Source organism: Orcinus orca, chromosome 18 (assembly GCF_937001465.1).
Source record: "Orcinus orca chromosome 18, mOrcOrc1.1, whole genome shotgun sequence".
In the NCBI taxonomy this organism is placed as follows: domain Eukaryota; kingdom Metazoa; phylum Chordata; class Mammalia; order Artiodactyla; family Delphinidae; genus Orcinus; species Orcinus orca.
The window spans coordinates 70,658,279-70,797,744 of NC_064576.1; the positions used below are offsets into that span (position 1 = coordinate 70,658,279).

Consider the following 139,466-nt stretch of genomic DNA (forward strand, 5'->3'; position numbering starts at 1 on the left):
GTTTTGTAGACTTTGTATAAATATATCTTCAGTGTCTGATGGTTTTCTCTTAAAAGGATAGGTTTTTATTTTTCTTCTTAAAAACTGTGTTTACTGAGCTGCCAACTTTTTTCTCTGATTTCATTCATTCCTTTTCCTCACAGCCCTCCCAACTCCTGCTCCACTTGGACTAATAAATACATCTGAGAAATGAGAAATTTAGGCAAAGGTCTTTTACTTGTGGTTAGGCTTACATCGTTCCAAAAAGTAAACATAACTAACACCTGAAAGTACCAGAGAAGGTGCTCCGGTATCAGCAGAAGGCACTGATCATCGTCACACAGGGAAAGCGCGATGACGGGGATCTTCCTGTACGGATGCCAGTACAGTCCTATCACGAGTACACTTTTTTCTGAGTGTAACAGTGTTAGGCAAGAGTAGGAACTGGAGGCTCTTCTCCACTGGGTTAGGCAGCCAGGCCCTCCAGGAGCATGATTACAGATGACATGAAGGTGACTACCAGTGACAGTAATCCCAGCTATGACAGCAGTACTGACGTCACCAGCAATAGCTTGGCCAGATCTACACGTCCTGCGGGTGCTTCTTATCCGGCTGATCATCCCGGATCCATTCCTTGGACAGACCACAAAATCCACCCTCAGAGCAATGAATCCAGTGTATTCAGTTATCACTGAAAACACAACAGTCCTGGTATTTGCTAGTTTGGAAAAATGGTAAATACTATTGCATCATTTTGGAAATCAGTTACATATAAGCTACAAGAAAAATGTATTGTTAGAAAACACACGCATGGATACTTTTGGTGGCATGGCTTTAAAACCCTGTGCTTGGCTATAAAAACATTACAGGCAAAATTAATAACAATTTTTATTAAAAAAAAAGAGGAAAGTATTTTACTATACCAAAACTAGTTTAAGACATCAAATTTTATGCAAATACCTCTAGAAAACTGAATTATATAGTTAAAATGTTAAATACAAAATATGCTTTAAAATTAATAATGTATTAAGTTACTGTATATTAAAGGTATGATTTGGAAATTAGAGCTGTTCCAAAATACTGGCTGCAAATTTCATTATTTAGGAAACCTGGGAAGTTGCCAAATCACCATGCGGTCCTCCCTTACACTGGGGTCTCTTCTGAGTCTGGAGAGAGTCATTATATAACGTACAAATAAAAATAAGAGTAAAACACCAGGGACAATTAATTTAGTTCACTTCCTGAGACTCAGAGCTCAGTGACTTGAATAAAATATGACAACGTTTTTTTTTCAAATATTGAGAACATTATCTTCTGGCAGCAGCCACTACACTTTTGTGTTACAAGCAGGTCATAAAGATAGGGCTTCAGGGAGAAATAGAACACAGATGAACCTCTAAAGAAGGAGCAAGCTCTCGCAGAAGACTTATTCTTCTCTTTTTATGAGGTACAAACAGAAAACCAGATAAAACATAACCACCCGGATTACAGACTACAGGGGATTTTTCATCACTAGACTTTTATGACGTTTTATGAATGATCCTTAACACAGCAGTCTTCCTACTGAGTTACCAGGAAATAATTTCGATCATCAATAATACGGTTAAGGGCTTCCCTGGTGGCACAGTGGTTGAGAGTCCACCCGCCGATGCAGAGGACGCAGGTTCGTGGCCCGGTCCGGGAAGATCCCACATGCCGCGGAGCGGCTGGGCCTGTGAGCCGTGGCCGCTGAGCCTGCGCGTCCGGAGCCTGTGCTCCGCAACAGGAGAGGCCACAGCAGTGAGAGGCCCACGTACCGCAAAAAAAAAATACGGTTAAAAAGTTCACCCCATTGTAATATCCAGATCAAGAGACCGTCCCGCTTCTTTATTTTATGTATATAGTAACACAATCACGTCTCTCCAGACTCATGCCCAGCTGAAACTTTCATTATAATGAAGAGACAGGACAGGAAGGAAAATTCTGGTACCATTTATTTTTCTATGACAGAAATAAAGCTGTTTCACAGCTTGAAAGATACACCGTAATCATTGTGTATCGCAATAACTGCATAATGCTAAAGCAAGTGATCTTCCCCAGAAAACAAAACTCTGTTTTCCCTATGACTCCTTCCCCACCCTCAACTCAAAAATCACCGTATAATAACGTCCACCGAAAGTCAGGAAGCTTCCGATGCTGCATGTCGCACGTAAGCAGTGTGATCCAGCACAGCAGGACAATGCCAGTCTCTGCTTCTGTGTCCTGCCTGTGCCCACAGGCCACCATGCTTTATAACTCTTCTTTAAAGCCTTTTCGTGTCTCCTGCCTGGCTCTGTCTTCCTCACTGGGTGCCAACCATGTGAAATAGACCTTCACGGGATCGATGTTCCAGTGCTTGTGGAACGATATGGGAACTTGGTGAGACAGGTAGTCCTTAGGGTAATCCACAGGCCGAGCCTGCAGGAAGAACAGAGAATCACGCTCTCTCACTCACCGAAAACAATTGTGCTTCAGGATAGCATTTAAATGCGTGAAACGATTGCTCTCCTTCAATAGCTGATGTTTGGTTATGGGAATCTAAAAACAAGAAGGAAAATCTTTTCCACTAAAATCTTCCCTCTAAGTGTAGGCTCTTTGTTTCTGCATCTGCATCTTTTGTATCCCCAGTGCATCGCTTTTTGCTTCTAGGTTCCACAGTCATGCCTCTGGGATATTCCTCAACCGTGCTAATAAGTGTGAAAAGTTTTCCTTGGTAAGTCATTTAAGTTACTATTATGACTTCTGCAAAGAGGCAGAAAAACTTATTTCCCAGGTCTAAAGAAACTCTGGCCATACATGGTTGTGTGGCGAGGTGGGGCAAGGAATTTTGGGCGTTCCCACTGCCTGTCCGCTGCTCTAACTTGGAATTAGGCATGTGTCTTTCAGAGTAGGGAGAGCCTAGAAAAAGAAACACTTTGGAGACAAAGCAAATCAGTGGTGTTCTGGGTCTGCGAATGGGGGTGGGGAATGAGTGCAGATTCACACAAGGGAATTTGGGGGGCATGATCCTAGTGTTTTAAAACCGGGTTTGTGGTTGCCTAGCTCTGGAAATTTGCTAAAATTTTTCAACGTACCATTCACACCATTACTGTGTGTGAATTGTGTATGGTGTGTAAATCATACCTCAGGTACAGCTTTAAAAAAAAAAAAGTGTGTCTAAAATACAATCAATCTCCATTTGTTACACTGTTCAGTGTGCTGTAATCTTTACACATAAGAAGGTTTACATTTTGCCCAATTTCTGTCCCTCTCATGCAGTTTAAGCCAGCGCTCTTTCCATGTGTACAGCTTCCCACCCTGCTCCGCCTCTGCTCCCAAGTCCTCGTTCCTCACACTGACCCTGCCTGTCTGGGATTTCCTTTTGGCATTTTGGGCACAGAGGTTGATTATAGACTTCTCAGCATCACAGATGCCTCTTTGTATGCATTTTACTCTTCTAGTTTTGTCTTGTTCTTTTCCATGACCTCATTTATCAGAAATGATTAGCACATTCTAATGCTTAATAATCCAGCTCATCACTTGCAGAGGTGACTCCTGAGAGGCAATTAATCACTTCTGGAATCTGCATTAATAAAGGCAGAAATATTGTGGATTTATTTTTTCCTGTGTTACATCTATTTGTATCTCCAACAGTTCATTCTTAAGTGTGAAAAACAAGCAACAATTTTAATATATTGCTGGACCCAGTTTGCTAATATTTTATTATGGACTTTTGCATCTATGTTCAAGAGTAACACTGGCCTGTCCTTTACTTCTGTAATGTACCATTTTAATTGGTTAACTTTTTAGTTTTTTTTTTTTTTTTAGTGATTTTCTTAGTGCTTGCTCTAGGGATACAATGTACATCTCTGACATTTTAGGTTAATGTTGGCCTCATAAACTGAGTTAGGAAGCATTCTTGCTTCTCTAATTCAACTTCATCAATGTATTAAGTTTAAATACATTTTCTATTTCTTCTTGAGAAATAGCCTTGCTTAAAAAGTGTAATCTAGAAATTTCTCCATTTCATTTATTTATTTTTTTATTTTTCAATTCATCATTAAAAAAATTTTTTTAGTAGCTTTATTGGAGTATAATTGCTTTACAATGCTGTTAGTTTCTGCTGTATAACAAAGTGAATCAGCTATATGTATACATATATCCCCATACCCCCTCCCTTTTGAGCCTCCCTCCCACCCTCCCTATCCCACCCCTCTAGGTGGTCCCAAAGCACGGAGCTGATCTCCCTGTGCTATGCAGCAGCTTCCTACTAGCCATCCTTTTCACATTTGGTAGTGTATATATGCCAATGCTACTCTCTCACTTCGTCCCATATTCCCCTTACCCTCCTGTGTCCTCAAGTCTGTTCTCTACATCTGTGTCTTTATTCCTGCCCTGCCACTAGGTTCATCAGTACCGTTTTTTTAGATTGCATATATGTGCATTAGCATACAGTATTGGTTTTCTCTGACTTACTTCACTCTGTATGACAGACTCTAGGTCCACCCAGCTCACTACAAATAACTCAATTTCGTTTCTTTTTATGGCTGAGTAATATTCCATTGTATATATGTGCCACATCTTCTTTATCCATTCGTCTTTTGATGGACATTTAGGTTGCTTCCACGTCCTGGCTATTGTAAGTAGTGCTGCAATGAACATTGTGGTACACATCTCTTTTTGAATTATGGTTTTCTCAGGGTATATGCCCAGTAGTGGGATTGCTGGGTCATATGGTAATGCTATTTTCAGTTTTTTAAGGAACCCCCCCTACTGTCCTCCATAGTGGCTGTATCTATTTACATTCCCACCAACTGTGCAAGAGGGTTCCCTTTTCTCCACACCCTCTCCAGCATTTATTGTTTGTAAATTTTTTGATGATGGCCATTCTGACGGGTGTGAGGCGATATACCTCACTGTGCTTTTGATTTGCCTTTCTCTAATGAGTAGTGATGTTGAGCCCTTTTCGTGTGTTTGTTGGCAATCTGTATGTCTATTTTGGAGAAACGTCTATCTCCATTTCATTTAAATTGTCTGATTTGTTGGCATAATTGTGGTAGGTTATATAATGACGCCCCTCCTTCATTTCTGATTTTGGCAATTTTTGTCTTCTCTTTCTCTTGGTCAAGCTAGCTAAAGGTTTACCAAATTAGAGCTAATTTTTGGCTTAATTGATTTTCTCTATTTTTCTGTTTTCTATTTCATTGATTTGTGCTCTGATCTTTAGTATTTCTTTTATTCCACATAGTTCAGATTTGATATTCTTTTGCTTCTCAATGTAGAAACTTAGATTATTGATTTAATATCTTTATTCCTTTCTAACATGTTTAAAACTAAATTTCCTTCTAACCACTATATAGCTGCACTCAAAGTTTTTGATATGTTGTGTTTTCATTTTCATTCCATTGAAGGTATTTTCTAATTTTCCTTATGATTTATTTTTTGACCCATGGGTTATTTCAAAGTGTGCTGTTTAATTTCCAAATATTGGGGGAATTTCCCCAATTTTTTTTCTCGATTTCTAATTTCATTCCATTGTTCTGGGAGGTGAGTCTTGTTTTATGACTTAGCATATGGCCTATCCTGGAGAATGTTCTATATGCATTTGTAAAGAATGTTCATTCTGTTGTTGTCGGTGAAATACTTTATATATGACAGGTCACGTAGTTAATACTTGTCTATTTCTCTTTTCAATTCTGTCCCTTTATGTTTCATGTAATTTGAAGATCTGTTGTTAGCTGTATATATACATTTATAATTGTTTTATTCTCTTGATGTACTGACCTTTGTCATGAAATGGCCCACTTCCTGTCTAGTAATATTTCTGTTCTTAAAATCTATTGTTTTTAATATTACTATAGCCACTCAAGCTCTCTGTGATCAACTGTTTACACAGTATATCTTTTTTATTTAAATTTTTAAATTGAAGTATAGTTAATTTACAATGTTGTGTTGTGTTAGTTTCAGGTGTACAACAGCAAAGTGATTCAGATTATATACATATATATAAAATCTGAATATATATATATAAAATATATATATTTTATATATATATATTCTTTCCATTATAGATTACAAGATACTGAATATAGTTCCCTGAGCTACATACAGTAGGTGGTGGTTGTTTACATATACACACTACTATATATAAAATAAACACCAAACTCCTAATTTATCCCCCAACCCCCACTCTCTCTTTTGGTAACTATGTCTGAGAGTCTATTTCTGTTTTGTAAATAAGTTCATTTATATCATTTTTTTAGATTCCACATACAAGTAGTGTCATATGATTTTTGTCTTTATCGGACTTAATATGATAACCTCTAGGTCCATCCATGTTGCTGAAAATGGCATTATTTCATTCTTTTCTGTGGCTGAGTAATATTCCATTGTGTATATATATCACAACTTCTTTATCCATTCCTCTGTTGATGGACATTTAGGTTGCTTCCCTGTCTTGGCTATTGTAAATAGTGCTGCAGTGAACATTCGGGTGCATGTATCTTTTCAAATCATGGTTTTCTCTGGATATATGCCCAGGAGTGGGACTGCAGGATCATACAGTAACTCTATATTTAGTTTTTTAAGGAACCTCCATATTGTCCTCCATAGTGGTTGCACCAATTTACATTACTCTCTATGATCAACTGTTTGCATGGTATATCTTTTCCTTTTATATTCAGCCTGTTTGTGTCTATGAATCTAAAGTATACTTGACTCTTATAGACAACATATAGACAAATCATGCTTTTTATCCAGTCTGACAATCTCTGCCCTTTGACTGGGGTATTTAGTCCATTCATATTTAATGTAACACTTGATATAGCTGTATTTTCATTAGCCATTTGCCATGTTATATGCCATTGTTTTTGTTTTTTTGATACCTTGTTTTTATTTCCTTTTGCTATATACCAGGATGTGGTATTGCTGCAGCATATGGTCCTATATTTAATTTTTTGAGCAACCTCTACAGTTTTTCTGTAGTGTATATGCCATTTTTTAATACATCTTTTTTGTCCATCTGTTCCTCCTTTATTGCCCTTCTTTATTAAAATCTTTTAGTGTACATTTAAGTCTCTTTAAAAATATAGCTAAAACATCAAAAAAGTTACTTTCTTAAAGGTTTCTCTAGGGATAACATATATCTTTAACTTATCGGGTTAATACTGACTTAACTCCAACAAAATTAACCTTGCCCCAATAAAGCTCCACTTCTTTCCCCTGCCTTTGTTCCATTGTCATCATATATATTGCATTTATCTATGTTATAAAGTCAACAATATAGAGTTATACTGTTTTAAACAATCTTGTGAAAGAAATTAAGAGAAAAATATCTGTATATATACACATCCATATATTTTATGTTCATACGCACATTTTTTCCTCTTACATACACACACGTGTGTATATACACACAAACATGTATATACATAGTCTTTCCAGTGTGCTTAATTCCTTCCTATATATTCCAGGTACCACATGGTGCCATTTTCTTTCAGCCCAGAGAATTTTCTTTAGTTTTTTTAAGGGAAGGTCGGTTAGCAAAGAATTCTCTCACTTTTTGTTTATCTCGGAATGTCTTTATTTCCACTTCCATTTGGGAAGGATAGTTTTACTGGATATAGAATTTCTGGTTAACTTTCTTTTTTTCTTTCTGCCTTCAGGCCTCTTAGTTCTAATGAGAAATCAGCCAGTACCATTTTAATTTCCATTTTCATTAGGTTTTTTGTTGCTTTTAAGATTTTCCCTTTGTCATCGTTTTTCAGTGATTTGACTATAACATGTTCATGTGTGATTCTTTTCCTGATTATCTTACTTGGGCCTTGTTGAGTTTCTCAGATCAATAGATTGAGAAAATGTATTTCTTCCAAAAAAATTGTTTTTGTCCCTTTCTCTCTCCCTTCTCCTTTTAAAAAGGACCCCCATTAAACGTATGTTGGTATACTTTGTTTTACCACTTGTCTTTGAGGCTGTGTTCATTTTTCTCCGGTCTTTTTTCTGTTCTTTGGATTAGGTAATTTCTATTGATCAGCCTTCAAATTTACTGATTGTTTCTTTTGCCATCTCAAATCTACTGTTATGTCCATTTAGATAATTTCTCATTTCTCTTATTGGGTTTTACAACTATAGAATTTTCATTTGGTCCTTTATCATAGTTTCTATCGTTCTATTAAGACTTGCCATTTGTTGAGTTAACGTAATCATATTTTCCTTTGACTACAGTTTCCTTTAATTCTGTGAATATAGTTTTTCTTTTATTAGCTGCTTTGAAGTCTTTGTCTGTCTGTCAAACCCAACATCTGGTCCCATTCAGAGTCCGTTTCTGTTGATCAGAGTCCATTTCCGTTGACTACATTTTTCCCCCGAGTTCAATGTTTCTTTGCATGTTTCACAGTAATTGATTGGAAACTGGTTATTTTTAAATAATGTATTATAGCAACTCACAAATCTGTTTACTACTCTTTTTTAAAAACTAATTTGCCTGAACTTACACTGTGGAATCTTTTTCCCTAGAGTGTGTGGCTGCTAGTTTCTCAAGTTTTAGCTCTTATTTTTATTCTTTAGGATGACTTTCTAGAAGTCACTCCTGTGCCTGAATAACTCAGTAGTTAGTTTGTAATATAGGCAGAGATCGTGCTCAAATGTCTCAAGTCCATAAAGCTTCAATCTGTGTGTGGATTGGAAAGGACGTTCAAAGCTTCAGTGGGTTTTCAAACATGCCCTAGCTTGTTAATTACTTTCATCCATGGTCCCATGTGCATGCACGTAGTTTCCCAGTGGACCAGAGAACTGTAGCCAGCTTCTCTAGCCCTACTATGCTCTCTTATTTCCAGGGTATTAGGTATTAAACTTCTGACCAATAATCCCTTCACCATAACTGAGACTGCAACCTCAGGCCAGTGAAGATGCAGGTTTTTCTTGTTTGTTTCCTACCCAAATTTGACAATTTTAGCTGACATACCTGTGGGTTTTCATCTCTCCCACAAATCAAGTCCACCCCCTCTGACAGCAAACCTGTTGTTTTTTTCCAGCCAGGCCCATACTGGTGAAACTACTGCTGCTCTCTTCAACCAAGCTTGGATGGAAGGTGGGTAGGGTGGGGGGGTTTCAGGCAGAAAGGCCTCAGACGCTGTTGCTCTTACCCAGAACTACAGTAGTTTTTCAGGAATTAATGCTTCTCAGTGCTTTTTGGTTGACTTCCAGATTCCTGAAAGTTATTCTGACAATTTTGTGCAGAGGATTCACTGACCATTGCACACTGCCATACCCATTAGTAGCATATAATTTTGGAAGAGCAGAAAACCACATGCTCTAGATACTTTGTTTTTAACAGAGGGATATACTAGACATTCCTTGAGGCTGCCTTCTGAACCTGTGATCTCACAATAACCTTCCCTGACTAAAAGGAGAAGAAATGTGGCCCAGGCAACTTTGTATCTGAGCTTGTTTCCAAATGCCTGCTCTAACTTACCAGGAATCCTAGATTTTATCTCTTTCTCAATATGAACAAATACACTGTTTGGACCAGTGTTCAAACATTACAAATGGAAAGTAATGTCCAAATCAGAGCAAACTCTCTTAAAAGAGGCTTAAGAATTAGAAGATAAAGCAGTGTCTGTTGGGGAGGATACATTTTGAGCATACTTTATGACTTTGGAGAGGTTTAAAATTTATTATGTGAATTAGAGAAATCAAGAGTTCTAAAGTATGGGAAACAACAATTAAAAAAATTTTTTTAAATTATCTTCAAAGGACTTTTACATAAGGAGAAAAGAAAGAAGGAAAATAATCCTTATCATTTAGTAACGTATTCCTCCCTAAGTGAAAAAGGCTGCTATGAAAACCTAAGACCGAGTCTTCCCTGGTGGCGCATTGGTTAAGAATCCGCCTGCCAACACAGGGGACACGGGTTCAACCCTGGCCCGGAAAGATCCCACATGCTGCGGAGCAACTAAGCCCATGCGCCACAACTGCTGAAGCCCACAGGACTAGAGCCTGTGCTCCTCAACAAGAAAAGCCACCACGATGAGAAGCCCGCGCACCACAACGAAGAGTAGCCCCTGCTCGCCGCAACTACAGAAAGCCTGTGCGCAGCAACGAAGACCCAACACAGCCAGAAATAAATAAATAAATAATAAAATAAATAAAAACCTAAGACTATGATAGTAACAATGATAAATTATTTCCCTTATACACCAACAGTTTTAATTACCCTTCCTTTCTGTGAGTGCAACATTATCAGAGAGAGAGAGAGAGAGGGTAAGAGAGAATAACTTGCTTTTCTAAGTCCTATAATACCACACATAGGCTCAAGGTTTTAAAACATGGCAGAGTACCTTCTGACTAGTACCAGGAGGGAGGTTTCTCATACATTTCTTATTATAAAGGTCTATCTTTATCTTTCCTTGCAGTCCTCAAGAATGCAGAAATGGATTCTGCCTTTCTTGGTAATGCAAGCACTTTCTTTGCCTCGTTCGAGTGATCTCCTATAGTGCTATTTCTGTCACGCCCAATTCTCTATATGGCTATAATAGCGCTTGCTACTGGTTACTAAATAAAGTATGAAGACTATATTTTCAATGTAAGGGAGGGCACTTAAAATACCTTTGCATTCAAATTTCAAAAAGCTTTGATTTCTTAAAGGAGAGCATTAAGTGAATGTGGGCTCTGGTTATGTTTAGTACAGATATATCTGCTATTATTCTTACAGCATCAGGATAGTCACTGATCAGAATACTCACTAACCCAATTCTTCAAAAAAGAAACTACTAAAACGATTGCAAAAGGATTCCCTTCTTACCCCACACTGCAGGATGGTGAAACTATTAGTACCAACCATCTCTGGTAAACATCATCTCTTCTATAACCCCCAGAGTATATGCTTATTGAGATATTATACTGAAATTTAATTAAGTTTAGTCTGTCAGTTTAATAGCAACCAAAGGGGAGAAAGCCCATTAGACAGTGTAAGGACTGAGGACAGTGTAGAACTGCAAACACTTGGTGGCTAGCGGGACAACGTTAGGTCAGTCCTGTGTATTTTTAAATAGCATCTGATAATTTTTAAATACCATCCATTTTTTTTTAAACTCAAAGAAAAAAAAAAGAACAGCTTTTACCTGAGCCTACATGCAAGGATGCTGGCCAAACACCATTTCATTTTTTAGATGTTTCTGCGTTCCATCTTCATGCTGTACCTGGTACAGCATCAACCCTCTGCACGAAGAGGTCTGTTAAGGATTTCCCCCTGGAGCCTGGCCACACAGTTCTTAAGACTGCTTCCAGAAGAACAGGGGAGGGGAAAGTAGTAGTACCTTCAAGTGAGAAGAAAACCCCCCTCTCTCCCGCTGAGGTAGGAATAAAAACATTTTTCTCACCTGATGGAAGAGAGGGCTGTGTGTCACAGGGACTCCTAACCCGCTAAAGCACATCCCCAGGACCATATCATCTGGAGCGTCATTGCTGTAGCAGCGACACTTGCTGGCGAGAAGTCTCCTGATTGCCTCTCTGCTGAAGACCATCCTGGGGGAAGCCAGAGCAGACAGAGAAGGCGGTTAGCTCCTCACAACCGGTAATCTCAATAAGGAGACAGAGTTCAGAGCCACATTTCTGATAAAGATGTTGACATCAGCAGTGTTTTATATTTGTTATTCTGAGGAAAATGTTTCTGTGTTTCTATGAAAGGAAAAGCACTTTTAAATATGTCTGCCTATCTAATAGGCAATTTTATTTCTTTATATATATCCTATACACTAACACTTGGCAGTGTTCTTTTTCTAGTATGTCACTGGAAAATTAGAATAATTCTTAAGTTTACACACTCTCGATGAGATCAGTAACAAAATCCGCCAACATTCCCAGTAGGTAGATGGGCCCAGAAATACTAGGTACCTCAGTTATACAGGTGACGACTGACAATGAGAGCAAATCTAATTGAAAAAAACCATGCATGGTCCAAGTGATTCCAGTCCACAGAAGCTTCCTTTAGGTAATTTCGAGAAAGAGGGGAAAAAAAGAGAGAGAGAGGGAGAAAGAGATTGATTTGCCTCAAATAGTGCTAAGACGCTGCTTGACCAGATACGTTGGGTACTTTCTGGTGGAACTCACAGCCATCCCCACCTTTCTGTGCTCTCCTCAGCACTGCAGGAGGCTAGAAACTCTACAGTATTTTCCAGACTCCCTGGCCGGATGGGTCCTGGCTTCATCCTGACGACAAAGGGCCCAGTACTGGGGGAGGCCATCTGCTTCTGGCTCTGGTGGTCTCTGCGGCAGAGGCAGGTCATGGGGCGTGGGTAGCCACAGGCTCCAGCACAGCCAGCACGGGATGGCAGAGCGTCAGTGATGGTCCCAAAGCAGCAGTGACCTGGAGCCCATCCCAGGTCTGCCCCAGATGCAGTGCCGTTAACCCGACAGTAGCAGCGGCCACAGCAACCCACACCAACAGGCCCCAGAAACCAGCACCCTTTGCTCCTTCAGCCTCAGAGGCAACAGTGCTTCCTATAGTTACTGAGCTCTGGGTAAAGCCACCTGCTCCCTCTTATTCCTCTGGCCCTTTCCAATACATTTGTACCAAGTTCCTGCAATAAATTCTCCTCTTTTAAAAAATATAGACTGGTTTCTGCTTTCCCTTCTGGTCCTAGAGTAGTAATGGATCTTCTCATATCATGAATAACCCAATAGCTCATAGGGCTGATATGGTTCACAAGTTCATTCCCAATAAGCAACAACTTTCTTGACGGCAAAACTATCTAGAATTTATCCATATATTCCCAGAGCCAAATACAGGGTCTCACATACAGTAAGCCCTTAGTAAAAGTCTAATGATCCAACAAGTGAGAACAAAGCTGCCTCTGCAAAGCTCTTCCCCAGGGAGGGAGAGTTCTGTGAATCAGCCTAGTCGGCAAGGAAAGAGGACAGAGCACGTGAGCACGATCCCTGACGCACACATGTCGATTCCTGCTCAGCTGGGCTCACAGTTCAGTGCCATGTAACTAACACCAGCGACCACGGCTGGTGATGCAGCGACACGGAAGTCACCCCTGCCCGTGCTGAGATGTCGGAAGACGGGATGGAATATGACCAAACAGGAGGAAAAAGAAGCTCTTCGTTTAAGGTGATACAAGGAAATATGACCGTACAAGAAGAAAAAAAAAAGTGCTTATGACCTATACAACAGGGAAAACTGCAAGTTTGAAAACTCACCGTAAAATGCCTCTCTCTTAAAAATCTAGTGTCCATCAGTGACTCAGGGCCTCACACCTACGTGCCGAGCCAAATTCCTGCTCTACTGACCAATCCCAGGAAGGAGCCTGTGTGAGGGGACATGTGTTCACCCTAAACAGACATTTCCCTTGAAGTGTCTGCCTGATGCCGTCAAGGAAAGTTTCATAGGTAACTAATTGTCCCAGTCACAGCGGGCATCTCGTCCTCTCAAACCCTATTTGAATAAAAATGCTTCTCTTCTGCCAGCATCCAGTAGAACAAAAAAGAAAAGGAAAGCCTTTCATTTTGGCCTGCTCTACCCACCCCCCCACCCCCAAAAAGAAAAATTACCAGTTACAGCACAGTATGTCTGTTCTGCCAACTTTTAAATATTAAAAAGATGTTGATCAATAAAACCAAGAGCTGGTTCTTTGAAAGGGTAAACAGAATTGACAAACCTCTGGTCAGGCTCACCAAGAAGAAAAGAGACAGAAACCCAATAAAAAGAAATGAAAAAGGAGAAATCTCAACCGATACCACAGAAATACAAATAACCATAAGGGAATGCTATGAACAATTATATGCCAACAAATTTGACAACCTAGAAGAAATGGACAACTTTCTAGAAACACACAGCCCACCAAAACTGAATCAAGAAGAAATAGATAATTCGAACAGACCTATCACTAGAAGTGAAATAGAATCTGTAATAAAAAAAAAAAAAACAAAAAACAAAAAACTCCCTACAACCAAAAGTCCAGGACAAGATAGCGTCATGGGCAGATTATACCAAACACGCAAATAACTTATACTGATCCTTCTCAAACTCTTCCAAAACACTGCAGAGGCGAGAACACTCCCAAAGACATTCTATGAAGCCACAATCACCCTGATACCAAAACCAGACAGACACCACCAGAAAAGAAAATTACAGGCCAGTATCTTTGATGAATATAGATGCAAAAATTCTCAACAAAATGTTAGCAAACTGAATCCAACAACACATAAAAGAGATCATAGGGCTTCCCTGGTGGCACAGTGGTTGAGAGTCTGCCTGCCGATGCAGGGGACACGGGTTCGCGCCCTGGTCTGGGAAGATCCCACATGCCGCGGAGCGGCTGGGCCCGTGAGCCATGGCCGCTGAGCCTGTGCATCCGGAGCCTGTGCTCCGCAACGGGAGAGGCCACAGCAGTGAGAGGCCCACAGACCACAAAAAAAAGAAAAAAAAAGATCATACACCATGACCAAGTGGGATTCATCCCAAGTTCACAAGGATGGTTCAACATATGCAAATTAATCAGTGTAAAATACACCACGTAAACAAAAGAAAAGTAAAAAACCACACGATCATCTCACTAGATGCAGAAAAAGCATTTGACAGAATTCAACATCCATTCATGATAAAAGCTCTTAGCAAAGTGGGTATAAAGGGAACATATCTCAACATAATAAAAGCCATTTATGACAAACCCACAGCCAATATAATACTCAACAGTGAAAAGCTGAAAGCCTTCCTGCTAAAATCTGGAACAAGACAAGGATGTCCACTCTCACCACTTCTATTCAACATAGTATTGGAAGTCCCAGCCACAGCTATCAGACAAGAAAAAGAAATAAAAGGTATCCATATTGGAAGGGAAGAGGTAAAATTGTCACTATATGCAAAGGACATCATACCATATATAGAAAACCCTAAGGACTCCACACAAATACAGCTAGATCTAATAAATGAATTCAGCAAAGTAGCAGGATACAAGATTAACATTCAGAAATTGGTTGCATTTCTTTACACTAACAATGAAATATCAGGAAGGGAATATAAAAAAAAAAGAACAATACCTTTTAAAATCACACCAAAAAAATAAAATACCTGGGAATAAACCTGACCAAGAAGGTAAAAGACTTATATGCTGAGAATTATAAAACATTAATAAAGGAAATTAAAGAGGATTCAAAGAAATGGAAAGATATCCCATGCTCTTGGATTGGAAGAATTAGTATTGTTAAAATGGCAATACTACTCAAAGCAATCAACAGATTTAATGTAATCCCTATCAAATTACCCATGACATTTTTCACAGAACTAGAACAAATAATCCAAAAATTTACATAAAACCAAAAAGAAAAAGAAAAAACCAGAATTGCCAAAGCAATCCTGAGGGGGAAAAAACAAACCAGGAGGTATAACTCTCCCAGGCTTCAGACAATACTACAAAGCTACAGTAATCAAAACAGTGTGGTATTGGTACAAAAACAGACATACGGATCAATGGAACAGAATAGCGAGCCCAGAAATAAACCCACACACCTACAGTCAATCTTCAACAAAAGAGACAAGAATATAAAATGGGAAAAACATATGAAAATGTGTTTCCCAGTCTCTTCAGCAAGTGATGCTGGGAAAGTTGGACAGCTGCATGTAAATCACTGAAGTTATTAGAACACACCCTCACACCATGCACACACACAAAAAACAAACCTCAAAATGGCTTAAAGACTTAAAACATAAGACATGACACCATAAAAGTCCTAGAAGAAAACATAGGCAAAATATTCTCTAACATAAATCGCACCAGTGTTTTCTTAGGTCAGTCTCCCAAGGCAATAGAAATAAAAGCAAAAATAAACAAATGAGACCTAGTCAAACTTACAAGCTTTTGCACAACAAAGGAAACCTTAAAAAAAATGAAAAGACAACCTACAGAATGGGAGAAAATATTTGCAAATGACGCAACCGATAAGGGCTTAATCTCCAAAATATACAAACAGCTCACACAACTCAACAACAAAAAAACAACCCAATCGAAAAATGGACAGAAGATCTTAATAGACATTCCTCCAAAGAAGACATATAGATGGCCAGTAGGCACAGGAGAAGATGCTCAACGTCACTAATTATTAGAGAAATGCAAATCAAAACTACAAAACTACAAATCAAAACCTCACACTGTCAGAATGGCCATCATTAAAAAGTCTACAAATAACAAATGCTGGAGAGGGTGTGGAGAAAAGGGAACCCTCTTACACTGTTGGTGTGAATATAAATTCACACCGTGGAAAACAGTTATGGAGGTTCCTCAGAAACTTAAAAATAGAGTTACCATATGACCCAGCAGTCCTACTCCTGGGCATATACCCAGACAAAACTATAATTCAAAAAGATACGTGCACCCCTATGTTCACAGCAGTACTATTCACAATAGCCAAGACAGGGAAACAACTAAAATGCCCATCGACAGAGGAATGGATAAAGAAGATGTGGTACATATATACAATGGAATACTACTCAGCCATAAAAAAAACAAAATAATGCCATTTGTAGCAACATGAATGCAACTAGAGGTTATCATACTAAGTGAAGTCAGAAAAAGAAAGACAAATACCGTATGATATCACTTATATGTGGAATCTAAAATATGGAACAAATGAACCTATCTACAAAACAGAAACAGACTCACAGACATAGAGAATAGACTTGTGTTTGCCAAGGGGGCGGGGGGAAGGAGAGGGATGGACTGGGAGTTTGGGATTAGCAGATGCAAACTCTTATATTTAGAATGGCTAAACAACAAGGTCCTCCTGTATAGCACAGGAACTATATCCAGTCTCCTGGGATAAACCATAATGGAAAAGAATATAAAAAAAGAATGTATATATGTGTATAGCTGAGTCACTTTGCTGTACAGCAGAAATTAGCACAACACTGTAAATCAACTATATATCAATTTAAAAAAATTAAAAGAATGTTAATAAAAAACATGTTGAAAGGCTGTAAGACTAATAATATGACTTCCTTTAATATACAATATACTAATTTTAAAAATAAGAAAAACTGAAATGAGAGGCAGGGATTTGCCCAAGGGAATACCTGCAAATCAAGAACAGCCATGCAGCGTAGCAACAAACACACAAACACACACCACGTACAGAAGATAAACTGCATCGTCAGAAACGGGCCTGCCCCCCTGGACTCCTAGCAGATGAACACGGGTCACGGCCGTCTCTTTGGGCAACACTGCCAGGGCCTCTTCATCCTGACCACAGCTTCCTACCCAAATATATGTAAGGAAGTATTTTCAAAAAAGAAAATAGTTATTGAACTAATTGTTATTGAACTAATAGTTATTGAACTAATCCTCCAAATACCCAAACTTTCAAGAAGTAAGCAACAAAGCGGAAAACAGACACTTGGATTCAAATAGTACAAAGGTCTCATTTTCCAAACAATACAGAGTACCTACACATAAATCCCTGGAGTCCACACTCCCGGGTTAGCTCTGATGAGTGGGGCTGAAGAGGGGTGGTTTAAGGCAATGGTTTTCAAAAACCTATTTGACTATAACACAGTGAGAAAACAAGAAACAGTTCATATGCAACCATTTATGTTTTGTATATGTGTGTGTATGTGTATAAAAACTGGAAAAATATCACATAACAATAATACTCTTACTACATGTGATGTACACGATATATCTGTTATTCTATTCCATTCTGAATTTCATTATTTTTAAATGATGGTATGATCCATTAATTGGTTTTACCATCCATTAGTTGATCCTGACTTGCTGATTAAAAAAAAAGCTGATTCTTAAGCTAGATGACCAGAAAAGTCTCTTGTAATATTAGAGAAACTCTTATGTCTGCAGCTTTTATCAATGGTAGATATAAGACAATCTCACGAAGAATGTTTCTGCATCTTTGTAAAGTGCTACTAAGAACAGAATATTACACTGGTCAATGTTAGTTATGTAAAGATTAGTACCAGTGTTCACGCATCTATTTATTCATTTATCCCTTGTATCCTGTAAAAAATGAGTCCCCATGCTAGGAAGGGGGAATGGAATGGGAAAGGAGACTCAGGTGCTGCCTTCAAATAATTCATAATCTGGGTGGAAAACAGAAAAGTAAATAGGCAATTAGATGATAATGGTTTGTATAATATGCTATGAAGGTATATTAGAAAGGCATCAAACCCAGATTTCAGGGGCTGGACTAGGCCGAAGGCTTCCAGGAATAAGTAACTGATAGCGCTATCAAGTCCAAATGAAGGAGGACTGGCCAAGTGACAGGCAGAAGGCTGGGGTGAGGGACAGTGCGGTGTACAGACCAGCAGACGCCGTATCTGAGCGGAGGAGTTAAAAAAATAGTGCCTCTGAGGAACTGAAACAGGTTCAGCACAAATTCTTTTAAGATGAGGGTGCAGATAAATGAGGCTAAGAAGCTAAAACAGCGTCTGCCAAGAGGCCTGGTGAGCCTCAGCGAGGAATTTGGACTTACGTTCTGACGGCAACGAGAGGTTATAAAAGGATGTGAAAGACTTTCACTCCCCTGGTAACGCAAAAAATCCAAATAAAATAAAAATCACATTAACCTATGGAACTGTTGAAGAGATGGATGACATGAAGCCTAGGTGCTTCCAGGGAGGAGCCCTTCCCGGGGGAGCCCTTCCCGGGGGAGCCGCAAGCGGGCAAAGTGGGTCTGGGGGCGGGAAGGCGGAAGGGAAGACCCGCTAGAGACTCCAGCTCCACGGCCTCAGGAGCGCACCCGGGACGCTGGGAATTAGGCCAACAAGAGGTGGTTAAAATTGAGCCCTGACCCAGATCAACGTGACTCTGGTTGAAATCTGAACGATTATCTCCCAGTCAGATGACAAAAGTAGGAAAGAGTTCGCACTCAAATCCACGGGAAGGCAGCGCAGGCCCCCGAGCAGGGGAGCGAGAGGACCAGGTGCTTTCAGAGAAGCCGTGTGACCGCGGCGCGGAGGACAGCACGGAGCGGAGGACGACGAGCAGGGAGACCAGGCGGCTGTGGCCGTTCCTTCCGGTTCAAAGGATTAACACCTTCCTGCTACAAAACGTACAACCCCCGGTACAAAGAACAGGGCCCTTTACAAAAGGGGAAAGCTCTGGCTTAATGGGCACCGGCACCTCACCCAGGAAACTAATGCATCACCATAAGCCTGCAAAGAGCTGGAACCTTTTTTTTTAACGAGGATGAGCTCAATACGCCTTGGCTTTACGCTTTAGTGTCTTCTCAAAGGCCTCTGTGGACCTCTGTCTTCTATAGCTAATGGAGGATCAACCTTAGCACTGGATCAACAAAGACCAGTACTCCTGCCCAGGCCTGGTCATCACTAGGAAAGGGTCACCTCAGTAACAATGCTGCAGTCACCACTGAACGGGCCAGAGCAAACCAGAACTCCTGGAATACGACCCCGCAGTAGTAGTCCTGCAGCAGGAATGGTTCTAATCTAGGAGATCGCAAGGTAAGAATATAAAGTCCTAGCCTGCAGAAGTCTACAATCCAGTGCCCAGAATGTTGCTCAGCACATAGCGGACATTCAACAAAAACCTGCTGAATAAATTTAAATTACTATAGTGGGTAACAAGACTCTCCCTAAATACCCCAATAGCAAAGACTATAGAAATAATAGAACCGACTGACTGCTCGATTGATTTACTCACATAAATCAAATCAAAACTCTTTCCCCATAAGAGATTAGGCAGATGCTTATTTAAAAGCACTGACGTTTAACTGTTATTTAAACCCTATAAATCCCACACAAATATCACTTAATTGCTTAAGTCTAAACTTCTATACCACTCTTTTCCCACATGTGATTTATAAGCACCGGGTAATTAAAAAGTCTAATGACTTATTTTCTGAAATTAATATCCAAAACTTTTTGCATTTAGACTATCAAAACTAACTGGCTTCCTAGAAGCACTCACGACTAAAGGGACATTTCTACCGAGTTCCCTGACATACATTTATATACTGTCTCTTCAAGGAGTAAAATATTCTTCACTGTGGGTTCTTTTTAATGTTCACTTTCCTATTATAGTAGCAGCTCCCACTGACAGAACACCTGCGTATCAGTATAGATCCCATGGCCACAGACCCATCTCTGCATCCTGGAAGCAGAAGTGTAATGTCGTGAGTATCTGCAGAAAGCCATGCTCATAGTTACCCTCCTCCTCCTGTGACGTAGCTGTAGCCGCCGGTGCCCAGGCCGTAGCCGTAACGCTCTCCCAGAAACACGGGTTCACTGGCGTCGTAACAGCTCAGCAGGTGCTGGAGCCTGGAGATGCTAAGGTTTCCAAGGGAATAGAAGCGATAATCACTTAATTCAAATGCATTTTCAGAGTAAGTATTTCATGGTTCTTACAGCCCACTGGTTATATTATGCAATACAATATGGAAGTCATTTAGAGATGAAATTCAAGAGATTTACAGAAGAAAGATTTTTTTAAAAAAGAAAAAAAATTGAACACTATGCATTACTGGAAACAGGAGAGGAATTGAGAAACAAGGGCCTCCTCTCCAGTGTTACCAAGCCCCTGCCGGGCGTGGCTGCCTCGTGTGGGTGGGCAGGGCGGCAGGTGTCCTGGCTCACTTCCACCAGTCCTGCTCACCACTGAGCATGAACTAATCATCACACCTTTTCAGGTGCACTTGGTATTTTAAAAACTTCTTCATGGCTAAAAAAGGAACTTTTGAAGTATAGATGAGGTCCATGTCAGGCAGGGAGCCAGCAGGTAGGGAAGAGAGGTGTGTGAGCAACAAAGCTTTCCAGGAAACCTTCAGATTATGATGCACCACTGTGCTTATGCTCTCAAATGAGCTTCCCTAATCTACGCTCTTTTGTGTCTATTTGTTTATACCTCTGGCCCCTATGCTTCTTTGTCGTGTCTTGCAAAGGGCCTTGAGAATATCCACGAGCTGCTCAGAAGAATGCCAGCAACTATGGCTGCTGCAAGGATGAGAAAAAAAGATTTCATAGGAAAATAAAATCTATAAATATTTTGTTTTAAGTGGAGCCAAAGGTTGATGTTAAGAAAGGCTAGTTTTCCCATGTTTCAAGAACTTCTGTCACTTCCAAATGCCCTGTAAAGTCCTTCTACTGTTTCTTCTAATTTAGAGCCTCTCAGGTCATACACACCAAATCCTAGCTTCCCTCATGTTATTAATCAGCGTGCCTTGAAAAAAGTTTTCCATGGCCGACCTTGGATTAAATATTTTTTATGCATGAAGGAAATTTCAGTGTTTCTCAAGCCTGTGACTCATGAGCATCGTGCATCTCTAAGAGCTCCGTATGTCAAGCATTTCTCTCAGTTACTAATCATGAATTCTTTTCTCAAGAGCAACATTAACATCTAGAACACTGCTGCTCTGGAGTCTCATTTTTCCTGTCTTTGAGATGTACAGGAAGGGCCATCTTTTCCATCTGTGCTTATGCATCTTACACCCAGCTAATAAAGCTGACGCTGAAAGAGAAGAAAACAAATTTGATGTATGAAAAAAAATCTCTTACAAGTGCGGTGCTCAGTCTCCAAGTTGACTGATCAGGTTTATATCTGCCTAAAGGTCAAGGGCTCTGATAATGGTGACAGTTTCTAAGTGGCCAGAAAGTGTTTGAAAACTACCCTATTTTTGACACAGAAGTTAAACATTCTAGGCTCCTAGTTTGGAATCAGTATTCAGGAAGTCATCTAATAAATACCTCTGCAGGGGAAAGCAGGGAAGGGTGTGGACACCTAGTAAATCACCATTCGGTCATGGAGAGACAAAGATCTCTAAGGAAATCGCAGCCTTTGCTTGGTAAAAAGCTCCCTAAAAACCTCAGAGCCCCTTCTAGCAAATGCGTGAAGAAATGAGAAGTATTTCCCTCCTTCCTGCATATTGTAAAATTATCAATTAAACCATAAACCCTCAATTTCTGAGGTTAAAATAACTAGGATTTAACATCTCATCTGGGTTTCTTTTCCTGGTAACATTAACCGTTTCCATATTTGCAAGATCATGTTAAAGCTGAAGAGGCATAAGCTGAGCCTGACAACGATTACACACTTCATTCATATTTGGTAGAAACTGGAAACGTGGCTAAAGCAGGCAGATCTCCAGTTCAATCCAAGGGAACTGGCTACCGAACCAGGAAAAGAACTTCATTGAACAATCTGTTACCGTGTCGGGCAACCTGAGGCACAGAAATGAACAGAAACAGTATGGAAATGTTCAAGTGCAATCAAAACTGCATCAATATATTTTAGTGCTTTATCATTCTCACTCAGTCTCTCTCTCTATATATATATATACACACACACACACACATACCTGTATCATGCCCCTTCCCCCCAAACACACCAATGTGTATATTCTAAGAACAGTGAAAGTCAGCCACCTCAGAAACTACCACTGACACAAGTTTCTTAAAAAGTTAACACACCTGTTATATGTCCCAACCATTCTGCTCCTCAGTATTTTGCCGAGATAAATGAAAGCAGATGACTATACAAAGACACGTACACAAAGGTTCACAGCAGCCTTAATTATAATCCAGAACTATGAACAGTGACACAGTGCTTGTATCTAAGCTAACACCCATTTTCCAATTTTATCGACTGACCCAATAACATTCTTTATAGCAATTTTTCCCTCCAATACAGGATTTCCCAGGATCCTTTACTGCATTTATTTATTATTCACTTTATTCTCCTTTAATCTGGAACAGTTCCTCAGCTTTTTGTCTTTCATGACATTGGTATTTTAAAATAATAAATGCCCCCACACCCCCCTTTTTAATAGACTGATCTTCATCTTGGGTTCGTCTGATGTCTCCTCATAATAAAGGCAAGGTTACACATTCCCAGGTGCAGTATTATATAAGTGATGTTGTCTGGCATGTGGTGTCCACCTGTCCTCCAGTGGGAGTATCTACTTTGATCACACAGTGCTGCCTGGTGTCTCCCCTGGACACTTAGTTTTCCCTTTGCCATTTCTCAGGCTCCAGGCAGACACTTTAACAACCAGCAAATATACTGGTCCTCATCAAAATTCACCCCGAGTTTAGCATCCATTTATGATTCTTGCGTGAATCCATCTTTACTATGCTGGTTACAAAGAGATGACTTTTCCAGCTCCATCATCACTCCCCATTTATCAGTCAGAACCCCCCGTTAACCTGCTAGCTAGAGCCCGCCTGTTACGGACTGAATTATGTCCACAACCAAAATATTCATATATTGAAGGCTTAATCGGGGATGTGGCCGTATTTTGAGATGGGGTCTATAAGGAGGTAATTAAGGTTAAATGAGGTCGTAACGGTAGGACCCTGCTGTGACAGAATTAGTCTTTGTAAGAAGAGACACCAGAGGGCGCTCTCTCCATGGCACGCAAAGAAGAGGTCACGTGAGCACACACCAGGCCGGTGGCCACCTTCACACCAGGAGAAGATGCCTCAGAAACCTCCCATGTCAGCACCTTGATCTTTGACTTTTCCAGCCTCCAAAACTGTGAGAAATAAATTTGTGTTGTTTAAGCCACCCAGTCTGTCATATTTGTTATGGTGCCTGATCTGCCTCATTTACTTACTTACCTATTTCTTTATCATAAGCATGGACCCCCTGATTCCTAATTTTAATGGTTGCTAATCCATTACCGTCCTTAATCACACTGATGCTCTTGTCCCAGATTCCGCCAAAGAGAACCTTTCCAAGCTCACTTCTGCACTTTTCTTTTTTTTTTTCCTAAGCATTTCCTTACTCTCTGGTATAAAAAAGAATGTTCCAAATATCTTCTTGTATCTTCCTTGCCTCAGCCTTTAAATCAGTGATTTCTTTGAGACTGGTGCCTCTTAGTAGGAAAGTAGCAATATCTAGTTCCGGTCGTTAGTTGCTCAGGGCTACGGGGGTATCTTTGCTTCTGGTCTTCTTTGGTAAGAAGGACTAGGAAGGTGTGTGTGTGTGCACGTGCATGACACACACACACTTTGGCAATCATGAGTCTCACAGAAATTATGAATTCTTGCAGATTTCTCCACTTCTAATCTTCCAGCCCTACCTTAGGCCTCTTCCTTGACCTGGCCCGTCCCATATCCTCCCACAGCGAGCACCACGGTTCCCAACCAACACTTACCTACTCAGCCCTACAATGTACCTAAAATGCCTTCAGAGTTGCTTCACCCACACGGCGACTGAAAACTCAGGAGCTGTCTGACATGCCCCCCTCCTCCCACCCCTGACTGAAGGTGTGTCTCTAAATCCTGTCTTCAGCTGTATTTGCATTAGTTATACTTTCCCTGTAGTGTGATTACGTTTTCATTTGAAATGCAGTTGGGTTCACTTGTTCCAGCTTTCTCCTCATCCTTGTTGATTTTTCTTGACCTTACAGATTTATTTTATTTTTCAATAGGTAAAATATTAGCATGCTTCCCAAAGTCAAAACTGAACTAAGAGATAAACTCAGCAAAGGGTCACACACACCCCCCACTCCATCTACCCGATCCTCCCATCCACCCGTTTGGAAACTACTTCATGGTTTTCTGGCGTACCTGTCCATTTGTCTTTTGTACAGGTAAGTCTACATGGGTATGTTTTACTTCCCCCTCTTTCTTCCATACAGGGAAGCAAACTAAATACATTCTTGTGCACTTGGCTTTTTCCATGTAATGGTATCTTCTGGAAATCACTCAATACAATCTGATTTTTTTTTTTTAAAGGAACCAAAATGTTGGTTCATTAGTTTGATCCTCTGCTTTTTTGACCTCTACGTCATTATTTCTGCATTTATCTTCATTATTATTTTCTTGTTTTGGGGGGGTTGACTTCGTGATTCTTTTCCTAACTTGCTGAGTTGGGAATTGAATTTTTTTATCTTTATTGTTCCCACTGGCTTGGCAAACCTTATCCATCCCTTTATTGTTAGACTGCTTGAATGACTGTGTATCTTTCATATAAAGCATAGAGTTAGGGTTTGTTTTATGAGCCAATGTGAAAAGTTTGTTCTTTTATTAGGGGATTTAAAGCCACTCACATTTTGTGATATGACTGATGTTTGATTTCAACACTACAATTATTTTAGGTTTGAATTATTATACATATTATACTATATGTACTGTGTTTCCTTACTAACATTCTGGATATTAGAAAGTTTTCTTTTCCTGGTATTTATGTTCTATTTAACTTTTCACGTCTTACCATGCTTTTTCTCTTACTTGGTCTGTCAGTTTTACATCGGTATCCTTTGAATTCCATCCATTACCTGTACAATAGGCCATGATCTTATCCTATTGTCCTTTTAACTTCCTTTTTTTTTTTTTAAGTTGAATACTTTGTCAGAACATGTAACATTTACATACTGTTATTTACCCATGTCCCTACCCCCGTTGTGCTTTTAGTTCTACAAGTTAAATACATGAAATGCTCACCATCAGTCGTTTTACCCAAATTTCATCTTAGTTGCATGAACTTCTTTCCCTAATATCAATATATTCCTTAGGAAGGGCACGTGTGTACACTATTCCCTGAGTTTATGTACTGAGAACCTTTTCTGTAGCCTCAATATTGAAGAACATCTTAACTGCGTATAAAATCCGTGAGTCACAATTTCTTTGTTGAAAATGTTCCTCCACTGTTACCATATTTCTTATGTTATTTTGAGAAGTCTGACACCAGTCTAATCTTCTTGGTCTTTAGAGTATTTCATCACTTTGCCTAGAGACTCAGAGGACTTTATGATCAAAATCTAACAGTTTTACTAGGATATGTGAAGAAGCTGATGATCCCAGGTCAGTTTTCCCTGGGACCTACTAGGCCCTTTCAAGATATAAATTAAGGTCTTCTTTTATTTCTGGTAATTTACGTATTATTTCTGTTCTTTTGATTTTCGTCCATCAGGGACTCCAGTTATACATGCGTTAGATCTCACTGCTTCCTCCGTTTCAAACACAGACACTGTGAATTGTACTTTGTTGGGTGCTAGATGTTTTGTGTTTCTATAAATATTCTTGAGGTTTGTCCTTGGACGCAGGTCAATTACTTAGAAACAGTTTGGTCTTTGAGGGTCTTGCTTTAGTATCTGTTAGGTATGACCAAAGCACTGCTTAGTCTAGGGTTAGCTATTTCCCACTATTAAAGCAAGACCCGTCTACAAACTCTACCCAATACCTGTGAATCAAGGGTTTTCCAGTCTGGCTGGTGGGAAGAGGTACCATACTCAGCCCTCTGAGAGTGGTGGGCACCACTCCCTCTAATCACTCTGGTTGGTTCTTTCTCCAGCCTCCAGGAGTTTCCTCATGCATACGCACTGACTAAACTCTACTGAACACTTCGGGCGCCCCTCCACAGGTCTGCAGTGTTCTCTTCCTATGCAGCTCTCTCCTTTCCAGTGCTCTGTCCTGCAAACTCTAACGGCCTTGGTCTCCCCAGACTCTCAGCATCATCACTTCAACTCAAGGGCTCAGCTGGATTCCACCTGGGTTCCCCTCCCTGAGCAGGGACATGGAAACTCTCTACGACAGTTAGCTGGGGCAGTCATAGGACTCACCTCATTTGCTTCATGTGTCTCATTGATGACTGTCGTTTGTTGCCTAATATCAGTGTCTTAAAAACACTTATTTCATATATTGTGTCCTTTTGGGGGGTTGTTTCAGATGGGAGGGTAAATCCAGTCCCTGTTACTCCATCTTGGCCAGCGGCAGAAGTACCCGTCACCGTTTCTGACTATGAATATATGTAGAATTTAAAGCCACCCTAGGACAGGGATGACTCCTTACCTTATTAATGTGTCATCATCCACAATGACTAACCATGCTATTCTGTCATAGCTGTGGTTCAAAAATCTTTCCAAAATGGCAAATGTCTTTCCACAATGACCTAGGAAAGGTGAGAAGAAAACTTACAATGCATTATTTTCCTTAAAATATATATAATTCACTTGGAAACATTATTTTAGTTTTAAAGTGTTGTAAGTAAAAGTGTAAACACTGACATGCACCTTAAGAATTTGAAATTTTAAAAATTATCCTTTTCCAATTTCCATAGACATAGCGAACCAGGAAGAACATTAGAGATCATGAAATCAAAGGCATTCATTTCACACATGAGGGACTGAAGACCTAGAGAGATGAGGGGAATTACACAAGGTCAAGTACAGGTAGGACTAGTATCTTCACGCCAGACATACAAGAAAGTTGTAAGCCTCGAAGAAATTACAGGAGCCTGGCCATCTTTCCTTAGATCTACTTATTCTGAAGGGAAATATTAGAACCTCAAGCATCACAACCTTAGGGAAACAATGGTGCAAAAGTACAGTATTACACCTTCAATTATTTATTTTGTAAATATTTGCTATTAAGTTTCTAATATGCCAGACATGGTGGCCAGTTCTCAGATGTCACTAAAGATACAGTACTGAGTAAGACAGAGGCACAGTCCCTTAGATGCCAACGGATATCGAAGCTTTAATGGAAAATGCTGGGGCCAGGGTAGCAATGGAATGCTTGGGAAGAGAACTCAAGTCGATAAAAAAGAATAAGCCCCTCTCTTCAACAAAGTATTTGGTGACACGATAGAGAATAAACCACTTGATTTAACCTTTATTTTCCTTATTCTTGATCTCTTTATGTATTTTTAACCATTATAGTATGTATTTTTGAAAGCCACCTCAAATTCCTTTTGGATAAAGTAGACTATAAATGTGAGCAATAATAAGGTCAGACTAAAAATAAATCAAGAAATCAAGTAACGAGTGCATCAACAAATAAGTGATTATTATAGTCAAAGTCTAAACAGCAAGGTTACAGAAACAAACAAACAAAAAAATTCAAACAAAAATCATTTTTCCAAAACAGACAGACTTAGTGATATGTTTACTAACCTTGTCAGAATAATTGATAACTACAGGAATGACATATCTGATCTACACCGTACTTTTATCAATGAGGGCATATGAGCAACACTACCATAAAATAATCAAGATAAATTACAGAACAAGATGATCAACTCACTTTTTTTTTTTCATAAAAGGGTTTGGAGAAACCAGAAAACTAAAGAAAAAACATGGCAGGAACACTGGATAAAAATTAAGATGAACAGGGCTTCCCTGGTGGCGCAGCGGTTGAGAGTCCGCCTGCCGATGCAGGGGACACGGGTTCGTGCCCCGGTCCGGGAGGATCCCACGTGCCGCGGAGCGGCTGGGCCCGTGAGCCATGGCCGCTGAGCCTGCGCGTCCGGAGCCTGTGCTCCGCAACGGAAGAGGCCACAGCAGTGAGAGGCCCGCGTACCACCAAAAAAAAAAAAAAAATTAAGATGAACAAAGAGCATCTGAAGGTGAGGTGGCCAAATTTCTACTTCCATTTTTTTTGAAATAAAAAATGTTTTGAATTAGAAAGCCTGCAATCTGAAGAGAAAAGCAGGTATACTTCCAACAATTTACTAATTAAAATATTAATGTATATGGATACATATATGAGCTTATACTACATATAGCCCATGTAGAATGTGGTTAAGTGCTCTCAGAAGTACAAGCAAAATGCATCCTAGACCATAACAGACCATAAGCTTCAGGAGGATGGAAACGGTCAGCTTCATTCCTGCTTCCCTCAGTATCTACCAATGGCTGGCATGCAGCAGTTGGGTAACAGTCCTGGCTGGATAAATGGCTAAAATTAAATGAGGAGATGCTGTGTATGGGAAGATGATAAATTAACTCTGGACACCCCATTATGGCCACAGTGATCCATGAAGGTACAAAGAAATCTATTATTAAACTCTATCATAACTGTCATATACATAATTGTCATGTGCGTCAATCATATCAGTAGGACCGACTGAAAACTTGTAAACTTTGTTAGCACTAAAAGCACTTAAACTGCAAGAATTCATCCACATCCATGGGTAAAGATGTGAGGGAAGGAAAGAAAGAAACTTACATGTGGCAAAAATTATACTATTTATAAAATATTTCATTTTTATCTTAATTTACTATATTTACAGAGTGGACATTTTGCCTTTTTTTTTTTTTTTTTTTTTTGGTGGTGGGATGGTGGGTCGCCGCATGGCTTGCCGGATCTTAGTTCCCCAACTAGGGATTGAACCCGGGCCACGGCAGTGAAAGCACAGAGTCCAAACGTGGACTCTGGTGGACCGCCAGGGAATTCCCCAGAATGGACATTTTTCAATAAGAGTCGTCAGAACTAAGGACTCACCTCTCTCTGTATTAGGAATTCCCAGATCCACCGTCGGAACAGAACTGTCTGCGTAATCGCTGTAGTATTCGATGTGACCTGCCTGCCCCGCCCAAGTCTGCTTTACGATGGGGACTGAAAAAATGAGAGAGGGGACCGTCACTGGCACGGGCATCTAGGAAGCCTGGAATCTCAAAGTGGCGGGATAACCACCTATAAAGGAAGGGAAGCATTACTTGTTCTTCTTCAGGTGTCTCAAGACTAAGAGCTTGCTTTCTACCCTAAGAAATGCCAACAGCACAGGAATAAAATCCCCTTCTTGAGGCATTTTCACATATACTCTAGAGCCGAGCACTTCTCACTGCTGGTGATAAATACACTGCCTCCATATAAGGATAAATTTTCTAGTCTGATTATACTGTTGTGTTTACATTAATTTTAACTTTAATTAGTTTTTCTCTTTTCCCAATAGGCTGCTTCATTTAAAATTCACAACTGGACTTCTTAAATGCTTTTGAGGGGGGGAAATATAATTACTCCTAAAGATTGGAATATTGTACGTGGTTGTAGCTGAGATGTAAACTTGCCTCCCTCACGGTGGAGGGGGGACCTTTTCAAACTACACATCTCTCTGCCCGAAGATTCTTACAGGACCACCCAACCCTATAAAGGGCAGGACCCTACCCCTGAGAATCACTGCACATGATGGCTTACGTTACTGAGCTGCACTTTCGGAAAATGTGGAAAAATAAGATCGAGAACCGTTGCAGATTCTAAAACTCTATCATGAACAGATAAATTATTTTAATACAGTGAACACGAACAGCAGAAAACTCTCCTGGTTTTCTGCATTTTAGGGCGAGATGCTCAAAGGTAGCTGTGTCTCCGCACCTGACACAGAAATCTGCTTGATCACTGTGTGATATTAATTCACTTGACCAACTATCCCAGTAATTATTTTCTTCTGTACTTTAAGTTACTATCTGCATCTCTAAATTTTAAGAAGGGGTTTCTGCTGTTATTTTAATAGAAAAGATCATCATATCTAGATTTTATATTCTGTTGACTTAAGAATCTCAACTCTGATGAACCACATCTTCAGTTATTATTTTGAGACTTTATCAGATCACTTATCTTTCCCTTTTTCCCAATCTAAATAAAAATAAATGATATGCAAAAACTACCCATGCAATGCCAAATTTAAGTGTCTAGCTATGTTAGTCAGCAAACTGGGAGAGAAACTCAGACAGCCCTTACACAGAAAATACAAAAGTGCACCATTTTATAGTGCCATTATTGACCAGCTTTTAAAAAAGAAAAAGACCGATGAGTTCTGGACATTTGCTATAGTCATCACCAAATTGCATATTTTAAGCCACTAAATATTATTTTTATACATTAAAATGCAATTCTTCTGCAATCATAAAAAGGCAGATATAAAGATTTCTCCATCCCAGAATGGGCAAAGATGCAGTAAATAATAGATAAGGTCGCTGAGGGGGAAAAAAAAAGAAAAGAAATCCTTACTCTGTCCAAATTCCAGCACAACAAAAACCAACCTTGGCCCTGCAGTGGCAGCTTGCTTTGCATATAATAAGCAGGACTTACCCAGACAAGGCTCCCCGCAGCCTGCAGCCGCTAGTGGTCGCACTCTTGGGTAAAATGTCCTCCACTGCATAACGGGAAGAAGCTGTGAGGAAAGGCCAAGAATTTCCCTGGGTCCCAGCACCGGGGTCCTGCAAATTCTGCTTGCACTTTCCTCAGCCTTTAGCCTTCAGATTCTGTTTGCTCTAAGAGCTTTAATAAACAGGACAGGCATTTCTTCTCAATTCTCTAATTTGCATGAAGTTAAAATCAAAATCAAGTGTGAGTTAGCTCTTCCCTACACCTAACTACTTGCTTCCAGTTTTCGTTTGAAACAGATGAAACAGAAATGTCACTAAAGGTAAGGATTACTGTTAGACTCAGTGCCCAACACCCCGCACAGGGCCGGGGACCTAGTAGGCGCTCAATAAATAGCAGACTGAGGACTGGGTTTTGTCAGAATTCCAACAAAAGGCCAAGGGCTCTTTTTGGAACTAGTTTAAAGGAAGGTTTTATTCTTATCAACGATTCATCCTTTGGTACAAGACTGGTACCACCATTACCAATCATTTGAAAATAGACAAACCATTTCAACACAGTAACGTGTTCTGAGACTCTAACACCAAAAGCATCCAGCAGTGTATCATCTGTCCCCTTATCACTGTAACACCTGTGCATCTGTAAAGCAAGGCTGTCTCCTACAACAGCAGGTGAAGACTATTTGCAACCAGAGTTGATTCGAAACTACTTAAAACTTTAACAATATTGGTCTATTTTATTGTGACTGTCTGAATCCTAAATTGAATTCATTCTATTACTTATAATATATTTCATATTGTATTGAGGCACTAGATTCCTAAAGATATTAAACTTGGAGAAAATACTTCAATATAGTTATGTGATCTACTGTCTCATTTTCAATACAGAGAAGCATACTTTCTCCCACATAATAAAACAATAGTGAACGCCTCTTTCCAGAATGTTTGCCACAAGATAATTTAAAATTGGGGCAAAGTAAAAACTGTACTATTTAAAAAAACCCTCTGCCCAGATGGCATACGTCTTCCACATGGCTTTAAAGCCTGGAAGCAGGAGATGCATCTCCCTAAGAGGCACAGAACACACTTTTACTCCCAGTGAACTGACGTGCGAAACTGACTACAAGTGAAAATGAACTGACGCTTGAGCCCTGTACAACATCTGCCACCCAATTGTGCATGATCGTTTTGAGTTAAGGAGTCTACTGTTTTCAATTAACAAACGCACCTTTTGTCTCAGTATGACCACAAAGTAAAGCCCTGGGTTCTCTTCTCTTCTCAGGGAGAGACTTAGCGACAGCACCAAGCGTGTGCTCTGATTCCCGGGTTTAGAGATGAGGCATCTGGAAGACGGAAGAGCCCCCCCTCCTGGCTGACCTAACACAGCAGTTCAGGGCAGTCTGGCCCGTCTTCATCTGCGCAGCAGCCAGGGGAGAACCAAACTCTCCTTAATGACTCATGCACTCACTTCATCTAACACGGGGTGTGGCCTGCTAGCCGGCTGCATTTTCATTCAAACCCTCATGTTTTCAATGAGCAGACTGCGCCATGGTACCTACCGCACGGAACACGGCTACCACACACTCTTCAGAGTAAGTGTGTTCAGACCTAGAGGAAAGATCACTACAGTGAAGATAGCAAACAGGGATTTTTTTAATTCTGAAAGGAGTAAAGTGTTTCTTTTTAGGAGCTCAGGAAGCTGTGAAAAGGAACTAAAGGCTGAGCAAATGGTAATTTAACCTCTTTAATGAGAGAAGACCGCAGGAGGAGAAACACCTCAACCCACCGCGAACAGAAACGGTGGCTGCCACGTGGTATCTGAGACCCGCGTGGGAACCGCGTGGCAGGAGGACACAGAGAAAATCCGTAACATTCACTGACAGCTCATGTCACACAAGGAAAAACACATAACCCAGGAGGAAGTGATCAGGCGGAACGTTAAACTCCAGAGATCTTTTCCTTGCTTAAACATAACTTCACATGCTGTGGCAGTTCATCACTTTATGTAATACCTTCAAAGTTTCTTTAAAACCCTACCAACTGCTTGCATGTCAGCCAGCACTGCTGTTCCAATGCTGTCAATATGTATTTCTTTCTTAAGCCAAAAGATAGAGTATATTTTTGCTAACTGTGTCCTAAGTTGCTTTATTTCATCTAAATCAGAATCAAGACACAAGCAGTTATCAAAACGCTTGTTTCACTGTTGGGCAAAAAAAAAATTACAAGATGTAAAATCATTTTTTCTAATTTTGGAACTTGGCTTTATTATCAATTTTTCCAAAAGAGTATGAAAAATGAGTTCACTGTATATGTCCCCTTGCCTTGACTACAGCCTTAAACAGAATGTTTCATCCCTCACCCTCGTCCCTGGAGGAGCCAGGAGTAGGGGCCATGGCTAGGGTCCACCTACGCTCGGAACCAAGGGCAGCGCACACACAGTGAGAGCCTGCCTCCGGAGAAGTCACTGACTGTGTAGCCAGCTCTCAACTCCTCACAGATAAATACAGTCTTGTCTGTGTTTATTTTTTCCTTCACTGTCATTTGGTTTTTGTAACTTCAAGTGTTTCTACCAGAGTGCATACAGAAAGAAACAAGAAAACAAACCCCCCCAGTCCGTGTATTCTGCTTGAATAAAGCAGTAATATGCGAGGACAAGATGGGAATCTGAATTCCCAGCTCAACGTATATTTGAAATCATCTGCGGGTTTGAATTCCTGGTGACCCCTCCTGCTACTGAAAATAAAAAGCCTCCTGCCACAGCTTCTGGCCACGTCAAAACTGACCCTGAGCACAGCAGAGCATCAACACAGCTATCAAATACTATTTATCAAGCATTAGATTTATAATACATCCACAGAGAGTGCAGCACAGCTCTCTGTGGCAGAAAGAATTGGGGATTTGGAGCCAGAAACCCTGAGCCCCAGCTCCCCTGTTCAGTCTACAAGATGCCAAGCTATTTGTGTCTCAACCCAAAGGCAGCTTTCTCTATGATATCAAGCGAATAAAAATAATGACCACATCGCAAGGACTGTCAACATGAAATCAGATGATAGAATACATGTGAAAAACACACGAGAAAATGTAAAAAAAGATTAGCAGTCAGAAGCAGCTACTGTGGCGTTCTCACTGAAACTAAAACGATTACTGGGTAATTCTCTGGGCCAGCTGGTGACTGGACTAGATTTCCAAAACGAGGAGCAGAGCCCACTGGCCCGGGCAGGTTTCACTTCCATCAAGCAGAATGGACCTCAGAGCCCCTAAAATACTGCTGCCTAGACTATCTTTTCAAACAAACAGGTCCAAGTTCAAAAATGGCTTGTCACAGCAGCTCGGCTGTGACATCCGCAAAATACCTCTTAGGTCTCGGTTTGCAGTGATCCCAGGTGCAAATTAAGAGCTGGTCTGGGGAGGCTTGGTTTTAATGCTCCTAACAGGCTTCGAAGATTTTATCATTTTTAAAGAACTTCGACTCAAAATTCAAATATAAAAGCATTTGATAGATACCTGAAAGGATTATCACAACCTTATGCAAAGTTAAGCAAGCAATAAACTAGATTATTATAAATGACATTAAAATTAGCAAACTTTTTTTTTTTCATATCTGTAGAACATGAAAACTACAACAGGGATGGTCCCTAATTTTAGGGCTTTACTGTCAACTTGAAAAATGTGTTTCTAAAGAGAAAACACTACCACCCCCATTCCTAACATTGATATTGTACTCCAAGTGCAGCTTCAAGATCAAGTAAATCAATCTGAGCACTTCTGCTTGCTGTTTTTTTAAAAAAAAAAAAAAAAAAAGCAGCCAGTTCATTTCCCTTGACACTGTTTTTTTTATTTTAACATCTTTATTGAAGTATAATTGCTTTACAGTGGTGTGTTAGTTTCTGCTTTATAACAAAGTGAATCAGTTATACATATACATGTGTTCCCATATCTCTTCCCTCTTGCATCTCCCTCCCTCCCACCCTCCCTATCCCACCCCTCTAGGTGGACACAAAGCACCGAGCTGATCTCCCTGTGCTATGCAGCTGCTTCCCACTAGCTATTTTACTTTTGGTAGTGTATATACGTCCGTGCCACTCTCTCACTTCGTCCCAGCTTACCTTCCCCCTCCCCATGTCAAGTCCATTCTCTACATCTGAGTCTTTATTCCTGTCCTGACCCTAGATTCTTCAGAAGTTTTTTTTTTTTTTTAGATTCCATATATATGTGTTAGCATACGGTATTTGTTTTTCTCTTTCTGACTTACTTCACTCTGTATGACAGTCTATAGGTCCATCCACCTCACTACAAATAACTCAATTTCGTTTCTTTTTATGGCTGAGTAATATTCCATTGTATATATGTGCCACATCTTCTTTATCCATTCATCCAATGATGGACACTTAGATTGCTTCCATGTCCTGACTATTGTAAATAGTGCTGCAATGAATATTGTGGTACATGACTCTTTTTAAATTATGGTTTTCTCAGGGTATATGCCCAGTAGTGGGATGGCTGGGTCATATGGTAGTTCTATTTTTAGCTTTTTAAGGAACCTCCATACTGTTCTCCATAGTGGCTGTATCAATTTACATTCCCACCAACAGTGAAAGAGGGTTCCCTTTTCTCCACACCCTCTCCAGCATTTATTCTTCATAGATTTTTTGATGATGCCCATTCTGACTGGTGTGAGGTGATACCTCACTGTAGTTTTGATTTGTATTTCTCTAATGATTAGTGATGCTGAGCATTCTTTCATGTGTTTGTTGGCAGTCTGTATATCTTCTTTGGAGAAATGTCTATTTAGGTCTTCTGCCCATTCTTGAATTGGATTGTTTGCTTTTTTGATATTGAGCTGCCTGAGCTGCCTGTGGAGATTACTCCTTTGTCACCTGCTTCATTTGCAAATATTTTCTCCCATTCTGAGGGTTGTCTTTTCGTATTGTTTATGGTTTCTTTTGCTGTGCAAAAGCTTTTAAGTTTCATTAGGTCCCATTTGTTTATTTTTGTTTTTATTCCCATTTCTCTAGGAGGTGGGTCAAAAAGGATCTTGATGTGATTTATGTCATAGAGTGTTCTGCCTATGTTTTTCTCTAAGAGTTTTATAGTGTCTGGCCTTACATTTAGGTCTTTAATCCATTTTGAGTTTATTTTTGTGTATGGTGTTAGGGAGTGTTCTAATTTCATTCTTTTACATGCAGCTGTCCAGTTATCCCAACACCACTTACTGAAGAGGCTGTTTTTCCTCCATTGTATATGCTTGCCTCCTTTATCAAAGATACGGTGACCATATGTGCGTGGGTTTATCTCTGGGCTTTCTATCCTGTTCCATTGACCTATATTTCTGTTTTTGTGCCAGTACCATACTGTCTTGATTACTGTAGCTTTGCAGTACAGTCTGAAGTCCAGGAACCTGATTCCTGCAGCTCCGTTTTTCTTTCTCAAGATTGCTTTGGCTATGTGGGGTCTTTTGTGTTTCCATAAAATTTGTGAAATTTTTTGTTCTAGTTCTGTGAAAAATGCCAGTGGTAGTTTGATAGGGATTGCATTGAATCTGTAGATTGCTTTGGGTAGTAGAGTCATTTTCACAATGTTGATTCTTCCAATCCAAGAACATGGTATATCTCTCCATCTGTTTGTATCGTCTTTAATTTCTTTCATCAGTGTCTTACAGTTTTCTGCATACAGGTCTTTTGTCTCCTCAGGTAGGTTTATTCCTAGGAATTTTATTCTTTTTGTTGCAATGGTAAATGGGAGTGTTTCCTTAATTTCTCTTTCAGATTTTTCATCATTAGTGTATAGGAATGCAAGAGATTTCTGTGCATTAATTTTGTATCCTGCTACTTTACCAAATTCATTGATTAGCTCTAGTAGTTTTCTGGTAGCATCTTTAGGATTCTCTACGTATAATATCATGTCATCTGCAAACAGTGACAGTTTTACTTCTTCTTTTCTGATTTGGATTCCTGTAACTTCTTTTTCTTCTCTGATTGCTGTGGCTAAAACTTCCAAAACTATGTTGAATAATAGTGGTGAGAGGGGCAACCTGTCTTGTTTCTGATCTTAGTGGAAATGCTTTCAGTTTTTCACCATTGAGAACAATGTTGGCTGTGGGCTTGTCATAAATGGCCTTTATTATGTTGAGGTAAGTTCCCTCTATGCCTACTTTCTGGAAGGTTTTTATTATAAATAAGTGTTGAATTTTGTCAAAAGCTTTCTCTGGGGCTTCCCTGGTGGCGCAGTGGTTGAGAGTCCGCCCGCCGATGCAGGGGACACGGGTTCGTGCCCCGGTCTGGGAAGATCCCACATACCGCGGAGCGGCTGGGCCCGTGAGCCATGGCCGCTGAGCCTGCGCGTCCGGAGCCTGTGCTCCGCAACGGGAGAGGCCACAGCAGTGAGAGGCCCGCGTACCGCAAAAAAAACAAACAAACAAACAAACAAAAAAAAGCTTTCTCTGCATCTACTGAGATGATCATATGGTTTTTCTTCTTCAATTTGTAAATATGGTGTATCACATTGACTGATTTGCATATATTGAAGAATCCTTGCATTCCTGGGATAAACCCCACTTGATCGTGGTGTGTGATCCTTTTAATGTGCTGTTGGATTCTGTTTGCTAGCATTTTGTTGAGGATTTTTGTATCTATGTTCATTAGTGCTACTGGCCTGTAGTTTTCTTTTTTTGTGACATCTTTGTCTGGTTTTGGTATCAGGTTGATGGTCGCCTCATAGAATGAGTTTGAGAGTGTTCCTCCCTCTGCTATATTTTGGAAGAGTTTGAGAAGGATAGGTGTTAGCTCTTTTCTAAATGTTTGATAGAATTCGCCTGTGAAGCCATCTGGTCCTGGGCTTTTGTTTGTTGGAAGATTTTTAATCACAGTTTCAATTTCAGTGCTCATGATTGGTCTGTTTTTATCTTCTTTTTCTTCCTGGTTCAGTCTTGGAAGGTTGTGATTTTCTCAGAATTTTTCCATTTCTTCCAGGTTGTCCATTTTTGGCATATAGTTGCTTGTAGTAATCTCTCATGATCCTTTGTATTTCTGCAGTGCCTTCACACTTTTTTAATGAAAAGTATTTGTCAAAAACCATCCTACACTGCCAATGCAGGGGGCACGGGTTCAACCCCTGGTCCAGGAAGATCCCACACAATGTGGAGCAGCTAAGCCGATGCACCACAATTACTCAGCCTGTGCTTTAGAGCCCACGAGCCACAAGTAATCAGCCTGCACGCTGCAACTACCGAGCCCACGTGCCACAACTGCTGGAGCCTGCATGCTCTAGGGCCCCTGTGCTGCAACTGCTGAGCCCACATGCTGCAACTACTGAAGTCCGCATGACTAGAGCCCGTGCTCCACAAGAGAAGCCACTGCAATGAGTAGCCTGCACACCGCAACAAAGAGTAGCCCCCCCCTTGCAGCAACTAGAGAAAGCCCACACACAGCAACAAAGACCCAAAATGCAGCCAAATATATATATATAAATAAATAAAAGAAACTTAAAAAAAAACATCCTTCAGAGCCCTTACAGATTATGAAAAAGACAAAAGAATATTAAATCTAGGTTACATTTATGATAAATGAAATTTTTAAGTGCTATATTGATTTTTGATAGTATTTTAGGACTCATATAATGAATGTATATGTTTATTTAGGCTGATTTAATAGGACTTAGAATTTATCATGACTATTTTAGGTAACCATGAAGGTTTATAGTAAATGTACTTTAAAGATAGTGTTGACTATAACAAGATTTGAATTTATGTCAGTGTCTTAAATACTTTAATCCCAAATTATAATTTTCTTTTATTTGGAAAATATGATCCCCTTTAAAATATAATTTGTAAATACATTATCACATAAATTATATAAATGAACTCCCCACATAGCTCTAATCCCACAAAAAAAGACAGCTGGTTTAGAAATCTCTCCTCTATAAATATCACACGCTTGGTGAAATTGAGTCTGTTCATGGAAAAAATTAAAATATGTGCTAAAATTAGAAAATGCAAAAGACTGTCTAACCTTCAATTTCAGAAAAGTGCTGCTTGAAATAAGGTGAAAAAAGAGATAAATTATGTATTTATATTTAAGGTAGGCTTTTTAAAAAATAGTATCATAATAACTTAGTAGAATTCTGAAATGAAACCAACAATTTGAATAAAAACAACATTCATCTATCAATACATGCAGGATTTCCTTAAGAAGGAACCATTGCTTGTAAGGCACATTTTTCCTTTTCTCTATATATCTACATGTGAGCAAATACATATCCTTACTTAAAAGTTCTGATGTGTGCATTTGAAATAAATATAAAAAGAAGGAACAGTGTTAGAAAAACATTCTTTTGGGCATTCTGTTACCCTGAAATCCCCTCTCATACTCATACAGCTCAGAGACTGCACTTGGACATAACAGGACATTGTTTTGCAAAATGGACTGTTGTTCACTAACTGTCTCCTAGATTGCCACAGCTGAGCTTTTCCATTTCCAATTTAAAATACTGCTCTAATCAGTCCTTAGAAGGGCTATGACCACTCATGTTGCAATACAAAATTGTCTTTTCTAATTGATCTTGGTGATTGAAGTGGTATGATGAAGAATACTGATTAAATAACTGCTTTTACTTCAGTGACATATTTGTCATTGTCCCTTTTATTTAGGTTGAGTTTATATCTGGTTTGTACTGTTGTTTTAAAGGCAGTTTGCATTTTTAAAGTTCAATAAAAATGAATAACCCAAAACATACTTCTGTCACCATGAAATTTCTTGCATGTCTTTACTGCAACAAAAATATCCTTCTTCTTCACTGGATTTCCCTAAAAAAAGAAAAAAATATATATGCATACATGAGTCAATGTGTCTTAACTGCACATCCACATTAGCTCTCACATGCTCTCAAGTTCAAATTCACCAATGTCAGGGACATCACACTTGTCTCCAGGATTAAGTTTTAGGGGAAAAAAGGAACCGTAGCTCCGCTGACCACAAGCCTTTGCTCAGCCAGACCGGCCCCAGGATCCCGGGTCAGCATCTCCACTGTGTCACCTGGACGAGTGTCCTCAGCTCTCTAAACCTCCATCTGCTCATTTAGGAAATCAGGATGATAACCAACCACCCGTACGGCTGCTTTTATTACTACTATTTATTAAGCGCACCACAGGTACCCAGTAAATGTTGGCTACCTTCCCTTTCCTTTTTCCAGCTGGTGAAGATTTTTGTCAAAGGGAGAGAGAAGTAGGGGGATGTTTTAGTGTAAAATAAGAGACGACTCCCTTCTGGGGGCCCAGCCTTACTTTGATGTTAAAGTATTTTTATGGCCCTTTATCGTCTACCCAAATCTAGGCAACAGCGATGTTCTGTCCTCTGCCAAAGGCAGGATAACTTCCAACACTTTGGAGGAGCCTGGAGCCCTGCCCTGGTTCCAGCCCAGGCCGATCACGCAGATGAAGGGGCTCACAGAGGGGCTTGCGGACAACCCACACCCAGGCCGTGGGCACTTCACGGAGGGAGCTGGGTTGGGCGGCGTGTTCTGGCCCCTTTATCGCTGTCTTAGCCCTGCAGTGATACTCAATCCTGATTCTGCATCATTTGGGGCTGGTTTATAGCGACACGTAACTGCAGTTCTGTCATGTCACTGAAGGCACTAGGAGGTCAACCCCTCCAGACTGTCCAGGAGAACATTAAAGAACAAGCAAGCATAATGTCTAAAAAGACATCTCCCCCTCAGGAACTGTGCCAACAGTACAGATTCTCTCCCACTGTTGCAGTGTGTGTGTGTGTCTGTGTGTACATGTACTCCTCTTTGAAAATGCAACACACAGACTTCTGTATTGATGACTTGAAAATAACAGACAACATCTGAGGTAGTGAATATATTTTTCATTATGAGGAAGGACTGTTAACCACCCAGCTGAGTCCCGGGGTCTTCAGGCCCATCCTGGGGACTGGTCCAAGGGTCTACCCTAACAAGTAGGTTCAATCTAAAAGTTCTGCACAGTCTCAGGTGAGATCAAAGTGAGGTCACTGGCTGAGAAAGTAAAGGGGGTGGGCTCGAGGAGAAGGCTTAGGAATAACGGGAAATGTCTGAGATTGCCTTGCTAGGAAATAGAATAGGAATTCCAACAGCTACACGCTACATCTTCAACAAAAGAAATGACTCCAGGCTACACCTCCGCAGCTCTCAGTGCCACTCTGCTCTCTTCTCTTGTGCGAAACAGGGTAATGACAGTGCTCACCTTATAGGGCCAGTATCCCCAGAAACATGATATATAGTTCTCACGTGGCACATGGCAGATGTTGGGGTTTTTTAGGATGGAAAGTGCTAGGACAACATTGTGCACAGCATGTATGTTTTCCTTTGACACACGAGGAAGCTGTCCTTTTATTACTTACGCAAAGTGGTAGAAAAGAATGAAATGTGGTGGCACAGGAAGAGTCCACCCCGTCTGTACAAAACTCAGGCACAGGAGTGAGGGGCGGTCCATCACCTCTGTCCCAGATGTAGAGAGCGATCTGTCACACAGGAAACTGGCATGAATGAAAGCTCTTAACCAGCACCACAGGTCCACAAAGGTATGAAACATCTCAAGGCAAGCAGACCTGACCTCCTCTAGAGAATGTTAAATTGAACCACATCAATATGTCAGCATTCAACAGTTTTTTGTTTTTTGTTTTTTTTTTTTTTGCGGTACGCGGGCCTCTCACTGTTGTGGCCCCTCCCGTGCGGAGCACAGGCTCCAGACGCGCCGGCCCAGCCGCTCCGTGGCATGTGGGATCCTCCCAGACCGGGGCACGAACCCGCGTCCCCCGCTTCGGCAGGCGAACTCTCAACCACTGCGCCACCAGGGAAGCCCTTTGGGGTTTTTTTTACTTACAAAAGGAGTAATTCCATGTGGAGCAATCTAATCTTTTATTAACCGTAAACAATTAATTAAGAATCAGTATTCTGACCTCCAAAAAATTCCACATTGTCATAAGCAACTTTAGGGAAGCTATTTCAGGGATTCTAAAACATCACAGAGAAAGATAAAAGGAAATATCATGACTCTGGTTTCCTGCAGGATGGTAATTACATACCCTGAAAAAACGACTGGCTGAAAATATCTGAAAATATCGAGATAAAATATTTTTCAAAGCATTTTAAATGTATTGCTAACTTGGCACAAAAATGTGGAGCTTATGAGGACAAAAATGGAAAGTGAGAACCTGAGGAAAAAGGCCACTGAGGGTAGTTTTCCCCAGTAGGTATCAGCTGGGCTCTGAGGATGCCAAGGTTCTGGTGCATGTTAAGAGAATAAAGCCCATGACCTGCCCAAGGTGGGGCGTGTCTAACAGCAAAGCCCCAAAACTGGCACTAGATGGAGGGAAAAATCATCTCCAGATATCCTGAGGTTAGGTAACCAAAGGCAGGCCTCCCTCATTTGTCACCTACGTGTTCCAGAAACACCTCGGAGTAATTTAAAGCGGCCCTAAGTCAGCCTGAGCCTCTAGCAGCCGGCAAAAACTAATCCAAATCCTTACTGAGGAGCCCGCAACCTTAATATAGGACGGGGGACGGCCACAGTTCCCAAGGAGCTAAAGTACTCGGAAAAATCACAAAAAGTAGTACAAAGAGACGAGATGATGGGCAAGAGCCAGCAGACACAGCTTGCTCAGGCCCAGAAGACTTTGGGGATTGGAATGATCAAGCACAGAAGAGAAAATGTTTCATATATTTTCATAAAGAAAAGAAAAACTTTAAAACATGAGCAAAATTTCTGAAAGATTGTACAAGAGAGCAAATTTGAAAAAGAAACGTCTAGAACTTGTAGATGTGAAAAATACAATGCTTAGGGCTTCCCTGGTGGTGCAGTGGTTGAGAGTCCGCCTGCCGATGCAGGGGACACGGGTTCGTGCCCTGGTCCGGGAGGATCCCACATGCCGTGGAGCAGCTGGGCCCATGAGCCATGGCCGCTGAGCCTGCGCGTCCGGAGCCTGTGCTTCGCAACGGGAGAGGCCACAGCAGTGAGAGGCCTGCGTACAGCAAAAAAAAAAAAAAAAAAAAAGAAGAAAAATACAACGCTTAAAATGAACATTTTAATGGTGGGGATAAACAGCATATTAGACACAGCTGAATAAAAACTAGGGAACTAAAAGATGAAGTCCTCCAAGTTATTTGAAATGTAGCCCAGCTAGAAACAGAGATGGGGAATGTAGAAGAGAAGTTCAAACCTCTAGCATATATCTAAAGTTCCAGAAGGAGATAACAGAGGGGATGAGAAAACAGCTGAAAAGACAATGGCTGAGAATTTTTTTTAAATGTAATTTAAAAAAAATAGGATTGCTTAACAATCCTATTATAGAAAGGCCCAATGAATTCTAAGCAGGATTAGAAAAAGAAGAGTCTGCACCTAGACGTATATATACCATAGTGAAACTGCAGAACACCAAAGACAAAGAACAATCTTAAAAGCAGCCAGAGAAACGGCAGATTACTGACGATGGAACCATGTAAGAGTGGCGGTTGATTTCCTAACACAACAGCAGTAACAGAAGCCAGAGCACAGGGGAACAACAGTACTGTGATGAGAGAAAATGTCTCACAACCTAGAATTGTACACATAATGCAACTATGTCTCAAGAACAAAACTGAAATAAATTATTTTTTTAATTATTTATAGTCCCTATATATTTATTTATTTATTTATGGCTGTGTTGGGCCTTCGTTTCTGTGCGAGGGCTTTCTCTAGTTGTGGCAAGTGGGGGCCGCTCTTCATCGCAGTGCGCGGGCCTCTCACTACTGCGGCCTCTCTTGTTGCGGAGCACAGGCTCCAGACGCGCAGGCTCAGTAGTTGTGGCTCACGGGCCCAGTTGCTCCGCGGCATGTGGGATCTTCCCAGACCAGGGCTCGAACCAGTGTCCCCTGCATTGGCAGGCAGATTCTCAACCACTGCGCCACCAGGGAAGCCCCTGAGATAATTTTTAAGGAAAAAAAAAAAACCAAAAAAAAACGGAGAATTTGCCACCTCACTAAAAAGGAAATTCTGAAGGATGTACTTCAGGAAGAATAAAAATGATCCCCGTTGGCAGGTCCAAGAAGCAAAACAGAATAGTGAGCACAGACACGGCAAATACAGGGTTAAGCTAATACAAATCATTTAACTGTATAAAGTAAGGAAGGACAATATCTGAGTTGCGGGGTTGAAAAAAAAGAAAGAACAAAAATACTGGACAAAAGAGCATAAAACCTGGAGAGGGATAATCAGAGTTATTATGCTCAGGCCCTTAGATTTTTAGGCTATTGATTAATCAGCCACTTACTGTACATGTTAAAGTACAGTAAGTCCCCTGCATACGAACACGTTCCGTTCCAAGAGCGAGTCTGTAAGTCCAATTTGTTCGTAAGTCCAACAAAGTTAGCCTAGGTGCCCAACTAACACAATCGGCCATATAGTACCGCACTGTAACAGGTTTATAATACGTTTGCGTCTTTGAGAGTTCGCAACTTGAAGGTTCGTATGTAGGGGACTTACTGTATTTAAAACAACCATTAAGGAACAGACATTGAGAATGAACTTCAAAAATAACAGAGGAGGGAAAAAAATGGAATAAAAATTTTAAAAATCTAAAAGAAAGCAAGGAAATTTTCAAAAGAAAAAAATGGGAGACAAAGGATAAAATAAAGTGTTAGTAAGCATGAAAAATGTAAATTTGCTATATGGTTTGAAGATAAAGATTGTCAAACTGGGAGAAAAAAACAAACACGTCCTCTTTAAGAGAGATGCATCAGAAGAGGACACAAAAGAATGGAAAGAAAAAAATGAAAAACAATGATGAAGCAAACACCAAAAGAAAGCTAGTATAGAAGTGTTCCTGTCAACAAAATAAATGCTAAGGCAAAGAGCATTACTAGAGATAAAGATGCATTTACGGAGAGGAGGTAACAATTCTAAACTTGTATGCATCTAATTAACATAGCCTCAGAGTATAAATAGCAAGAGTTGGCAGTTCCACAAAGAGACACTGTCACCACTATCATGGAAGATTTTCACATTCCTCCCTTAGTAAATGCCGGATCAAGCAGACAAAACGAAAGCAGGAAAAGGGAGAGAGGGAGGAAATCAAATATGTGAAAAGCACAACAGATTAACTGATTAATCTATTTGTTCTTTAGTAGACATAAAGAGATTATACCACCCCCAAATCAGAGCACATACATCCTTTTCTCCATTTATGAAAAGTGAACATGAACTAGGCCATTAAGCAAACCTAAAAATATTTCAAATGACTGTTATATAGACCCATCATACTAAGTTAGAAATCAATAACAACACACAAATATACTGAGTCACAATGAAAAATGTATTTTTTAAAGTCGGTCACCGTCAAAAAACAGTTTAAAAGCTTCTGCCCTAGAGAAACTCTTGTAGAGGATCATCATGACACATGTCAAAAACATTCATAGAACTGGTGACCGCAACAGCAAAACCCAGTCGCCGCCCGGAGGCCCACTACCAGCAGACTGGGCAGATACACTGTGTGTGGTCCTGGGAGAGACAGTTACACAAAGTGACGACAGTTCATTAAAGCCACATGTATCAACACGGATGACTTTCAAATTAGAACATTATTCAGGGTACAGTTCTGTTTATATAAAGGCCAGAAGGATGCAAAACTATGTATTATTCAGAGATACATTCATATGTGATCAAATATGAAGAAAAGGGGGCCAGGGAGAGAATTCAAGAAAGTTGTTGACTCTCGTTAGAACGAAGGGGGACCCTCCTGGGGAGATACTTACAGGTAGCCTCCAAGCAACTGATCAAGTTCAATCTCTTAAGCATAGATATTCTGACTGATCTTTATACCTTTCATGTATGTTAGAGGGTTTTTTGGTATGTTATTCAATGTTTCATAGACTCCCAAACCTGGGTATCTATACCTGAGCTGACTTTTCATTAAAAATATCTAGACAGGGCTTCCCTGGTGGCGCAGTGGTTGAGAGTCCACCTGCCAATGCAGGGTACGCGGGTTCGTGCCCCGGTGCGGGAGGATCCCGCATGCCGCGGAGCGGCTGGGCCCGTGAGCCATGGCCACTGAGCCTGCGCATCCAGAGCCTGTGCTCCGCAACGGGGGAGGCCACAACAGTGAGAGGCCCGCGTACCGCAAAAAAAAAAAAAAAAAAAAAAAAAAAAAAAATCTAGACAGACCCTGGCTTTCAACTAGTCATTCTTTCCCTTCTGTGGAAAAGAATGATTTTTAACATGAATATTTCTCCTCAAATAACCCATTTCATCATTTAGAAATACTCCCCAAATTAAAATCTTGTGAGTGCCCTTTTCGCTCCTGGCAGGCTACCAGCACTGCTGGACTGAGTCACGATTGGCCCCAATGTCCTAAAATACAGATTCCTACAGAGGGAAAGGCAAGTCTGTTTCAGGCAGTCAGATGTACGCATGAAGAGACCTTCTTGATGATGATTCAGGAGAGATTAATGGATTAAGGACGGGACGCCCGCCACCTGCCTCCAGGATGACTGGTCACAGATGTCTACTAAATGCCAGGGTGCTGGGGGACCAGCTGGCCCAATTCTGCTCCACAGGGTCCAGCACAAGAGACATGTCGAAGACATATGTGCAACCAAAGCACAAAAAAAGACCAGAGGTATTTTACTGACATTTTTGCATGTTTTTAAAAATCCATCTCTGGACCCATCCACCTAGCTTAAAAACAAAGGATGAAGGATCACAGACACAACTGTTTTCTCCACCGTTCCTTCTCCACCTACGTGACCAAAATGGGCTTAAAGAAGAAAGCCCTCACAGACGGTAGCATGTGCAATTTCCTTGTTGGGAAAATATGGATGTGAATGGCAGAGGGGATGCACCTTTCAGGGAACACAAGACACCTTTTGTATCAAAAGACACGAATTCTTGATTACGAAGACTTTGAACCAAACAAATCATGACCTACCTCATATTTTAAATCTATTGTAAAGTCGGATTTCAGGGACTCGCTCTTCAATCTCTTGGTAAGCCTAGAAAATAGAGACAATTTGAGTTTTTTGAAAAAAACCAAAAAAGCATCAAACAAGAAGAACACATTCTTGAGACTTTCTAATGTTTGAAAACAAATAAAAATATAAATTTTAAGACAAAAATAAGAGTTTAATTTCCTTGAGGCAAAGGACTGTGAAAACACAATTATTTGTGGACCAGGACCGAATGCAAGGCTTGTTGCAAACGTAGTGTTCGTTATTCAACATCTGGAAAATAACATAAAACACAATACGATACAATACATGTCTTTTAAAAAGCCACCGAGTGTGCTGACTCCTGATAATCCTTGACTAAATAATGACAGAGAAAGAAAAGGAAAAGAAAAAAGCCTGCCTGATAGAGAAACAGAAGTTGCTACTTTTCAGTCTCCTACTTTTAATGACCCTATGAATTACAGTTTGTGGAGTTTCCTGGGGTAGAGAGCATGTGGTTTCGGGAAAGAATAACAGTTTCAAGTCATTTTCTTGCTTCAGAAAAGCCGTAATGGCTCTTTTCAGCACAGAAGAGAGGCCCAGACCCCTGGGCCCCAGCTCTAGAGCCCCCCGCTCCCCAGCGTGCACCAACCTCCCCCGAAGCGCGCTCCTGGCCACACGGCGGCCCAGTTCGCCCCGACCCAACCTCTACCTGGCAGCCTTTTCTCCAAGACCGAATTCAAGGGTGTCCAGACCTGCCCACGAGAATAAATGGAAACTTCCTTTGCCCCCAGAGTGGGAAGCACAGCCCCATTCATCACACACGGCGAGCCCCCTGCGCCCCCCTCCTGCTCTGCACCCCAAACAGCGCCCACCGCCCGGGCCCAAACGAGCACTCGGTGAGCGATCTGAAGGGATGAGGGCACATCGCAATACATTCCTCCATTTCAGGCTGAGTGAGGTAGAAAGACATGCTTACCAAGACCACGGAACTGCCACAGGCTTTACGTTTAGTACAGGGCTACAGACGGGACCCTCGTTTCAATGACGAACCTCCTAACAAATATTTTAACTACAAAGAAATAATGGTAATCTGAAAAGGAAAACTAGTAATCAGTTTCAAAAGTCCTCCCTGAGTTTTTAGCCTGGTTGAGCCACAGACATTTCTCTAAAAATTTATCTCTAATCGGAGGAAAGATGAAGGAGGACACAGGTTATGATTTACGTGTAGTCAGGAAGCACCGGCCTCACGGGTGACGGGAACGTGGCTCGATGGTACACAGCTCGGAAGGAAGCCCCATGGAACCTCTGCTACACTCCTGCTCAGTACCTGCCCGCCGGCTCGGGCAGGAGTGGGTGAGGACACTGCATAAAGAGACTGCATTCTCAGAACATTCCTGACGTATATTAAGAGAAAACTCTGCCCTGGTGTGGCATCTTGTCCAACTCGAACTCTGCTTGGCTGGAGCCAGTTTTCATGAATAAACTCTTTTAAGATAACTTGGGGACTTGGACTCATGCCAAGTGCCTTCAAAACCTGAGCCAACCACATTCAGACACCAAACACACACACAGAAAAAGAAAAGTCATACCTGGGCTCATCGCCACGGACAAGGAACACAGAACTGCGATCAGCACCCAATGGCACGTGACATCCACTGTCAGGTGGCCACGCTGCCCACACCCGTTCTTAAGAGACAATCAACACCTCTGAACTGTTACCCTAAACATGCTCTCTACGCTTCCTGACTTTTTAAGTTTCTTTCGCATTCAATTCTTGTACATTTTTCTCTGAGGGAAACTAGAGGAAAATGTGACAGCCACTGATAGAATCTCTTTAAGAGGAAAGAATCTCTTTAAGATGAACACTGACTGACTGGAAACAAATCAGTATGTACACTGACATCTGTGGCTACGTTTAGCAGCCTGTGGAATCTGCCAGAACCAGTGACGGTTACCTCAATATTACGAACGTCGCATGGATGAGTCAGCCTCGTGGGACACCTGGGGCCTAACCCAGTCACCTTGCAAACAAGTCCCAGTTCTGAAAGTGTGCAGGGGGGCATTCACCCGACTTAAAAGGCCAGTCCTAGTGGTGGGAACTAGGTTTCATTTTTCTATACACCAAGCAAGGGCTATACCCAAGGGCTTTTCAAATGCTAATTTCAGGAACCATCATTGCCAAAAAAAACAAGGCCAGAAATCCCAACTACTTTGCGAAAATATTTCTTCATTAAATATTCAGTTCCTGGCAAAAGAGAATTTGACATTCAGCTTTCCTGTTTTTAGAAGGCACTAAGTTATGTCCCGATAACACAGTTCTAATGACACAACCAGCTAGACCGGAAACTTGCAACAAATATAGGGCTCCTTCAACTCCATACCAGGAAAACTTCCTGACTCTTCTAGTCCCACGTGCGAGACAGTCAACAGAGCAAGATATTGCAGGACATCTAGATAAGCTTTTCTGATGGAAAAACAACAGGGGAAACCAGTAACAGTGTTCTGTAGTAACATCTATTTGAAGAAACCATCTTACTGAAAATCAATGAACGTTTCTCCAAAGATGCAAGTTTTTTTTTGTTTTTTTTTTTTTACAGATGCTATCGTGAGGAGATCACGTAGCTAGAGCACTGGGAAATGTTGGGCAGTGTTAATTCAACACTCACTGATGCGGGATTGCTAGCCCCAAAAATATTTTCGGTGAGAAAGTCTAAGAAAGTGAGTGTCATGAAGTGTCTTTAAGTAACCAGTTTTTCTGGTGACTTGAGTAACTATAAATCATTGCCCTACCTACCAAGTGAGCCATAAGTCAAGGAAAGGAGACACAGTGAATCGACGTTCCCGTAGTGGGCACTGTTGCTTACCCACATGATACAGAGCCTCTCCTTCCTTCCTCTAAGAGAATTCTGATTTTGATCAATTACTCAGGCCAAAAAAGGGGCTCCAGGGTCAGAGTTAGTTTGATCCCAACCGATGCACTGAAGTTCTGGCAGCTGTTAACGGTGCAGAGGATGGTAGAGGCCTGAAGTTGTCCCAACTGACTTTAATTGGACAGGATCCACCTACAGACTGGGGATAAGTACTTTCATTCCATGGTTAGAGGCTGTCTCCTGCTGTAGATAAATAAGAAGTTCGTAGCCCTTACTGCCTTGAAAGCACAAAGCTAACCAGATTTAGGGTGAAATGATGCTGTGCACTAAGCCGGAGAGACAGAGATCCAGCCTCCCCTCAATAACACTGCTGGACCCCTGCACCAAACCACCACCCACCTCCGCTTCCAGTTCCAGCAACAATATTCCCTTCATCCACTCTGCATCCTTTGCTGCTGCTTGCATCTACGTTGGGAAGGAGCGCGTTACATTGTAAGGAACTTTCAAATGTCAAGGGAGCAGTCCAGAAGTTTCAGCAACCACAAATGACAAAGTATCTACTATCTTATATTACTACAATGGGCTAAAAAGCTTTTCAGGACTCCAAACCCTAGAAACAGGACACTGACTGTAAGAAATAAGAGAAACATTTTCATCTTTGCAGATATAAAAACCACAACTGCACTATCAACTTTCCATTCCCTAAAGAGCAAAAACTCACAATTAATCTGAACTATTTAGGTTAAGAGGACTGTCAACAGCCATGCTTCTCCTGAATTACGACTTATCTTCCCCTTTCACACCGAAAACTGCATGACTGGGATTCTCACACCGAGAGTTAGGTATGCCTCCTGCCCAGCCCACGTTTAAACGCGTCTACACATCCACGCACATAACCAGTCATCACCCAACCCGAGGCGTGCTGATGACAATCAGAGTCACGCCTAGAGCTCACAACAGTGGCCACACCTCCGGGTACAGAGTCCTGAGCACTCGTGGGCCCTCCCTCGGCCTCACAGTTGATCATTCGCCTCATTTTGCAGGTGAGTGAGAGGAAGGGCAGAGCGGCTGAGCGTGAGTCTGAGGGGGTGAGTAAGTGATGGAGCCTGTGTCCGGCTCCTGCCGCGGGTCTCCCTGCACTACCACCCGCTGCCTCTGCTGAAAAGTTCACTCAGCTCCATCAGCTGCAAGACTTGGCGAAATACAAGTTGATTCATACACGAGACGCAACGAAAAGCAAGTCTCATAAATGCTTACTTGTTGACCAGTGGGATACTAAGGGCCCAGCCAGCAGCGAAGTCGGGGTACTTAAACACTGTAGGATTTTCGGAAAAGGCATAATGGTGAATGATTGTAGATTCTTCGTCATGTAATGCTTTTCCTAAAAACCATTCCTGTTAAATAAAGATATAAAATTTTTTTAAAAAGCCATTTCATGCACGACCAACAACAAATTGGTATCATTAGTTTTAGTTAAATATCCTGGGTGATAGAGAATAAGCACAGATTATATATTTCTAAAGAATTTTCACAAAAATATAATTATTACTCATGTGATAATGAATATAGCATAATCTTGGTCTATAAAGAAAGTAATTTAAGATCAGATCATCAGGATGAACAAAATGCTAGTCACCATTATACTATAAACACATAAAAGTGGTATTTTATAGAATATTCCTTATCAAAATACTATTAATGTGAAGAAAACAGTGTTCCTTTATGTCCCACTGAGGTTTGCAAAGAAGAATTTGAACAATTCCTTCCAGAATCAGTGCCTATTTTATTCATTTATTCAGTCATTCAATTAACATTTATTATCATTTGTTATCAGTTAACATTTATCCCACGCCAGGTGGGAACCGAGCTTACACAATAGTGGGGAGACAGAAAGTAAGCAAGTAAATAAAGTAAGTTCAGATAGTGCTATGATGAAAATAAAAGAGTGACGGGGGACCCTGGAAAGAGAGAGAAACCTCTTAGGAAGTAACAGTTGAACGGAGATTAAATAACATCAAGGAACCAGCTAAGCACACATCTGGGGAAGAAGAGGTGAGGCAGTTAATACAAAGTCCCTGAGGTGGGAAAAAGCTTGATATATTCTAACAAAAAATGAGTGCAGTGTGGCTGGAATATACTGGGTATGGGAAACATGGTATGAAAGAGAAGCAGGAGACAGACCAGGGTTCAGATGTCACAACAGAACAGCCTGGATCAGACCGACTCTCCCACCAAGAACAAGTATAAAAGCTGGAGGGATTCTTAGAGCAAATGACTGAGGGCATCAAAACACAACGAAGGCAAATAGGATGTGAGAGAGAAGGGGAGCCCACCCATGGGAGCCCCATAGTCACCTCCTTTCACCCTCAAGGAATCTGCTGATTACCCGAGCAGAGGACAGCACACCACCAAGGGCAGCAGCTGGGGACTCGTGCAATCTGGCTGCACTGCAGAGACAGAGGCTGGAGCTGCAAGCTGCCGAGATGGTAGAGATTCAAGGGGATCCCAGAGGAGTGAGCCCCAAATTCTGCCTGCAAGCTTCCCTCAACTCCTAGGCTGCACAAAAACCAAGGGAAAACACAAGAACCAAGTGGGAAACAGCAGTGAAGTGGCTAAAATCTGAGCAGAGACTTCAGCAGTAGTTCTGGGAGCCCAAGGCTGGAGGGCAGGGTCTGCCGGGGGAAAAGGGTCTAGAAGTAAGGGCAGTCTGTAGCTAGACCTACCCAGACAAGGTCTACAACCCAGAAGAATATTAAATGCACAAGACCAGACCAATAACAGAGAAAAATGAGAAACAGAGATTCGCAGATAAACCAGGTTTTGCAGTTTAAAAAATATATAATTAATATGAAAACTGACGAAAAGATGATGATTTTTACCAAAGAACTAGAATCTATAAACAAGAGTCAAATGGAAATCCTAAAACCGAATAATGCAATAACTCAAGTTAGGAATTCAAGAGAATATTAGACATAACAGAAGAGAGAATAGTAACCTGGAAGGTAAGTCAGTAAAAAATGTCCACATTTATGCACAAAAAAGAAAACAAAGAGGAACATGCAGAAAAGAGCTTAAGGGCAACACGGGACACGGTGCAAGGTCTAAAATACATGATGCTCAAACTAAGCGAAGTAAGTCAGAAAGAGAAAGACAAATACCATATGATATCACTTGTATGTGGAATCTAAAGCATGGCACAAATGAACCTATCTACAGAACAGAAAGAGACTCACAGACATAGAGAACAGACGTGTGGTTGCCAAGGGGGAGGCGGGAGGGAGAGGGATGGGCTGGGAATTTGGGGTTGGTAGATGCAAACTATTGCATTTGGAATGGATAAACAACAAGGTCTTACTGTAGAGCACCGGAACTATATCCAATCTCCTGGCATACCATAATGGAAAAGAAAACTTAAAAAAAGAATGTATGTATGTGTAAAACGGAGTCACTGTGCTGTACAGCAGAGATTGGTACAACATTGTAAATCAACTATACTTCAATAAAAAAATAAATTAAATACATGATGTTCAAACCCCAGAACAGGAAGAGACAGACAATGGAACTCAATCAGCATTTGAAGAAACACAGGCTTAGAATCTTCTTAAAAACTGACACAAGTCATCAAGCCATAGATTCAAGAAGCTCTATAAACTCTAATCAAGAGACATATAAAGAAAACCACATAGTCAAATGCTGGTTGAAAAACCTAAGATAGAGAAAATCTTAAAAGTCATTTTGGGGGACAGGTGTACACATTTCTTTCAAAGGAGCAAAGTTAACTTTTCAACAAAAACAAGAGAAGTTAAAGAATGGAGCCTCTTTACAGGGATAGAAAATTACTGCTGACCTGGAGTGCAACACCTCATGAAACTATCTTAGGTGCAGTGGGAAACCACAGGAGGTTTTTGAGCAGGTGAACAAGAAGATCTGAATTACAGAGATACTGGATCATTGGGATGGCAAGAACAGAAACCAGGAGGGCAGCTAGGATGCTTAAATCATGGTCCAGGAAAGAGATGACGGTAGCCTGGACCACAGTAATAGTATTCAACACAGCGGGAAGATAGATGAGAGGTGTATCCTGGAGGGAGACTCCACTAAACGTGCCAGCATGAGGTTGAGGGGAAAGAGGAATCTATCAACAGCCCCAGGTGTTTTCATATGAGCAACTCAATAGACAGTGATGCCATTTCTGAGATGCAGGAGACTGAAGATGGAAGAGGTTAAAAAGGGGCATGAAGAGTTCAGTTCTGAACAAGTTAAGTTTGAGGCTCCTGGTGGACAAGTAGGCGGCTGGACATAGGAGTAGGGAGCACATAACTCCCTCCCTCGGTTCCTTCACGCTTCGCTCAAATGTGACCTGATCTGTGAGATTTTTCCTGAACACCCTCTACAGAAAAGTAAGCCCATCCCAATCTATCCTTCATCCCTCTTATTTTGCTTTATTTTTCTCCATAACACTTATTACCATCTGACACATTGTTTCACATTTGCCTGTCTCCCCTGCAAAAGACTATCCCCTCCTTGTGACCAGGGATGTTGTCTATTTTGCTCACTGCTGTATCCCAGGATACCTAAATGTCCCAGGTGCCCCTAGTTTTGTGTTAAATGATGCAGCCAGCCCGGGAGAGCTTTCAAAGGCAACTATGAAAGAAGTGTCAGCGGATAATTTAAGTCAAGTACCCTAAGTTCTAAAAGTTTTGTATATTTTCTCTCTTACCCAACCATCACCCCCTCACTCCCTATCCCTTATCAGAAAATAAAAGCAGGAGGGATACAGTGCTGTCTTCCCAGGGCCCTCTTCTGCTCATGGCTGTGTTCCAAATACCTCCCAGAGTCTTAGTTTGGGTCAATTCAGCAACAAGTCATAAATGAACATACGTGAAAGCCAGTAACACAACTGTGTGTCTAGGTCCATAGTTCCGCCCAAGGATTTCTTCCTGACATTTTATGGATATATTAAGTCACCACTGGGCAAGAGAAGTGATTATAAGGCAAATAGCCTTGGCTTGAGATAGAATATTCAACATCTTTTTAAAAAATCAAACTACTAAACATTAACCAATATGAAAATCATCACACTTAACATACCATGTAAATATAGCTTGTTTAAAGAAAATAAACACTTCAGTATATGTTAGCACCTTTCTCAATAATCTTTCACTATTATAATCTCCTGTTCCAAACATAAATTTATGCAGAACATGTTTTTATGTTTCAACAACTAGTAGCAGTGTTCGGCTATTATCTAGTATATAAGGTTGTTTTTCAATATTTTGGGGGGATTATACTGTCAACTACTCTAAGGGAGAAATTAATACAGATTCTGTGAAGAGACACTGCCCCATCGTTCTTATTAATTTTCTTAATGCCTTCTTAATAAAGACAATTACAATCAAGACAGACCATAAAAGAATAACTCAACGTTCTATTAGTGTGTTAGAATTACTCTTTGCCAGCACTGTCTCACCTCTATTAAAAATTAAAAAAGACATTTCAGCAAATATACACATGTTAAAAGCATACTGTGGGGAAAAGACAAAGACTTCAATAAGATATAGAAATTTATAGAAATCACCTAGAAAGGAAATTTAACAAAGATTAATTACTTTAATAAAGATTAAAGTTTTTCATTTAAAATATTGTGTAACAGCATAAATCTGCATTAGTAAGAATGACAAAATGATATTGAAGGGAAAAAATGTCAGAATCCAACAAAGTAACTGATACTCTAACACATTATTATGAGTTTAATGTCGTTTATCTCTGTCAGTATCAAAGCCAGGTTTGTCTTATACGTTTTTCCTAAAATTTCACATGGTAGGGGGGGAAAAAAACACACTGGTTTGAGCTAACTTCAACATTATGTAATTTTTATTCCCAAATGCTAGTTTCAAAAGAAACAAAGCATCCTAGATTTTTTTTTCACGTGGTACTGCTCACAAAAGAAGAAGAGAGCATCTCATTTCACCTCTGGCTCTGTACTTGCTTTGCATGAACTTGCTTTGAACTTACTTGTCATTCCAATTTTCATTAAAAAGTACAGTGAGTCACCATCTTCTGTACAGAATTAGAGCTATGGATAATGGAAAAAATAATCTCCAGGTGAAACGAACACTAGGAGGAGATTAAAACTCCTACATCCTAAAAAAGATCTGGAGTTTTTCTCAAGTCAAAGGCAAACATAAAAGCCTAACAAATGTTTTACATAAAATACGGCACCGAGTACACAGCTGCTGCTCAGCCGTCATCTGAAAAGACTAGATGAGACACGTTCATAATTCTTTTCTCCTTTGAAGGAATTATTCTTTTAACCTAACAACCTTCTCATTCAATTATATCTGTACTTTCCCAGAAATCAAATGCATGAAGAGAAATCAGAATGGGCCCTCCCAGCATTTAAAAAACATCAAGACCAGTGGTTTTATTATAGTGACACACTTTCCAGCGTTTGAGAAATCAACCTAATGATCACTGTTGCCCAACTCTGTGTGTCCCCATCAACAAACCAAGTGGGCACCCAGAAGCCACGGCTCCTTTTCCACATCCTCCTTAAATCTGACTCACTTCTGGAGTGGGTGTCAGAACAGGGGTGGGGCAGGTGTCCAGCGATCCCAGAAAGGACCCAGTTCTGCTTATTCCATGTTTAAAGAATTCTGTTAAGTTGATCAGGGGGCAGCCTGGGCTGCTCGAAGAGAACTGAACGGCCTGATTTTCTCTCCACAAAACTCCAGGGCTGCCTCTAAACCTCCAGAGACACTGAATGTAGTCCAGCAGGACAGCTGACTTACAGAGTTATTCAGTCATATGCAAATATTTATTGACCACCTACTAAGTGTTAAACACTGTGCTCAGTGCTCAGACAGAACTTAGAGGTAAACAAGATCCAGCTGCAACATCATATCTGCACAAGATAAAAATGTTAAAATATGAAAGTAGCGGTGAACTTCTCACCCAAGATGCATACTGTCTCACCCCGAGACCGTCTCAAATATTGTTCCCTCTGCTTAGAGCACTCTCTCCTATTAACTCCTACTCATCCCATGGACTCAGATTAAATGTCACTTCCTGTCATGACCTTCCCAGATTCGGTGTGATACCCTGCGGTGTGCTTCTAACAGCGCCCAATGTTTCCCTTAAACGTCTCCCTTTTAAAGGTAATTGCTTTTTTTCCCTTAACATCTTTATTGGAGTATAATTGCTTTACAATGGTGTGTTAGTTTCTGCTTTATAACAAAGTGAATCAGTTATACATATACATATGTTCCCATATCTCTTCCCTCTTGCATCTCCCTCCCTCCCACCCTCCCTATCCCACCCCTCTAGGTGGTCACAAAGCACCAAGCTGATCTCCCTGTGCTATGAGGCTGCTTCCCACTAGCTACCTATTTTACCTTTGGTAGTATACATAAGTCCATGCCACTCTCTCACTTTGCCACAGCTTACCCTTACCGCTCCCCATATCCTCAAGTCCATTCTCTAGTAGGTCTGCGTCTTTATTCCCGTCTTGCCCCTAGGTTCTTCATGACCTTTTTTTCCTTAGATTCCATATATATGTGTTAGCATACGGTATTTGTGTCTCTCTTTCTGACTTACTTCACTCTGTAGGACAGACTCTAGGTCCATCCAACTCACTACAAATAACTCAATTTCGTTTCTTTTTATGGCTGAGTAATATTCCATTGTATATATGTGCCACATCTTCTTTATCCATTCATCCAATGATGGACACTTACGTTGCTTCCATGTCCTGGCTATTGTAAATAGAGCTGCAATGAACATTGTGGTACATGACTCTTTTTGAATTATGGTTTTCTCAGGGTATATGCCCAGTACTGGGATTGCTAGGTCATATGGTAGTTCTATTTGTAGTTTTTTAAGGAACCTCCATACTGTTCTCCATAGTGGCTGTATCAATATACATTCCCACCAGCAGTGCAAGAGGGTTCCCTCTTCTCCACACCTTCTCCAGCATTTATTGTTTCTAGATTTTTTGATGATGGCCATTCTGACAGGTGTGAGATGTTATCTCATTGTAGTTTTGATTTGCATTTCTCTAATGATTAATTATGTTGAGCATTCTATCATGTGCTTGTTGGCAATCTGTATATCTTCTTTGGAGAAATGTCTATGTAGGTCTTCTGCCCATTTTTGGATTGGGTTGTTTGTTTTTTTGTTATTGAGCTGCTTGAGCTGCTTGTAAAGTTTGAAGATTAATCCTTTGTCAGCTGCTTCATTTGCAAATATTTTCTCCCATTCTGAGGGTTGTCTTTTGGTCTTGTTTATGGTTTCCTTTGCTGTGCAAAAGCTTTGAAGTTTAATTAGGTCCCATTTGTTTATTTTTGTTTATTTTTCATTTCTCTAGGAGGTGGGTCAAAAAGGATCTTGCTGTGATTTATGTCATAGAGTGTTCTCCTATGTTTTCCTCTAAGAGTTTGATAGTTTCTGGCCTTACATTTAGGTCTTTAATCCATTTTGAGCTTACTTTTGTGTATGATGTTAGGGAGTGTTCTAATCTCATACTTTTACATGTACCTGTCCAGTTTTCCCAGCACCACTTATGGAAGAGGCTGTCTTTTCTCCACTGTATATTCTTGCCTCCTTTATCAAAGGTAAGGTGACCATATGTGCATGGGTTTATCTCTGGGCTTTCTATCCTGTTCCATCGATCTATATTTCTGTTTTTGTGGCAGTACCATACTGTCTTGATTACTGTAGCACTGTAGTATAGTCTGAAGTCAAGCAGTCTGATTCCTCCAGCTCCATTTTTCGTTCTCAAGGTTGCTATGGCTATTCGGGGTCTTTTGTGTTTCCATAAAATTTGTGAAATTTTTTGTTCTAGTTCTGTGAAAAATGCCAGTGGTAGTTTGATAGGGATTGCATTGAATCTGTAGATTGCTTTGGGTAGTACAGTCATTTTCACAATGTTGGTTCTTCCAATCCAAGAACATGGTATATCTCTCCATCTATTTGTATCATCTTTAATTTCTTTCATCAGTGTCTTATAGTTTTCTGAGTACAGGTCTGTCTACTGAGGTAGGTTTATTCCTAGATATTTTATTCTTTTTGTTGGAACGGTAAATGGGAGTGTTTCCTTAATTTCACTTTCAGATTTTTCATCATTAGTGTATAGGAATGCCAGAGATTTCTGTGAATTACTTTTGTATCCTGCTACCTTACCAAATTCATTGATTAGCTCTAGCACTTTTCTGGTAGCATCTTTAGGATTCTCTATGTATAGTATCATGTCATCTGCAAACAGTGACAGCTTTACTTCTTCTTTTCCGATTTGGATTCCTTTTATTTATTTTTCTTCTCTGATTGCTGTGGCTAAAACTTCCAAAACTATGTTGAATAATTGTGGTGAGAGTGGGCAACCTTGTCTTCTTCCTGATCTTACTGGAAATGGTTTCAGTTTTTCACCACTGAGGATGACGTTGGCTGTCGGTTTGTCATATATGGCCTTTATTATGTTGAGGAAAGTTCCCTCTATGCCTACTTTCTGCAGGGTTTTATCATAAATGAGTGTTGAATTTTGTCAAAAGCTTTTTCTGCATCTATTGTGATGATCATATGGTTTTTCTCCTTCAATTTGTTAATATGGTGTATCACATTGATTGATTTGCATATATTGAAAAATCCTTGCATTCCTGGAATAAACCCCACTTGATCATGGTGTATGATCCTTTTAATGTGCTGTTGGATTCTGTTTGCTAGTATTTTGTTGAGGATTTTTGCATCTATGTTCATCAGTGATATTGGCCTGTAGTTTTCTTTCTTTGTGACATCTCTGTCTGGTTTTGGTGTCAGGGTGATGGTGGCCTCGCAGAATGAGTTTGGGAGTGTTCCTCCTTCTGCTATAGTTTGGAAGAGCTTGAGAAGGACAGGTGTCAGCTCTTCTCTAAATGTTTGATAGAATTCGCCTGTGAAGCCATCTGGTCCTGGGCTTTTGTTTGTTGGAAGATTTTTAATCACAGTTTCAATTTCAGTGCTTGTGACTGATCTGTTCATATTTTCTTTTTCTTCCTGGTTCAGTCTCAGCAGGTTGTGCATTTCTAAGAATTTGTCCATTTCTTCCAGGTTGTCCATTTTATTGGCATAGAGTTGCTTGTAGTAATCTCTCATGATCCTTTGTATTTCTGCAGTGTCAGTTGTTACTTCTCCTTTCTCATTTCGAATTCTATTGATTTGAGTCTTCTCCCTTTTTCTGTTGATGAGTCTGGCTAATGGTTTATCAATTCTGTTTATCTTCTCAAAGAATCAGCTTTTAATTTTATTGATCTTTGCTACTGTTTCCTTCATTTCTTTTTCATTTATTTCTGATCTGATCTTTACGATTTCTTTCCTTCTGCTAACTTTGGGGTTGTTTTGTTCTTCTCTAATTGCTTTAGGTGCAAGGTTAGGTTGTATTTGTGATGTTTCCTGTTTCTTAAGGTAGGACTGTATTGCTATAAACTTCCCTCTTAGAACTGCTTTTGCTGCATCCCATAGATTTTGGGTCTTTGTGTCTCCACTGTCATTTCTTTCTAGGTTTTTGATTTCCTCTTTGATTTCTTCAGTGATCACTTCGTTGTTAAGTAGTGTATTGTTTAGCCTCCATGTGTTTGTATTTTTTACAGATTTTTTCCTGTAATTGATATCTAGTCTCATAGCATTGTGGTTGGAAAAGATACTTGATACAATTTCAGTTTTCTTAAATTTACCAAAGCTTGATTTGTGACTCAAGATATGATCTATCCTGGAGAATGTTCCACGAGCACTTGAGAAAAATGTGTATTCTGTTGTTTTTGGATGGAATGTCCGATAAATATCAATTAAGTCCATCTTGTTTAATGTATCATTTAAAGCTTGTGTTTCCTTATTTATTTTCATTTTGGATGATATGTCTTTTGGTGAAAGTGTGGTGTTAACGTTCCCTACTATTATTGTTACTGTCTATTTCCCCTTTTATGGCTGTTAGTACTTGCCTTATGTATTGAGGTGATCCTATGTTGGGTGCATAAATATTTACAATTGTTATATCTTTTCTTGGATTGATCCCTTGATCATTATGTAGTGGCCTTCTTTGTCTCTTGTACTAGTCTTTATTTTAAAGTCTATTTTGTCTGATGTAAGAATTGCTACTCCAGCTTTCTTTTGATTTCCATTTGCATGGAATATCTTTTTCCATCCCCTCACTTTCAGTCTGTATGTGTCCCTAGGTCTGAAGTGGGTCTCTTGTAGACAGCATATAGATGGGTCTTGTTTTTGTATCCATTCAGCCAGTCTGTGTCTTTTGGTGGGAGCATTTAATCCATTTACATTCAAGGTAATTATCGATATGTATGTTCCTATTCCCATTTTCTTAATTGTTTGGGGTTCGTTATTGTAGGTCTTTTCCTTCTCTTGTGTTTCTTGCCTAGAAAAGTTCCTTTAGCATTTGTTGTAAAGCTGGTTTGGTGGTGCTGAACTCTCTCAGCTTTTGCTTGTCTGTAAAGGTTTTAATTTCTCCATCAAATCTGAATGAGATCCTTGCTGGGTAGAGTAATCTTGGTTGTAGGTTTTTCTCCTTCATCACTTTAAATATGTCCTGCCACTCCCTTCTGGCTTGCAGAGGTTCTGCTGAATGATCAGCTGTTAACCTTATGGGGATTCCCTTGTGTATTATTTGTTGTTTTTCCCTTGCTGCTTTTAATATGTTTTCTTTGTATTTAATTTTTTTTTTTTTTTTGTGGTACGTGGGCCTCTCACTGTTGTGGCCTCTCCCGTTGCGGAGCACAGGCTCCCGACACACAGGCTCAGCGGCCATGGCTCACAGGCCCAGCCACTCCGCGGCATATGTGGGATCTTTCCAGACCGGGACACGAACCTGTGTCCCCTGCATGAGCAGGCGGACCCTCAACCACTGCGCCACTAGGGAAGCCCCTGTATTTAATTTTTGATAGTGTGATTAACATGTGTCTTGGCGTGTTTCTCCTTGGATTTATCCTGTACGGGACTCTCTGTGCTATCTGGACTTGATTAACTATTTCTTTTCCCATATTAGGGAAGTTTTCAACTATAATCTCTTCAAATATTTTCTCAGTCCCTTTCTTTTTCTCTTCTTCTTCTGGGACCCCTATAATTCGAATGTTGGTGCGTTTAATGTTGTCCCAGAGGTCTCTGAGACTGTCCTCAGTTCTTTTCATTCTTTTTTCTTTATTCTGCTCTGCAGTAGTTATTTCCACTATTTTATCTTCCAGGTCACTTATCCATTCTTCTGCCTCAGTTATTCTGCTATTGATCCCTTCTAGAGTATTTTTAATTTCATTTATTGTGCTGTTCATTGTTGCTTGTTTCCTCTTTAGTTCTTCTAGGTCCTTGTTAAATGTTTCTTGCATTTTCTCTATTCTATTTCCAAGATTTTGGATCATCTTTACTATCATTACTCTGAATTCTTTTTCAGGTAGACTGCCCATTTCCTCTTCATTTGTTAGGTCTGATGGGTTTTTACCTTGCTCCTTCATCTGCTGTGTGTTTTTCTGTCTTCTCATTTTGCTTATCTTACTGTGTTTGGGGTCTCCTTTTCGCAGGCTGCAGGTTCGTAGTTCCCGTTGTTTTTGGTGTCTGTCCCCAGTGGCTAAGGCTGGTTCAGTGGGTTGTGTAGGTTTCCTGGTGGAGGGGACTAGTGCCTGTGTTCTGGTGGATGAGGCTGGATCTTGTCTTTCTGGTGGGCAGGTCCACGTCTGATGGTGTGTTTTGGGGTGTCTGTGGACTTATTATGATTTTAGGCAGCCTCTCTGCTAATGGGTGGGGTTGTGTTCCTGTCCTGCTAGCTGTTTGGCATAGGGTGTGCAGCACTGTAGCTTGCTGGTCGTTGAGTGAAGCTGGGTCTTGGTGCTGAGATGGAGATCTCTGGGAGATTTTCACCATTTGATATTACCTGGAGCTGGGAGGTCTCTTGTGGACCAGTGTCCTGAGCTTGGCTCTCCCACCTCAGAGGTACAGCCCTGATGCCTGGCTGGAGCACCAAGAGCTTTTCATCCACACGGCTCAGAATAAAAGGGAGAAAAAGAGGAAGGAAAGAAGGGAGGGAGGGAGGGAGGGAGGGAGAGGATAAAATAAAATAAAATAAAATAAGATAAAATAAAATAAAGTTATTAAAATAAAATATATTAAGAAAAAAAAATTTTTTAAGTGAAAAAAAACGGACGGACAGAACCCTAGGACAAATGGTGAAAGCAAAGCCATATAGACAAAATCTCACACAGAAGCATACACATACACACTCACAAAAAGAGGAAAAGGGGAAAAATAATAGATCTTGCTCTCAAAGTCCACCTCCTCAATTTGGGATGATTCGTTGTCTATTCAGGTATTCCACAGATGCAGGGTACATCAGGATGATTGTGGAGATTTAATCCGCTGCTCCCGAAGCTGCTGGGAGAGATTTCCCTTTCTCTTCTTTGTTCGCACAGCTCCTGGGGTTCAACTTTGGATTTGGCCCCGCCTCTGCATGTAGGTCGCTGAGGGCGTCTGTTCTTCGCTTACACAGGACGGGGTTAAAGGAGCAGCTGATTCGGGGGCTCTGGCTCACTCAGGCCGGGGGGAGGGAGGGGTACGATGCGGGGCGAGCCTGCGGCGGCAGAGGCTGGCATGACATTGCATCAGCCTGAGGTGCACCGTGCGTTCTTCCGGGGAAGTTGTCCCTGGATCCCGGGACCCTGGCAGTGGCGGGCTGCACAGGCTCCCAGGAAGGGGGGTGTGGATAGTGACCTGTGCTCGCACACAGGCTTCTTGGCGGCGGCAGCAGCAGCCTTAGCGTCTCATGCCCGTCTCTGGGGTCCGCACTGATAGCCGCGGCTCGCGCCCGTCTCTGGAGCTCCTTTAAGCAGCCCTCTTAATCCCCTCTCCTCGCGCACCAGGAAACAAAGAGGGAAGAAAAAGTCTCTTGCCTCTTCGGCAGTTCCAGACTTTTTCCGGGACTCCCTCCCAGCTAGGCTAGCCGTGGTGCACTAACCGCTTCAGGCTGTGTTCAGGCAGCCAACCCCAGTCCTCTCCCTCGGTAACTGTTTTCTTAATGGTCCCTCCTCTCCCTGCTACTCTGTACCATCCAGGCAGTCAGGACCCCTGTCTGTCTAGCCTCTGCTATCATAATGCTTGATATACAGTTGGTACTCAAAAAATACTTCTTGTCTAACATAATGTGGTCATTGTTGATAAAGAGAAATAACCAATTTAAATTTATTTCTTAACTCTAGGTTATATCAATAGTTTTTTAATTCTTCAAAATTGATAACCCATATATTTTTTTCATTTAAAAATGGCTCATTTTAAGTTCCATCCTTCTGAAAGCTCCAAACATCAAAGAGAAGTATTTAACATTGCTTCCAGATATTCAACTGTTATTTCATTCTTCTTTTTTTAAGTGAAAGCAGGTTTTTTTGAGAGAGATACACATTGCATAGACAGAATGTGCTCCGTTTCACAAGGCAAGAGCAGCCTATTTCATTCTTCTTAATCTTAAATTAAGTGTTTTTATTAGACTGAAAAACCTCTTAATCAAAATTAAACTTCTTTTAAGCATTTTCTCCAAAATAAAAATACTCGTATTGAAATTGTATTTACCTTTGATGGGTCATATCTTCTGAGTGCTTGTAAGAGTTGTGGAATTTGTATTCTTGTCTCTTCTTCACAGAAGAAAATCCATGATGAATTTCTGCTATATGTTACAGAAAAGCTGACAAAAACAAATAGGTTATAGTAATCACCTTTATAAAGTGAGTTTATAATAAGGTTTAAAACTGATCAACAGGAAATGGATGAAGGACATACAAAATGGCAAGAAATCTGGATTTTCTTCCCATAATATTTTTCTTCCGTGTATAGTTTAAGCGTATAGGAAAGCCAGATACTATCGGTTTATGAAACAGCTAGACTTCTTAAAGTTAATTCTTTCTATGACAAACCCCAATTCAGAAGAGACATAATTCTCAAATAAAATATCAAATATATTGACATTATATCTTTTAAGAAAGAAACATATTTAAAAATAAAAGCTATTCATGATTAAGAATCAATCATCAATGCTTAAACTGTATGAATAATGCAGTTTGACTATAAACGTATCTAATTTCTCTAATAGTAAGTTAAAGTAGTTCTAAAGACACATGGTACACTAGATATAAAAACAGGAGACTCAGAGAACTGAATCACATTTGTAAAAAATCCAAGAAATACCTAATTAGTTTGAAGTAGTACTTATGATGTATAGCTTGGGAAGAATTGTTTTAGATACGAGACAAACAGTAAGGAGCTGGGGAATTACGGTCACTGTAGATTAATTCAAATAAAACCCACTGCCTAGTGAAACAGGAAAAAAAAAAAAAAGAATCAATCATCAAGAAATCCGATTACAGTAGTGGTCATGGAGTCCAAATGGACTTTACTTCCTGACTCTGAGGAAAAAACACCCTCTGAGTAAGAAAACTAGGGAGCCTACGAGCGTCAGGTAGAGATGCCAATAATGAGCGCGTGTCACGTGAAACGTACTGCGGTAACAATGGAAGTATGGTCCACGCGCCTTCCTGCTGAGCCAGCTGGTGAAGGAGGAGGACTCTGGGGACTTCCTGAAGAAACAATCGTCAAAGCAGAGAAACAAATAAAAAACACAATATGACCGCAGCAATTTCTTCAGAAGACTCAAATTTAAAACCAGGTATTTTTAAAGATCTGACGCTTTGCTCTTCCTACTCGTCTCTTTTCTCTTCCCTTTGGAGCTACTAGAAGTGAAGGATTTTCGCTGAAGCCACACAGCCTCCTCAGCCCCCAGGCTCCGCATGACGCAGAGGCCCTCCAGGAAGGGTCTCCAGTGACACCCAGAGCAGACCTGGAATTTGCAGGTGTGCAAAGGCGACTGGAAGGCAAGAGCCCAGGGGAAGTCAGGGCAAACTCAGAGGCATAAAGACAGCTTTCTCTGTGTACACAACAGAGGAAGCATGTGGAAAATAAAACACTTCAGGCTAAACAAGAGGATATAATAGCCAATTTACCTCAAGTGAAGAAAAAATTTTAGAGTGCCCTAAAAACACTAAAACACCATCATAATGAAGAGCTTTGGGTCTAAACACTAGAAATAGAATCCTCAAGTATTCAGGCAACAACAGTAATAGCGTAATGATGGAATATCAAAATTTATAAACTTAGGAGGAACTAAGATCCAGAAGTAGACACAACTACGGTTACATATACATACCTGCTCTACTAGAGAGAGAGAGAGAGAGTCGTATCTTTAAAGCTATCAATGTGAGCTTTGAAGTTAAGCACTATTTAATCTATTTCAAGTTGAGACAAGTCAAAACCCAGACACCTAATATGCTTGGACACCCCCCAACAAACTGTAGGATATTCTGTGTTTTGTAGCGCCTACAGCCCGGTAATTGTTACAAAAGACGTTAAGAATACATGCTTAACTATATGAAATATTACCACACTAAAGTAGATGCCATACCATTCTTTAAGTTCACATACGTTTATTGTTTAAGAAGAAAAGAATGGTTTCCAATATAACTCTTCGGGCAATCAAATAAGCCTCATTTCTTCATCGCAGGCAGTATTTTTTTAACTGCCGTGGACAAATATGAAACATAAAAACAGTAATCAAAGGTTAAATCACACTAACAATACGGCACGTCAGAGAGAAAAACCAAACTCCTAAAGGTTGAACTAGCAGCACCCCAATGTAATCTGGGCTTTCCTACTGTTGATTCTGAATAATGAAGTAATTTTCATTGTCTTCAAAAACTGCTATATGTATGTGTATATACATATACACATATATTAGCTATATGCTGTATACATGTATATGCCATACACATACATATATATGCCATACCTATACATATACATGCATATACAGCTATATGCTTATACATACATATGGCATACATATATATCACACACATACATATTCATGAGGATTACATAAGAGCAAAAATCATGTGTGAAGAAAACTAGTAACATTAATATTTGCATAAAACTTTCAAATAATTATGGGAGCATGCTAATATGAACTACCTAGAAAAGAAACACAGCAAACACTAAAGAAGTCTTACAAGAAAATAAGCTGCAAATGAGCTATTATATAGCAACTGAAATTATAATAATGAAGACATTATGACAATGGGAATGTCTTTCTGTCAAATGTTAAAACACATAATTCCAACCATGTAAAACAAAATCACAGATGAATAGAGACTGGAAAGGAGCCAGAATCAGAAGGATGAAATTACTACATCTATGCTTTAAAATATATTTTAACTAAAACATTATTTTGAGCAAAAATAAATACGAAAATGTGGTTACCAAACAAGAACCACCCTTCCGAGTTTTAGGAACTATACAAGTGATGTCCACAAGTATTACACCCAGACGGGTAACCTCTGCAGAAAGGCTGTGAGGGTGCTTTCCTGGCAGAGGTGCAGAGGTAGGCCTACGAATACCTTCTGTCACGTCAATCTGCAGGAGGCAAAGGTTCAGTCAGCGCAAAGGAGGAGTTATATTCTAGACTAAAATAAACTCTCTGGATTACTAGTGGGTTACAATCTTTCCTATCTCCATTACTTTCTGTTTACTAAATCACATGCCTGGATTTTGTATTTGCTTCAGGTGGTGAACACAAAAATGGCAAAGTTTTCTGTACCCCTGTATCTCCAAATAGAAACACTTCAAAAACTAGTATGCTATGTTGATAACTATCTCCAAATACGTGTGAATACCTTTGTCTTAAAAATATAAAATAGGTCCTCCCTTGATACTCAGAAACCTGGTCTTGATTAACTCTTGATTAAGCCAAAGCCATTCTACTTATAAACTTTTGTCTACCAATCCTCAGAAAGGACCAAGAGTTTTATTCTTGTTTTATATATATGTGTGCATATACATATGCATGTGTGTCTGTCTGTGTGTATATATTGTGTGTGAATGCACACACAGACCCAGACTTAGATACACACACACTCATATGTATTAGCACCTCTAAGATAAAATAATTTAAAAGGTCACAATAAAATTTTCCATCAAATGATCTTATCTCAGTTCTTACCACTCGGGATTGTAATAATTTATGTTCTTTATATCTACTGTCTGTTCTAGCCACAAGAATTAAACCTCCTTAAAGATGCCACATCACCACCTGACAGCACTTCTGGATGAAAACAGAGTTTTTTAGTATGTAATTGCAGGGATGAATAAGGAAGAGTTTTCAAATGAAACATCAAGGAAAAAGTAGGAAAATGTTCTATCAACAGAGCCCTTTGGAATAAAAGCTAAAAGCTGTAACAAAGCTGTCATGCCTGTCGGCAATCTAATGATGCTTATTCACCAAACCATGATTCTATTTCAAACCTAAAAGTTGAAGGTAAAATTCTATCAAAAATGAGATAACACCATAACAGAGGCAATCATAAAGGGACTAAAAATACAAATAATCAAATATGGGTAAATGACAGAAAAGGAAAAAAGAAAAAGTTGATCACAGTCATTTAAACATCTTACGTTAACACTATTTGTCTTGTTGAACCAAAATCTACCTTTATTTCCATCACTGGCATCTACTGCTATCCTAATAAGCATTTTGAAGTCAGAAAGCCTACTGGACCTTCAGGCAGTACTTCCTTTGAACATTTTTATCATGGCATATTCACATTTAATGCCATTAATAATTACTAAGAACCAACAAATTCAAAACCCACACTCTACTTCAGTACCTGTTCCTCATACATATTCATCGTCTTCATTTGGGAGAGGGTTTGGATTGCATAGCTGCGTATTATGAAAATGCTTTGAGAATGGAGAAAGCCCATTATTCTTGATATGGAGGCAGAAATCATTAAAAATTTATATCTAGAATGAGTATGAATGAAAAAGCCAACATTTGAACATGGATCAGAGTAGATTAATATTTTAAATGTCATAAATAACTTTATCAGGCAAATTTGGTTTTGAACCACTTTAGTCTTTCTGCCTCTGTCTGGAAAAAGTTCAACTAATTTAACTCCATGATGCTGGCCTCTTCCCTTGTCAACAGACTATTTCCCAATATTCGTTACTTGTCCATACCTTAATTTAAGTACATGAGTTTATGGTCTAATTCGGTCTCATTATTCAGACCAAGTACTAAATTAGAAAGCAAAAACCAAGATACTTGTTCAGTATCAGGCAAAAGTTCTAAAGGACTGAATCCTGCTTTTAAGACTGATTCCAGTTCAACTGTATTTCCAAATTCCAACTATTACATAGTTCTTAGGCACTGAACTTTTAGACCAACAAATAAATCATGACAAAAATTAACATCTGTTTATTGTTATTTCTTCCATAAGAAGTAGGTCTATCTTATGAGGATATAATATCCTGTTTGGAACATACATCAGACAGATTTACTAGCCTTTAAAAACCCAGGATTCACATGTGGACCAGGAGATTACAGTGATGCTATAATGACAAACACTCCAGGAATCTGAGCCTATGTTAAAATATATTTTTTTCCCCAGAAACCTGTCATTTCCTAACAAGAGAAAAATATTACCTCATCATTGATATAATTTCTCTTTATTAAATATTTACTTTGAAATGCATTACTATGTACATTTTTATAGCTCATATAACTCTATTTTAACGAATCATTCACTCCTTCATGAAAGGCAATAAAGCTTAGCATGTAGGGACCTGATTTCTGGAGGCAAAGTGCTTGCATCAGAATCCTTGCTCCAGCTCTTCAGCCTTGAGCAAGTTCCCAGACCTGCCTGTGGTCTGTTATCTCATCTCTAACATGGGGGTCACAACAGTCATGGGGTCAAGTGACTTAATACATGCCAAGCACTTGGCACAAGCTTGCATGTGATGGTTATTAATATTATTATGATTGTACAATATTTGTTGAGAAACTACTATGTGCTAGGCGTTGTTCTAGGAACATAGGAAACATCTGTGAAAAGACCGGGCAGAGTCTTGGATCTGACCTCTTGGATCTCAGGTTCTAATGCAGGATACAGGCAATAAGCAAATATATCTAGAATATAATGCCAAGGATAAATGGTATTAAAAAAAAAAAGCCGGGTAAGGTGAGAGAGGGCACAGACCACTGTTTACGAACTGGCGTGGAATTCCTTGCACACAGCAGCGGCAGCGATCTGCCGCCTGGCCCCGTGATTAAGGCCCCACCTGTGTGTCAGCAGGCAGATCAGAACTGAGACGCAAGCCTGGCCGCACTGCTCGTTAGTGATGTGAGCTTGGGCAAGTCGCTCAATCCCTCTAAGCCCGCTTCCTCTCTGCAAATGGGGAGAATTACAGAACCCACTTCATAGACTTAGATGAGCTGACGCTTGAAGGCGGCACAGTGTATTGACATGAGCGCGAGGTAAAGTAACGGCCATGGTGAGCACTCAGTGGACGTCCGCTGCGGGCACTACTATGGCTTCCAACCCTCCTCCAGGGTCTCTACTGCAGACCCCGGCGCCACGTGTTAGGTGTCTCACTAGTCCCTCCAAGCCCACCTCCCCAAATGTGAACTCATGGTAGCTCACAGAGTAGCTGAGCCCTTTGCCAACATCCCGCGAGACCCAAGATTTCCTCTCTCCATCAGTGGGGGTCCTCACAGTCACCCCGGCAAACTCTTCCTGTTTCTTCAAGGCTCAGTTCAAACGTCACGACAAAGCCTCCGCTGACCTCTCCCGGCAGGGCGGGCGGGCTGCTGCCTGGCCTGCGTTCTCATGGTGGCTGCTGATGCGGCTGCAGGAAGTGACATGCAGTGCCCCGCCCCCCATCACGAGCCTCCCAGAGGGTGGCACAGGCAGGGCCCCCCTCCACAGTGACTCACCGGGAAAAGGTCGCCCTGCAGGGCATCACCCGCCCCAGAGCACTGGCCTCCTCCAACACGTGCACGCATGCATTGCCACCTCACTTGGTCCCCTGGGCACCGATGTCACCACCAGGACAGTGAGATCTAAAGTGACACCTCGGGACTTCCCTGGTGGCACAGTGGTTAAGACTCTGCGCCCCCCCCATGCAGGGGGCCCGGGTTCGATCCCTGGTCACGGAACTAAGATCCCACATGCATGCCGCAACTAAGAGTTTGCATGCCACAACTAAGGAGCTGGCAAGCTGCAACTAAGGAGCCCATCTGCCACAACTGAGACCCAGCACAACCAAATGTATATAAATAAAGTCAGTAAATAAATAAATAAACCACTTGTATGGGTCCCTAGCTCCAGACTCAGAATCCTGCGTGGCAACGTCCAGCTGGCCACCCTCCATGAGCTGGGGAGACCCCGAGTCTGGGCTCTGAGGTCCTGAGTGGGCCGAGCCCACTCCCACCAGATAGAAATCTCCAGTAAGGGAAGGTGTCCAAATGCTGGGCGCCAGACAGAGACCCACATTCACGACATGGTGTGAAGAATTCATTACAGCTGAGCAAGCCCCAGAGGAAGTGCACTCGGTCTCACTGCTCTGTTTTCTCCTGCAGCATCTCGCCCAGGCCCTTGCCTAAGTAAATACTCCACAAAGATTTGGTAAACGGATGCATAAATTCTTACTCAACAGCAACGCAGTAAGAACTCCACTTTAATAAATAACTCAGTGTGATTACTTAACACCTACCGATTACGACAGAAAACAAACTTTCACTAAGTAATTCAGCATCCGATTGCTCTCACCTAAAAAGGAAAGTTTTGTGAAAGCGACTTGATTCTCACAGCTAACCTTTTAATGAAGCACCTCAAGCTGTCTCCTTGCCAATATGATAACGTCTAAAACCAGGAAAACACAAGGCCACTTTCTCAAGCTTCTTCACGCTCATCTGTGAAAGGCTTTGCTTCCAGCTTTCCTGCCTTATCGCATGGGAATGAGGTTTTTTAAACTAATGAGCCAAGACCTAGCTCTTCTTGAGAAAACAGTGATTTCCAAAACTTTCTGTGAATAAGCAGAATCATTTATTTGTAAGGTTGTGATTCTGCCAGCTTTTAAATAAAGTTCGTACCACAAAAGAAGGCAACAAAATTGGAACCATCTGCTCTCTTCAGAAGCTATTTAGCTGTGGGAAGGGAGAGTATGGAGGTTTCTAAGCAGCTAGTCTGGCCCCTTTGGGCCTAAAACAGAAAATGTGATCCATTATTGCCATAAAATGAAATTTACAGGGGCACCATAACCCCCCTAAAAAGAAAACCTTATAAGCCTAACCCACTTCTGAATTTTCTTTTCTGTATTTGGAGGATGCCTTAAAAATGCGTCCATACGTAGATGTAGAGAATGGACTTGAGGACACGGGAAGGGGGAAGGGTAAGCTGGGACAAAGTGAGAGAGTGGCATGGACATATACACACTACCAAATGTAAAAGAGATAGCTAGTGGGAAGCAGCCGCATAGCACCAGGAGATCAGCTCGTGCTTTGTGACCAGCTAGAGGGGTGGGATAGGGAGGGTGGGAGGGAGACGCAAGAGGGAGGAGATATGGGGATGTATGTATATGTATAGCTGATTCACTTTGTTATACAGCAGAAACTAACACACCATTGTAAAGCAATTATACTCCAATAAAGATGTTGAAAAAAAAAAAGGGTCCATAACTTATCCGTGGTCCTGCCCCTCCCTCAGGTCCTGCCTTCATTCTAAATTCAGCCTGTCCCCTCCCTCTGAGTAGTCACTCCTACAGGGGCTTATTCCCTGTCTCCCATTCAAAGTGATTCCCCAACCACACATGACCTGTGCCTTGTGCTAAGATCATACTTCAGTCTTCAAAATGTACATGAGTCTTTATTTTACTAGAACCTAGTTTTAAAAAAACACAATGATGCTTTCTCCTCTCTCCTTTATTGCCTCCAATTTAATCTTATTTTGAAATTCCTTTGGCGAATATTAATGGCTTCTATAATTTTAAGCAAGTGTTGATACATTTCTGAAGGTGCAGCAAAAACTATGTCAATCTAGGATCAGCCTTGGTTACCGGATCCCAAGTCCCAGAAGGGAAAAAATACTCTCATTTGACAGCCTCTCCATCACAACATGAACTCAAGCTTCTCCAACAGAGTCTTCGCCAGAGACCGAGCTGACTGCGCCGATTTCACGTAACAAAAAATACAAGAATTTTCACACAAACACTGACTCAAGAAGGAATTTTTTCCAAGTTCAAAAAGCAGAAGTCAAATCACAATTGACACACAGATGCCACGCACATAACAGGTATTTAAAACAAAATACACTCAAGGGCCTGATTAATTCAGAGACTGTTGCACAAACTCTCCTTATGGGTTTCTGTTAGCCTTACCTCCACCTGGCTTTTGTTCATGCACCTCTTTGTATAGTCAATCTTTATAAGTTCACATTACCCTTCCATCTGTAATGCAGGGAGAAAACACTCAGGAAAAAAGGTAGCACTTCTTCCAAATCTGCATTCTTCTATCTGTAGATGTACATTTAGGAACCCTGTACTGGTCAACCACATTACCAGCTCTACTTTCCATCCATTTTGATCTAGAAAGATCACTATTCCTGCTAAAACACGCTTTACTCACCCCCCCGAACAAATCCTAGGTCCCCTGGCATCCCAAAAGCAAACCTTCCTGATGACTCATGTCTTCGTCTTCCAGATCTGGTTCCCTGTTCCAAACCAACATCCCTCCAGCTAATTTCCTGTCTCTCCTATCTGATCTGATAGAAGTCTTCCTTCATGTGCTGTTTACATATCGCTGTACTTCCTAAACAACTTCATGACCACCGTCTTTCTCAAGGGCCCCATGGACTGTCTAGAGATGTCCTGTTACGTTCAAAAGTACCTAATGTAGCTACAGATGTGCAATGAATATTGTTGAATAGATATTTTAATAGACTTATATCGGATTTCTAATTTCTACTTAATGATACAGTCATTTCTATTATGAGATCGTTACCATCTACCTTATAAGTAATTCAAAGAACTAGAGTATCTTTTCTAAATCCTCTCTAACTCGGCTCCACCACAATCCAGAATGGTTCTCTGTACATAGGAAGCACTTGGTAAAGTCTGCTAGCTTCCCGACTAGAAGAACTATATCATTATAGACTTCAAAACCATTATGACCTGCCTTATAAGCATCAAACCTGGAAATGGGAGTGACAACTCCCAATGACCCAGACTGTTTCAGAAAACAAGGGAAACAGCTTCACCACTCTGGTAACAACTCCGAGTACAGTGTCCTGTTTCAGATAGAAAGCTCGCTTAGGCTCCTGTTTTTATACTCAAATGAGAAGAATGAAAAACGTTTCTGTTTTCAATAAGACCACATTTTAGCACCTTGAGGCGAAACAGGCGTAGGCAATGACTTGCCAAAGCAAAAGAGAACAGCTAGAAGCAGATGCCTAACTGCAGAAACCATTAAATTTCTGCACCTTAATCTTTGGCAGATTTCGTAGTCAAGTGCAACCCGACAGGAGTAAGGAATAAATAAACAGCAGTTCTAGACATCTGGTGGCGTGGAAGAGATATTTTGGACTATCAGATAAATATTCAGATGGTAAAACTTGTGGCTGATTCCTCCCTCACTAAGCAACTGTGGTGAATGCTCATGGTGGGCAAATCGATGGAGAAAACCAAAACTGCAACCTGAAGACTTCATGATTCAGGTCGCAGGTGACATCCTGTCCCGTTAGAGGCGCAGCACATACCTGGCAAACCATGGGGCTGACCCCTCAGAGGAGCCAGCCTGCTTCTGCCGCAGCACTGGTGCTGCCCTGACAACTCTGCCCCGGATTCGGCTGTCCCTGTCTTCCCCAGCTGACGACTAGGCTGTCAGTTCTTTTTCAAGAATATGTCAGTTTCTTAAACCAAGTTCCAGTCAAGTTGCAACTAGGGAGCCATTACCTGCCTCTCCAAGTGACTCTGCTGCCCTATAGTCTGTGCATCTCAGCACTTAATTCTCTGCAGTTAATCTTCTTTCTCTGTTTTCACGTAGTTCTAGGTCAGGGTAGCTCATCATTGCCCCAGGTATTGTCTACAGACCCGGTGTGAGCTTTTGACAATCCGTGGATCTCCAAGATGCTATTCGTGGAATAAATTCAACTTTAAATCACATACGTAACATAAAGAACTCTACAAAGAGAAAAAAAATGAACCAGGATCATGTACAGATGCAAACTGTAAAATCTTTCCAGCCATTTCAACTACCAAAAGACGTGTTAACCCAAATATGAAATTACCTGAGTTGTAACAGTACACCCTGGATCTTGTGAGCAAATTAAATCCAAGTGCTAAAATGAAATTCTGTCATAACTACTTCAGTACTCATAGCTGGCTTCCATGCTAGGAAAGAACTGAATAAGAAAAACAGACTATCTGATAATTAAAGGGAGGTTTCCAATTGCTTCAGTCTAGACTCCATTTATTATCACGGAAATTAGATGCTGGGGGAGGGGTTTGCTTGGTGATACTGCTTTATTAGGTGTCTTTAAATGTAAAACCAATACTGCCACCTAGTGGCGATCTAAGTCACCAGCTAAACAGGTGGTCTAAATGGCAAACTGTAAATGCAACGGACAATACAAATTAAGTAGAAGCATACTGAAACTAAACAGAAGCGCAGAATAAACTGCTAGAAAAGTTCAACACTTTAGAGAAATAGAAATGTTTTCTAACCTTTCTAGGAAACGTTACCACAAGCAGAACACTGATCATGGTTGAACCATCTTACAGCGTGTAACCAGGATGCTACATTCTTATGTTTTATACTGACCTCAGAGAACTTTAGAAAAGAGAGACACAAGGGCTTCCCTGGTGGCACAGTGGTTAAGAATCCGCCTGCCAATGCAGGGGACACGGGTTCGAGCCCTGGTCTGGGAAGATCCCACATGCCGTGGAGCAACGAAGCCCACGCACCACAACTACTGAGCCTGCGCTCTAGAGCCCGTGAGCCACAACTACTGAGCCCTCGTGCCACAACTACTGAAGCCCACGCACCTGGAGCCTGTGCTCCGCAACAAGAGGAGCCACTGCGATGAGAAGCCCACGCACTGCAACAAAGAGTAGCCCCCTCTTGCCACAACTAGAGAAAGCCTGCGCACAGCAACGAAGACCCAACGCAGCCAAAAAATAAATAAATAAATTTATTTTAAAAAAATAAATAAAACACACATGAATCTGCCTCTACAAAAGGGAAGGTACTTCTGGGAACAAGGTACAGAGATATATGTGCCCTTAATTCATATATGAATTCAAACGATACATAACTCTGTCCTGACATCATCGCTGCTTCACAGTTTGGGGTAACAGCCAAGGCCCAACTGAGCTAAATTCCATGAATGCTCACCTGAACCCCACTGAGGGACTATGTGGGGCCCTGCTCCCCGACCCCCGCACAGGCCTCTACCGGAGCCCACGGAGGAACCCCAGCCTGTCAAGGTTGCTGCAGGACTTCCTCTCTGATGGAATCTGAAAAGGTTTAGTAGAAGAAAATCTCCAAAGTTGGGTTTCCAGACAAAGGGGAACTTAAAACTCATCAAGCTGCTCCTGTCTCCAAGTAACCCGCCCCCCCAAAAAAACAAAAAAACCAACCACCTGTCTATAGCCTGCAACACTTTCCTCTCCCTTGAGAAGGTATGAGGAACCGAGGGTCTGTCCTTGCGGGGACGCGGGGAGGGTGGATGAATTTCATACGTAAAGCATTTAAAGATGAAGCACAGTAAGCTTTACTGTGAGCAGTGCCTTAACCTTGAATACCATTTACAGTTGTTCATTTTTCCATTGATATCTCCAACCCTTTATTTCCCAGCTCCCACCAACAGAAAGAAGCTGTCTGTCAAACACACAGGTCTCTTGTCAGAGAGCGCTTGACGGCTTTTACCTGCAGACAGCACTTCTGTCTTGAAGGCCACAGCCACATAGTGGAGCGGGCTGGGAGGAATTTCTTTGCTTGGCTAAAAAAGAAAGCTCCTGTATGGCAGCACAAGAAGGTAGCTCTTCCTTTGCCCCAAACCTCCAGCATCATTCAGAACAGATTTAAACTCAGCTCACGCCTATTTCAAACATCATTAAAGTGTACCTGGACGTGTCAGTCTTTCTCTCCATAATCCTTCTTGGATATTACATTATAAATCAAATCAAAAGTTCAATTAATAAGATCCAATTTTAAAACGGATTAAGAAACTCACAGAAGCAGCACCGCACTAAGGTTAATGAAAGTGTTATTTCAACATAGAAATTCCCATAGAACTTGTTACCAAAATTTTGAACATTAATTATCTTTGCTATTTTAAGCTCTGCCTTTAAAAAGTTATTTCTTCCACTTTTTTCTATCATACTTTATGATGAAACCGTGATAGTCCTATACATTTATATAATTCTCTTAAAAAATATATATAATAATTTAGAATACGATGCTTTGAGCATTAGAAATTAACTAGAGCATTTTAAACAATATAGTCCATATTAAGCCAGCAAAACAAAAAACGAGGTATTTTATCTCAATAAAATTGATCATCTATGGACCAAGAGCTTTGGAAAACATAAATGCATCAAGAAATAAGTAAGTACTGACATTCCAAGTCACCTCTACGTACCTGGGTAAGATCTGCAGCTTGCTTTAAGATGCTTTGTTTTAACTGTTCTGCTTTCTTTGCATGAAAAGAATTACTTTGACTCTGGATGACAAATGCAATTCCTTTTAAATCTAGAACAACAACAACAAAAAGTTTTCAGGTATTTTTTTTAACAACAACTGAAATAAACTTGAAAACAAGTCAAAAAAAAAAACAACCACAAGGCAAGCCTTCAGGCAATAAACTCTTAGGGAAAAAAAAAATCAATTTATATGTAATTCTAATAACACAATCTCCCTTTTTAAACTGATCTCTGCAACTTCCTTCCTAGAAGTTAGTAAGTAAATAAGCCCGCTGTACTAACCAAGTCTGTGGTAACAAACTGTGACGTTGCTCCTGCATCTGTCAGAAAGTACGCGAATGTTAATATGGGAAAGAACACTCACTTCCCTCGTCACTGAAAATCCAATGTCTGCAAGAAGCCTTTTAACAATTCCCACATAACCCTACAGTGTGTCTACCTGTTAGGGGCTGCATTGTGTCCCCCAAACTTCATGTGTTGAAGTCCTCACCCCCAGCACCTCACAATGTGACCTAATTTGGAACTGGGTCTTTACAGAGGTGATCGAGTTAAAGTGAGGTTATTAGTATAGGTCCTAATCCGATATACAGTACTTGGCGTCTTTATAAAAAGAGGAAATCCGGGCAAGAGACACACGGAGGGAGGATGCTGTGAAGACACAGGGAGAGGACGGCCACCTGCAAGCCAAGGAGGGGGGCCTCTGAGGAAACCAACCCAGCCTCCAGAACCGGGAGACAAACGTCTGCTGAAGCCACGCGGTTTGTGGCACTTAGTTTCAGCGGCCCTAGCAAACTAACACTCTACCTCAAGCACATTCTGGACAGCCCTTCAAGGTGACGCTCAGCAATGACCTCACAAGGCACCTGGCCAGGATGCAGTGTTCTCTCCAGGAAAACAGCCACGATTCCACACAGCAAGGCTGTGGCGGGAAGGGCTGCATAAAAGCCCGTCGGCAACACTGGCCATATCTGCCGCCAGCTAAGACTGGCTTCAGGGCAGCCGGTGTCTTGACAGGGTCCAGACCAGGGGAGACCACAGACGTCTCGCCACAGAGGGGGCTGCTCAGGCCCCGCACCAGGGAAGCACATCAGGCCTGCCCAGGTTCTGAGCTCGTGATAAAGAAAAGGAACTGCCGTTGTGTCAGGACGCTGCCACCAGACAGGGGTGCTGGCCGGAGGCAGGTGTCACAGAGTTTTAGCCTCCAAGCAACATGGATGGACCTGGAGATGATCATACTAAGTGAAGTAAGTCAGACAGAGAAAGACAAATACATGATATCACTTATATGTGGAATCTAATTAAAAAAAATACAACTGAACTTTTTTACAAAACAGAAATAGACGCAGACTTAGAGAATGAACCCCTGGTTACCGGGTGGGGGGGGCAGGGAGGGGAGGGTTGGGGGGAGGGATAGACCAGGAGTTTGGGGTTGACATGTACACGCTGCTATATTTAAAATGGATACCCAACAAGGAGTACTGTACAGCACAGGGAACTCTGCTCCAGTACTCTGCAATAACTTAAACGGGAAAAGAATTTGAAAAAGAATAGACATATGTATACGTAAAACTAAATCACTTTGCTGTACACCTGAAACTAACACAACACTGTTAATCAACTATACTCCAATATAAAATAAAATTTTTTAAAAAATTAAAAATTTAAATTTAAAAAACTGTAGCCTCCAGCAGGCTGACAGTAGATGAATGTGAGGACCCTCCCCCCACCAGGAACTTTTCACTTTAACCCTCGACTCAGGGCCGCTAACTTGGTTTTAATTTATTCCATTAAATTTTATCGTTCTCATGTTCAGTTCTATAGTTCCATTCATTTATTCACTCAAATATTCATACAACAAATAGCTCCACAGTGAGCAGTCCAGATCCTAAAAATAATCCAAAATGCTCTCTGGTTAAAACTCAACAAAAAATTTAAAAGGAAATGCTGAACAACCTGCTGAATATGACGTCATTCTTTCTTTGTAGGAGTTTATATAAATACGAACCCTCCACATACCGATCTCTGTTTTAAATCAGTATAAATCAGACACACAGATACGGCTCAAACGGGTATCTTCTACTTCAACTGAAATGGAACCTTCGATCCACTACATCTGAAACACTAACGTAACTGACTTATCAAAATGAAAAGTATTTATTTTTTTAAGACTGGAGTCATTAAGCCTCAGAGAATAATTTTTGCAAAATTTAATAAAGTTGAAGACGCACATGTGCAATGACCCAGAAACTCCAGCCTTATTAGTCAGCCTTGAGAAACTCTCAATGCGTGTACAAGGGAGTGTAACAAGAGTGCTCACAGCAGCACTGTGTAAAAAGAAACAATTGCAAGCAAAGCAGATACCCCCTAACAGGATACACAGATTGGACTACTACACAGCAATAAAGATTAACTGACGCTACGTGGATCAAGCCAGCTGGATACTGGAGATGAACCCTACAGACAGAATGCTGGAAGAAGCAAGGCACAAGGGAATAACCATACAGTATAAATCAATGGTTTACAAAAATATAAACACAAATATATAAAAATGGATATATACCATATATATGCATGTATACATATCAAATATGGTGTGAAAGTATAAAAGACCACAGGAGAATGATAGACACCAAATCGAGATAATGGTTTAAATGCTACAGCTGTGTTAGCAATATTTTATTTCTTAATCTGAGTGGTAGATACACCATGTTACTCTTTGTAGCTTCCTGTATGTTCAAAATAATTCATAATAAATTTTTTTGAAAGAGCAGCTCGGACTTCCCTGGTGGCGCAGTGGTTAAGAATCCTCCTGCCAATGCAGGGGACACAGGATCAAGCCCTGGTCCGGGAAGATCCCACATGCCACGGAGCAGCTAAGCCCATGTGCCACAACTACTGAGCCTGCACTCTAGAGCCTGACAGCCACAACTACTCAAGCCTGCGCACCTACAGCCCGTGCACCGCAGCGAAGAGTAGCCCCACCTCGCCACAACTAGAGAAAGCCCACACGCAGTCATGAAGACCCAGCGCAGCCAAAAAATAAATTAAATTTAAAAAATTATTTTTAAAGTTGAAAAAAAAAAAGAGCAGCTCCATCTGTCAAAAGGTTAACCCTGCAGGAATCAACTCCCACCACCTCCTCTACCAGATCAGCAAAGTTCCCACTGTTGGCACAGAAGCAGCTCTTTGGTGTGGGGAAGAGGCTTGGGGTGAAGAAAAAAAGCGAATTCTTCCCCTTTTCGTATCTGGGTCCTGTGCTATTTCCTCTGCTCCTGAGAGATCATCCCCTTCCTTTATCAAGTGCTTGGACTGCGCACGCTGTGTGCACTCACTCAGCAAACGTCTCCGAGCCTCTTCTAAGCACGAGGATCCAGGATACACAAAGGAGCAAGCGCGACCCCAGCACGGGAGTCTAGCTCAGAAGACGCCATCACAGCACGAGGCCGCGGGTGTCACTGCAGAGCCAAGCGGGGACCCTGGGGGCACAGAGGAGGAGAGCCAGTGCAGGGAGAGCTTCTGGGGAGGGGTGCTTCCTGAGTTTCCTCTAAAATGCAGCAGTGGGACTTCCCTGGCGGTCCAGTGGTTAAGACTCCGCACTCCCACTGCAGGGGGCACAGGTTCAATCCCTAGTCGGGAACTAAGATCCCACACGTGCACAGTGAGGCCAAAAAAATAAAATATTAAAATTAAAAATTAACATAAAAAAATTAAAATGAAATAAACATTTAAAAAGTAAAAAAAAAAATAAGACACAGTTTTCTACAGACTCAGGCACAAGGTAGCAGATCAGTGGCAGGAAGAAGAGAGTTATCGCAGAGTCCACAGCCACCTTATGTTGGTAGCAGCCCTGAGAGGTGACCAGGGAGTTTATCGGGCATTTCTGAGAAAAGGATGAAGGGAACAGTCAGTGATAAAGTTAGAGAGGAAGGATTTGTGTGCCACGCAACGAGGCCGGGTCTATAGATTAACAGCTTTCAAACTGGGGAAGGGCCCCAGAGCGCTCTGGGACCCCAGATAGCAGAGCCTCCCCAGAGGATGTGATGAGGACACCAAGTCCTGGGGACACCCAGGGACGACTTTTCCAACAGAGAGAGCAGTGAAGGTTCGGGACAGCAAATGGAGTGTTGGGCCCTGAAAGTATTACAGTTAGGGGAGGCTGTACGGTGAGGTAAGGAACGGCATGCGTGTGCTGGAGTTACCTGTATGAGGCAAAAGCGGAAAGGTGTACCCAGGTCCTACCACCCTGACACAATGAACGATGACCATGTTCAGCCCTACCCCCATTCCAGAAAAGAACCAGCATAGTACAGTTTGGTCCTTAAATTCCTGCTGTTCTTTATATCGGCACCAGGAAATGTTTCCTGACGTACATCCTAAGCCCTCCTGGACTGCATCGCATTCTGGCCGAGTCTAGATCTCCGGGTTGTCTTCTCTGTTCATGCCGTTCAACCACGTGACTCCTAAGCTCTCACTGCCTGGTCAGTGGAACCAAATAAGACGATTCCCCTATTTCCCCATCCCTTTGCTGATACTTCCCTAAACCCACTGCAATGTGCCTTGAGCAAACAGTCACAACTCAAGACAGACTGTCACTGTACCTCCTCCAGGAATGAGTGATAAATGGGTCACACACTAAGTGCCTGACAATAATGATGAGTGTGACGGGCGAGAAGGGAAGATAGTCAAGGATACAGCGAGGACCCACTCGGTGTTAAAGCTGACAGTAGCTGTAGAACTTTCAGGAAACAGGACCAGAGATGGCTACAGAGGGAGCCCTGTAGGAGGATTAACACTTCTGTGAAGAGGAAAGCAATCAAAGGTGGGGACACACAGTTCTTTGAGGCAGAAGCCCAGTGTGTCTCCCTTTGCTAGCAAAGCAATAAAGCTATCCTTTTCTTTTTTTTTTCTTTTTTATAAATTATTTATTTTTAGCTGCGTTGGGTCTTCGTTGCTGTGCACAGGCTATCTCTGGTAGCGGCGAGCGGGGGCTACTCTTCATTGCCGTGTGCGGGCTTCTCATTGTGGTGGCTTTTGTTGTGCAGCGTGGGCTCTGGGCACACAGGCTTCAGTAGTTGTGGCACACAGGCTCAGTAGTTGTGGCACACAGGCTTAGTTGCTCCGTGGCATGTGGGATCTTCCAGGTCCAGGGCTCGAACCCGTGTGCCCTGCATTGGCAGGCAGATTCTTAACCACTGCGCCACCAGTCATTGGTTCAAGATGCTGGAGTAGAAGGACGTGCTCTCACTCCCTCTTGTGAGAGCACCAGAATCACAACTAACTGCTGAACAATCATCGACAGGAAGACACTGGAACTCACCAGAAAAGATACCCCACATCCAAAGACAAAGGAGAAGCCACAATGAGATGGTAGGAGGGGCGCTATCACAGTAAAATCAAATCCCATAACGGCTGGGTGGGTGACTCACAAACTGGAGAACACTTATACCACAGAAGTCCACCCACTGGAGTGAAGGTTCTGAGCCCCATGTCAGGCTTCTCAACCTGGGGGTCCGGCAACAGGAGGAGGAACTTCCAGAGAATGAGACGTTGAAGGCTAGTGGGATTTGACTGCAGGACTTCGACAGGACTGGGGGAAACAGAGACTCCACTCTTGGAGGGCACATACAAAGTACTGTGCACATCAGGACTCAGGGGAAGGAGCAGTGACCCCATAGGAGACTGAACCAGACCTACCTGCTAGTGTTGGACGGTCTCCTGCAGAGGTGAGGGGTGGCTGTGTCTCACCGTGAGGACAAGGACACGGGCAGCAGAAGTTCTGGGCAGTACTCCTTGGCATGAGCCCTCCCAGAGTCCGCCATTAGCCCACCAAAGAGCCTGGGTAGGCTCCAGTGTTGGTTCGCCTCAGGCCAAACAACCAATAGGGAGGGAACCCAGCCCCACCCATCAGCAGACAATGAGATTAAAGTTTTACTGAGCTCTGCCCACCAGAGCAACAGCCAGCTCTATCCACCACCAGTCCCTCCCATCAAGCCCCTTAGACAGACTCATCCACCAGAGGGCAGGCAGCAGAAGCAAGAAGAACGACAACCCTGCAGCCTGTGGAACAAAAACCACATTCACAGGATGACAGACAAGATGAAAAGGCAGAGGGCTATGTACCAGATGAAGGAACAAGAAGAACCCCCAGAAAAACAACTAAATGAAGTGGAGATAGGCAACCTTCCAGAAAAAGAATTCAGAATAATGACAGTGAAGATGATCCAGGACCTCAGGAAATGAATGGAGGCAAAGATCGAGAAGATGCAAGAAATGTTTAACAAAGACCTAAAAGAATTAAAGAACAAACAGAGATGAACAATACAATAACTGAAATGAAAACTACACTAGAAGGAATCAACAGCAGAATAACTGAGGCAGAAGAACAGATAAGTGACGTGGAAGACAGAATGGTGGAATTTACTGCTGCAGAACAGAATAAAGAAAAAAGAATGAAAAGAAATGAAGACAGCCTAAGAGACCTCTGGGAAACATTAAATGCAACAACTTTCAGATTATAGGGGTCCCAGAAGGAGAAGAGAGAGAGAAAGAACCCAAGAAAATATCTGAAGAGATTATAGTTGAAAACTTCCCTAACATGGGAAAGGAAATAGCCACCCAAGTCCAGGAAGTGAAGAGAATCCCAGGCAGGATAAAGCCAAGGAGAAACACACCGAGACACACGGTATTCAAATCGGCAAAAATTAAAGACAAAGAAAAATTATTGAAAGCAGCAAGGGGAAAATGACAAATAACATACAAGGGAACTCCAGTAAGGTTAACAGCTGATTTCTTAGCAGAAACTCTACAAGCCAAAAGGGAGTGGCATGATATACTTAAGGAAGCCAGAAGGGAGTGGCATGATATACTTAAGGTGATGAAAGGGAAGAACCAACCAAGATTACTCTACCCAACTCTACCCAGCAAGGATCTCATTCAGATTCCATGGAGAAATCAAAAGCTTTACAGATGAGCAAAAGCTAAGAGAATTCAGCACCGCAAAACCAGCTCTACAACAAATTGTAAAGGAACTTCTCTAAGTGGGAAACACAAGAGAAGAAAAGGACCTACAAAAACAAACCCAAAACAATTAAGAAAATGGAAATACGAACATACATATTGATAACTACCTTAAACGTGAATGGATTAAATGCTCCAACCAAAAGACACAGACTGGCTGAATGGATACAATAAAAAGATCCATCTATATGCTGTCTACAAGAGACCCACTTCAGACCTAGGGAGACATACAGACTGAAAGTGAGGGGATGGAAAAAGATATTCCACGCAAATGGAAATCAAAAGAAAGCTGGAGTAGCAATACTCATATTAGACAAAATAGACTTTAAAATAAAGAATGTTACAAGAGACAAGGAAGGACACTACGTAATGATCAAGGGATCAATCCAAGAAGAAGATATAACAATTATAAATATATATGCACCCAACATAGGAGCACCTCAATACATAAGGCAACTGCTAACAGCTATAAAAGAGGAAATCGACAGTAACACAATAATACTGGGGGAATTTAACACCTCACTTACACCAATGGACAGATCATCCAAACAGAAAATTAATAAGGAAACACAAGATTTAAATGACAAAACAGACCAGATAGATTTAATTGATATTTATAGGACATTCCATCCAAAAACAGCAGATTACACTTTCTTCTCAGGGCGCACGGAACATTCTCTAGGATAGATCACATCTGGGGACACAAATCAAACCTCAGTAAATTTAAGAAAATTGAAATCATATCAAGCATCTTTTCTGACCGCAACACTATGAGATCAGAAATAAATTACGGGGAAAAAAATGTAAAAAAGACAAACACATGGGGGCTAAACAATACGTTACTAAATAACTAAGAGATCACTGAAGAAATCAAAGAGGAAATCAAAACATACCTAGAGACAAATGACAATGAAAACACGACGATCCAAAACCTACGGGATGCAGCAAAAGCAGTTCTAAGAGGGAAGTTTATAGCAATACAATCCTACTTCAAGAAACAACAAACATCTCAGATAAACAATCTAACCTTACACCTAGAGGAACTAGAGAAAGAAGAACAAAACCCAAAGTTAGCAGAAGGAAAGAAATCATAAAGATCAGAGCAGAAATAAATGAAACAGAAACAAAGAAAACAATAGCAAAGATCAATAAAACTAAAAGCTGGTTCTTTGAGAAGATAAACAAAATTGATAAACCATTAACCAGACTCATCAAGAAAAAGAGGGAGAGGACACAAATCAATAAAATTAGAAATGAAAAAGGAGAAGTTACAACAGACACTCAGAAATACAAAGCATCCTAAGAGACTACTACAAGCAACTCTATGCCAATAAAATGGACAACCTGGAAGAAATGGACAAATTCTTAGAAAGGTATAACCTTCCAAGACTGAACCAGGAAGAAACAGAAAATATGAACAGACCAATCACAAGTAATGAAATTGAAACTGTGATTTAAAATCTTCCAACAAACCAAAGTCCAGGACCAGAGGGCTTCACAGGTGAATTCTATCAATCATTCAGAGACGAGCTAACACCCAACCTTCTCAAAGTCTTCCAAAAAACTGCAGAGGAAGGAACACCCCCAAACTCATTCTATGAGGCCACCATCACCCTGATACCAAAACCAGACAAAGATAGTACAGAAAAAGAAAATTACAGACCACTATCACTGATGAATATAGATACAAAAATCCTCAACAAAATACTAGCAAACTGAACCCAACAACACATTAAAAGGATCATACACCACAATCAAGTGGGATTTATCCCAGGGATGCAAGGATTCTTCAATATATGCAAATCAATGTGATACAGCATATTAACAAATTGAAGAAGAAAAACCATATGATCATCACAATAGATGCAGAAAAAGCTTTTGACAAAATTCAACACATATTTATGATAAAAACTCTCCATAAAGTGCTCACAGAGGGAAACTACCTCAACATAATAAAGGCCATATAGGACAAACCCACAGCAAACATCATTCTCAATGGTGAAAAACTGAAAGCATTTCCTCTAAGATCTGGAACAAGACAAGGATGTCCACGCTCACCACTATTATTCAACATAGTTTTGGAAGTCCTAGCCATGGCAATCAGAGAAGAAAAGGAAATAAAAGGAATACAAATCGGAAAAGAAGAAGTAAAGCTGTCAGTGTTTGCAGATGACATGATACTATACATAAAGAATTCTAAAGATGCCACCAGAAAACCACTAGAGCTAATCAATGAATTTGGTAAAGTTGCAGGATACAACATTAATGCACAGAAATCTCTTGCATTCCTATACACTAATGATGAAAAATCTGAAAGAGAAATTAAGGAAACACTCCCATTTACCACTGCAACAAAAAGAATAAAATACCTAGGACTAAACCTACCTAGGGAGACAAAAGACCTGTACTCAGAAAACTATAAGACACTGATGAAAGAAATTAAAGATGATACAAACAGACAGAGAGATATACCATGTTCTTGGATTGGAAGAATAAACACTGTGAAAATGACTATACTACCCAATGCAATCTACAGGTTCAATGCAATACCTATCAAATTACCAATGGCATTTTTACAGAACTAGAAAAAAAAATCTTAAAATTTGTATGGAGACACAAAAGACCCCGAATAGTCAAAGTGATCTTGAGGGAAAAAAACGGAGCTGGAGGAATCAGATTCCCTGACTTCAGACTATACTACAAAGCTACAGTAATCAAGACAATATGGTACTGGCACAAAAACAGAAATATAGATCAATGGCACAGGATAGAAAGCCCAGAGATAAACTCACACACCTATGGTCAACTTATCTATGACAAAGGAGGCAAGGATATACAATGGAGAAAAGACAGTCTCTTCAATAAGTGGTGCGGGGGAAACTGGACACCTACATGTAGAAGAATGAAATTAGAACACTCCCTAACACCATATACAAAAAATAAACTCCAAATGAATTAGAGACCTAAATGTAAGACCGATACTATAAAACTCTTAGGAGGAAAACATAGGAAGACATTCTTTGACATAAATCACAGCAAGATCTTTTTTGATCCACCTCCTAGAGTAATGGAAATAAAAACAAAAATAAACAAATGGGACCTAATGAAACTTAAAAGCTTTTGCACAGCAAAGGAAACTACAAACAAGACAAAAAGACAACCCTCAGAATTGAAGAAAATATTTGCAAACGAATCAACAGACAAAGGATTAATCTCCAAAATATGTAAACAGCTCATGCAGCTCAATATTAAAAAAACTAATAATCCAATCCAAAAATGGGCAGAAGACTTAAATAGACATTTCTCCAAAGAAGACATACAGATGACCTAGAAGCACATGACAAGCTGCTCAACATCACTAATTATTAGAGAAATGCAGATCAAAACTACAATGAGGTATCACCTCACACCAGTTAGAATGGGCATCATCAGAAAATCTACAAACAACAAATGCTGGAGAGGGTGGAGAAAAGGGAACCCTCTTGCACTGTTGGTGGGAATGTAAATTGATACAGCCGCTATGGAGAACAGTACGGAGCTTCCTTAGAAAACTAAAAATAGAACTACCATATGACCCAGCAATCTCACTACTGGGCATATACCCTGCGAAAACCATAATTCAAAATGACACGTGCGGGCTTCCCTGGTGGCGCAGTGGTTGAGAGTCCGCCTGCCGATGCAGGGGACACGGGTTCGTGCCCCGGTCTGGAAGGATCCCGCATGCCGCAGAGTGGCTGGGCCCGTGAGCCATGGCCGCTGAGCCTGCCCGTCCAGAGCCTGTGCTCCGCAGCGGGAGAGGCCACAGCAGTCAGAGGCCCGCGTACCACTAAAAAAAAAACAAAAAACAAGACACATGCACCCCAATGTTCATTGCAGCACTATTTACAATAGCCAGGTCATGGAAGCAACCTAAATGCCCATCGACAGATGAATGGATAAAGATGTGGTACATATATACAATGGAATATTACTCAGCCATAAAAAGGAACGAAATTGAGTCATTTGTAGAGACGTAGATGGATCTAGAGACTGTCATAGAGTGAAGTAAGTCAGAAAGAGGAAAACAAATATCGTATATTAACACGTATATGTGGAACCTAGAAAAATGGTACAGATGAACCGGTTTGCAGGGCAGAAATTGAGACACAGACGTAGAGAAGAAACGTATGGACACCAAGGGGGGAAAGCAGTTGGGGGGGGCGGTGGGATGAACTGGTAGATTGGGATTGACATATATACACTAATTTGTATAAAATGGATAACTAATAAGAACCTGCTGTACAAAAAAATAAATAAAATACAATTCAAAAATTCACAAAAAGATAAAGCAATCAAAGGTTCTCTAATTCTCCCGTTTCTGAGTATATACCATGCACCAACCATTCCACTAAGTACTAATCTCTCCCGGTCAAAAATTATCTCACGCTGGTGTTTTTCCGATGTGAAATCAATGTGATGGTCTTCTGACAAAAGCTGCATAACAAGTGCCTGGGACTTCAGGCTGGGGGATGGACACACACACACACAGGAAGAGCCACTGGAGGGATGTCGTACTTGGTGAGAACCATGGTCCCCAGTGAATGTACTGATTAGGCAATGAGTCAAAAGAGGAAAAAAGACTGCCCCACGCTTGGAGTCGGTCACCCAGCCCTGAGCACCGTGAGACCAGGATCCAGGCACTGATTCTGCTGGGACGGCTGCTTTAGTTGCCCCACCGCCATCCCGGTCCTGTAGACTGACGTTAAGTAAATAAGCTCCCTGAGTCGTTTTTCAGGTGAACTGACACCAAGTTCAGTTATCACTGGATTTGCCATTTGCAACTTGGAGACTGTAGATTCACTTGCTCAGGCAGCTCCCCAGGTACGTTCAAGACCACATTCCAGATCAGGGCCATTGTTCATTTAAGACCACTTACTACGAGGAGGCCCACCAGCTCCCACAAAATCAACACACAGCCAAATGCCCAAATGCACAAGGGCTGGCCACAGAGGAAAAATCTCCGAGGATTTTAAGCCTCCTCCCGTGAGTAGAGGCTCAGCCACACAGGGTGTTGTAATGCAGGGAAGGCAGAGCAATGAACCCCTGTGGCTCCTTAAACACTGCTGCTCTCAGATCCGAAGACTCCAGCCCACCCCCTGTGGTCCCCGCACACCCAGGCCCAGCACAGTCCATCCTACCCTGCCACCCGGAGGGGGGCCTCTCCTGCCTTCTAGACGCCTCAGAACCCAGGCCCAGGCAAGGAGGGCCTAGGAAGGAAAGCGTCCCTTTCCCCCGTCCAAAGGCCCACCTCCCAGGTCTCCATGGCCCACCCTGGGATGACTGACAATGATCAAGTTCACACCTCTAGGAAGAGACCCAACACGCAGAGGCGCGGCCCTGCCCTCCCATCAACACCCTGGGGCCCGCTGCCCACGGAATCCGAATCCGAACTCGTGGTCACACCCCTGAAGACGCTCACAATACATGGGGAGAAAGATGTGTGTAAAAGGGAGTGCAGACATGAGTGCTGATGGGCTGTGAGGCGGGTACCGTGTGTCTGCAAGGCAGCCAGGAGCGGCCTCGCCCCATGTTTTAACAGAAGACGCGGCTGCCAAGCTGACCCGAAGGGGACAGGCATGCTGCCTGCAGGTCAGCAGCAGCGACCCGGCTCCCAGCGGAGGGCACGTGAGCCAAGGCCACAGCTGACCCTTCGTCCCGCGAAGTGTGCCACCCTCAGAACAGCCTCTGTCTCATTCGCCTCTGCACCCTCACAGCGGCCCCCCTGGCATGGGAATCTGTCCTTATTGGCAACTCAGTAAACTGTGGCCGAGGGAATTCAATCCAGCGTATTAGCTGTTACTTCCAATACGTCAATCTGAAAAGTGTTCCCCCTGTGTCTTCATGAGGGTAAACACCGGGCTGGGCCAAAGACGGCCTATTTGGACAACAATATTTATCCCATAAATAAAATCAGAAAGGAAAATTCACTTCACTGAAATATAATTTACAAGAAGTACACCTGAATACATACTCTTAAGTTAAAAAAGAAATCATTACTCACCTACGTCATTTTTCTCTGATATACCACTTTTCTCCAAATTCTGTATTTTAAATAAAAGAGAAAAAGATAAATCTTGTCACATAACAAAACTAGCAATACACCAAATACATATGTATGGTACATATTAACATTTGGGGGTAGACATTGAAAATGAGAGCTTGGAAATGCTTCCCTAAAGAAAGAGACCAAAATTAAGCGGGGGGGGGGCGGGGGGCAGCAACAACGTATCAAGACTTCTGCATCACAGCAGAAGATTCCTATGGGGCCGTTCCTCTCTGATGTGATCCTGAGCACGTCACTGAACTGAGGTAAGGCTCGCTCTTCCTGAGTAAGATGGTTCATGATGCTCTTGGGAGGGTTAATTTTAAAAACTTGTAAATGCTAAGCATTACAAATATATCAGAGATAGTACCGATTCTAGTTGTGTGTTCCTCAGGTAAATGGGCTCTACTAATTTTCATATTTAACATTTTGGGGGCTCAGACATACTGCCGTCAAGAATGACACCACCAGGACTTCCCTGGTGGTCCAGTGGTTAAGAATCCTCCTTCCAATGCAGGGGACGTGGGTTCGATCCCTGGTCGGGGAACTAAGATCCCACATGCCGCGGGGCAACTAAGCCTGCGCACCTCAACTACTGAGCCCGTGCATCACAACTAGAGAACCCCACGCGCCGCAACGAAGATTAGCGCAGCCAGAAAATAAATAAATAAATATTGTGCTTGCGTGGTACATCTAAAAAAAAAAGAAAAAAGAATGACACCACCGTGTTCTCTCCTACCTGAGAAGCAGCCCTGAGGGCCTGAGTACGACCGTGGAGGGGGTCAGCCTCGGGCTCATGACATTTCATGAGCACAGAAGGGACGTCTCAGAGCTGCAGAGCTTCAGACGCAGAAATCTGGACGTGGGCACGTAAGCACAGAAGTACCTGATCCTGATTAAATCAGGGAGGAGCTCTTCAAAGACTTCTCTGACAAAGCACAGAGTGTCAGCAGCTAAATCTGCCACTTTCATTGTCTTCTCTGGAAGAAGGAATTTTCTCTCCAACTGCCCCTTTCCATTTGCAACGGTACATGCTATAATTATGATAAATGGACGGTGGCAAATACCCCTCCCTCTTCTTCACAGACTGCAACGAGAAGCGCAGTTGTGAGCCTTTATCACCAAAACCGGAACAGCTTAAAAGCCAAGACGCTGCCACAGAGACGTGTCCTCTTAGGATGCAGGAGGGACCGCAGATGAGGAGAGGGGGAGGAACACAGGGGAGCGGCCACCTTCGGTAGCATTTTCTGAAATTATCTTTGGCTCAAGAACAGAAATACCACCGAGTCGAGAAGAACCTCAGAGTTACGTACTGATTTGCTGTACCTCGGGATCAAGTGACACTTTACCTAATCCTGATAAAACTCTTTTCAGAAGAGCCACTAAAGAAGACTGGAGGGCTTTCCTGGTGGCGCAGTGGTTGAGAGTCCGCCTGCCGATGCAGGGGACACGGGTTCGTGCCCCGGTCTGGGAGGATCCCACATGCCGCGGAGCGGCTGGGCCCATGAGCCATGGCCGCTGAGCCTGCGCGTCCGGAGCCTGTGCTCCGCAACGGGCAGGGCCACAACAGTGAGAGGCCCTCGTATCACCAAAAAAAAAAAAAAAAGCAGACTGGAAAGCTCAAGCCACTTCCCTACATGTGCTGAAGCAGAGCCAGGCTATTGTCCTAGGTTAGCGCGTGTGGACTCACTGCCCCTCTGGCCAGGAGCATGGCCTGCACTCGGGGAGGGAACCCTTGGCTTCCCCTGGGGCCAGGCTGCCTTCTCCTTGCCAGGCCACAGCTTTGGCTGCCAGATGAGGATAACGGAAAATTGGAGATTTTCGATTTAAAAATAGCACTGGAATGGATGAAGAAAATGTGGTCCCTCCATACAACGGCCTTAGAAAGGAAGGGAATTCTGACATCTGCTACGATATGGACGCACCTCGAGGACATTATGCTAAGTGAAATAGGCCAGTTATAAAGAGACAGAGACGGTATGACTCCACTTACATGAGGTACCTAGGACCACTGAATTCACAGAGATGGAAAGCAGGGTGGTGGGGGCTGGGGGAGGGGGATGGAGAATTGTGGCTTACTGGGTGCAGAGGTTCAGTTCTGCAGGATGAAAAGAGTTCTGGAGATTGCTTGTGCAACAGTACGAATATACTTAACACTACCGAGCTGCACACTTAAAAATGGTGAAAATGGCTTCCCTGGTGGCGCAGTGGTTGGGAGTCCGCCTGCCGATGCAGGGGACGCGGGTTCGTGCCCCGGTCCGGGAAGATCCCACATGCCGCGGAGCGGCTGGGCCCGTGAGCCATGGCCGCTGAGCCCGCGCGTCCGGAGCCTGTGCTCCACAACGGGAGATGCCACAGCAGTGAGAGGCCCGCGTACCACAAAAAAAAAAAAAAAAAAAAAAAAAAGGTTAAAATGGTAAGTTTTATGTTGTGTATTTTACCACAACTTTTTAAAAATAGCACGGGAGATGATCCAATCCAACACTCCCCTTTTGCAAGTCAGGGAGGCTCAGAAAGATACAGGATTTGCCCAACCTCCAAGAGCCATTCCAGCCACAGAGCCAGGATTAAAATCCAGGTCTCTGTCTCCTTTCCGGCGTTCCTTCCTTCCACCCACCGGTCACGCGTGCCCGGTCCTCGTCCAGAGGCGTTCTTCAGAAAATACGTGTCATTAGATGGAAATATATTTTGAGAGTACACTAAGAGCAATACCTACAATAAAAGTCACCTTTATCCACAAGTAGAACACAAAAACTATCCTGAACTCAGCGATTCCAGACTAAACAAGCTGGAACAGGAACTGGACTTTCTACCAGATGCCCTGGTAAAACCAAAGAAAATCAACCCAAATTCCACAGCTTTCTATCTGTTATCAAGCACTGCAGCTCCGACTGCCTGACACAATAGCTAGGACGTGTAAACTGTAAAAATAAAATATCCAAGAAATACTTGAATGAGGTGAACTGAAACAGAACCAGAATGGTCCTCAGTAATTTCCCCTTTGAGAAAGAAAATGAGACTAAATGAACGAATTGACAGAACATTTACAATTCTGTCTCCAGCTTCCCTCGTGAAAAGGCTTAGCTCTTCCCAAGAAGAAACACACGGTTTGTTTTATTATCCATGTTTCTGACACGGACTATCAATACCCATCAAAATGTGCTCACTGTCAAAGTTTTCTAAGTCAACGGGATTGCTACTCAGACAGGAAAGACATTTGCTACCAGGGCATCTACCCCCCAGACAGCTCCTACCCTGGCCAGGAAAAGACAAATCCAAGTCACCCTTCCGTGCAGGTTTTATTTTTAAGGCACGATAGATTTCAACACTTGCAATCCATATATGCGATGCTCAGTTTATAAATCCTTCATTAAAAGGAGATAAAACAACCTCAAAGAATCTGTTACGCCATCTTTTAAGAAGAAAGAGACGTCAACTGGCATCTTCTACTCGGTCGCAAACAATCACCACCCCCTAGATCTCGAATAAAATGAATGAACCAGATGTGGTCATCATTACACTCAGTTGTAAGCTGGGCCCGTGCTCTAATTCTGCCTCTACCATGCACTAGTTCAGGGCTCGGTTTCAGTGAAACAGGAATCACAATTACAAGACCTACTTGCCAGGGTTGTTGTGAGGGTTGCGTTAGATGACGTAATGTCTGCCCAAAGCAAATGCTCAGTAATTATTAACTCCTGCTCTTTTTATCATCCTCATCATCCGCTTCATATGAAGTCAACAACCACCATAAAAGACATTTAACTGATAAAAGCAGGAAGGCCTATGGCTCCTCCGTTACTTTGATCTGTGTGGGTACCTCTTGAAAGGTTGCGTAAGACATTTCTTGCTGTTATAGCAGGTCAACATTTAAACAGGAACTGGCACTGCTCTAAGTGGTGGACACACACGGACACACACACCCACTTCATCTTCAAAACAGCTTTTTGAGGGCAGTCCTGTTACCCCGTCTTACAGACGAGGACGATGAGCTCAGTGAGGTTTGGTGAGTCCCGCAGGGGGCTCAGGGTTGTAGGAGGGCCATGCACCACAGCAGTTTGGCTCCGGAGCCCGGCTCTAAGCCTACGTCCCACAGGGTCCAGGATCACAGGCCAGCACAGAATGTAAGGCCGGGCAGAAGTGCAACTGGAAGACAGTCTGGTGGCCTGGCTGAGGTAGCAGCCTGAGCCCCAACCTGGGAGGGCAGGCTCCACGGAAAGCTGGGCTGGGTCAGAATCTGACAAGAGCCAGGGGCCAGGAGCCCAGGAGGGGAGCCTGGGCCAGAGGGCAAGCCCCGGGCAGGATGACAGGACACTGGCAGCCTCGGGATTCTGGTACGAAGCCACCAGATGCCAACCAGCGAATCTGATCCGTCTGGGGAAGGACCCCAGCCCCGAGCAGGGCTGGCCTAGTTCTAGGGAACCAGAGCCCTCGACCAAGGCGAGCAGCGCGGTGAGCAGGACGGAAGGCGGCCTTCTGGGCAGCAGTGTCAGATCCCGGTCAGCTCTGCTGAGAGTGATAAACGAATGATAATCCCGGATTCCTGCGGTTATTGGAAAGAGCCTTAACTCCTATCTCAGGTTCATCTACAGACGACCTTGGACAAATTGATTCTCCTCCATCTCCCAGCCTTGGGTATGGGCTACAGTGGACATTTCATCACTGCCGCTCCTCATGGGATTAATGGCTTTTCGGCTCTGCGGCCTAAGCGCAGATGGGGTTGATGGCCTTTTTCAAGGGCTTTACTACTTTTGCATGAAACATGACACTAAGATATAGGACTCACCTTATCTCTATTCTATTTATATATGTATTTAAGGCCAAATATATATTTCCTCTTTTGAAAAGATTAGTAAAAACCTCCATTTGAAAGAATGGGCTATAATTTCTAAATTTATTACACAACATTTTAATTCCCTATTAATAACCCTTAAGTTCATTATAAATGAGCCTCATCATTGCCAAACACACACGTGGCAATGCACGTGACAATGTAATACAAAATTGCAGTGTGAAAATTTCAAGGAGTCTGAAAATTTGGATTCTAACTTCACCTTTTAACAGTCATGTGACCTCGATCAAATCACTAAACTTCTCCAAGGGCAAATTTTCTCTGCTCTTCATGGCAATGTCCGCTTTGCTTAGCAATAACGTGATCACTGAGAAAATCAAATTAAATGAAATGCCTGAAAATGCTTTATTAATCACAAAGAATCTTAAAACCGTAAGGAATTATTATTCACATTTAGGGATCCCATGGCATAGTTAGCACAATCATACTCTGATGGTAAAAGAAACATGCTATTTAAAAATGCTTTTATACTAAATTGCGAGGGAAAAAAATAGAGTCAACTGAGCCTTAATTAAAGTGACAAAAACAACTCATGGGCTTCCCTGGTGGCGCAGTGGTTGAGAGTCCGCCTGCTGATGCAGGGGACGTGGGTTCGTGCCCCGGTCCGGGAAGATCCCACAGGCCGCGTGGCGGCTGGGCCCGTGGGCCATGGCCGCTGCGCCTGCGCGTCTGGAGCCTGTGCTCCGCAACGGGAGAGGCCACAGCAGTGAGAGGCCCGTGTACCGCAAAAAAAAGAAAAAGAAACCTCACATTTTAAAAATATTCTCTCTCTCGTATGCTAAACTGATCTAACGCAACCCCAAATGGTAAAATTCAGATGCAGTTCTTGAATGCGACCAATGATGGCAAAGGAGCAGCTCTGAGATTTGGAAACGTGCTATCCCCTCTCCATGGGTCCCCCACGTCTTGGTTTCGGGTTCTGACTGTGCAAGGAGCCTGCCAGTCACCTTTGGGGTCTCTTGACCAGTCCCCAGGATGCCCTCTCAGACGGTGCCACCTTCAAGGTGAGGGATACTCAGGCTCTTGTGACCCTGACACAGCAGAATCCTTTCACAGGCTGGGAAAATTAAGGCCAAGGTTAAGACGCAGTAAGACTGGAGAAAACTATGGTATCCAAGCAAGACTTCTAAAATGTCTAGCTTCGTAACCAAGCACCTTTTTTCTTAAAATGAAATTTAAAACCAAGTGGATCTGCCTTAACGATAAAGGATTTTTTTTTTTTAAAGCAAACCTATCTGTAAGTTGCTGCTTGGGTTCAAAAATCTGTGTTAACCAACATTTCATTAATCCATTGAAAGATGAAATCATTACAGCTCCTATTAAAGAAAATACAGACAAATCTCAGGAGGAATAGATTTGACTTTACAATTCGTACCTTAGACTGTTTGACCTCCTTCTTCACAGCTTTAGAAACCAAAGCAAAAGCTGGAAAAAGAGAGAAACATTTTTACGTTAAAATCAACAATAAGGGTTCATTCTCATAGTCAACAGTTTTACTTCAAGTGGGGAAAAAAAGCATAGTTCAACATGATCAATTTTGCTCATTTTTAAAAGCACCTGCAATTGCTACAAACTAGTACCGCAGGCTGCCTTTCTCCAGACTTAAGATTATCCATCGGTGTGAAGGCAACATGCTTAGGGAACCAGCTAAGGAAATACTACATCAAAGGAGATAGGATCTGAGTATACCATTCGTGTCTGTAGCTATAAACCACAAGATAGATGCATATGGAATACAACTTCTTAGAAACCTGGATTCTGGTGCCTTCTGAAGCAAAGGGGAATTGCTGAGAATCGAGCAGGAAGAAGTACAAATTCCTACTCTCACATCCCCGCCGGAGCCTGGCGGGCCGCAGAGCTAAATCTGGGGCAAGCTTTCCGTCTCAGCGGTTTCGGGTCAGCAGCGCGCTGCATATACTGCTCCAGGCACGCAGGGGAGCGTTACCAGAACCCTGCTGAAGCCATGGGGCCAGGGGAGCGAGAGGAATTAGAATCATTCCCCATTTAGAATGATTTAATGTTTCGAGTCGGAGCATGTAAATAGACAAAGATATCCCTAGAGACACATCCAGGCTCCACATTAAAAATCATAATAATAGTAACCTGACAGTAACATGTGGAAAATAGAAAGCAAAATGATAAACCAAACAGTCAGGAAGGTTAACCAGACAAAGAATAATGCCTTAATTTTACAGTGCACTTCTCCTGAAAAGCTAAGAGGAAAGCATTTCGTAGAGTTTGCTTTCTCCAATTAGCATTCCCAGGAAAAAAAACGAGCAATGCCATGGAGCAGGAAGGTACTGAAGGGCTGGCCAGGCAATTCCAAGGAGCAGTAATGCAGTGCAAGCCCCATGGGCGTTGGGTGTAGTCCCTGAGTAGCAGGAGGTCCTACTCAGAAGCAGGAGACAACGCCACCCATCCCGATACCTCTGATCCCTCCCACCCTATCCCCAGACATCCACTACCTCAAATTCTCTCTCAACTAACATTTGCTCAAAGGAGATAATCTAACACATATTCACGCTAAGAGGCAAACGACTAACGTGGTTTAATCATTCCCACCTCCAGGATGACATTTCAGAAGGCAGGGTGAAATACAAATGAACCTCTCTGTGGGAGCTGAGATGCCAGCAGGTGTTGTATGTGGCTCCGGAGAGAAAAGCCCACCACTGCCCCCGCCCTTGCCTCTGCTTTATTCTCCTCCAGAGCCCTTACCACCACTGACATAATATATACTTATTTGTTTACTGCTTGTCTTATATATTAGTTTAATGTAAGCCCCATGAAGGCAGGAATATGGGCTTTTCTTCCTTAGGAATGTGGTTTTATGTACTGTTTGCCCCCAAATCTAGAACACAGCCAGCACACAGAAGAAGGTCAATAAATATTTACCCACATGAGTGACTGAACGAATGAATGCAAGTCTTCCCAATCCATCACTTCAGGGCTGTCTCCTCCTTACAGCGAACATGGCCAACCCAGCAGAACAAAGGAGCTTAGTGCCCCCATTTAATTTATGTTCACTAGGGTATGATCTGCTTTCTCACTTTTTATGCACACACGCACACACACACGCCAAGGCAAATGCAGAGCCCAAATCATTCATTAAGTTCTAAGAAGAGAGGAGAGATTTAACCTCAAACACCATTTAAATTCTGCTTCTGGGTATTTAATATTCTGTTTTTGTTTATCTCTAAACTAGCATGCACATTTAAAACCCTCAAGAAGGTCTCAAAAATAGAATTTTTTTTTTTTTTTTTTTTTTTTTTTTGCGGTACGCGGGCCTCTCACTGTTGTGGCCCCTTCCGTTGCGGAGCACAGGCTCCAGACATGCAGGCTCAGCGGCCATGGCTCACGGGCCCAGCCGCTCCACGGCATGTGGGGTCTTTCCGGACCGGGGCACAAACCCGTATCCCCTGCATCGGCAGGTGGACTCTCAACCGCTGCGCCACCAGGGAAGCCCCAAAAATAGAATTATTAATAAACATCATACAGGAAGGTTGCAACACATCAACACCACTCAGCATCACAGAATTCCAGAAAACAGAACACTGTAGCAACTTGCGGGATATAAAAACTGAGGTCAATCTAATGTAGGACCTGACACTCAAAAATCCATCTTCCCCAAACCCATCAATGCCTTATTCCAAACATGGAGAGTCAAAGCTCTCTGGGTTAGAATTTCCTCTTTTATCAAGAAAAATAACTTTCCCAATTTAACAAGTTCAGTGACCCCTCAGCTAATAACCAGGGTTAGTCTTACCTCACTTTTTTGCCAAGCCAGGTAGCTATGTGAAAAAGAAGAGTATGTCAACACAAAAGCCCCTGCCCTTCAGAACACAGACTCTGTACTGAAGAAAAACTGTCTTTAGTTGGTGTTGGTTCTAAATATTACTAACACATAACCTTTCATAAATAAGCAACTAATATTAGTTGACAGTGTTACTGTTTAAAGTAGAAATTACAGAGAGGAAAGATGTTGCCCTGAAATCAAGTGAATTCCTCAAATCCTCCCTGTCTCTATGGAATAAAGACACCATACTTTTATTCAGACAAGGCTGCACTGAGGGAAGGGTAAACTAGATTTTAGTTCTCTCCAAAAATATACCGGCCTAATGGTAAAATATCTTTCTACAAAAAGGGAAACAAAACATATTTCTCCCTATCACTCTGCTGTGAAATTAAGAACTCCTTTTTCCCACGATGGAAATAAATTATACAATATTTAAAGCAGTAACAGAAGAAATACCGTTACTTTCAGGCAGAAGAGCAAATCATAATATGGCAAGATAATCCCCATTAGATGAATATTAAAAAAAAATACTAGCTGGTTTTATCTTTGCATTTCCATAATCTACATAAAACAAAAGAAATCATCAAGGAACCAAATGCATTTTGAAGGCACAGAATACGCTACACCATTAACAAATCCAAATTGAAAATAATTAATCATTTACAGAATTCCTACCAACAGAATGCCAGCTTTTGCAGTTCGTGGAAATGAAGGAGAAATGGTGCTGACAGAGGAGGAAAGTGAGAAAAATTAGCAAGTGAGGTAAGAAAGACCTGTCACCTTCAACAAGGCTAACAAGAGCACAGAGTAGGTATCTCACAGAGCATGGCGGGGGCCGGGGGGGGGGGGGGCCTGAGGCTCCGTGTTTGCTGTCTGGCTTCATAATTTCCAGGTTCAGTGGGGAAAAAAATTACTCCTGAAAGCTTGGCCTTGATGCGCAGTTGGAGTAATACTCGAAGGTAAATCAAGCTCTTCTATGCCAAACTGCTGTTTAAAAGTCATTTTCCCTTTTCTATTTTCAACATGAATTCCTGTGAGTCGCTCCAGGGAACTATATCTAAAGTGCAAATCAGGGCAGGCAACAGAAATAAGACCTTTCTCAGGAGAACTTTCAATGATTCAAGCCAGCTAATGTGCCTTAGCACACCTATCCCGAGAGATAAATCAAACTGTACAGCTCACCTGGGCCTAGGATTCATAGGCCAGCCCAGCCCTCGAGTGCAAGAAAACGGGAGAGGAATTCATTGCAATGACTTAAGCAACACTAACCTACGGGGTCTTCTGTTCCTGGGAGGGAAGAAGGGAGGGAGCAGGACCAGCCCAGGCAGGAAGGCGACTGCGCCTCCTAACTCCCGTTTCCTTCCTGTGCCGGACTTATCCTCCCAAGCTCTCCCGGTAACATTTATCAGAGAAACCAAATTAAACACCAAAATACGAAAGCAGTAAGACGTTAAATGACCCCCTCGGAGGAGAGCTGCCGGGATGAAGTGAGACGAGGCGGAAAGTGTCCAGCGAGGGCTCAGTATAGACTAAAGGCTCAGGAGGTGCTGGCGGTGGCCCTGCTGTAAGAGGAAACAAACGATCAACTGCGGTGGGGCCGGGTGGTCGTGGGTCCTCCACACAAGCCGGGAGGGAGGGATCTGAGCCAGGCCGGACAGATCGGAGCTCACCACACCCCTGGGAGCCCACAGCTGGAGGCCCGCCCCCCCCCCCCCCCCCGGCTCAGGGCTCCCCCCGGTCCTTTCTTCGCTGCGACCTACTTCACTGAACAGGTTTCAGCGGCACAGCCTTGCCCCAGGCGACTCAAGCTCCCTAGGGCTTCCAGGTTTAATCGCAGCTCCTCTGAAGGGGCCTGAAGCTCCAGGATGCAAGGTCTGCAGCCAATTTACTTTGCTCCAACTACCTGCTTTGAAGATAATCCCTGGCAGCAGAGGGAACAGAAACAAACGCGCTTGGTCCAGGAACTGGGGCAGGGCCTGCTTTCCTCATCCTCCTCTGACAAATCCACTGTCTCCAGGGTTGTGGACATGTCGGGGGGAGGAGGGGGCACCCAACCACAGGATGGAGGGCCCATCCCTACGCAGGGCCGAGGACAGAGGGCAGAACCAGCTGCCGGCAGCTGAGGATCCGGTGGTGAAGCCCATGCAGCGGGCCCAGAACGGGGCCTGGCACACGCTGAGGCTCTGGGTGTTAGCAGCTACTGTCACTATCATTATTCATCTATGCTATTGTTTGTTCAACAGAAAATCAAAGAGTGGCTGCATGTGTCACAGCCACGTGTCATGCCAGCAGCCGGGAGAAGATGAATGAGCAGCTCCCCAAGGAGCTGATGGTCTCACATGACAGACAAGTCTCTCCACCAACGACCAAGTGCAGATGGGCACCCTCTGATGGCAGCTGTTCTAATGGCACTGCCAAGGGAGCCCCTGAAGAGGGAGGGCAAAGGACCAAGCAGGGTAGCAAGCTCAACGCGGGGCTTGAGCAAGTAAACTCCAGACAGCAGAGACTTCCAGCACAGAGGAGGAGGCCTGGAAACAGGCTTCTGCACACCAAGCACATTACACAGCCCAGTGTGCCCAGACCATGGACAGCCGGGGAGAGGGGAGCGACCCGGGCGTGGACAGCCGGGGGGAGGGGAGCGACCGGGGCGTGGACATCAGGGGAGAGGGGAGCGACCCGGGCGTGGACAGCCGGGGGGAGGGGAGCGACCCGGGCGTGGACAGCCCGGGGGAGGGGAGCGACCCGGGCGTGGACAGCCGGGGGGAGGGGAGCGACCCGGGCGTGGACAGCCGGGGGGAGGGGAGCGACCCGGGCGTGGACAGCCCGGGGGAGGGGAGCGACCCGGGCGTGGACAGCCGGGGGGAGGGGAGCGACCCGGGCGTGGACAGCCAGGGGGAGGGGAGCGACCCGGCCGTGGACAGCTGGGGGGGAGGGTGTGACTGGGGCCAGAGGTGAGGCTGGGGATGACAGGGCCAACGGGAAAGGGGTTAGCGCTAGGGAGTCCGGTTTTGTTCTGAGTGCCATTAAAAGCTTTGAGACGCTTTTAAGGAGGGGAGTGCCATGTGGAAGTGTGTGCCCTAGACAAGTTTCCAGAGGCAGCGTGTGGGGTGGGCTGTGGAGGGACAAAGAAAGACACACACGCATGCCAGCTGGGAGGGTAACGGAGCCAGGCAATGAGAGGTCAGGGACTGAATTAAGACGAGGCAGCGCCTGCGCAGAGCGAAGTGGGGACCGAGAGTGGAGCTGGAGATACTGAAGAGGCAGAATTTCCAGACCTTGAGACGGACCCTACAGGTGGATGAGGGCAGGGAAGGAGCGGGCAGAGAGACGAGTGTAGGTAATTCCGGGTTTCAGATCCGAGGGGCGGGCAGACTGGGGTGCCCGTCACACGCTGGAGTATAACGAGCGGTGAGTGGATTGTGGGAAAACTCAGTCTGGTTCCCAATCTCCCGAGGTGCTGCCGGGCACTCAAGTGGCCACACCGCATGGCAGCCTGGTCCCCAGGGGGCCGCGCGGCGCAGAGGCGTGAGGGGAGCCTCCGCGCTCAGTGTGTCCACGAGCCAGGGAACTGAGGGCGCAAGGCTGGACGGGGAGGACGGGGGCGGGGGAGCCCCGATATCTCAGGGGCAGAACTGCAAAGGAGACAAAAAGGCACGGCCAGGCAGAGAGGAGGAGGCAGGCGTGTAAGGCGTTTTCAAGGTGTCCTTTGAAGGAGCCCTCTCGTGAGAGCTCCACAGAACAAGGGAAGACGCCGCATTGCGGGGGTCCCGCGTGACCCCGAGGACGAGCGCAGCACCCTGTTCACACATGGAGTCTTAACTCCCACACCACGCGCCATCCAACCTGCCGCTGAGCAGCTCAGCAACGAGGCCTCTGGGAGCTTCTGCCTCCCTCCCTGTACAGGGGGAATTTAAACCGGGGAGGTCTAAGGCAATGCTTGCACACGTCCAGGGCCATGCCTGGCCTACGGGAAGAGCTGGAGCTGAGCCGTCTGCTCAGGTGCCAGGTACCAACAGCAAACTCTCAGGGAAAGAGATGTGCCGCTCTGGGGACAACGCCAGCACAATTCTGCCACCACAGCAGGTGGAGAGGTGGATGGCATTCCGTGTCGGGAACCCCTCTGCGGTGTTCCATGGGTTCACTTACAAAGGATGCAGCCAGTTGGGAGAAGTAACGAGAGGCGTGGCAGGGAGCACACAGCCCCGACACTCAGCCCACGGCTGCCCGCGCTTGGGCTCGCTCCGTCTGAAACACGTCCCCCGTTTCCTCATAGAAGTCAGTGGGAAAGTGGAGCTTGGAATACAGATTTTTCCTCACTTGGAAACGACGTTTGCCAGGACCAATATATTCTATGTGCCAGAGGGTAAGCATATGCACAGGAAGGACAGTAAATGGGAGGGAGAAAAAGAAAAAGGAAATAACCATATATTTTAGGAAGGAAAAGATCTTTGGCTTCTTTGATTCGTATCTCATTTAAACAGATGATACGAAAACCCATATGCCGCTCAGGATCTGAAAACAAGAAAATTCTAACTCAGAGTTTGGGGAGAGATTCGTAAAGCACGTTCCACAGGCGGAGTCATGGGTGAGGGGCATCACACGGCCCATTCCAGAACACACACAAGGGCTCCGGGAGAGCAAATACACAAACCCAAGGGAGTCGGCACTCCGTCCAGTTCCTGTACACTGCTAGAGGACGCTCAGCAGCTAACTGTCAGGATCATTTATGCCTGACTTTTGGTATCTTAATTTTATAACGTAAAAAGCCGGTCCTAAAAAGCACCCCTGCTGGTGCCACTGAATCCGCGGCATCCGCAGCCTGAGATGTTCTAGCGCCTCTGGGAACTCACCTATTACCCAAAAATCTCTGCTCCAACAACGTACTGCTCCTGTTTTTGAGACTCGTGCTCCACGCACTACAGTCCCTCCAGCAGCATCTATAAATCTGCCAAACGAGGCCGGAACCAGAGGAAGACTTCTGAGTTCGAGTTCTGGGGTTTCTAGTTCCCTTTCCAAAGAGACAGAACAGCTGACTGCCGAATATCAGGCCTCAGTTCCACGCTTGGCTTTCTCCATAACAGCTCCTGACTTCAGCTTAAAGACAAAGCAACCAGCAATCACCTTTACATTCTACAGACTTGCAGGAAAATCGCCCAGTAACAGTCCCAGTTTACACCTGGGCCAGGGGGGGGGCCTCAGAAGGGTTCTGCACCTGCCAGCACACACAACTCACCTGGCCTCTTATTAAAGCTGCAGACCATGGGGCCTCATTTTGTCTCTCTTGAATCCGAAAATTCTCAGGCTGGGACCCAGAAATCTGCATTTTAACAAAGGAGACCTTAACAAAGGGGACTCTTTAAGACCCTGAGGTGTTCCCGTATGTGCTGGAGTCTGACAGGCACTGGGATGGACAGGGAGACTGGCACTCAAGGGGACGGAACAAGGCTTTTCTCCCGACAGGCTTTAGCCATTTATCTTCCTTTACTTCCTTCATTCCATAAATGAAAAGCAAACTCCTGCATATCCACCCTCAAGGATCCGGAGAAGATAAATTCAGCGTGATGTGCAAAGGGCCCTGAGCTTCTTATGGGAAGCAATGATGTAAACCAAAACACATCACCTCTTCAGATCATAAAATATTCCTTTATGAGTGGAAGCAAGTCATATCCCTTGGAGAGACCAGCATTGCTATACTTGAGATGCATTCAAATCTTATTTGATGATACTTTAACTCATTTGTTTTGTCTAAACCTACAGCTTTACATCATATCAGCTTTACAGATAGACTGTTTGCTTCCCCAACTTCTTCCAAATCTTCAGTACACATACATTTTGAGTAAACGTTTAAATAAATTTATGTTGTCAATCAACGCTCTCTTCTTTAAGAAAGAAAACTAACAGGGCTTCCCTGGTGGTGCAGTGTTTGAGAGTCCGCCTGCCGATGCAGGGGACAAAGGTTCGTGCCCCGGTCCGGGAAGATCCCACATGCCGCGGAGCGGCTGGGCCCATGAGCCATGGCTGCTGAGCCTGCACGTCTGGAGCCTGTGCTCCGCAACGGGAGAGGCCACAACAGTAAGAAGCTGGCGTACCGCAAAAAAAAAAAAAAAAAAAAGAAAGAAAGAAAAATAACAAACAAAAAACTCAAATTTCCCCCAAATCTCTCTTGAGCTGACCTCTCCTCTGAGTTCCGGACCCGCAGAACTAACCGCCCACCAGACGTGGTACCTAAGCATCTCACATGCACCCCCAAACTCAACTTGACCAAATGGAACTCATCATCCTCAGCTCCCCTTAAAACTAAAAGTAAATTTTAGAAAACCATCTGGGTACTTAATGCCACAGAACTGTACATTTAAAAATGGTTCAAATGATTCATTTTATGTTGTATATATTTAACTACAATAAAAAATTTCTTCTTTTGATTAAATCTGGTCCCTCTCCATCAGTGCCTGTATCAGTAAACAGAGGCACTCTCCACCTACAGCTCAGAGCAAGAACCTATGACATCCCTGACCCTCCTCTCAGCCCACTGGACCAGTCAACCACCGCGCCCCAGACTCTTAATCAGCTCTCACGTGGGCTCCTCACTGGTCCCTCACGTCCACACAGGCCCCTCCCATCCTTGTTCTAACGAGCGTGAGCTTCTTAAAATGGAAGTCAAATCACTGTCACTCTCCTAAGACAACCCTGCAGTACCCACTACCACTCTAAGGACAAAGCCCAGAACTCCTCCCCTCGCCTTCACAGCCCTGCATAAGCGGCCCCGACTGACCGTTCAGCCCCTCCCCTCTCCAGTCCTGTCTTTCTCCACCAGCTTCCTCCAGCACAGCTCTGCCCCTGCGGGCGTGCTCCCCTCCTCCCTCCCTCCCTCCAGGTACCTGATCTCTGCTTCCCCTTTGGGTCTGAGCTCTGATGCCCTTCCCTGAGAAACTCCAGAGTTCCCTGGTGGCCTAGTGGTTACAAGTCCGGGCTTTCAAGGTTGGGCCCTCTGGGTTCCATCCCTGGTCCGGGATCTCAGTTCCCACAAGCCGCACGATGTGGCAAGAAAAAAAAAAAGAAAACAGGCAACTCCAAGGTTTCTCAGCCCAGCACTATTGATGATTTGACCGGATAATCGACTCTTTTGCAGTGGGAGCTGTCCCGTGCACTGCAGGCCACTCACCAGCTGTCCCGTGCACTGCAGGCCACTCACCAGCACTCCTGCCAAACCAGCCCCTACAAGCCATCTACAAGCGCTCCCTGGGGGGCAAGATGGCCCCCTGTTGGGAACCACTGCTCCAGACTCCAGGTAAAAAGCCACAACCGTCCCCGCAACACTTAGCACAGAGCCCTAGACACCGTCACCGCAGCACCGGGCAGGCTGCAATTCTACTCCTGGTGCAGTTCGTGTTCAAGGTCCCCTTCAAGACTGCGAGCTCCACGAGGGTAGGGACAGACTAGATGGGTCTCCTTCCTGCCCTGTCAACCCCAGGGCTTGACACATAGTAGACAGTACTCGACACTTTCGGAATAGATGAAGAAACTGTGAGTACAGCTCTTCCTTTTAATACTATTTAAGTTATTAACACGTTCCAGTAGTTCAAATCAGCACCTACACTGAATCTGTTTTCTTTGGGAGGAGCTTAGTGATCAGACTGTTGAAATGTGACATTAAGAGAGACTCTCGACCAATAAGAGGTCTGATAAGCCCCTGATACCCACCATCATTTTTCCTTTATATTTGGAAAGATGGAATTAGCACTCCTGTATATTGTTCTTCAGCAAGAATCTGCTCAACACCAGGATGGACTACCTGTAATGCTACAAGGAAGCAAAACGGGTAACAGTTGCAAATGAGGCTTGCTTTATGTTTCTAATGAAAAGCAAAACACCTGGCCCTTAATGGTCCAAATGAGATCAGTAATTACGACCTGCTCCAGTACTGGGCGCACAGTGTTTTCCTCAGAAGAAGTTAACAAGAGGGTCAGGACATCTCCTCCCCTCCCCCACCCCCACGTGAAACAGCTACTCTTCCTCCCTCCCCTTCCACCACCCGCCTCCCCAGAGCCTGACTACTGGCCACCGGCCAACTCCCTTGGGTCAAGTCCATGAGCAAGCCGGCCATGCCAGCTTGGGGGGCCTGGACTACCTGGACAACAGAGAATCCGTCCAGACGGTTAAAATCTGTGCCAGTAATATCTGAGTACTGCTGAGGAAATAAACGGAGGGCTTAAAAATCCAAAATAAAAAAACACAAACCAACCTGGAGCCAGGTGTGACTCTTGGGGTCCTAAAATGTCTGGCTTACTGCAATGAAAAGAATCAGAGCGAGACCTGGCTCAGAATGAAAAATCATCCCTAATTTTGGCAGGTGCTAAGAGATATAATCCTGACTCAGAGTAGAAACAGGGATACGAAAGACAAACGTTAACATCTATTATTTGACCACCGGTTCAAATAAGCTTCTTCACAGATGCATCAATTAGAATTAGGTTTGGCTGCATGTAATAACCCCCCCCACCAACAACAACTGAGGCTTCAACAAGGCAGATTTTTTCTTTAATGCAATACAAGTGTGGAAATAGGCAATGCTGGCCTAGCACAGTGCCCCACATCCACCTTGCACCCAGGGGGTACCATCCTTTCTGCTCTACCATCCTTACTACTGGCTTCTGTCTTCAAGGTCACCTCATGGTCACAAGATGGCCACTGTAGCTCCAGCCATTAGATTCACATAATAGGCCATGGGAAGGAAACAATGGCAGAGGACCTGCATCTCAGCTGGGTCAGCCACCTTTAATAAGCTTTACCAAGAGACGCACCCAAAGAGCTCTACAGATAGCTCACTGGCTACCGCTGTTTGCAAGGGCCAATGAAAAATGTTGTCCACTAGACACACTGCCCCCACCACCACCACCACCACTACCACTCCTACACCCTTCCCCTTACCCCTGTATTATTAGTTTGCTAGGGCTGCCATAATAGAAACCATAGACTGGGGGGCTTAAACAACAGAAATTTATTTCTCACAGTTCTAGAGGCTAGAAGTCCAAGATCAAGGTGCCAGCTGGGTTGGTTTCTGCTGAGACCTCTCTCCTTGGCTTTTAGATGGATGTCTTCTCACTGTGTCCTCATACAACCTTTTTTCTCTGAGCCTGTCTGGCATCTCTTCCTCTTCTTATAAGGACACCAGTCCTATTGCATTAGGGCCCCACCCTTATGGCCTCTTTTAACCTTAATTACCTCCTTAAAGGCACCTCTCCAAATACAGTCATATTAGGAATCAAGGCTTCAACATAGGCATTTGAAGGACACAACTCAGTCCATAACAGTGCTGATTATCTAAGAGGTTTTTCATCCAGGAAAAGAAGGAACTAAGGGTTTTGGAGGGGCAGGTAGCAGATTCTGCTACAATAGAATCAGTTAAAACTGTAAGAGATGGCAAAGTTCTAGTATTTTATCTAGTCTATGCCTCCTGTTTTATATGAGAAAACTGAGACTCAAGGCAACGAGAAGCCACAGTGGCTGACCTAGAGGCATGAATAAATCTTCTGAGGCTAGTACTAGCTTTGGACTTCAGAACTGAAGTTGCAGTGGATTTTGTCTGTATAACCGTATGGGTTTAAGATAAACGTTCTATATTGACTTTTCTCTAAAAGCTCAAATGAATATACTACAATTTGTGGGAAAACTAAACTATATACAGTCAGCCCCCACCCTGCCTTATAAGGGAATATTTAAGGTATCTTTACTCTGTCCGGATTGTTCACATGCCTTGGAACTCCTATCATGTTCTCTATTTCAGCAAGAGTCTAAGAACCCTGATTTCAAGATATAAAAAGACTGAGTACCACAGCTTTTTATTTCTTGGTGCCCCTCCACTACATCAAAGCAGAGCTCAATAAAAGGAACTCAAGATTTACTTCAGACCTAGAAGAATACAGTTTCCTCTCTGTACCAACCCATGAAAGCTAGTTCACAAAGCCAAATGTCTCCCGGGGAACTCTTAATAGGTTTTATGTTTTACTTATTGTGCTTATCCTAAGACAACTTCACAAGGCTAACAGACATCTGTAAAAATATGTGGACATTTTAGTTCATTCTTTACGTCCTTTAATGTGTTACCAAGTGTGGAAAGTGCAGATACTCCCTTACACCAAGGGTGGACAGTGCAGATATTCCCTTACGTGCAGTGAAAAATACATACACATAGCAACACAAGTGTGCACTTCAGCCTGTATAGTGAATATATTATATACGTATATTATATCCCCAGTACATCTTACAAAGTGCAGGGCTATAAATAGAATACCAATTTCAGTTACCACCCACCCCATTTGGTGAGTTGCAAAACGTCTAGGCAGCAGGCCAACTGATGCAGCCAGGAGTCCCCTAGCCCCCGTCCCACCCCTCCAACCTCCCCTTCTCCCAGGGCTGCCCGCCCCCCTCCCAAGCAATGCAACTCTTTCTTCCACTAAAGCAGATCCCCGCCAAGTTCAGTTGCTCCCCACCGTCAGTTATAGCCTTCTCTGCCCAAGGTGCCCAAACATTTTTAATTACATTGTTACTTACTTAATCACGCATCTGAACAATTACCAATTAATCTCACTCGATTTTCCCACACTTACTGAGCTCCTATAGACATGCCAGGCGTACACAGATTAAAGTCCTTATTGGGAGAATTTAAGTCCAAATCAAAACGGCTGTCCGGTGGGCTACCAAAACAGCAGTGTACAATGACGCTATGTCTTTTTCTAAATTGCACCAGTCTGCCATATCTAAAAATCTGAAATTACTGCCTCTTAACAGGCTGGAAACACAAAAGTCTGGGATAAAAGAGACAACAACCCTGAGAACACTGAAAAGGAATAATTTTTCCTCCAAACTTGAACACATCTCATCGTGAAAGTCAATTGCAATGATTTTTTTAAAAAACTTTCATCACATTATTTTATGATAAAGGGAGGGAGCACGCTCTTGTGAGGAGCATGGAAGAAAAAACGGAAGGGGCATTACAGCAGCAGCAGACAAGCACCGTTTGCAGAAGTGTTCTCTAATTTTCCCCCATGAAGACGCAAGATTCGGGAAGGCTTCCCCACGGCCTCCCCAGAGGCACGACCGATACACGGAGGCCCAGCCGGACACCCGGTCCTCCCTTCCTGGTCAAGGAATCCGTAGAAGGGGCTGGTGCCCGGTGGGCATCCCAGCCGAGGGGGCCAGGGCAGGTCCGCGAGACCGCTCAGGAAGCCCTGGGGGCACCACCGGTCGCCCTCGCGGGCCGGGCGGGCGGGGCGGAGCGGAGCGCGCGGGGACCTGGGCCACGGAGCTCGCCCGCCTCCAGCCTCTGCCGCCAGCGCCGGGCGCGCTGGGGGCCGGGGGGGCCGGGGGGACGCGGGCGGAAGGCAAGGGGGCGGACCCGCGGCCGCCGCTTCCCTCCATCCAAAGTTTCTCGCAGTTGCGTTTACTCCGCGCTTCCTGTGGGGGTGGGCGCCGCGCCCTCGCGGGCCGGCCGGCCGGCCGGCCGCCGGCTCGCAGCGGAAGAAAGAGGGAAGACGCGAGTCGGGCCGCGGCGGCGGCGGGACCCCGCGAGCCGAAAGGGGCCGGGAAGGAGCGCCCTTGGATCCCAAGGTCCGGGGGAGCCGAGTCCGGCCGGGGCGCCGCGAGAGGGCGCTGCCGTGGGCGCGGCGGGGCGCGGGCGCCCGCGGGGCAGGGCTGGGCCGCCCGGCGTTTCCCTCGGCGCGGACGCGGGGCGCGGGCGGCTGCTCCCGGGGAGCCCGCGCCTCTCCCGTGCGCGCCCGGGCCGCCCGCTACTTACCCAGGGAGCAGGTGAGCAGCGAGAGCAGTGCCGGGAGCGCCAGACGGCGGCCGCGGCGGGCAGGCGGCCGCATCCCGGCGGCGGGGCTGCGCGCCCTGTCCGGACGCGGGGACGCGAGACGCGCGGAGAACGGAGCTGCGCCGCTGCCGCCGCCGCCCCTGCCGCCGCGGCTGACCCTCCTCCGCCGGCTCCCCTCTTCCCTCCCCCAGCTCCGCGCCGGCTCCGGACGCGCCCTCTGGCGGCCAGTATCGGGAGCGCCCGCCTGGCTCGCGGCCGGGGTGCGGGTCGAGGTGGCCGCTCCTCTGCGGGGACAGCGCCCTCCTTCCAGGCATCTGACCTTTGCTCCCTGCGGTCTCCACCCCTCCTTTTCCTTCCTCTCCCTCACCTAGGCCCCATCCTTTGCCTTCGTGCGCTCCCACCTTACTCCATCACCTCCCTTTCCGTGGTCGCCAGTAAGTCTCTAGTGCCCCTTCTTATCCCCAGAGTGAAGCGGTTGTGGGGGGGGGGGCGGGGGGAGGGAATGGGCGGCAGAGGAGGGGAAGGAGAATCACTTTTCTTCCCTGCTAATGTACCATCTGCTATATTAAAAAAATCAATAATTCAACTCAACATCGTTGGCACCAATGTTCTACTTTGATGAAGGTGCTTTTAATCAGCTCAACTAATTTACTTCATAATCTTTTTTTAATGGAATTTGGCCAATAGCTTAGGCCTGGAATTTGGCTTTTAATAGAAATTTGTGTAAACGTAATTCTGTATAAATGTAATTTTAAGTGTTCACCATAATGGAAGAGGGAAGGACTTTTATTCAAAAGTCTGATAAAAAATAAATTACATTAAAATGCAGAAGGGTGGAGGGACCACAGAAACCTCCTTTGGAAAGTCCCTCTTGTCCCCAGGTGACTGTCCCTCCCCAGCCGGGAAGATGGTGGCCTAAAAGGAAGCAATTACAGAGGAAGAACTGCAGCCCCCTCTGAGGGTCCTGCACCCGCTCTGCCTCCCCCAAGCCTTGACACACTTCTTTCTCCCAGGAAGGAGGCGGGACCAAGTGCTAATGCTCACCTGAGTTTAGACCGTGACCTCCTGAAGGTCACATCAATGTTCTCATTCATACTTCGTCATATTTTTTGGATGCCCACTCTGTGCCCGGGAGTGTACCAGGCACCCCATGAACACCAGCATCTTCCACATGGACATGCAACGTTCACCCAGTTGCTAAACATTGCATGAAGACCAGTCCCAGGCCCTAGGGATACCAGTACAATGTGGGGAATATAGAGAAGCAGGTGCTGAATGAATGTTTGCTGTTCTGAGACTAATAAACTTGAATGCTCACTGGGAGGTTTAACCTTGAACGCACGAGGCCAGTATGGTCATCTGTCCTTACAACAGCTGCTACAAGTATTTTAAAAGGAAGTCTGGAGACAGGGTTTTCTCTCTCTGGTTTATGTTGCCGTCTTAAAACTGGGAACTGAATAGTTTGTGTGTTTTCCATTTTATGTGAATGCAAATAGTGCCATTTGTTCCGGTCAGCCAAGGTTTGTGGCTCCATGTCAACACCATTTATCTGGGAGGGAAAAGAAATGTAAGACTGCTTCCTTGCCTTTTTTAGTGAAGGTTTGCAAATTTATGGCTGACTACATTGATCCCTTCTATCCTTTAAAACCCACCTGCCTGGTTTAGAGTTCTAGAAGTTTTCCAATTTCCAAAGCTGTTTAGCTTTCTTCCAAGAAGACATTCCTCACGTATATTAGATATTAAACACTAAAACAAGGTGTTTAAACAGACACAGAAGCCTAGAAATTAAGCAGCTTACTTACTGGGTATGTGTTCACATACCTACTCCATGTTTGGTAACAAGCAACTCTAGGTGCTTAATCAAAATTTTCATCCAGATTCATCATGTGGAGTAAAGGTGTGGGAAACAGCCCTAAATACAGCCGAGAGCACCTTCTAAGTCATAAGCTTGCCCCAGTGTTCTTCCTTCCCACAGCAGACACAGATAAATGGTACATCACAAAGCTCCATAACTCACATTTTAAAAGGATTACCTTTCACTTACTCTAATCACATGATAAATGGACTTGCCGGGAGCACTCCCTCCCGATCACGGGTTGGGAGTTTCCTGGAACCAAACGTGCGCGCGGGGACACTAACATTCCTGGTGATGCATGGCCTGCCTCGGCACCTGAAACACCAACTGTAAGGGGACACCTTTCAATAGAGAACAGTTAATCTCATGCCCTGTAAGACTGCGATAGGAAAAAAGGGCAGGTCACAGCTCTGCCTTCCTGGGTTTCACTCAGCTGAATTCCAGATGCCATCCCCACACTGGCCCTCAAAAGTATGCCCTTCCCCTGTGCAGGGGTAGAACAGGGTGTCACCTCTTTTGGGGGGCCCTACTGCATCATGATTAAAACAGACTGGTAATTTTGGGGGGGCATGGGTTTGATGTCTGGTCAGGGAACTGAGATCCCACATGCCTCGCAGCGCAGCCAAAAAAAAAAGAAAACAGACCGGTAATTTTTAAAAGAATTTTCTAAATACTAAAGGAGAACATAAAGATATATGCAGAAAACCATAGATAGCCAAATAATCTAATAAGTTCCAAACAGATGGTTTCTGATCTCATAATAACTATAGGCCCAAAAGACTGGACGACGTTCATTCATTCAACTGGCGCTGAACGCCTTCTAGCTGGCACACCCATTGCCAGGCTCTGGGGCAGATACAAAGAAGCATAAAGCGTGGCCCTGGGCACAAGAACTCACAGTCCAGTGAGGGAGATAGAAACGTTCAGAAGTAATGTTCCTGCTGCAACGTTATGCTATAGCACAGGTGGAAACACTTTGGAACATACGGAGGCAAAAACAGAATCTATCAGCGCCTTGGGATTTGGTCAGAAAAGCAGAAGTGACTTTAGGGCAGGGTCTTAAAGGGGAAATAGGAGGTTCCCAGGCTGAGAAAAAGAGGAAGGGCATCCCAGGCAGAGGCACACACGCACAAAGCAAAACTCAAAGTTGTCTGGTGGGTTGGGGAGTGGCAATAAGGGCACAGGCGTCTTGCCCAGCCCCGCCCAGCTGGCTGCCTCTGTCCCATGACTGGGCATCCTGTCCTGAATCAGCAAAGGGACAGATTCCAACTCTCCATTCTCAGGGCCCTCTTACACGGCGTCGGGAAGGCCATCCTCTTTGCACACTGAAAAGTGGCCTTAGGAACTATGAGTGCCCTTGGGGGTTATTTTCCAAACCTAAAATCCGGCCTGGCGTCTGACAGTGGACTAGAATGTCTAAAACTGGATCTTTGTGATAATCAGACCCATGATTTAACCATCGGCTAACCATGACTCATAGCCCCAGAGTCGGTGCACACCTGGTCATGGGAGAGAAACCAGTCATTTCACCTGAGGCTTTAACCTTTAGGGAAGCAAGGGAATCTTTATCCCCTATGGGAGAAGAGACAGCAAAAACCTGCATGGCTTGGAGTAGACCCACTGGCCACAGCCTCTTCTGCAGCAGGCGCTCAGGAGGAACACTCTGATGACAATTAATATGGGGGTCTCTCCCACGCCCTGGAGGAGCTTCTCCCTTTGCTTCCAAAGCTATTCCAAGATTATAAGCGAAACCACAATTTTTACCGTAAGAGGCTTAACCATGGGGTTCCTACAGACTATCAGCCCTGAACCAAGATCCAGGAAGCACAACAGAGGTTACCATCTCGGCAGGCCCCCAGGACAAGCCCCCAGGACAAGCCCAGAAATCCGACACTGTTGCCATTCTGGTTTTGGGGGGGCTTTTTAAGATAGAAAAAGGTGTAAAGTCTTCTCTACCAAAAAGGGCTATCTCCTAGAAACTTCTGATCAGAAATAGATTAGCCACTTGGCTCTTTTGTTCTCCTTTCTAGAATCACACAGCCTCCGTTCTCAGTAAAGATCAGGAATCGCTCCTAATAGGCTTATCAACACAGCACTAGGAAGTGTCTGCATCTAACTTTTTTTTTTGCAATTTAAGTATATTTTATTTCCCCTCTATGATCCATTTTAAAAATTCAATTTATTTAAACTTAAAAAAATTCATCCATTTCTCTCATCCTCTACCCCCTACCTCTGGTAACCACCAATGAGCTTGGTGTGTGTATATATTAACTCCCACGTATAAGGGAGATCATACAGCATCTGTCTTCCTCTGTCTGAGTTCACTTAGCATAACGCTCTCGAGGTTTATCCATGTTGTCACAAATGGCAAGATTCTGTTCTTTTTTTTGGCTCAAAAATACCCCACCAAATATAGACCACAATTTCTTTATCTATTCATCCAACAGTGGACACTTAGGTCATTTCCATCTTTTGGCTATTGTAAATAATTCTGCAATGAATATGGGGTGCATATCTTTTCAAATTAGTGTTTTTGTTTTCATCAGATAAATACCCAGAACTGAAATTGCTGGATCTGGTAGTTCTATTTTTAAGTTTTTGAAGAAACTCCTTCTTACTTTCCATAGTGGCTTTACGTATTTACATTCCCACCAACAGTAGTGGGATCTGTGCTATTTGCAGATAACATGATATTATATACAGAAAACCCTAAAGATTTCATCAGAAAACTGTTAGAACTAATAAAGGAATTCAGTAAAAAATAAAAAATCAGTACACAAAAATCTGTTGCATTTCTGTATACTAATAATGAACATCAGAAAGAAATTAAGAAAACAATCCCGTTTACAATTGCATCAAAAAGAATAAAATACCTAGGAATAAATTAACCAAGGAGGTGAAAAGCCTGTACACTGAAAACTGCAAGACTTAAATGAAAGAAAAAGACAAATAAATGGAAAGATATTCCATGCTCATGGATTGGAAGAATTTATACTGTATTGTTAAAATGTGCTAACGTGCACTGAACACTTGCCATAGGTAGATACTCTGCCAGTTACTTTCAAATATATTATTTGATTTAACCCTCACTAAAAAATATATAGGGCTTCCCTGGTGGTGCAGTGGTTGAGAGTCCGCCTGCCAATGCAGGGGACACGGGTTCGTGCCCCGGTCCGGGAAGATCCCACATGCTGCTGAGCGGCTGGGCCCGTGAGCCATGGCCGCTGAGCCTGTGCGTCCAGAGCCTGTGCTCCGCAACGGGAGAGGCCACAACAGTGAGAGGCCCGCATACAGCAAAAAAAAAATATATATATATATATATATATATATATATATATATAAGGACTACTGTTTTCCCACTTTACGGATTAGTAAACTGAGTCTCAGGCAGGTCAAATACCAACAGCCAGAACTGCCTTTAACGGAAGTTTCTTTCCACCAAATCATGCTCTGTAAGCAGGGTGGTAGCAGCAGGAATGGGAGAAAAGGGACCATTGTGAAGGTGTGACAGAGGTCACATCAACAGTACTTGTGAGTGAGTAGATATTGGCTGGAGTGAAGAAAGGGACCACAAAAGGAGACAGATGGAGCCAGTAACTAAAACGGAGATCTGCCAAAGGAATGAGTTTATGGAGAAAAATGATACAGTATGATCACTACTACTATTGTAAATGGTAGCTATACCCTCACAGTATCAATAGACTAATAGTAGTAGCAAACATTTAACAAACACTTATTATATACCAGGCACGATACTAAGTGCTCTCCATGCATTATTTCTTCTTAAATAATATTTTATTTAGTTCTCAAAACAGCTTTATTTCTATTTTAGAGAGGTCAGGTGACTTACATGAGGACAGCAATCCTCACGTGTGGCCGACGATACTCTCAGGGACCCCTAAGACTCCTTCAGGTACCCAGGTTCACAAGTCAAAACTTTTTATAACAGTACTAAATATTACAACATTACTTGGGGGTTTTTCCTGTGCTGAATTCCCACTAGTGGTGCAAAAGCATATTCATGGGAAAAAGTATTATTGCCTGAGCGCTAATCAAGGCAGTGGCAACAACAACAAAAAAAGCCGAGTTCACTTAAGAGGATGCTTGCTAAAGCGGAATAAATTAATCATTTTCTTAAACTACACCCTTGAGCACACAACGTTTTAACATTTTGTGGGGCAAGCTGAGGCGTAACATTAAAGTACTCCTGCTGTACGTCAAACTAAGATGGCGTCTCAAGGAAAAGCCCCTGTGTGATTGCTCAAGCTGCCAGCTGAACTAGTTGCTTTTTTCACAGAACATGGTTTCTAGTTGATAGACTGACAGGTAAACTATGGTTATTCAGCCTTAGGGACTGGGCAAACGCGTTCTCAGAGATAAACAAAGTGAGCCTGCCAGTTCGAGGAGAACAACTGATGTTACTTGTGACAACTATAAGATTCAAGCTTTGACGTGAGACTTGAATTTTGGACTTGTTTCTGCTCCCGTGAGCTTCATAGCCTCCCCATCCGTGAAGACTTTTCAGTGTCAATGACAGTGTTAATAAATGTGATTTTTTGATACTGTATAACAACATGTGTCAACGTTTGGAAGTCCTGCAACTTCTGGGAAACAATATTTTCCAAACAACTTATGTAAGATGTTACAAACTCATGAATGGGCTTTTTAAAAGTTCCATTCAAAGTAAAAGACCGATGTGTTTTTTTGTTTGTTTGTTTGTGGTACGCGGGCCTCTCACTGCTGTGGCCTCTCCCGTTGCGGAGCACAGGCTCCGGACGCGCAGGCTCAGCGGCCATGGCTCACGGGCCCAGCCGCTCCGCGGCAGGTGGGATCTTCCCAGACTGGGGCACGAACCCGTGTCCTCTGCATCAGCAGGCGGACTCTCAACCACTGCGCCACCAGGGAAACCCCAGTGGGTTTTAATGTAACCTCGTACAAAAGTTCACTGTTAGGGCTTCAGATTCATGTTACAACTAACCTTTAATAAACTCCTGATTGTCTCGAATTTTGGTGTAATATCAAAGAATGCCCACAATTTTATGGAAGGATTATTGAAAACCCTTCCATTTTCCAATTGTGTATCTGTGAACCTGGATTTTCTTCATTTACTTCATCCAAAACAATACATCCCAACAGATAAAATGAAGACACAAATATAAGAATCCATCTTCTATTAAACAAGATATTAATGAATTTACAAGAATGGGGGCTTCCCTGGTGGTGCAGTGGTTAAGAATCCGCCTGCCAATGCAGGGGACACGGGTTCGAGCCCTGGTCCAGGAAGATCCCACATGCCGCGGAGCAGCTAAGCCCGTGCACCACAACTACTGAGCATGCGCTCTAGAGCCTGCAAGCCACAACTACTGAGCCCGCATGCCACAACTACTGAAGCCTGTGCCTAGAGCCCGTGCTCCGCAACGAGAAGCCATGGCAATGAGAAGCCTGCGTGCCACAACAAAGAGTAGCCCCTGCTCGCCACAACTAGAGAAAGCCTGCCCGCAGCAATGAAAACCCAATGCAGCCGAAAATAAATAAATAAATATTTTAAAAATTAAAAAAAAAAAAAGAATTTACAAGAATGTAAATTAATGACAGTCTTCTAATTTGGGAGGAATATATAGTTATTTCTCATAAAAATATATTAACGTGATAGTTTAAGTATAGTTATTTTTAATGAATCACTGTTAAAAATCTTTGGTCTTATACCTAATATTGTACAACAAATATTGAGACATGACCCGCATAAGCGAAAGTTCTTTGGGGTCCTCAATAATTTTTAAGAGTATAAAGGGGTCCTAAGACCAAAAAGCTTGCAGACTGCCAGTTCAGGGCATGTAACTTGTAAACTGTAGGAGCCAGGACTCAATCTCTGGTCAGTCTGACTCCAAAATGCTCCTTCTTACCCTGAATTCCTCCCCGTTTTGGTTTAGATTTGTTGCATTTAAGGTGCCAAATTTCCCAGAATCCCACTTAGCCTCTCAATTACCTATTTATACCCCTAATCACTAAGGATTTAAAATAACAAATATCAGTTAGATGGGCAACGTTATGCTATGGTAACAAACAACTTGAAAATTTCAGTGGCTTAAAGCTACCAAGGCTTTCTCGATCCTGCCAGGTCTGCTGCTGGCCCTGATGCACCTCCAGGCCAGCTGTTCTGCATCGTGGGTGACCTCCGGGCTAGCTGCCATCTCAGCTCAAGTTCCCTTTCATGGCCATCATTGCAGCGGGAGCACGAGCACCAGCAGACAAATGCTTCTGCAACAGTCACCACTGTGCAGGTTTCATTGCAGGCTGGGGAAGGTGCAGTCCTCATAGCCAGATGAGAGGAGAGCTGGGTACTGCTGAGCCCGGTGCTACACACCACCTAGGCTTGCTCTGCACCTCCGTCCTGTAACATCCCAACATCTGCTCTGAGGATGGTATGCCAGGTGGTGTGAGGGGGCACCAACAAGGTTCAAGGTTTTCTTTTCTTTTTCTTTTTTTTTATTTTATTGGCGAATAGTTGATTTACAATGTCGTGTTAGTTTTAGATGTTCAGCACAATGAATCATATGTGTATGTGTGTGTATATATATATATATATATTTGAATATATATATTCTTTTTCAGGTTCTTTTCCCTTATAGGCTATTGCAGAATATTGAAATATTGAGTATAGTTCCCTGTGCTATACAGTAGGTCCTTGTTGGTTATCTATTTTATGTATAGTTTGTTTTCTATGTCTGTGGGTCTATTTCTGTTTTTAAGTAAGTTCATTTGTATCGGGTTTTTTTTTTTTTTTTTTTTTTGGCTGCACTGCACAACTTGCAGGATCTCAGTTCCCCAACCAGGGAATCAAACCTGGGCCACGGCAGTGAAAGCCCAACATCCTAACCACTAGGCAACCAGGGAACTCTATGTATCCCTTTTTCTTGGTGAGATAGATATATATATATATAAAATATATTATTCAGCCATAGAAAAGGATGAAATAATACCCTTTGCAGCAACATAGATGGACCTAGAGATTATCATACTACATGAAGTGAGTCAGACAGAGAAAGACAAATATCATATGACATCACTTATATGTGGAATCTAAAGGTTCAGTTTTAATATCTGGAAAGAAAAGAAGAGACGACAAGTATGTCACCTTACCTGTGTACGGCTCCTCACTATGTACCAGGTAACGATACAAATAATCACACACAAGGCCGTTAGAGAAGAAATCTAGACGAACTGAGCAGTTATGAGTGTTCTTGGAAGAAAGAAAACTCTGCCTTGGATAATCAAGGATGGTTTCAGGGAGAAGGTGGGATTTGAATAGAGGTCATGAAATGGGGGAAGGACCCAAACTGGTAGAAATGGAAAAAGGGGGAAAATGATGTAAAGACATAAAGTCAGTGAAGTAAGAGAAATACTTGCAGGAAGGCACATACACAGTGTGACCACAGTTCATCACATCAGGAAGTGTCTTCTAGCACACAGATGATTTCAGGGTGAGAAGACAGGAAAGCTGTCTGCAGGGGACAGTAGCAAGCCCAGGAGTGAGCACTGGCCCTGGTGAGGACACAAGTCCCTGGGAGGGGAGGGGGCACCTGACCAGGCCCAGGGAAGGAGGCCACGGAGCCCTGAGGACACCTCATTAATCCACGAGAGAAATGTTAGGCTTAGCGATACGGACATCATTTAACTGAAAATGCTAGTAGAACCAAAATGTGATTTATGTCTCTTTTCTTCTAAAAATATACTTCCTTTATAATTCCTTGACTTCAATAACAATAAAATAGCTATGGCATGATAATGTCTCCCACAATTGAAACACAATTTTCAGAAATAGCATTTTACTAGCTTTACAAGTGGATGTTGGAATCTCTGGCTTAAATGAAACTGTCATGTTCTTCGGCTTTTGAGAGGAGGCAAGTCCTAGTTTGGTGTTTCCCTGATTTGTACACTATCTACTTTGGGAGGGACAGAAGGGAAGGAGAAGAAAGGAGACCCCAAATCTTGAGATCCATTTATGCCTCTGCTCAGGGAAGCTGCCGTGACTCACTGAAGCACCCAGGGGTTGGTTGAGAATAGGGAGAAATTAAAGTGGGGCAGTGGTGTTGGAAGAGAAGAGAACATGGCAGGCACAGAATTTAAAGGACATCTCAATGTTTGCAATCAACATATTCTTTCTATAATCCCTTCGAGGTAGCATCCCTCAGTCTGCTTAAATGTTTGAGGTTAAATCACAGAATATATGAAGCTAGCACAGAGGAAGGAAGTTGAGGCAAGATGGTTGAGGCCTTGAATGGCGAGCTTACAAAGCTGTGCTTTCTTTGATGGTCAGTCGTGACCCTGTGTGTTGCTGAGAGACTGACTCTCAGCAAAGAAGTCTCTGGAGGGTGAATCTGGATGCACCAGAGTGTAGACAGACGACAGTCAGGTGGTTTGAAGACTGTTGTGATGGTCCAGGCATAAGTGGACAGGAGCTGAACTAGATCCGTGGCTGCAGAATTAGGAAAAGAAAGGGAATGTAGGAGTCATCGTGAAGGATAAATCGAAAAGACTGCGGATTAGCCACAAGGAATCAAGCGTGATTCTGAATTTGGAATCTGAGTGGCCAAGTACCGTGGTCAGAGGAGTGAGGGAAAAGGGCATGTTAAGTGTTTCTGTTTTCTGTATTAGACAAATGGCATTCGAGGTGAAGGTGGGCCAGCTACAAAGAAACATTCAGTAGGCAGATAGACACGAAGAATGAAACCAAGAAAAGGGTCAGTGACTGGAGCACAGATTCCAAGTGACCCACAAAAGAATTGGAAAAAAAGTTCACAGGAGTCATTAAGAGCAAAGAGAGTGGGAAATGGCAGAACACCAAGTTAGGGGCACCATCCTAAGGGCTGTTAGGTGTTTTCCTCTTGACACCAAATACTTTTCCAACACCCCATCTCCAGCTCTCTGACACCAGCTGGGGGTCCGACGATTCAATTCTGACACTATCTACCTGGACCTACTGTCAGATCCCACAAGTTAAAAGCCTCAGTCCCACAGACTGCCCCATTTCAGATGCCAGTTGCAAGCCCGCATCACCCATACTTCTGACCGAGGGGCTAAACATGTGGGGTTCCCACAACCTTCTGTTCAGGTTCAGTGATGTCCTAGAACAGCTCACAGAGCTGAGGAAGTCACCTTAGGTTTATCATTTATTACAAAAGATGTATATGAACAACCAGATGGAGAGGTACTTCGGGCAACGTCCGAAAGGGTCCCAAGCACGGAGCTTCTGCCCCCAGTGCATTGAGGTGCACCACCCTCCAGGCATATGGAAGTACTGGCCGACGTGAAAGCACTCCGAATGCCATCATTTACGGGGTTCTATGGAGGTTTCATTACATAGGCATGTTTGATTAAAGAATTGGTCATTGGTGATTAACTCAATCTCCAGCCTCTAGCCTCAATCTCTCTCTTCCCTGGAGGTTGGGAGTGATGGAGGTGAGGGGAGCTGCAAGCTCCAAGCTTCTAATCAAGGCTCGGTCTTTCTGGCAACCAGCCCCACCCTGAAGTATCTAGGGGCCCACCTAGAGTCACTTCATTAGAACGAAAGAAACTCCAGGGTCAAGGGAAGGAAGAGAAGTGAGTGACAAAGCACTCCAACAGGTTGGGGGGAGCCAGACCAGGCATTTCAGAAGGAGGTAGAAAGTGAATGTGGAACTTTCCTTTTTTTGTCCTGGCTGCACCTCGCAGCTTATGAGATCTTAGTTCCCTGACCTGGGATTGAACCCATGCCCTCGGCAGTGAGAGCATGGAATCCTAACCGCTGGACCGCCAGGGAATTCCTTTTGACTCTCCAGCACCTCAGCCCTTTGCTACATTGAGGGAATTCCTCACCTTACTGAGCAAAGCCTAATCACTTTCCCAGCCTCCCTTGCATCTAGGGAGGAAGTGGGGCATAACCTTGACCCTGCCGATCAGACACTCGTGTCCCAGGCTCTGAACAAGTGGCTAGGGATGCTGCAGGGGACACTGCAGTGACAGGTGGCAGCAGCAACACGTCATCCAGTGTTGGTGCCGCCAACAGTGTAAGCAGCAATGCCCAGGGCCAGTGGCAGATTCCATGGATCAATCTCCAGCAGGATTTAGGGACTTATTCTTGGTTCCCTGCCCCTCTGCCATGTCCACTCCCCAATCCCCCCAGATTATTTGAGCTACCCAGTACCCTTCTGTTCCTTTTCTCCTTAAATCAGCCTGAGCGATTTCTGCTACTTGCAACTAAGACCCAGAACTAGTACCAAAATGTTGCCAACAATATTAAGTACTGTAGACTGTTCAAGAGGGCATTTGGTTTCACAATTTGGTTATTTGTGATTTTAGACAGGTATCTAGTAACACGATATTAGGAGTGGAAAAGACAGTGAGTACAAAGATAATGCTTATCTAATCCCATGTCTGAGGTCAACACTGTGCTCACCAACAATATGGATTTGGCTGTAGACAGCTGGAGGACCATTATGGTCCAAGAGTTAAAAATCTGAGGCCCTCTCCTGCTCGGGGCTACATTTTAGAGGTTCGGTGAGGCAGGAGAGTTTTTTGATTCTCATTCCTTCTTCCTCCTGCAGAGACAGACCCACTCAGCATCACAACTAGGAAGAGGGTCCCACAGATTGGTCCAGTGGGGCAATGGGAAGGTCTGATCAGCCGTCCTTCTCTTTCCTCCCCTCCAGTCCTTCACATGGGGTAAAACACAGGGCCAAGAACTTGGCAAACAAAGTCCTTCACAACCTGGTCTTGACCTTTCCACCACCTGGTCCTCCTCTCCTTCCCCTTGCCGATCCCAACACGGATGCAGGGCTCCCTCCAGCCTCCCCACATTTGGTAAAAGGGTCATACTCTTTCACACATGTGAAAAACACTGCGGTATTTTTCTTCTAACATGCTCCCTCCACTTTTCTGCCTGGCAAAATCACAGGCTTCCTGGGGCATTCAGATCCAATATTGCTTATTAGGGGATGCTATTCTCAGTCCTCCACACCTCAGATCACACCTCAATCAATTCCTGTTTCTGGTCTCATTTAGCAGTGTTCTCTAAACGACCAATTATACACCATAGCTACCTATGTCTGTTTATAAATTATATGTGTGTCACTGGACCAATGATGTCTATCTAAAAAATACAAAAATAGACAAATTTAAAGTGTGAGATAAAAAATATGCAGACAAGTTCTAATATTTTTTTCCTGTCCCTCTCCACCCCCATCCCTGGGACCACACCCTTTGGGCATAATTCTATCATATTCATATCATCTCTCACATCCTATTATAATTCTGTTTCAATACCCTGTCTAATTTGCCTGTGTATCCACACAGTGCCTGACGCAAAGTAGGTGCTTATAAATACCTGTTGAATTAACTTATATAACATTAGAAATCATTTATTATAAATATTTCAAGGTTCCCATAATTTCTCAGTAATGGCTGATTGTAGAAGTTGGTGCATTAAATGACTTACAGAAAAAAATGCAGTTTAAAACTCAAGCAGGGGCTTCCCTGGTGGCGCAGTGGTTGAGAGTCCGCCTGCCGATGCAGGGGACACAGGTTCGTGCCCCTGTCCGGGAGGATCCCACATGCCGCGGAGCGGCTGGGCCCGTGGGCCATGGCCGCTGGGCCTGTGCGTCCCGAGCCTGTGCTCCACAGTGGGAGAGGCCACAACAGTGAGAGGCCCGCGTACCGCAAAAAAAAAAAAAAAAACTCAAGCAAATTGCTCTCCTTCATTCAAACTGTCCCAACACTCGTGCTCAGTTGGGTTTTCTCCTGTCAGTCTTGGATGTATGCCTTAGGGCACAAATGAACACAATCCAATCCCATGTCTGGGCTATTAAAAATTCTAGATCTGAGTTTGTTTTGAAATCAAGTATCTGGAGTAATATTACCATCTCAGCTAGGACTGGGTCATTAATTTGCAAGTGTGAAACTCTCCCCAAACAAGCCAAAAGCCCAGTTATTCACACAAGTTTTGAGTTGGAGAAAACAAACAAACGAACACTAGGAATATACTTTAAATAGTCACAATTCCCATTTCTGCAAATTCTATTCAGTTTGGGCATTCAAGGCTCAAACTTTTCTTATTTTTTTTTTCTTTAATATGTATTTATTTTAGCTGCACCGGGTCTTAGTTGCGGCATTTGGGATCCTCGTTGCAGCATGCAGGATCTTTTAGTTGTGGCACTTGGACTTCTTAGCTGTGGCATGCAGGATCAAGTTCCCCGCCAGGGACTGAACCCAGGCTGCCTGAATTGGAAGCACGGAGTCTTACCCACTGGACCACCAGAGAAGTCCCTCAGTGTTTTTTCTTATAAGAATTATCTGAGAGTGAACACTTGTTAAAAAATAGAATCTTTAAAAAAAATACTCTTATGTTGTGGTCCTTCATGATGTTCATGCTAGTTGTTTAAATTATACGGCTGATGACCAAGCTAATCAGGCAACAATGTATTAACGTGCTAATAATTGTGTGAGTTCTCTGAGGAGAGCCTGAGCGCACCTGCCTGGAGGGAAGGTGCCTGGTGAGTGTGTTGATTCTGCATCAAGTTCTATAGCATCATTTCCCAGCATCCTGCAAATAAACCTCCAAAACATACCCTTTAGTTTTTGGTTTTTTTGTTGTTAAAAAGAAGCTAACTTGAAATAGGTCCATAAAGAGTCTTAACTGAGCACTTATTCTTTATTTTGTTCTCTGTTTACTTCTCCCTCAAGGCAACATTACATTTCTGTTAAGGGGTATTTGGAAACAATAATATGGGTGAGCTATCAGGAATGCTGCTTTTGTTTGGGAAACCCTACAGATAAGGAAATTAACATTAGATTGTGTATGTTATTAAAGGACCTGCTTAGGGTTTGAGGTGGCACTTAGGGTAATAGACCACTCATTCATCCTTCCCCCTTGGGATTTATTCCCAAGTGTCCTACACACAAGGAACAGTAGCCGAAGAACTGCTAGAACATCAATCTCTACTGCTGAGCTGGAGTTAGGCTGGGTGCATATGGCTGAATGTGGTTGAGGCCAGGAGGCTAAGAGAAGCCTTCTGCTTCCAATCCTTCCCTTCCAAGTCTAAGGTGCCTGGGTCGGTAGAGCAGAGCAAATCCATTTGCCCAGACAATCAAATGATGAGAAACGACAAGCAGGGCCCTGAGGAGGCAGAACATAAAAAAAAGGAGTAGGTCTTGTCAGTCTAGACTTTTAAGACCATCAACACAGCTCACTAGCAAAACCCAGTCTGGGGAATGTCTTGAATTTTAATCATTCAGATCATCAAGTTCTTCTGCAGAAACACTACAGTGCTTGAAAATAAGGATAGATATGGGTTAAAGTATTCCATCCACTATGGGGAGGGAGGCTGAAAATGATGAGGTCTGAAAATTCCTCTTCTCCAATAATGGCAATATTCAGTTCTGTGATTTACTGGTGTTTTTGAAATTTCATGGGTTTGAGGTTATGTATCTGTCAGGTTAGGCTGTGTTATACTGAAGTAACAAATGACCCCCAAACTCTCAGAGGCTTACATACTAAAGATTTATTTCTCTCTCATACTAAGTGTCTATCAAGGGTCAGCTGAAGTTCTACTCCACGTCATTCTGATTCTAGGACCCAAGATGACAGAGCAGCCTATGCCTGGGACCTTGGCAGTTATACCAAAAGGAGAGAAAGATACAACAAACTACACATCGTTTTTGTTCACACCTCTTTGGGCAAAGTAAGTTGCGAAGCCACACATTAGGGAGGGGATGTGTCAACCTTTCTAGGAAAGGTTACCACAAGCAGAACACTGAACATGGTTGAACCATATTACAGCGTGTAACCAGGATGTTACACTCTTATGGGGTTTTTTTGGTGGGGTTTTTTTTGCGATACGCGGGCCTCTCACTGCTGTGGCCTCTCCCGTTGCAGAGCACAGGCTCCGGACGCGCAGGCTCAGTGGCCATGGCTCACGGGCCCAGCCGCTCCACGGCATGTGGGATCTTCCCGGACCGGGGCACGAACCCGCATCCCCTGAATCGGCAGGCGGACTCTCAACAACTGCGTCACCAGGGAAGCCCCATTCTTATGTTTTATACTGACCTCAGAGAACTTTAGAAAAGAGAGACACAAAAAGACCTGGAAATGGAGAAATACAGCTATGGAAGTGTTCTAGCCTCAGATTTGCTTCACTGTCAAATAAAAAAAAAAAAACCCACAAGAAACAAATATAGGCCTATTTTTGTGCACAACACATGTCCATATCAGGGCGTTCTGCTCTCTGGTGTCCTCACTCAGAGACACAAGTCTTCATGCCATCTCTGCCACACGGTGGACCCAGGGCAGGGAAAGAGAACATGGTCACGTACACACGCTGTCTCAAAGCCTTTCACCAAGAGGTAACACACGACACTCCTGCTCCCATTCTGTTGACCAAAATAGGTCACGTGGCCATGTCCAAATTTAAAGGGAAAGTTTTATCCCACAAGGTGCCTGGAAGGAGGAGAACCAAACTACAGGTGACCACCCCCCAGTGACACCCATGGGAGGTATTGAAGAGGTCACATCAGTTGAAGGTGGCCAAGGCTGAGCAACTGAATGAAGAATCCAGCACCTGTGACTGCTCGGGCCAGAGTTTGAAGAATAGGGGAAAAAAGAAAACAAAATACATCTTTTATTTGTCCCTTCAACTTTCTCTGTGGGGAAAAAAAATGAAGGGGTTAAGTTGTTATATGTTGATGCAAAATTTGAGTTATCTTGGATACTAGCCCTGAGTTATCTAGGCTGGGTTCACACCTGATGCTCACTATGTGAAACTGAGGGAAACCCAGCTGGGCATGGAAATCAATTATTGATGAGTTCTCGGCCTGTCGTTGAGTGTGACCCCGGCTATAGCAACGAACGTCTTGCCTTGAGCCAGCTTAGAGGCTGCGTCATAAAGGTCTTGGGGGACTCAGATGCCCTTATCGATTCCTGTGGGAGGGAAGAGGGGGGAGGACGGAGAGGATAATTCTGTGAAGGGCCCAGGGTCAACTCCCACACTGGGCACAGGGGCGCGGTGTCTGGGGCCCACGGTTCTTTTAGGGGCTCAGGACTATGTTTTATGTTCTTTTAAAATCAGAAGAAAAAAATAACTTTAGGTCAAAGAAAATGTTTTAATAGATAATATTAATAGACTCATCTTTTTACCAATGGGTTAGTAAAATATAGTTTTTATTTTTTATGGGAAAAAGGACTCATGAAGACAAAAGTGCCTAAGACCCATGAAAGTCATAAATTGGGGCTAGAAGGGGCACCCAGGATTGTCCCCTAACTTTCTCTCTGGAGAGCAGTAGAAATAGGGGTAGCTACCATATGATCCAGCAATCCCACTCCTGGGCATATATCTGGAAAAAACATAATTTGAAAAGATACATGCACCCCAATGTTCACTGCAGCACTATTTACAACAACCAAGACGTGGAAGCAACCTAAATGTCCATCAACCGAGGAATGGATAAAGATGTGGTACATATATAGAATGGAATATTAGCCATAAAAATGAACAAAATAATGCCATTTGCAGCAACATGGATGGACCTAGAGATTGTTATACTGAGTAAAATAAGTTAGAGAAAGACAAATATTATATGATATTGTTTATATGTGGAATCTCAAAAAAGGGTACAAATTAACTTATCTACAAAACAGAGACAGAGTTACCGATGTAGAAAACAAACTTGTTACCGGGAGGTTAGGGGAGAGCGGAAATAATTGGGAGACTGGGATTGACATATACACACCACTATATATAAAATAGATAACTAATAAGGACCTACTGCATAACACGGGGAGCTCTACTCCATATTCTGTAATGGCCTATATGGGAAAAGGATCTAAAAAAGAGCAGATATATGTATATGTATAACTGATTCACTTTGCTGTACACCTGAAACTAACAACATTGGAAATCAACTCGACTCCGATCAAAATTATTTAAAAAAAAAAGAAAGAGTAAAGAAAAATAAATAAATAAATACACATCCTGAACAGAATAAAAAGAAAGAAATACGGTTGACCCAACCTGAGTATCGAATGCATTTGAGATTAACAAGCCAAGAACACAAACCAGGAAATTCAGGCCTCAAAGGGAAAAGAAGAGTTTCCACCCACTCCCCGCCCCAGGGCACACTGTGTGGAAGAGTGCTGATAAGATGGTCAAGTCGCCGTAATAACCTGGGGCTTTCCTGGTGCTGGAGTGTCATGAGAATGGGATTACAGTGCTCAGCCGGAGCTGAAAGTCTCCTTTTGGAGTTTCCTCCTCCCCTGTGAAGCCCTGGGTCAGGCCTGGAGTTGTTCCCAGCACGGCTCGCCCTCCTCCCTGCAGCGGGCAGGGGTGGGAGATTTAGCGAGTTCTACCCTCTGCCTTAGGGAACAGCTGGTATTTCTCTGGATCGCTCATCCCTGAGGTGCTTTTGCCCCCAGCCTCCTCTTTCCTCACCATTCTCCCTCATCTGCACCATCGCAAGAACACCCGACCTGGCGACCCTGTTTCCACCCTTGCCCCCTACAGTGTAGACCTGTGCTACCCAGGACGACCGCAAGCCAGGAAGGGCTATTGAGCACTTGAAATGGGACTCCTCTACAGTAAGAGATGCTGTAAGGGTGAAATATACAACAGGTTTTGAAGATTGAGTATATAAAAAATGTGCTAACGAGCTCAATAATTTTAGATTGATCACAGGTTGTGCTCTTAATAATTTAGATATATTAGATTAAGTATATTAAAATATTTCCACCTGTTTCTTTTTACTTGTTAACATGGCTACTAGAAAAACAATTTTAATTACATATACGACTTGCATTTGTGGCTCATGTTATATTTCTATTGAACAACGTTGCTCTGGACTCCACGCAGCACCTCGAGTGATCCTTTGAGAGCCATGAGTCTCATGTCACTTCTCTCCTCAAACTCTCCAATGGCTTCACATGTCATTCAAGGGCAAATAAAAGATCTTATTTTGGCCTATGAGGCCTCAGATGGTCGTGGATGATCCCAAATACCTCTCCGACCCCCTTGCCTGTCACTCTTGCCTCTGCCACTCCATTCAGGGCACACTGGCCTCCTTGCTACTCACTGAACCTGCCAACCAGGCTTCTACCCCAGGGCCTTTGCATGTGTTGTTCCCTCTGCTCAGAATCCCTTCCCCGGATATTTGTTATGTCACTCCCTCTTTCCTTCAGGTCTCTGCTCAGTTGTTACCATCTTATTTAAAGTAGGAATGCATACACATGTGCGTGCATGTGCGCGCGCACACACACACACACACACACACACACACACACACACATTACCCTGTACTACCCGTTCCCTCCTTACTCTGCTTTAGTTTTAGTTTTCTTCATGGTGTTTACCACAGCTGCCATTTTTCTGTCAATCTCTCTATCTTAGAATGTAAGCTACATGAGGGTAAGGATTTCTGTGTGTTCTTTACTGCTAAAGACTAAGTGCCTAGAACAGTGCCTGGCATGTAGTAGACACTCAATGAATGTTTGTTGAATGGTTATCAGAGCAATAAATATGTGTGGATCTGGTGGCGGGAAAAGCCCAGGCTGCCCCTCGGGTCTGCTGGTAGCCGAAGCAAAAGGATCTCCTTCACCACCAATAGATTTCTACACTGGGGTTTGAAGCAAAAGCCTCACAGCAATGGGGTCCCCTTTGCCTGATCTTGTCTCTACAGAAACCAAGGAGGTGACTATGGCGAGACGGGACCTGGGCGCCATGCAAATATCATCAGCCCTAACACAGCTCACAAGTCTTGTGTGTGTGTGTGTGTGTGATTGTTGTTTTCTTTATCTTTGTTTCTTTCTTCCTTCCTTCCTCCCTCCCTTCCGTCCTCCCAACTAAAACAAAATATTTTAAAATTCTTAGGTAAAATCAAAAGAAAGCAAGGAAATCCAAAGAGCATAAAACCAGTTACTGTAAGGCTTGGGCTGTGCTCTTGCAATAACTAGAGCCAAGTCACAGATGGATTAAATTGTCAGGAGCGAGGCCCGGCTTCCTCGGGCTTTGGCTTTCATCTGCCTCCAGGTCATCTGTGCGTTGGACATTACCTCATTTCCCATGACCTAGCGTTCTCCTGAACATTCTCGACCATTCAAGGAGAAGCTGGAACGTCAGCTTTCCTTGCTGAGAAACCCTTGTTTTCTAGAGGCCTCTAGATCACAGTTTAGTCTCTCTACGCACAGTTAATCCCAGTCCTTCCATTTGGCCCCCTACTCTGCCCCCACTGGCCTCCAGCGTCATCTCTGTGGGCTGTTCCCACCCCTCTGGACTCAAGGCAGCGCCCCCCTCCACACAGACCAGATTTAGCAGCTCGGTCCCAACTAACAGGGACATGGGAGCCTCGAGGCTGCGGGGCTCCAGATGGTAGGAGGACCTCCTGGGCCGGCCTCCCCGCCTGAGAGCAGCCGTCCATGCCCCTTCCCCAGGGGAGGGCTGGGCTCCGCTCTGTGCGGGCTCACACAAGAGTACTGTCCCCGCGAATGTTCCTGAAGCCTCCCCCACTCCATCCCCGCAGACTGCCCTGCGCCCCTAATGGAGAGAAAATTCTGCCCCAGTCTTTGGGACTCATCTGTTGGGGATGTGATGACTTAGGCCGTGCTTGAAGAAAGGGAAGAATTACCTAAAAGCACATTCTGTTTCCTCACACCCACCTGCACCCATGTCCACCCCTCTCACCCTCCACCCCGCCAGCCAAAGCCTCCAGGCCCGTCCCCATCACTTCCCTCCCCTGCAGAGCAAGCGCAGGCTAGGGTGTTCCGGCTCCACCACTTAACCACTTCACAGATGGGGGAATCACTTAATCCAGCTGAGCCTTATTTGTAAAACGAGGATGAAATACAAAGCACCCAGCTCAGTGAGACCTTGGAGGTTCTCTGGAAAACGTGCCTGCCGCCCACCCCCTCTCCTCCTCCCAGGGTGGGTACTGCGTCAAGCTGGGGCTGGGCCTGGCTTCGTCCCCACGTGAGCAACGCCCCCGATGGAGGAGGGAAAGCGCCGCGGGGCAAAGCTCACATGAGCGGTGGATAAAGAAAGATGCAGCAAGTCACGATGAGCCCACCTGGGGCCCTGGATACGGCAGAGCCCAAATCAGATGCACCTCAAAACTTTCAAGTTATGTGAATCAATACATTCTCCTTTTTTGTTCTTTTTTGCTGGTTGGTTGTCTTCTTGTTGCCTGAAGTTGCAAAAGCCCAGACTGAAATACTACATTTCTAGTCCCTGGCTCTTAACTCAGGCAGCTTTGTATAAGATTTTCATGAATCTCTGGCTCCCCTGGGTGGCAAAGAGAATAAATTCACATTTCTAGGATTCCTACCCTCTGCATAAGCATCCTCATTTCTACAATTTATTTACACTTCGACTCCTCTGGTCTCAGATACGCTCGGGTTTGCTCTTAACCCACAAGTGTTTTAACAGAGATTTTTTCCCATGGCTCACCTGTTCTCCTGGCTGTGGTCACGCTGTGTCTGCTGTAAGCCCAGTGAATCCCCTCACTGGTCCTGTTTGGGGTGGCCATGGGGTTTGGGTCAGGGGTATAGTGAGTGGCTCGAGCCAGGAGGGCAGCGGGTCACCCTCCTCCAGTCAGGACACGAAGCACCATCTTGATATTATTAGAAGGTTTCACCAACCACGTGACTCCATCATGCCTTTTTAAAAGTCCCAGTCAGGTGAACCGGGTTCATCCAGATTACTCCAAATGAGGAAAGTGCAGAATTGAAAAAAAAAAAAGTCAAGCGGATAGGTATTTCCATTACGTAATTTGTGAGGACATATTAAAAACACAAAGGGACTTCCCTGGCAGTCCATGCTTCCACTGCAGGGGGTGCAGGTTCCGCCCCCCGGCCGGGAACTAAGATCCCACATGCCACGCCGTGTGGCCAAAAAATTAATTAATTAATTAAAAAGTTAAAAATAAAAACACAAAGATTTGGGCATATGGGTTTTACTTGTGTAGATCAATTTCCTGGAGGGCCAGTGCTATGACTTGGAACGCTTACAGTTTCATACTCAGAGGCAGTCTGGAAACACACAGTATGTGTTCCCTCTGATGTGCTTACGTTTTGACATCATTGTTGTCCATTCCTTATTTCAGAAACCTGCTTGTCCTCACAGCTCTCAGCACCTCCTGTGCATTTGCACATTTGGACCTGAGATGGGGGACCCTTCCTCCACCTGCTCAGCTCAGCTCAGGGGTCAACAACTTATTCCCCCTCCCACACCCTTGCCCCAGGCTGGGCTAGGCTCTCACTTCTTTTCCAACTATTGTTCCAACAATAATGTTCCAATAATGCTCCATGCACAGTGCTGTCATTACAATGATTCCTGGATAATTATCTGTTTAGGGGTTGTGTCCCCAACTCGACTGGGAAGCTTGAGGTGTGGTCTTTATCTCTTTTTGCTTCCTAGCACTGGGCTTGGTTCAAAAATTACTTATTCATTTACTTTTAAAAATATTTATTTATTTGGCTGTGCTTGGTCTTAGTTGCAGCACACAGGATTTTTTTAGTTGCAGCATGAGAATTCTTAATTGCGACATGTGGGATCTAGTTCCCTGACCAGGGATTGAACCCGGGCCCCCTGCATTGGGAGCCCAGAGTCTTAGCCCCTGGACCACCAGGGAAGTCCCCAAAGTTTATTAAATGAATATATAAGTTAGAAGCACAGGAGAACATAAAATAGCATTTGTTGAGGATCTACTGGCTAGATGTCTTAGAGCACTGTGGTATTTAACAGGAGAGCATAAGTAAATGAATTGAATAAGGAGACGTACCTAGCGCACAGTGGACGTGTTTGTTGAATGAATGATGGTGGGTCCGCATTCTGAAAATGAAGATGCTGAGGCTCAGAGAGCTTAAGCTGCTTCCTAGAGTCACACAGTTAGAGAGTAAGGTTTGGGCATAGCTCTCTCTGGTCCCTAAGTCCTTGGTTTCACCTACACCTCCCTGTAGCTTTTCACTTATATCTCCCTGCATCCCTCACCCCGGCAGGTAGGCAAACATTTTCTGTTGATGATGAATCTTTGAATCAACTGTAACACTCTTACATAATGGCTTTTTATGGAAGGAATTCCACAAATATTTGTTGGATGAATGGATGAATGGCTAGACTTGGGGAAACTTCCCATGCTGAACAAGGGTGGCTGACTAGTCCATGCAGTGCATGGTGTTGTAACATTCCTTTAGAAAATGTGCTAGTATCACTACAGTGATCTGTTAAGCAGAAATGTAATGCATTATAAAATAACACTGGGGAAAGGGCTTTAAGAACAATGTAATAGAAATAAAGGTTAAAAAAAAATAAATTTAATCTTTCCAGGACCCTGACAAAGTTAAAATCTATGGCATTCATAATATTCTCAAGACTCTCTCACAGCAGAAAGGAGGCATTTAAATCTCCCTGCTAGAATGTGATTCTCTGATTTTGAATTATCAGCGAAGATGTTAACACAGATCTACCGAACTTTTTGAAATCTGTGACTGTCGATTGTCTGAGCAGCGATGCCACAGGAGTGGCACCCCGCAAAGGATGTTGAACGGTGAGCAGTTGCGTGTGTCATGCTGGGAGGGGATTACAGGGGGAAGGAAGTGTGGAGGTGTCTTTGGTGAGCCGGAAGTCATCAGGCAATAACAACCGCAGCTGCTGTTTTTTGTGCTTCCTTTTTGTGGTAGGCACATTGCTTATGTTGTATTATTTAATTGGTCTCCACAAAGCCACAGTGTGGTAGGTTTCCTATCCACATTACAGGTACGATTTCACAGAGGTTAAGAAACATGCCCACGAGAGGCTGTACATGCCAGGACTTACACCCAGAGGTTGTAGGCCAGGACTTACACCCAGATCCATCTGACTCCAGACACAGAGCCTAGTGTGCCGTCTTGAAACTCTCACTGTTAAACGCCGAATCCACAGCCCAGCCAGCCAGGCCCTGAACCTTGTCCTAAGAGCTGCTTCCCCTTCAGCTTCCTGAGGGTAGGGCCTCGGGCCGTTCCTTACCACATCTCCAGTCAAAGCGAAGGCCTTGCACACCAAAGGTGCTCATCCATTGTAGGTGAAGCCAAGCGTGCAGAGTTGACTAATTAGGAAAAAACACGTCCAGCTGAAGGCTAACAGGCATTTTCATTATGTAATCTGTAAGGACATATTTAAAAGCACAAAGGTCTGGCCGTATTGGTTTTATTGTATCATGCATGATTAATTTCCTGGAGCCCCACTGCTATTGAAAAAAGTCAACAAGGTACTTGGAACCGTTCCTGGAAGGGTTCAGTACTGGGGTCCCCCCTCCCCCCTTCCTGCCAAGCACCCCGTCATTCCCTTGCAAACAGATACACTTTACTCTGCCCAGGGAAGAGTTCTGATTCTGTTCAAGGACAAATGCCATCCTCAATGACATGTCATAGGTCTCAGTAGTGAAAGTGGGGCTTCCATACTCTGAGGAAACAAAAGAGTCCTTTTGTTTCATCGCTGCCCCAGTGGTGGTAAGCCTAGGCTGGTTCTGCTCGTCCTTAGGACATGTCCTCGCCGTTGGAAGACCAAGCAAGGCCAGTGCAGGGACAGAGGGGAAAACGGTCTGTTGTGGTTTGTCCCAGGAGAGAAGGGCACTTTTTTATAATTGATGATGGAAGACAGGACTGGGGCTGCCTTTTGCTCATTAGGCCCCTCAGCCCTTGGAAGGCCAAGAAGAAACTGGACAGGAACAGAACATGCATGCTTAAGCACCTGGGCAGTGGGTGAGGAGGTCGGCAACCCGGACTTGGGGTGGGGAAGGAGGGAGGGCAGACTCCTATCCAAAGGCCAATTCCCCTCACAGACAATCAGGGGGCAAGAGCTCTATACATGGAGGGAGGGGGCTACCTGCAGAAACAGCACAGTCACGGTCAGCTCTGACAGACCTCTTGAAATCAGTCATGCAGTGGTCTGACCAGCGTCATCTCGATTGCTTTAAATGCAGTTAGTCTTTAGTTCCAGGGTCAGTTTGTTCCCATTTCTTTGAGGCCGGTCCTCAGAATTGTGGCAGCTTATGTCATGGCTACAGCCTGGTCATCAGGTAGTTAACTTCTTCCACCTGGGGGTTTCAGTATCTCTAAGACAGATCACAGGATATGGCTCAGCTCTATAGCCCTTGAAGAGGAACTAAAGGTGCTAGACTATGCTTAATGACTAAACAATTATTATTTAGTCTTGTTGGACTGTTTACCTTTGTTTCTGCACTTTCTCACTTCTCTGATTAAACTTATTCTTTGGCTAAAGATTTTCCACAGACAAAAGGCAGGCAGAGGATATGGGGGGAGGTGGGGAGGACCATGGGGTCCTGCTCCTGTGATTTTTTTTTTTTTTTGCGGTACGCGGGCCTCTCACTGCTGTGGCCTCTCCTGTTGCGGGGCACAGGCTCCGGACGCGCAGGCTCAGCGGCCGTGGCTCACGGGCCCAGCCGCTCCGCGGCACGTGGGATCTTCCCGGACCGGGGCACGAACCCGTGTCCCCTGCATCGGCAGGCGGACCCTCAACCACTGCGTCACCAGGGAAGCCCTGCTCCTGTGATTTTGGAGAAGGGACAGGTGCAGTTAAGCACACATCTTGGTACAAGTTACTGCTGGTCACAAGGCACAAAAATCTGAATGCTTTTAGTGTTTTCTAAGTATGGGAAGATGTAAGGATTGGGTTCATAAAATTTTCTCCTGAAAATATCTTTCTAAAGGCCCGTCTGCCAGTTCTCCCAGAGCACAGAGGGCCTCATCCTGATCTCTGTCGTCAACTCCTTTCAAGGTGTGTTGAAGGTCAGTGACAGCAGCGGCTGGTGACTTAATCCTTGTAGAGCTGGATGGCGAGTGACATACTTTAGTTGGTGAAGGGGAAGAATTTATATAGTCAAAACATGAAAAGAGTTGATAAATTGTGAACTCAGAAGAGAGGCTCTGCAAGCATAAAATAAAGTGCAATAACATATTTGTGGAGTGTACTTTCTTTAAAATGAAAAATAACAATTACAGGGAGTTCCCTGGCGGTCCAGTGGTTAGGACTCAGTGCTTTCACTGCTGAGGGCAGGGGTTCAATCCCTGGTCAGGGAACTGAAATCCCTCAAGCCATGTAGCATGACCAAGAAAAGAAAAAAAAAGAAAGAAAGAAAGAAAGAAAAATAACAGTTTACAAACTTCCTCAGGAAAAAGACTTAATATTTCAGAATTTAAATATCTGGTTTCAGGGTCATTAGTCAGTAATGTCAGCTTCCCAACAGTAACTGTTTGCCCCTCTCTAGGAGGTTAGAGGGATACATCTTCTTCAGTGCTTTGCTCATTCCTTCGAACATACCTTAAGCCTTATGCTCGCTGATGTAGAAAGCAGCTGGAAGTCATGTGCAATTATTTCGGAGTGCCTTGTCTTTCAGAATTGGCAAGAAATACCCTTTTTGTTGTTTCCCCTTTGTGTTGGGGAATTAAAGTAACTTTAATTTGCGTGACTCTCAGTTCTCATATCTCTCTCTTTTCCACTCTAGTTGTCCACCACGAGACAACTGATTCTTTGTGGTTCTATCCATCCTTGCCAAGATTTCACTTTGCAATCAGGTAGCCAGCTCTCCCCAAGTGTCGAAGAAGGGATTTCATTTCACTTGGCACAAATGACGTAAGAACAGTCCCACGTGTCCAATAAAAACACAACTTGAAAATGTTATTCATTCTACCATTCCCACCCTGCTGAGTGGATTATTAATTTGTTGGAGGAACTGAACACACCCTCAGCTCCAAGAACTTGATGTGCCACCCACCAACAGCATCCATCATAAATGCTAACATCTCTGGAGCTCAGACACATCCTGGTTTCAGAGGCTATCTGGTTCAAAAAAAAAAAACAAACAAAAAAAACCAACACTTTAGTGGTTATTTCCTCTCTGAAAGGAAGATGCTTCCTTTCAACAGGGCAAATCCAAATAGTCTGTACTGAAATGACTCATCTTTAAGTGTAAGAACTTTGAATTTACCCCATTATAGTTCAGAATAGAGAAGACACAGGATCCTCTTTCTCCCTTTGCTTTTTCTCCCATGTGCTGAAGAAACAAAGAGAAGAGGAAAAAGGGATCTATTTATAGCATGATGTGAATTTAGTTTTCAGGGTGAGAAATCAGAATGGTATGTAAGGCAGCAATGATCCTGGTTATCCAAACACTAAATTTCTTTCTTTTTTCTACTAAAACAGAATGGTTAAGGTAACCATAAATGTAAGAATTATTTAATAATTTTCAGTAACTGTGCAGGCATTCAAATGATTATTTCACAAGCAAGGAAACTAAGCCAAAGAAAAGTGGTGAGTTATGCATACTTGTCTGAGGGAAATAGTTTAAAATCACAAAAATACTTCTCAACCACAGTCAAAATGAACTCCTTGGAACGGGTAGGGCACATTTTCACAACCAGCATGTCCCGTAGCTAAACGGGAGGCATCGTACCCCTCCACACCTATTGGACCAAATACAGGCTGGCATTGCCTGACTCATTCATAATGAGGCCATCGTTCTTCCCATCTTAGTCTCTGTGGTTCAGAAATCAAACATACTTTTTCTCTCAAAAACATGTCCTAAGAGTGTACCTTTTCTGTGCCAGTGAAGCTTAAATAAAATCTTACAGCTATGGTTCTCAATCGGGGACAACTTTGGGGTCGAGGGGTGCTGTTACTGGTCTCTAGTGGGTAGAGGCCTGGGGTGCTGCTAAACATCCTACAATGCACAGGACAGTCCCCACACAACCAAGAATCACCTGCCCTAATATATCAACGATTGAAAAACCCTGTATTAGAGGAAAGCTGATGTCCCTTTTTCCTAATAAGTTTATAAGAGAAACAAGGTCACTGCCTTCCTGAACCATACAACTGAAAGAGAAAAAAGAAGTTACTGCATAAATACATACATAAATAAGATATTTGCAGTTGGTGGTATATATTGGAAATGAAATAAACGGATTAACAATACAGGGTAACTGGGTAACCAGGAGATGCTTCGGATAATAGAGCCAAGGAAGACCTACCTTGCAGAGGAAATTAGGATGTTTTTGTCAGCAACTAACAAACTCCCAACTCAAGCCGGCCTAAGCAGTAAGGAAACGTACGGTTCACACAATTTAAATCCAGAGGTAGGGTGGGATTCAGGGTTGGCTTATGCCACTGGCTCCCACTTCTATCCAACTCTGTATGCCAGCTTCCTTTTCAGGTCTGTAGCAAGGGCGTTGTAATAGTCATAACCTCACAAGACCTTGGAGGAGCAGGTGGGGGGCATGGAGATGGAGTGGGGTAGAGAAGTAAGGCTCCCATCCCTGCTTTCTACGTGATGGTACTCAGAGTCCCCTGGTTGGGCTGAGTAGGTCACAGGCCCACCCCTGCACCAATGACTGTGGTCAAGGGAAATGAACGTGCTGATTGGCTCAAGCCAATCAGTGACCACACTTGGCGCCAGGTTCACCTTAATAACTAAACAAACACTGGGTATTCCTTCGGGAAGGGTGATGTGTTTATTGGTTGGCATTCACAAACTTCCTCTGTGGGAGACGAGATTTACACTGAGCCTTGAAGGACGAGAGGGAGCTGCTCTAGCCAAGAGCCTGAGGAAGAGCTTTCCAGACAGGCCAGACAAGCACAGAAGCCTTGAGGTAGGATAAAAGGCCATGGTGCTCCAGGGGGCAAGTAGCTCTCAGTGAGCTTGGAGGGGCAGATGTGAACATTAATCCTATAATGTGAGTTTTGGTTAACCACATTTGTTGTAAAATATTATGATCCTTTGTAGGTTAGAAGAAAAAAAAACATATAGTCTCTGTTTCCTTCAGGATTTTTCCATATATTACTATTTTTAGGTGATCATTCTTTCTAGTATAACTTAAAAACAAGAC

The 139,466-nt window shown here is 43.3% G+C and overlaps 1 protein-coding gene across 3 annotated transcripts; it reads right to left on the reverse strand.

The window, feature by feature from the left end:
* Positions 1-1,934: 1,934 nt before the first annotated feature.
* B3GLCT (beta 3-glucosyltransferase) lies at positions 1,935-110,921 on the reverse strand. Of its 3 annotated transcripts, XM_012538951.3 has the most exons (15): positions 110,704-110,921; positions 96,492-96,541; positions 90,226-90,265; positions 77,108-77,217; positions 65,082-65,158; positions 64,158-64,269; positions 50,829-50,965; positions 46,701-46,764; positions 41,142-41,261; positions 39,496-39,565; positions 29,165-29,278; positions 26,732-26,831; positions 20,150-20,269; positions 11,355-11,499; positions 1,935-2,415 (listed from the first exon to the last, which is right to left on the reverse strand). In XM_012538951.3, the coding sequence occupies exons 1-15, from the start codon at positions 110,774-110,776 to the stop codon at positions 2,248-2,250; spliced, it is 1,500 nt and encodes a 499-aa protein (XP_012394405.1). In that variant the 5' UTR covers positions 110,777-110,921; the 3' UTR covers positions 1,935-2,247. The 3 variants fall into 3 exon arrangements, with proteins under 3 accessions (XP_012394405.1, XP_049557085.1, XP_049557084.1); XM_049701128.1 differs by lacking the exons at positions 90,226-90,265; positions 110,704-110,921 and adding an exon at positions 72,846-72,914 and having other exon boundaries at positions 96,492-96,506; XM_049701127.1 differs by lacking the exons at positions 77,108-77,217; positions 90,226-90,265; positions 96,492-96,541; positions 110,704-110,921 and adding exons at positions 68,297-68,432; positions 70,112-70,152.
* Positions 110,922-139,466: the final 28,545 nt, after the last annotated feature.

What these genes read in the sequence shown, in the direction of transcription:
- B3GLCT (XM_012538951.3), bottom strand. Translation starts at nt 110,776, where the DNA reads ATGCGGCCGCCTGCCCGCCGCGGCCGCCGTCTGGCGCTCCCGGCACTG. An exon ending in AGGAGGTCAAACAGTCTAAG is followed by an intron (nt 90,266 to 96,491) that starts GTACGAATTGTA and finishes TTTAAAATACAG; the next exon opens with AATTTGGAGAAAAGTGGTAT. An exon ending in ATTCTTTTCTACCACTTTGC is followed by an intron (nt 39,566 to 41,141) that starts GTAAGTAATAAA and finishes TTCTTTTTTTAG; the next exon opens with GGAAATCCAGTGAAGAAGAA.